Here is a 122,698-nt window from a genome sequence, read left to right on the forward strand (position 1 = left end):
AATGACATCATCCCTAAAGCCAAAACTGAAATATTACTCATTTTGGAAAACTTCATGACAAACAGCTACAGTCTTAGAGAATATTCATGCACAAAGAACCTAGTCCCTGTATCTCAAAATCTGTTGGTTTGTGTTCATTGCATAAACAAAGAAAACTTGTTTAAATATACATCCCAAGCCAGTGAAGCAGAACCAGGTTCTATGTGCCATGAATATGCCACAACTCTGAAGGAGAAAAAATATGTTTAAAAGACAAATACTAAATATCATTTCATTTGTTTCAGAGCTTGTCACAGCTTAAGTGATTACTGCTTTCAGTGCTTCTGAGAATTTCCTAGAAGAAATGGGCAAACAATAGGTTCCCAGCATTTCTGCAGTTTACCTTGAGTGAATGTCTTTACCCAGTTATGAGAGAAGCAAAAAGCATTATGATGTTTAAAAACACTGAGCATAATGCAAAAAAAAGATTGCTTTCTAATTAGATAAAGTTGAAATAGGTCTTCAGTGAACATACCTGTATTTAATTCAGTTTTGACCACTGCTTCTCAAGACAGTGGATTGAAGATCAAAAAGACAAAGAGCATTATGGGAGTCAGAAAAGGGATGCTGATGTATGACGTTAAATTGATGTATAAATTTCTGTGATTACACAAAATGAAAAATTGAAGAGCCTTTATGATTTACTTTTTTTGGACTGTTAAAAAATCAAGAATGAGATATTTATTATAATTAAAAGATGATGCTATACTGCCAGAAAGTAATATGAAATTGCCAGCATGTTTAATTTATAGAGGTTTGTGGTAATTGAGGGAGAGGGTGGTTTTATGCAAAGATTTGGTATTGAATAAGTGGCTGGAATAACAAGTATACTATTTTCAAGCAAAATGATAATTACAGTTATGTGTATGCTTGTTTCTTATACTATTTCTTTAACAACAATATTTTTCAGTATACCAGTCTGGGTTCTTAGATCATAAAATTACCCATTTTTTTCTGATTAAGTGGTTGGGTTTTGAAAAATCTCTTTTTCTCTTTGCACTCTATTCAGAATTCTCATGAAATTAGATGAGGTGCTAGACCATTCTATGTAGCAATTAACTCATCTCTAGATGGCTATAATAATATTTATTCTAAAGGATTTTCATTATTCACTTTAGCTAGTGGACTGTTTTCAGATACTCAGCTGGAAGATGCTAAAGAAAATAGAATTAGCTGCATTATTTTTCTCATTGAAATATCATGTATAGGCACTGGCAAAGGCAAATCATTGATCTATCTAGCAAGGACCTGTAATAGCAAACTTCCATGCCTCTTTATATATTTAGCAGCATCTAATGTTAGTTGAGTCCAATTTATGCAAACAGTTTTATAACCACGGCTGCTCTGAGTTCCAACTCGGCATTCAGAAAACTTGTGCCATAAATAAACACCTGTGCTCTACTTCTGAACTCATTGGCAATGGAGTCCACCATTACAACTTTGTGCAGATAGAGAATTATGATGGTGGCAGAGCCTTCATTCATTTCATCATCTTTCTTTACTCAAAATGCTGGCCAATAGAGTTCTCTGCTAAATTCTTCCCTTCTTTAATTCCACTAGCATGGTTACAGTACTGATGGATTAGGTGATGTGTGCTTAAGAGATCTGCAAGATATTTAGGTGCCTACCTACCTAACTCTGAGTCAATTGTCATTGACTCAGAGTTGCTTGCCTAAGTACCTTTGGGAACTTGTGAAACTATTTCTTTGAGACAATGAAAAAAGAAGAAGGAAAAAAATATCCAGAGTGCTTTCAGACTCCTTATCTGAGTTGTACATGCCTTTTGTAATACAAGCAATTTAGGTCCAACTGTTCAATAATGTTAAGTCTCTGGGATCTAGATATTGCCTACATCACATTATTTTATATAGTAAGAAGGCAGATTAGAGTTACTAAGTGGGATCTTTATAGACAAATACAATGTAAAGATGTAAAAATACATAGTGGTTTATATTGTTCCTTTTAAACAGAAGATCACAAGGCTTTTCTATGCATTACATACAGAAGTAACTGCAGCTGTTTTAGAGCTGTAGGGATGCATTCCTGAATTACTCCATAAGAGTCTTAAAGGAAGTGTTCATTCAAAATGTAAATGTATAAAGGAGGCTGCCTGCAGACAACCTGCAACTGTTAGCTTAGGAAGCTAATGTACGTTACATTTTTCCATTCTTCAACATGAAGATATGTTATCTTCAAAGATATATTATAGTTTCCAAATCACATAAACTCTTTTCTGCCTTTATATTACCAGAATACAAATGGTCCAGAACCTTATTATAATTATATCCAGTGACATATTTCTTTTGATGGGTAGCTGAATGAAATGCATGTCACCTGTTGGTCTGTAGGCTATAGCAGATCTGCTAGCTGTGAGAAGTCACTGCCTATGGGTTGATTCACAGTGAGCTTCTCACTTTGCTGAGAATATGCCATGTGTGAATAACACTGCATTCTCTTGCCATGTTGCATCTAAACTGTTGTAATTCCACTACATCATCTCCCACAAAATACTATGAAACAGTTAATGAAATGGAGAATGGTAGTTGTTTTAGAAGGTGACGTTATGCATTAGGATGAATCTAATCTTTTCAGTGCTCTATTTTTACCAAATCCACTATATTCCCCTCATGGATTTGTATTGGGGGTTTTTTGTTTGGTTGGTTGGTTTTGGGGTTTTTTTGTGACTCTAGATGCATGTGTATGTACAATTTGTGTAGAAACTCAAACTGGGATGCACCTACTGTTAGGCTACACATCTTCAGAAATGTAGCAATAGCTTTTTCCTTGTGAGTATATTAAGACATTCAGTCATGATCTGTTTTCATGATTGTTATACTGCCTGACACACTGTTCCTACTATTAATATTAATGATTTCTTACACTCAGAACACAGCCCTCACTCTTCCTACAACAGAACAATAATTTCTTGATTTTGATTTTGCTTGAAATATCATCCTGTTTCAAAGTAATTTTCCCTTGAGAGTTCCTGCACTGAAGGTGGCAATGGTGTGCAGATACAGGGACACAGGCAATTCCCAGTGTTAACCTTCCAAAAAATGGCTAAACTAGTGATTGCAGAAGTTCTACATCTGGCTGAAAAAATGCATGTCCTGGACTACAAGGTTGAGGGAAAACATGGGACAGTGCTGGGAATGAAACTCAATAGAAAGCCTCATCTCATTCCTTATTCCACAGCTCCAATCTCAGTTCCATTGCTTTCACATTTTGGGAACTGCTTCTTACTACTCGAGCTGTGTGAGAAGTATGTTACTGAATTTAGAAAGTAGTAAAGCTCTTCTGAGTACTGTAAAAGTGATGATGATTAATACAAGAGTTGTATTCAGCCCTTCAAATGCTCAGTATAGCTTCATCCTTCCCTTGCTGTTCAGAGTAGAAAAGAAATAGGTACGACTGAAAGCTATAGGAGGACTGGTCACAGTGAATGGTGTTTGTGCAGACTGTTCCTCCCTACTTTAACTGTTCTATAGCTGCATTAATCCCCACATTTAATAGGCTGCTGATATGATATATTGCATTGCAAAACACTGAAAAGAACAGCTGCTGTTAGTGGAATACTTGATTCTAAGAAATGTGGAAGTTTTCAGTCAAAATGGGTGGTAAGACAATGCTTCTGAGACCAGCATTAATGTCTTTGATGTGTACGGCCCCTGACCCTGCCCCACTGGCTGATAAGGCTGCTGTCATGTCTGTGGGAGGAAAGGTCAGAGCCCAGCCAAAGCATTCTTCCCTGTAGCTATATTAGTTCTACTGGTCCTGCTGAGTAACAAGAAAATATGCAGGCCAGGCATCAACACGGAAAATAATCGGAACTCTTGCCCAAGATCTCTGTGTCTTAAAAGTGCAAAACTTTGTAGGTTTATTTCTTATATCTGGAGGCTTTAAACAAAGGAACATTAGAGCAACAAGCATTTACATAAAACTATGGCGGTGGGGGGGGGGGGGGGGGCGTTGCCCTGTTTTCCTTTCCTTTCTACTCAAGCAGTGCAATTTTATACTATTCCTTAAATGACCCTTGCATGTGCAGGTGTGCTTTAATATATTTCTTCCACTTATTTATCCCTTCCACTCATTTGTCCCTCATTCTGTCTTCAAGCTAGGGAGTCTGTCCCACCCATTTATCCTTACCCTTCTCATGTCAAAGCCATCTATTTTTCAACCTTTCATTTGTATTTCAAGTATTGGGGTTTTCCTGTTCCCTTCTGACCTCATCACTAACATGGTTCTCCATACTTCTGTCACTATGCTCCTGATATTGATCGCCCTTCATCCGCTGCCTCTCATTTTCCCTTTCTGGATATTTTGTGTGCTACTCTTCCTCCGTGCCTGCTGCTACGTTCCTTCACAAAGTCTGCATTGCCACTGCACTGGCACTGCATTGCCTTGGCAGGCCGGACTCTCACACGGGCCATGGACGCTCATGCCCAGCGGGGCTCGCAGCCCCGTTCCCCTCCCCAGCCAGCGCCGGGCGCTCCCAGCCCTGGTCCCTGGCTCCGGTGGGTAACAGACGGCCAGAGGGTGTTCCTGTCCAGGGTCCTGAAAGCTGTTAGCAGGCTGGGCTGGCTCCTGCCTCCACCCTTCCTTTCGTGGCTCTGCTACTGGTGTGAATGGCAAAGAAACATAGGTATCACCGAAAGCTAACTCCCAAATTTCCTGTTTAATATGGAGGAAAGTTATCAACTGGCTAAGGTAGAGTTTCATGTACCTATCAAGTAAGAAATCTTAGAAAAATGACATGAGGGAAGAGAATAGTACTGCTATAAAATGACTTTGGTGGCTCATTTTCATTAATCAGGCTTACTATTTTTGTCAGATATCAGCCTTTGATCTTATGAGGATTCTTCAGGGACATCATGGAAAAACTGAGAGCCAGATTGTAATTCTCTCATGAGTATGATTCAGGAGTAATTGAACTGAAGTCAAATTAAACTAATGTGAAACAGATGTAAGTGGGTTCAGACAGACTCAGTACTCTGCAGCTTTAGTTAATATTTTCTTACATGGCAAAAAAAAAAAATCTACAATATACTAATACACTAATGATGTGCATGTACTTTTTCAGATAGAACAAAAAAGTGAGGGAACTATTACATTATTGTCCCTGCTGGCCATACAAAGAGACTGATATAAAAGGTGTCTGAAAACTGGAGTCTGGGTAATGAGGAATGGGTACCAGAAAAGAGCCAAGGATGGTGAAGGTGATTACAAACTATGAACCAGGTACCCCCTCTCCTCTTCTGGCACTTAGATGATTGATGTGTTAGGATGTGAGAGGAAGGATCATAGTGTATTCCGCTTAGTGTCACTGGCCAAAGGAACTGCAGACAGGCTGTGGTGCCATCCCAGAAAAGGTTATTACTGATGTGTAGTTGCCTCAGACAAATTCACTGTTTTCACTGAAACCATTTCTGCCAATCAGTAAATTTTCTGTTCTGTGGATTAATCCATGAAATAATGAAAACATGGCACTGCATGCTATAACTTAAAAAGTGATAAGAAACTCCATGCATAGAAGACAATAAAAATAACAGGTTGCTTTTCCTTGCACAATCCTGATTCTTAGTTAACTCTGATTGCTAATGACACTAAATCTCCTGAAAACTGTTTGAACAAGAAGTTTTCAGATTATCCTAAAGAGAAGGCCTTAAATGTTCTCCTAGACAGAAAGCTTCCTAGAGAATAAAGAAACTATAAAAGGATTCTGTGCTGTCACCTAATAGTGAATTAATTAATACTATGCAGAATTAATACTGCTTAATTAATACTACTGCAGAATGGGTCAACAGAATATAAAGAACATGATGCAATTCACTTGGGTTGGTCTCTTGGTTTCAGTGTAAATAACAGCACTCCTGTGGCAATTTAAGTAGGTATAAGAAGTATTTATTAATCTGTTTTTCTATAGCTTTCTTTGAATTACATCAAATTCACTTCCAAATCACTCATGCCATATTACTAATGAACAGTAAAAGGGAACTTAGTATTTTATTCTTTTCTCAATGAGACGGCTTGTAATAGAAGTCCTCTTTTCTATTGTGTTGTGACTGTCACAGGCCCTGTCCTGTAAGGCACTGATTGTCAACTAACTTCAGCTCTGAGGACATTGAGTCTGAACAATAAACCCTAAATGAGAAGGAAGAATTTAGGAGGACCAGTCAAATCTTGAAAATTCTCATCCAGGTACTAAAATAGAATGATTATGCTACATTTAGGTTGTTTTTTTTTTCTTGGTGATCTTTCATTTAAACATTAAACATTACTGAATCCACTTAGGTTATAAAAGTTGATAGAGTAACAGCTTGAAACACTATAGCTTCAAGGCACCAGTTCTCCCTGTCATAAGAATATGACATCACTGAGGGGTGAAAGGCCTTTTATTTGCATCAGATAATAGTTGCGTTTCTATGCAGCAGCTGTGCTGTCACTAAAAGATGCCAAATCTATCTCTGGAGTCACCCCATTGATTTTAAATGAGTTACTTTGGGAATAAATTGGCCCACTCGATAAAACTACAGGTTTGAGGCATTGAAATAATTGAGCAAGTTTTCCATGATCATAAAATGATAAAAAAAGATTTCAGAACAATTACATGATGTCATGCATTTATGTACCTGATAGACCACAATTGATTTGCCACAAGGTTTTTCAGTCATATAGCTAGAGCAAGTATGTAGAGCTTACAGACACTTTTTGGGAATATGGGAACATTAAGGGGATACAAGACACATGAACATGGCATTGTGTCATTTTTATCTATTTAGTGTTACAGCAAGTCAAACAAATATGAGACATCTCCATAATGTCATTTTCATGAAAATTCCTCTTCTTTAGACAGTAACAATCAGGATGTGTTTTGTAATGAACTACCTGAAGAATTCACCTCCAGACTATAGACTTCTTGCATGTTTTAGCAGGAATTTAATGCTGTTGGCTTATCAGTGGACTGTTTCAGTTTGATTATCTTACGTGAATTCTCAATGGACAGGTGTCTGTGGCAGAATACACACTTTATCAGTTAACTGCTGATAGTTGTGGCAGAGGGACAGGGTGACACAATTGAGTAATATTTGTCTATATGTTAGGTTTTCCCTGGTAATGTACAAGGAAGATGGCATTAAGCTGGAAACTTTTGAATGCTAAGGAAAAGTTATTTACACGCATATATATAAAATACTTGTGTGTGTATAAATACATGAATAGTTCTTTATTGATACATATTTGATAACTGATCTTGTTGGGGGTTCAGAAAGCTTCTTTGAAGCCTTTAGGTTACTGTAACCATGATTCAAGTGATTACACTGGACTATTAGCAAAGCCTACCCTCACTTTTGTTCCCATTCAGTTTGCATAAGTAATGTCAACAGAAATCCCAAAGCGTGTTCAGAATGCATCATGGTTTGCTTGCAAAGGAAATACCTTGTTCTCCTGATGTCATCATTGCAATCATCTCAAATTCAAGTCTGACTGAGCAGGCTCATTATTATTCTCACCATGTCCTCCCTTAGAGCAGCTTCTCCCGCCTCCTTCTGTACAGCACAAAACAAGAGCTACAGGGGTGCTTGGATTAGGGGAAGGAGAGACTCCCAGCACCTCCCCTGAGAAAACTTGCTACATTACTTCTATCTGGCTTCTTCAAACTACATGCTGCTTTAGAGGACCTTGCACACCAGCACTAAATGGAAGTGTGGATTCCCCAGTACTGATTTCCTCTTCCTGTTTAGGGTTGAACAAAGATGGGGAAAAAGCATTGCTTTAATTTCAGAATGTGGATGTGAATAGAGTGTGCCAACCTCCACAGTAAGAGTTTCCTGAGGAGAGCCACACATTTTGGACTGCTTTGTTTTTGTTTTTCCTTCACCAGGGCAGATTTCTCCTTTTGGTCTTACAAGGTTAGCAACAGACAGGAAAGAGAGATAGAAAAAGGGCAGTTGGGAAAAAACTACAGGGCAAAAAGCAGGGCACAAATTATCACAGGCACTGGGTTTAGATCACAACCACGTTTCCTGAAAATTCAGGTCTAGGGACCTCTGGACTGATTCTGGTATGGGTCTCTGACCATGACTTATGAGAATTTGTGGATGTCTCCACTAAACCATCCCCCGTGGATGATCCCCTTCACACAAAGAGTTGATTTCCAATGTGGAAGAGAATAGGCAGGACAGGGTTAAACTCACAGAGTTTTCCTTCAGGCCCCCAGAGGGGCTGGGGTTTTGTTTTGCTGGCTAAGGGAGGGGAGCTGGGGCATGTATTGTAACTGGAACTGGAGACCTTTCTGGTGTTACTAGCCTGTTTACGGTTTGAGGGAAAGCATGGAGAACGAGGAAGAGGAGGGAGAATGCAGATTTTGAAAGAAGCAATTGCCTGGTAATTGCACAAGTGTCCTCTGTTTACCCGAAGGCTCCTGAAAGCTTAGGGGGGCTTCGAGGGGCCTCCAGCCTCCTGCCCCCTCCCCGCAGCTTGGCCACATCTTACAGTCCCGCTGTGCCAGGCATTGCCTTGACTCGAAGTGTCTGTCCCTGTCCACAGTGCGGATCGGGGACAGAAAGGGGAGAAAGGGTCCCCTGGCTTTCGGGGTACCCGGTCCTGGTCCCCAGAGCCTGCGGGGGCTCAGACGATCCCCTGCCCTTCCCCTCCCCCTGCGCTGCAGAGCCTCTGGATGCTGCCGTACTCCTGCCATGTGCTGCTGCCGCCGCTGCTGCTCCTGCTGCTCGTAGCTTAGTCGAGCGTGTCTCCGGCTTCAAACTCCGCCAAACAAGCCTGCATCCCCCTCTCGGGAAGGATACCTAGTGAGTACCAGCCCCAGCCTGCCCCCTCCCTGGGCGCCCCGCCACTGCCGCTTACAAAGGGACTCCCAGGCTCTCCCCACCCCCTTTTTATGCCAGTGCAGAGAGGGGCTCCGTGAATTCCCTCTAAAGCTATAGGGTGGCTCCCTCCTCCTCCTTCTCCCTGCTTCGGCTCTCCTGGGCGAGCCCGGCTGCTGCTGCATTGAGCCGGGGGGTCCCCAGCCTCGCCCCGCCTCGCCCCAGCCATGCTGCTGCGGCTCACGCCCCATGGCTGAGTTTTGCTACCTCTCTAGTGCCCGGGGCTGAACTGAGGTGGGCTCATTTTTGGGGGGTGGCTGAGGCTAGGGAGCGTGTGCACGTATGGGAGGTGCCTCTGGGGGCGTGGGGGGCTGGACGACTCCCCGATCCGTGCAAGCCTGCGGTGTCGCCAGCCCGGGTCCCCCTCGGGTGGGCGCAGCAGAGGGGCCGCGCTGCAGCGGGGACCCCGCCACTCTGACATCTGCAGGTGGACGGGGCGAGACAGCTGTAGGATCCTCCCCAGGAGCCAGCAGCAGCCTGGACCCGCTGTCTATCTCAATCTGCTCCGTTCCCGCTCCTCCAGATTCTCTCCAGTCCTCAGTCGATCCCTTATACCCCTCTCTGTGCTGGGGTGCCTACAAACCCCTCCACTCCACTCCCCTGCCCGCCCCTCCCCACCTTCTTCGATTTATTTGTGTATTTCTTTCCTTGGCAACCACCAGATCCCCTCTGTCAAACAGCGCAGGCTCCCTATAATTTGAAATTAATTTATTTGACTGCAGCATCGAGACAGGAAGGCTGCAAATTTATTTAATTCTTTTTACTCCCTTTGCAAAAAGGAAGCGATGAAATTTCCAATTGAGACTCCAAGAAAACAGGTGAACTGGGATCCTCAAGGTTGGTGATTCTCTATTACTCTCATTGCTATCGTAATTACAATTATTATAATTCCTTCTGTTGATTGACTCGTAGGAGACTATGCGACTCCAAATGGGAGGAGGCGTTGGATGTTTGTCTGCTTTCCATGTGCACTGCTCAGTCTTTCTTGCTCAATCCTATAGGAATGCATTAGAAAATGCTACTAGATATGGGGTTGGGTGGCTGCATGGCTAAAACCTCTTCTAGGTCTAAGTTTTACAGTTTTATATTTGATATCTCTCTTGCCTCCCCCCCCTCCCTTTTTCTTGAGTATTTTCATGGCAAACTTGGCTGGGATGGCAGTGATCTCTGGCTCAGAGCATTGTTTGTTTTATCAGTGGCTCCTTTGTTGTTTCTAGTGATCATTGTCTCTGCTAAATGGGTGGTACAGGAGTGGACACAGATGTGACTGCTTGTTCAGGGCTCCTGGAAGGCACATGTTTGTTGGCAGGAGCAGAATGCCGCTGCAATATAACCTTTAGTGTGGACAGACCTTTATTGTGGATGGCATAAAATGACACAATAAATAAGGGAGCCCAAAGGGACCTTTACACTCTTTATTCTGTCCTGTTAACAACCGATCAGCCCAAGTGGATAGTTTGATGAACTATATAGGTATGTTTGGGTCAATCTTAGGGAATGTGTTTGTGTGGTGGTGGAAGGAAATTTACGCCAGTGCAGTGGTTTTCAAAAAGATGATCCAAGTAGTATTTAAAAATAAACCATAGTCAAATACTCTGCCTGACATGGGGAGGAGGTTCATCTGCATCCTACAGAAGTGACTGAAAAAACCCCATTGGTAATTTGTATACTGGTGTGTCATATTTCTGTGCATTGCTACAGGAGCAGAACAACTTGAAGCCATTGCTCAGGTTTGCAGCAGAACTGCTGGCAGCCAGTTGCTGTGCAGCAGTGCTTGCAGAAAGTATGAAGTGATAGCATGGGCTTTGATTATTCCTCTTTATTCCACAGGTTTGGTTTTAGTGGTCAATTTGCCTGTCATCATCCATGCCCTCACATTTACAAAATGAAAGATTAGAAACAATTTCTCATGGTATAGAAGGAATACAGCAGAACAATTTGCTGTATACACAATTCAGCTTTAGTGTAAGCCTTAGTACATTTTTAATTAGGTGAAGGCTGAAATCGACACATCAGCCTCCTCCACCCTCATCTTCCCAATGAACACATGGATAGTAGTGCTAACAGAAATTTGGTTATTTAAATAACAGTATCTTCCTTAGATTAGGGTCAAAATTCTTTGTGGTGAAAACTTGCTCTACCCAGCTGCTTTTCTAAATGTGTGTTCGCTGCAGCTTAATTTAAATCTATTTTATGAATTGCAAAATGTCTTTTAATGCAAAAAGCTCTTTCCTTCTTTCCTCTGACAAGGCATACAGAGGATGTACGGATGACATTCTGTGTGCAGCTCCTTTGCTTGGCAGTCAGCTTTAAAGCATATGGATCCAACAGGTGGTTGGCCAAAATTTATTGATGTGACAAAACCGTAGACTACTGTAGCAGTTAAAAGACCTCAAACCCAGCAGGTTTCCTCTCCACCAAGCTGAATGCTTGCCAAAAACTTCAGAATCCTACCAGTTATTTCCCCTCAGTGTATTTGTTAGGCAGGCAGAGATGATACTGGTGTGTAGCCAAGGAGGAAGCAAAAAATTTTATTTTATAATTTTCCAAGAGACTGAGAAAATAGATAAAATTTGGTGGAAAAAAAAAAGAAGGCAATTTGGCAAGGAAAAGCTGTCTAAGCCCCAATCCTTTAACCAATAGAGAAACAGTGCAGTGACATTGTACTCACATAGTCCCACTGAAGAATTTTGTGTGTGTAGAAGGCAGATCAGAGTTCTATTATTTTTGAAACAAAAATATATTTATGTAGATATAAATGTTAGCAATGATCTATGTGAAATAACTAAAAGCTCTAAAATGAATTTGATGTACAATCATATTTCTTCTCTGAACGTACGTGTGAAGAATTATGTCATGTTTTGCATCCTATGTGGTATCTCTGGAGTTAAGAGCTGAAGTAGCTTTTCTCAGATAAAAAGATCAACATGTAGAAAGTTGGTGGTGGAGGGATGCAAAGAGTCCCAAGTATTAGAAACACAGCTTATGTCCAGTTAGTATTCACACTCTAATACCAGACTCATTTCAAAGTGTATTTTGTGGTTATGCCTGTTCTGGTTGTCAGCCAGAGAACATGCAGTTTCCCTAGTTTTGTCTGGTAGGAATTCTGATAACTTGTGCTAACAGTAGTTGGAATAGATCAACTGATGCTCCTGGCAAGCAAGCTAACAGCCCAAGGACATAAGTGAGAGCTATGGTGTCTCAAAGACTGCTTGGACCTGATTATTCCAGGCAATATTTTCTAGAAATTATACCCATTTCTAAAGGCTGGGACCCTTTTTGTGGAGATATGGCTGGCTTTTAATTGATAATGTTGCTGGTTTGATCCCAGGTCAGAATGATAGTCATTGAAATAAATTAATGCTCAACTCCATAATGCTGACTAAACTATAAATATTTATGTAGATAAATAGATTAGAGGCTGCTGGCACAGAACTGGTTTTCTCAGGTCACATCAGCAAAGATCAATATACCATAGAAAGACTTTGTGGAGAGAAGAGGTTTAAAAGAGTGGAACTGACATGAAGGATGGTCTGACAGACAGCTAATGGGGGACTGATTTCTTAGCCATTAAACTGGTTCAAGCAGGGCTTGGAGACTGAGCTGTGATTTTAGCATGTTGTGTGTAATCTTCATGTGTCTTGGGCATAAAGTATATCTCTGTGTTACATGTAAATGCTGAGTGTGTTTTCTAGATAAACCAAATATTTCATAAATCTGGAAGTGTATAGGCTCCAGATTCCTATGGTGAAATTCCCATACTATCCCAGGCAATCAAACTATATTAACCCCTTAACAGATTAAACTCGATCACAAAAGTCATTGGGTCTTGGCCCTAACAATCCAATGTGAAATATGCCCTAGAATTTGATATATATTGATTAAAATCCATACAATTTATATACAGTGAATGAATAGGGTAAGAAATGACTGAAAAAACCCCAAGCAAGAATCTTTCAGGGAGCACTGGACACGTTGAGTAGGGGTACAGGATGTCTTAGTACCCGGCCTTATATTTTAAAAAACAAGATTGCTATTTTGTGTTACTGGTGGAATCAGTATGTGTATACTCCATCAGAAAATATTTGATCTGCTGCCTATCTCTGATTGTCACTTCTCACATTTGGTGCAATTCAAGTAAAGCAGTAATAACTGAAATTAGTGAATGACCAGATTTCTAGTTTCATACCTCATACAACCTCTCATCTATACTTTCCAGAATATAAGATTGGATTTTTAGCAGCATATGAAGACATTAATTCTCATAATTGTTGTTCATATCTTTCCTTTCTTGCAGCCCTCCTGCTGTTTGTTACACCCACCTGTTGTCTGTGCTTGAATTAGCTCATAATGTCTTTGCACATATATTTTTATATAGTACGTAAAACAGAGTGTGTCCCTTATCCTGTCTGAGACATCTGGATGTTACGGCAATATCAACTTTTTTCCTCAAAATTATCTACTTAAAATTTATATTTCTTTGTAGAAAAAAAAAAGATGAGACAGTTTCAAATATGCTTAGAAATTATCCCCAAGTGTGACTGTCTTTTAGGGTAAGGGTGAGATGTCTGTTCAAGGGAATGATGTATGTCTTAGTGATGCTCTTAGCAGGGAGCAAATGGAATTCAATCTTGTTTGTTCCTTTGTGCCTGCAGTTTCTGCTGTCATTGCAGTGATATGGATTGTCAGAGCCTTTTGGATATCCAGGTCAATGTTTACCTCAACACTGTTGTTTTGGAACTGAAGTTTTCATTCAAGTTCCTGCATCCTTTCACAAATGCATTGTTTGGAGTTTGAAACTCTAAAATTGTGTATTTTTTACCATCCCTACATTTAATGTAGGAGTTAATGTTTTGTGGGGAATTCAAACTGTGGTTGAGAGTTTGGAGTTCCTCTTCAAATTTTGCTACTGACTTACTGTTTAACCTTCAGGAAGCCACTTACCCTTTCTTGTCCTCCCTTTTTCCTAGACTGCAAAACAGGCATATTAATACTTCCCTAATGCACAAGGGTGTTGTGAAGTATAATTAACTTGTTTAGAGCAATCAAAAATCTGCTATTGAAAGAAGAGCATATGCATTGCAATTAAATGCTAAAACAATTAGGAGGGAGCAAAACAGCCTATCATCATGCACAGATCACATCAATTAAGAAATAAGGTTGTCTCTGCACTTTACAACTAGAGGAAGCTAGTATCACTTACGCTTTCATTGAACATTCAGTTGAGTTTTGCATTAGAAGTATCTAAACACCTTTGATATTCCCCAGCTTCTGCTTCAGAGAGGCTCAAGTCTTCCCTAGGTCCTTTGTCACTTGCCTTGGATTTTCTCACTTCACCTGAGACACCTCAAGCAGCATTGGACACCTGTGTGTGGGACAATGAGCTGAGTCTCAAATGCCTTCATGCAGGTATCAGGATTGGACCATCCCTTGATGACTGAAAAATCTTCAACATCAGCACTCAGTACAAATTAAACTGACGTTGCTGGTGAAGTGTTACAAATGGCTGCAGTACCTGCTTTTTCTCTTCTTTTGTTCAAAGAGATCAATGCAGACGGTGAACTTGGTTAGAAAGGCATAGATGAGTAGAATAAAGGTGTTAACTTCTGTCCTCTTGTTTTCAAGAATATTTATGAAAAGGAGAAGAATGGAACTGTGAGTTAGACAATGTGTTTCTGCACTAGTAAGTCATTTGTTATTAGCTCAATAGAGGAAGACTGTTCTGGGATACTGTAAGATGTGAAAAAGTAGCTCTGATCCCTGCAAATGACCCATGGTCATAGACTACTGACCCTGTGCTAATTGTGTCACAAAGTTATTGGCTACTTACCCACCCATCTCGGACTCTGCTGTGCCTAGTACTCATGGGTTGTAGGACACTGCAGAGAGTTTATTTAAAAGAGATATTTGAAGGAGGATATAAATTTTACAAACAGGAGGACACTCCTGGAAGTGCATGGTGTAGGCACAATAGTGCCAAATACAATAAGGTGGAAAATTTGAAGAGTTTGGAAAACAAATAGAAGAGAATAAAAAAAATCAGAACTTTACTAAAGGCTTTGTGGAGCCTGCAGGGAAGACAGATGGGTACTGTGGGCACCAGTATAGGAACAGATAGAAAGATAAAATTGAATTAGGCAGAGAGAAAGAAAGACAGCAGAGAGCTATTAGTTTTGTCATTGTTGTCTTTAGGATGCCCTGGTAATGGTAAAACTAAGGATTCAGAAAAGTGAAATTAGTAGTAGGAAAGTGGCAGAGCAAAAGACTTGACAGCAGCTTTCTTAGAGTAGTGGAGAAAGACTGAACTCTAGTCAAGGTAAGAAAGACGGAGGGTAGGGTATCATTAAGATGTCATCTGTACTGTGAGGAAAAGGGAATGAAAAAATCAGAGGCAATAGGAAGCTGTGAGACTAAGATAGGAAGAGCAATAGAATTGTCAGCAGTGAGAGAGGTTAGGACAGGATTATGATTTCTGTGAAAAATACCAATGCTCTTTTTTTTGCCAAGTGTGTACGAGAGTAATCTGTTAATGGCTTTTGGACAGAAAAGTCTCTTGGGCAGCTCTTGGAAAAGCTGATGCTACCTGAGGTGATGAAGTTTGCTCTTGGGATAAAGATATATGATACCAGTCATAATTGGGCGGGTTTTGGTTCAGCTTTTGGCATTTATGTGGATTTATGTAGCTAGTGTGTGGACTATATCAGCTTCAGGCAGAAGAGTGCATATAGATAGCAATACAGTTTAATTCTTATCCTCTTGATTTAATCCAGAGCTAGGACTTTTACCACTCACTTCAGTGTCAGCAACATGCAATTCTTCATTTTAAAAGTACTGTGTTGCTGCTGCAGGCTTTATTGTATTAAGAGCAAGAGAGTACCTGAAATCACTGGGAAAACAGAGGCCCTAGATTTTGTGCTCTAAACAGGGTGAGCACCTAGAGTGAAATGGGAAGGGAAAAATGAGGAGGTCGATAAAAGGAAGGGGCAAGCAACTAGTATTCAACAGGTAGAATATTACAGAACTCAGTGTGATGCAAGTGCCTAACCTTTATTTTATGGTAATCTCAGTGTAATAGTATAGGCCAAAGCAGAAAATATGAATGCTGAACAGTTGTCTATTTTTTTATATAGAAGTTCTATGTAAAAGAAGTGACATTCAGCAAAAGGCTAAATAATACCTTTTAAAATACCTTTTTCATAGGAATATCTCTGGTCTTTGTTTTCTGTAAGGAATTAAAAACATCCTGGGGCCTGGCCTTTCTCAAACAGAGGCTGCCTATATCCCAGTTCCTGAGACATTGGTTATACTTCGGTTGTTTGTCTATAATGTAATGGGGAACGTGCTCTAAGATGAACCTCTTGACTTTCATAAATGATGTGCCATGCAGTTCTCACTGGTTACCCCAATGAGATAGAACAACAGGTGAGAACAGCATGTATTCTATAGCCTTGTACTTCAGGGTAGTAATTCATAGACCACTATTATTCTCCAAACATACTTTCTTGTCTGCTTTTCTCACAATCAAATATCAACTCAGATTATTCAAACAAAATTATACTTTAAAATTGAGCTATGAATCTCTTACCATGTTAATGTGTCACAGAATTTAGGGTCTGTTTCCTTGGTTTGGGAATCCTGAAATCAAGAATTCAGGTTTCATCTTTTTCTTTAATTCCTAATACAATTCTTAGGCTATTACAAATCTTACTATTGGCAAAATGTCTCAGGTACATGTGTATTATGTGTTATCCAGTTGTCCTAAAGTATGAGCATAGGAGAACATTGGTGCAATTTTGAGGTTAGGGTAGAAATTTCAATGTGGGTGTATCATGGTGTTGGAAGTTAAAATGAAAGCTAGTAGGGTGATAGAATCTGTTATTAAAATTGTATAAGGGAATAAAAAGGTGGAAGTGAATACACAAGCCTGGCTTAATTTTATTTTTATGTTTTTAAATGGAAAGGGAACATCCTGCTGGAAGCTGGAGTTGTGACAAGAGGCGTGAGATATATATGAAGGGGCTTGAAACTTGAAACTCTGGAGTCCTGAATAGGAGTAGTAATCAGTTGCAAAGCCTGGGTGTGGTTCAGTTTTTTCTTTTAAATCCAGACATACTTAGGTCTAGCATTTTCTGTGAGTTTGCTATTTCAAATTTAAGAAAGCATGTGAAAAGAAATAAAGACCTAACAAAGAGAGACAAGATAAGTTGCTTCAGGAAATATGGATTACAAAAGAGTGGGTCAGATCTGCTGACAGAAGTGCAGAAAATGCAGAATGAACAGAGTGTACCTGTGGTAAAGCTGAAAATGCTGTGAAAAGAAAATAAATGTGTGGACATAAAGATGAGTTTGGCTGCCTTCGCCTAGAATTCACTGTTTTCAAGCACATGATGTTCTTTCTGCCTTTTAGAAGTAAGCATGTATCATAGTTAATATTTTAAAAATCCCTGAAATATCTTTGTGTTCTCTATTTGTTCCTCAGGCATGTATCAAGATCTTCCTCTGCGAGCAAAACTAAATCACGTTATAAATAATCTCATGGACATATTACAAAATATTTTTATCTCATGAATTAAGTATCTGTCCTAGATGATGATCTGTTTATTTGACTAGTCTTTCATTGGAGAAAGATGCTTAATGTTTCTTCCATTTGTTCCTCTATTCTGTCCCCAAATGGATGCATTTAATAGATCTTTAAATTGCTTCAGTCCTTTTCCTGGTAATCTGTGCATTATGCATGACTGTGTGACACTTACTTTGCTGAAGACAATAGACTGTTTTGCTAGCAGGGAATAACAAAAGACAACACCCTAAAAAATCTTAGAAAGCAGTACGAGTTATTATGGTATCACTGTCCTACAGGATCATCAGAGTGCTTTAAGCATCAGGCTTTGGGTACCTAGGTTTGTTAGAGCCATATGTTCATATCTCAGCAGGACTGACTCATCTTTTCTTCCCTAGGAAGAAAAAACAACATGCCACTGACTTTACTGGATGAGGATTTTGGATTTTGGCACCTTAAACTTGTGCCACTGAGTTTTTGAAGATTCAGTGATATGTTGTTGAAGGGTGTTTGGATTATTTCTTACTTGATACTCTAATATAATAATATTAGCATGATTTGAAACCAGAAAATACATCCTGACAGCTTGTCCAGGGCTTTTAACCTCTCAAATTTCAGCTTTTCATCTTAGAGAAACAAAAGACAGTCACTAGCTACTGTGTGTGAAAAACCTAATTGATGAAAGAATTATGAAGGAAATGGTACTGCAGAAGCTCCCAGCTGAAATGCAGGAAGCAGCTCTCACATCTCAAAGGTGTTCTTCTAGGTTAACCCAGATCTATCACTGATTACTTAAATGTTAACACTGCTAAGTTTGGATTACACAAGAAAGCACTGGGCAGAGAGGCCTTGAGTAGCGGCAGTCATGACAACTCCAGAAGCAACTCCAGAGTCACCTCTTCATGATGCTACAGCCTAATTTGTCTTCACAGGTAACAGAGTCTGTTTATTGGGTTACAATGATATATGACATGTAGCTTTTGTGACCTGAATTTCTCATTGCTACCAGACATTTTTTGTTGATTCAGTTTTCTAAAATTAGGCATCTGCTGACATTTAAGGGGCTTTAAGGTAGCTGAGATATTTGTATAGGCCTGGTATATGTAATAGTGGACCTAAGGGAGACTTCTACCCTTCTGGAGCAACAGCTTAAGGCCAATTAGGATATCCTATAACCTCTCACTTGGTAGTGTATGATACGGATGGGCAACTGAATTACACCATTTGAGTGTGACTTAGTTGGAGAATAAAACAGCTAAATATAAGTAGGTATCTGAAATTCTAAGGTATACTAAGTTTCTAAGGACCTGCTTTGGTTAAGGAAGATATACCCAAGTATGGTTTATGGAGCCAGGAGAATTGTCAGTAAACATCTGGTTTAGGGTCAGCAGAATCATTCTCTAGGCTGCACTGAACAATTTGACCACCTGTACTGACAGATTAATGGGTTGTATTCCAAGTTGCAGTAAAGGAAAGAAATGAGACAAGGGTTGTTTCTCCTGAATTACACACTGAAAGTGTAAAAGAAAAATATTTATATTAGAAAGAATTTAGAGTAAGAGAATATAAAAATGCCTATGCTGTATAAATGCATTTCAAACAGCAACTTTCTTATCCTTGTGAAAGATCTTTTCTGCACAGATTAATTTTTTTTCTACCTATCCTATATGTATTCTTCATCCTGTTCCAGAATAGGTTTTTAAAGTATTGGAAAGCTTTCACTCGCTTTAACTAAGACTATTAATGTGTATAAGAACTTAAGACCATGAAATAGATTGGATCTTCAGGTTATGCAAATAGTCCAGCTTCAGTGAACTAAAAACAGCCCAAGCAATGTGCTTCTTATGATTTCTGACCATTACCACATGGAAAGATCCACTTTTATTGCTGTTGCACAGAAAATTTGAGAAATTATCGCTTAATTGAAATGGTAGATCGTTAATGAGATTTGCTTGAATTCAAAGTATTTTTCTATAGATCCTAATCAGTAGTCAGACTGGGGGAGACACCATAGCCTGATGTCCAGTCTTTATTAAGGTCAGTGGGGCTGCTAAAGTCCCCTTCTCATGACTGAGGTGATCAAGAAATTCCGTCACTCCAGCGTAAGGCTGTACCTCTGTCAGACAGCCAGCATCAATCACATTTCAAATGTAAGTTAGATAGCTTCCTTCTAGGAGGGCCGGCATGAATCTTTGCTTTGTTGTCTCTTCCACATTGTTTTACTGCTAGGTTTCTTTCAATAAGAATGTCCTTCCCTTTGTACACAGGCCTTCTTATACTAAATTCCAAGACTTAGGTTTCCTTGACTATTTGGTCTGGCCGTGAGACCACTGGCTGAATTTCTTTTCTGAATCTGTGGGATAGGATATTTGGAAGATCCCAGCAAAACCCCTGAACCTACATCATCCTGTGGGTAATTTGAAGGGGAACACACTGAAAACTTGTGGTGGGAGATTCAGACTCTTCCTAAATGTTGCTGGAAACCTGGGACACTTCCTGTTGCGGAAAACTAGACAACTTGTTTCATCCAGAGCACATGATGCAATGAAAAATTTTGGTTTAGTCTGTAAAAAGAAGATTATGGATAAATAGCAGCATCACTGTTCAACCTGTCTGGTGTTCACCGAAGGGTGAAATCCACAGAGAACCAGAGAGCAGCTGTTTATTCCTTGGTGCTTGTACCATACTGACAAAAAAATCTGTTTTTCTGTATGTCACCTAATGAGAAAAAACAATGATATGGTCATTTCTTCTGACAGCAACTCTTTTTCATAAAGTCATCTCTACACCTCAAGATCTTGAGCCAAAAGCACTTGCTTCCTATTTGGCAGAGCAGAGACCTGCATGAACTAGAACTCTCAATTTTAGCAGGAACAAGAATTACCAATCTATTGCTAGGGAAACAAGTTTTAGCATGATCTATTGGTTTTAGTCTTATTTCAGGAAGAGAAAGGTGAGAATTTTTCATGGGTTTCTCTGTATTCAGTTTCTCTATAAATAGCCTCATAAAGCTGATGATAGCACTGCTGCCAATGAGTGTGTTGGAACAAACACAGTCACCAATCTTGAAGCAGGAGGGTTCCATATTTGGGACTTGCCCCTGTCAATCACTTCTAATCTCCCCTCAGTATGCTTCCTGCTCCTCACTGTAATGCTCTTCTGCTCTATTTTTTATTCTCCCAATATCTGAAGTTCATTGATGAGCCCTGTCACACATGAACATGGGCTCAGGTATCGGAGGCAATGGGAAGGGTAGTGCCGAGAAGAGGAACTGAACAGGGAGTTATGGGTGTGCTACCTCCCACGCTGCCAGCACGGTTGGAGAGAAGTGAGGGACAAGAGCAGATGGATGGATTTGGAGGAGGGCAGGGTGGAAGAGAGGTCAGGAGAGAGAGAAGGCAAAGCAAGGGGAACAAAATTCAAACTGCCCTCCAGCAGTGAGTGTACAATCTCACTCCAGCACAAGACAAACCTCTATCAAGTGTTCGCCTGGACTTGGCAGCTCTGTAAGTAGCGCTACAAATGGTGTCAGCAGCCGTGCATCTTCGTGCTAATGCCAGTGCTAGCTAGGAACCCCCCTGAGTACTGCTGTCCTGAAGCCAAACTAGAAAAAAACTCTGATGCTTTCAGCTATTCCTGGAGTTCATGTCCTGCCTTAGCACATCCATTCTATTGACCAGTGAGCTGTCACGTATGCATTAGAATAGCGCAGTGCCTGGGAGAGGGAGGAGGGAGGGGAAAGTATCCCAGCATCCCATGATTGTGACTTTTGCAGAGAATTTTTTTAATGTCAGTGGGTAAGTCCTGGCAGATACCTGCTCAAGCCAGCCTCGGGCTTCCTGTTGTTTCCCTGACATTTGCATAGCCTCAGTAGCAGGATCTCTAAGGCTGTGTTTGCAGGAAAGTAACTCTTGGGCAGTCCATTTTAAGTTCACGGGCACGCTCAGACTGCAGTTCTGACTGAGGAAAGCCTGGGTCAGAATATGGAAGTTCTTGTAAATAATCATCCAGAGCAGCTTACATGTGATTATCATATTTTTCCTTTATAACCAACAAAAGAAAGGAATCTTATTTATGGCTGTCTATTAATCTTGTAACAGATAGACCAGCATTCTGTAATGTACAGTGGAAAAGAGCATGTCCCCTAAAAGAACTTGAAAATTTGCTAATACATTGATGACAAATCGTTGTACCTTCTTGATATGCGTGTGACAAAGAGCTTGTTTAATCAATTTTTGAAATTACTTTTGAATTTAATTAATTTGCTAAGTTCTCTATGGTGGTGTTTCCATGAGAGAAAGTGTGAACACGTACAGTATTGTTTCTCTGCAGTGTCACAGGGGTTTATCTATTATTTGTGAAACGCTATGAGATTTGGCACAACTGATACAAAAAGGAATGGTGAGGTGTGATTGCCTATCTTACACTGATGGGGAGGAAAAGGATTTCAAGAGCATTTGCTTGCTGGGGCTTGAGACTAGAATGTCAAGATGAATTTTCTTTTTTTCTTTAATATACCTTTAACATTTCATTATTTTTTTACAGATCCTAGGTGTTGAATACAACAACATTAGGCATTTTTCTCTGTTACCCTTCACTGGTAGCTTTTCTTCTTGGATTCACAGGGGTATGCAGGACATGGATAACACTGACAATTTCTGGCAGATGATTTTATGACCTGTTCTTAGATACTTCCAATAAAGGACATTTCAATATATTGATGGCTGTTCCCATGCTTAGTTCTCCTTGTAGGTAGACTTTTCCCTAATATATATTCCCCTACTTCCTTGGTACAGCTTAATCGGTTATTTCTTGCGCTGTTCTTAAGAGATCTAGGAAAGAATTCATCACCCTCTTTAGTTACTCAGTGTCTTATTTTCATTTATGAGATTAAACTTTACCTTTTTACATATAATCTAAACAGCATTTTAATTTATATTAAGAAAATACTTTGGAAAGCTGCAATGGAAATCGATGTGGGACGTTGAAAAGATGACTGCGTTGACTATTAATAAGGACACATACAAAAACTAATTTAGGAACAAACTTATTGATGTAGTGAGATTTTCTGGGGTTTTTATGGTTAAGGGTGCTTAGATTTAGCCCTTCAGACTTTTTATTTTCCTAGGCTTCCATTGTCAGTTTCCCCTTTCCCTGCTTTGAAAGCTCCTGTGAGATGCTTGAACTGCCATTCTTCTGTGTTTTAAAACATTTACAATCAGAAATGGTGCTGTCTTTCAGAAATAAGTATGAAAATGGTATTCAGACCCTCCTGTCTCACTACACTTTCTTGACTAAAATTAAATTAGCTGAGACATATATTTTTCTATCTCTTTAGGGACACTAGGTTCAGAATTGCTAAATTGTAGAATAGCAGAGAGTTTTACAAAAGCCTCACAAAGCAGAGGGACATGGCATAGCTCAGGGGAATGATAATTGCATAGACTTTTTAATCTTTTACATACTTGTTAAACTGATTACAACTAGATTAAGAAATAATCCAACCTGTCAGGTTTACCCAGCACCCAATTTCAAGTCATTTAGCAAATACAAGAAGATTGGGATTTTCTTATACTTTTTTAGAATTGTCAGAGACATCACATTGAATTGCTACTTCATTGGCTACATATGCATGCACTTCCTGCCAGCATGAAATATTTAATCAATTTGACATTTAGCTTTATGTGAAAATGTATGCTGCTGGCATCCATTTTTCTTAAATGTGTGTAGAAAGTGAATGAAATAAAATGCTTATGTTTGAGAAGGGAAAATTAGAATGAAAGGTGATAAGAAGTGAAAAAATCAAATCCACTCAAGAAGACAAATTAATGTTTGTGTTCCAAATTGACCCAGTTCAAGTAGAGAGTGACAAAAAAATGCATTATTGTTGGAAGGATGTTTGCTGCCCTGGTAGCTAACTCCTGTTCACCATTGTAGTTTAAATCCTGATTTATACATTGATATACTTAGCGCATGGACTGATGACTTTTTCACCAAATCCATATGCAAGTGACTGGTGAGACTCAGAGGAAAAACAGTGCTGAACAATACACTCTGAGTTGTGTCCTCATCTTTATTGCAAAATCTTTATTGCATCTGTGCAAACTGTCTGTGGTGGATTCGCCTTGGCTGGCTACCCGATGCCCACCCAGCCTCTCTTACTCCTCCCTCCTCAAGAGGAGAGGGGGAGGAAATAAGATTGGAAATGTTTGTGGGTTGAGATAAAGCCAGGGAGATCAGTTAGAGATTGCCATCACAGGCAAACAAGACTTGACTTGGGGAAATTTTATTTGATTTATAGCTAATTAAAATAGATTTGGGTGGCAAGAAATGAAGATGAAGGTTAAAATACTTTCCCCTGCTTTACTTTTTCCTAGCCCAGCTTAGTTGCTTCATTCCTGACTCTTCTTTTTCCTCCCCACCTCACCTGGTGCAGGGGGGATGAGGAATGGGTGTTTTTGGTGGGTCTAGCTCCTCTAGACTGCACCTTTCTCCTTATACTTTTTCCTTGCTCTTGCATGAGTCCATACCATGGGCTGTGGTCCTTTAGCATAAACCTCCTCCAGCATGGTGTCTCCACAGGTAGCAGTACTTCAGGAAATATCAGCCTGCCCTGGACTAGGATCCTCCACATGCTGCAGTGTGAATATCTGCTCTGGTGTGATCCTCTCAGTGAAGAGAAATTTTCCAAGGAAATACCAACTCCATTATGATCTCTTCCAAAACTCACAGGCTGCAGGAGAGTATCTCCTACAGCTCCTGGAGCACCTCTTTCTCCTTCACTGACTTTGGTTTTTAGGATTGTTTCTCACACTTTTTCATCATTCTTCAAAGTCTGCACAATATTTTCCCTTTCTAAAGTATGCTTTCACAGAAGTGCTGCCAGTTTCACTGATGGGCTCAGCTGTGTCCTGTGGTGGGTCCACTGGAATCAGCAGTGTGTCCAGAAAGGGGCAGCCCCAGGCCTTCCACAGAGACCACCAGTGTAGCCACCCTGCTCCTATCACCTTGCCACCTAAACGAAATACACTGTCATGTAGACCAGATAGCCAAGTACTTGTTTTCTGTCAGGCACTTGCTGCACAGGTAAATGGGAGCAGCAATACTCTGGTAGTATGGGCAGTAGAAACTGGAGAAGATTCCCATAAGATTTGTTCTTTGGAAAAAACTGTTTCAGGTAGGAGTGACATTGTCCTTCAGTCCAAGGTAAAATTCATTCTAATTACTTACTGCATAACTAAGTTCTTGTCTGACACTAAAGAAGCTCTTTGGGAAGAGAGAAGAGGCTTAGGTTCTCCTTAATTCTGATGATTGACAGTGCCACCAGTATCACCACTATATGAAGACTCTCATTATTGGGAAGCTCTTTCTAAAAAGACACCTTAACTCAGACCATACTGATTTTTTAATTTCTACCATGTTCCAATTTAAGATTTTTTTTTTTTGCCTAAAATGTAGTTTTCTAATGAAAAAGAATGAAAGACATTATAAAACAGTGCCTTTTTGTTTTCTCATAACAACTGTGTTCCAGATTAATTAAATAGCTGGGGTATTCCAAGAGCTATTAATTAGTATTTTTCAATTATAACTGATGCAGCAGAATTATGTAGATTTTTGTGGAAGCTTACTGAGAATCATTATTTTGAGTACTAGATGGGAATATATGACAAATGGTACAGAAATTGCAGAATCCTTCTGGTACAACATACTTCCCAAAGCTGCTGCCAGGGATGGCAATGGTCAGATATAATTCCCTCTGATACATATTGTTGACATTTCTCTCCCCACCGAGAGAACTCAGTATTATGAACTTTTATTTCACTAACATTACCCTATAATAGGAAGCAAACATGCCTTTATTCCTTAAGCAGTTTTGTAACCTAACATACTCCTCCCTTCTCGCCACCCCACTCAGGGAAAGGGGCAACTAGGAGAAATCAGTGCTACTTTTGTTCTAACAGCACATCCAATCTATTTTGTTTAATGTGTATTGCCCTTTCTGCCTTTACCTGTCTCTCATACTAGATGGAATGCCTTGCTGCTGATGACTGCATTTGCAGCAGACAGCTGAGATGTTGCTGAAGTCAGCAGCCCTAATGCTGCATTAGAGAATCCTCTTCAGGGAAAACAGAGTTAGATTTAACCCAGGGGGTGCTGCTGCAGTGAAAAGCTCTATGCTCTGAGGCACTCTGTGTTTTCCTAACAAACAGTATGTCAAGCTTTGCTTTCATGAACAGTAAATGCAATAGTAATGCTTCTCACTTCAGTGGCAATTCACAGCAAAGCGCCGTACAAACAGTAGGGTGAAATTCCCCTTGTGTGGCAGGCTTGGGATGACTTTCACTGCTCAGTTTGTGTGCCTTGGGGATAGGCAGAAGGACCAGGGCCAAACTGGTGTAAAACATGTCAACACTGATAGCAGTTTTCTTGATCCATGACTGTATGAATCCTGTGGTCCCCAGACAGCAATTCTTATTATTCTTATTCCTCAGTCCAGAACTACCGCCACAGGGATACTAGTGTTCTGCACCATATGTAATCATAGCCTGCAGGCAGGATTGTTCTCCCATTTCTTGATCACAGCTGTAATGTCACCTGTTAATTAGCCCACATCATGCAAAGATGCTGCACAAACACAAAGGCAAACACAATCATTGTCTACTGGGATTTTTGTTCTAAAAGCCAGACTTTCTAAGTCAGCATCAGATTTTTGAATGCCCAGTTATAAAAATTCAACATTCATTCTGCTGGTTAAATGGATGCTCTCTGCAAAACCTGTTAAAAAGCATAACAGAAAGAGACGAAGAATGGCAGGTGAGGGAGCATGGAATAAAAAGCAAATGAGGTAGTGGAAATGATTTACCATATCCTCAAAACACAAAATGTTGATGGTTTAATGATTTTTTTGGTTACAGAAAAACAGAAACTTGAATGTTTCATTACTTCCACCTGCTTCGTGTTAGACCATCCAATTCCCTTGATTGACAGATCTGTATGCATTTTCTGTTTGTGACATATTTATGAGAAGGTCATATAGATGAAAGCTTAATACACAGATTGCCTCCACTATTTCTCTAACATACATCTTATACTTGCTGTGACTTCCCAGGCAGAGCCCTGCTATCCTAACTCAAGCAGTCCTTATCTGAAAGAACTTGGGGAGTCTGTGGGAAAGATTTGAGACTGGAAGCAAATGCTAGATAACCGCATCCCCCAGGAACTTCTGTCTGGAGATGAGCCACAGCCTTGGAGTGAAAGATTATATGTTATCCATTAGTGGGCTGCTCAGCCTCTCATCCACCAGCACCCCCAAGCCCTTCTTGTCAGGGCTGCTCTGAACTGTTCATCGCCAGCCTGTGTTGATACCAGGGGTTGCCCCAACCCAGCTGCAACACTTTGTAATTGGCCTTGTTAAACCTCATGAGATTCTCTTGGAGTCACGTCTTGAGCTTCTTCAGGTCCCTCTGGATGATACCCCGTCCTTCAGGTGTGTCAGCCACACACTCAGTTTGGTGTCATCTGCAAATCTGCTGAGGCTGCACTCGATTCCTTTGTCTATGTCATTAATGAAGATATTAAATAACACAGGTCCTAGTATGAATCCCTGAGGGACACCACTTGTCACTGAGGTCAGTCGGGACTGATCTGTTGACCATTACCCTCTGCATGTGACCCAACCAATTTCTTACCCATTTAACAGTCCGCCAATGGTATCCATCTTTTTCCAGCCTAGATGAGAAGGATGTTGTGTGACAAAGGCTTTACAGGTAAATAACATCTGTAGCCTTTCCCTTGTCCACTGGTGGAGTCACCCCATCAGAGAAGGCCACTGGGTTGGTCAGGCAGGACTTGCCCTTGGTGAAACTGTGCTGGCTGTCGCAAATCACTTCTCTGTCCTTTACGTGCCTTGTCATAGCTCCTAAGAGGATCTGTTCCATGATCTCCGAACAGAGGTGATGCTGACAGGTCAGTAGTACCCAGTACCTTCCCTTCTACCCTTTTTAAAGATGGGTATAATGTTTCCTTTTTTACAGTCACCTGGGACTTCTTTTGACTGCCATGACTTTCCAAGTACCATGGAGAATAGCTTGGCAACTACATTGGCCAATTCCCTCTGAACTCTGGGATGGGTCTCATCAGGTCTCATAGACTTATGTACATTCAGGTTTCTCAGGTGGTCATGAACCTGATCCTTAGCACCTAAGAAAAAACCGCACACCTTGCTCTCCCAGTCTCCATCCAGCTGTCCATCCACTTGAGAGGCGTGAAAAGAGAGGCTTTCACTGAAGAATGAGGTAAAAAAATTGTTGAGTACTTCAGCCTTCTCCTCATGTGTTGTTACCAGTTTACCAGTGTTGTTTTTCAGGGTGCTAAACCTTGTTTGACCTTCCTTTTCTGGTTAACATACCAGTAGAAGCCCTTCTTGTGATTATTGGCATCCCTTGTGAGGTTCAGTTCTGGCTTTTCCTTGGCCTGCATTACCCCATCCCTTTATTTCTATAGTCTTCCCAGGTTACATGTCCTTGTCTCCACTCTCTATGCATTTTTCTCTTTACTTGTAGTTTGGCCAGCAGTTCCCTACTCAGCCACAGCTATATCAGTCTCTTGCCTTCCTTGTCCAATATCTTGCTCCTGGGGATTGCCATGCTGCCTTCCTGGAGGAACACCCCATTATTCCTTTCAGATATTTTCCTGGTGTTTCCCTGTGGCTTCTGTTAGGAGTCCCTGGCTCATCTCCGTAAGACTGCAGGTGTGGTCCAGGGTGGCTAGCACAGCTCAGAGTCACTGCAAAGAACACTCACTAGCACCCTGTCCCTCTATCTATTTTCATATCTTCTCACATCTTGCCAGGGACAAGCCTGATACTGCCCCTCTACCCCCTCACATCTAGTTCAAAGCCCTGCCAGTGAGCCCCACTAGTTCCTGAGCAAAGACTCTCTACCACCACTGGAAAAGGTGAATCCTGTCAGATACCAGCATGCCTGGTGCTGTGTAGAACCATTCCATTGTCAAAACCCCCAAAATTTTGACAATGACACCAGCTGTGGAGCCATAGACTCAGTTTGTCCATTTCTTCCCATGTTGCCACCTTCAACTGTAACTATAGAGGAGAACATAACCCATACCTCAGCTTCCCTTACCAAACATATGAAGGCCCTGAAGTCCTTTTTAATCACCCTCAGACTGTGTGCTGCCATTTCCTCTGCCCCTTCTGTGGCACATCGGGAACGGGCAGCAGTCTGAGGGCCGTGCCAGCCTGGGAAGTGTTTTGGTGATGTCTGTGACCCAGTCCCCAGGATGCAGCAGCCCCTGCCGTGGGCTAGGCCTGGCCAGCGCACTGGGCCCTCTGCTCCCTGTAGGAGAGAATTGCCTACAACTTTAACCTGTTCAGCTTTACCCCATCATCTCAATGGTGAGTGAGCGTATTGCTTCCTTAATTCTCATCAGTATTAGCAGAAACCTGAGGTATTTAAGCTTCTCACACATCAGTGGGAGCCCTGGCTGTGCTGTTTACCAGTACAAGCACAGGTAATGCGGGGATGTCAGATGTGAACAACTGTACAGATCCTAACATTGCAATTTCACTTGTAACATTAATATCTTCAGTTGCTTCATTTTGAAGCAAACCATCAGGAACTTACCTTTCTTTGCTCTCTGGCATCCTTGTACTGGGATAACGCCTGTTTTGAAACACTGGAGTGTTCCTTTGAGGGTTCCTGTACCTATGAGATTATGGTGCATGCATATGAATGGATATCTATCATTGCTTTCACTGAGGCAGATTAGATCTTCTTTGATATGATTTAACAAACACATATGGATGAAACTCTGTTTGGGGAAAAGCCTGTTACGACAGCAGCTTGTTTTGAAAAAACATGAACAAATGAAGTAGGGATTGTTCTGCATTTATTGTAAACATGTCCTCTTCTCTTTTGCTCTATGTTTGTCCTAAACTATGGTCTAAACCATCTCTACAAATGCAAGAATTTATGTAGTCCTTTATTTTTTTAAACTGTATACCTCTGCACATTGTTGAATTGCCAATGTAGTCCATCCTTTGATTTTAGTAAAACTACTTGTTAAACTTCTGAAAGTTTATGTAGCACTTATTTTCAGACATGGACTCTTCCAGGGCACTTGTGCTAGAAAAGTAAGCAGTATTTTCTCTTTATGCAGTTGATGAAACCATGGTTTAAAGGCAAATGGCAGCACTTTCGTGAGAGTACAGCTTCACAGAGATAGTGTTCCAATTAGAAATCAGGATTTCTGACTTTCTACCACGTGCTTAAGTCACTAACCCCAGTGTCTTGTTGTAAAGAGTGGGATAGCTCCTAGATGGAGTATCTGCACTGTTCTTCCAATACCTAACTCCTGCTTAAAATCTCTGCAGTATTGACTGCAGTTGTGCCTTGTGCATCAGCTTTGTAAGAAGACCATTTCTGTTATACATCAGTTGCTTAAGTAGCTGCTTTAGGACAGTCTTTCTGTGAATTTATTTATATAATATAAAATACTTTAGGATTAACAGTTCTACATTCACTTAGGGTAGCTATTACTAAAAGCAGAAAATGAAAAACTAAGACAGTTCTTCTCTTCTTTTTAGAGATAAGCAAGCTGAGCACAGTAATACACTAAGTTGTTTAAGTGACAAAATATTTATAAGAATGTTTTATGTTCTCTACCATAGATTTCCCATCTTGTTCTTAGATCAGTACAACGCATTTTCCTTAGAAGACAAAATCAAACAGGCCATGATTTTACTGTAATGCTGTTACTAATACTTTGCTAATGCTGTTACTAATACTAATACTTTGCCAGAAACATTATTTGAATGAGAAACAACATTTATGCTAGCAGAGAGGAAAAGAAAACCCACAAATTCTTTCTAATGATACCAGCTCTTGACTTCCATCTTCTTGACTTACCATTTGTGGCATATCAAAGGCAGGCATTGCATTCCACTGAGAGGCTTACCTAGCCTACACTGGACTATACTAGTTGTGGTAAGGTGGATACCTGTTTCAAAATATCATAGCATTCTTTCATGTGAGTTCTGCTCTCTTCTTACCATGTGAGCCTTGGATCGTGATGCTGAGTAATCTCAAGTGTGAAAATTCAGCCCTCAGGCTTTCAGATTTTGTGTTGGTTCACAATATACACAGTTGTTATGGGCTCTAACTAATGCAAATTGATTGAATTCCATGGAATCTATGGAACCTATGTTACACTGAGTTACATCAGCTGGGCCACTTCTGTGAGTATACACAGTTGTTATGGGCTCTAACTAATGCAAATTGATTGAATTCCATGGAATCTATGGAACCTATGTTACACTGAGTTACATCAGCTGGGCCACTTCTGTGAGTACTTGAATTTAGTTCAGTAAGATGTTGTGACTCAGGTTTGAGATACTTGCCTATAGAGAAAGGGAAGTTCTAACTGCTTCATACAACTTCAATATTTTATGTTTCTTCTGCATACTTTTCTGATGTTTCCTGCTGAAACTCACTGCATTTATTACAACAATACTTTCAGGAGACACAGAGAATAAATATACTGATATCTTACAAGAAATGTGACTTCTTTTTAATACTGTTACTCTTCTTCGTATTGTCACTTGAAGTTCTTAATATTTACATGAAATATATCTGGAGGTAAGAGAAAAGTTTGATGTCACTCCATCTTGGCTAAATAACTGTTGGGAACCATAATGATCTTTTGATGGTCAAACTGAGCAGCTGTGCCACAGGGTGTTGCAAAACTGAGATACACAAAAAAGGAATCAACCACAAAGGTTTTTGCTCTGATCCTAGATCCTTTATAATCTATTTGGTATCTGGAGTCTCTAAATCATTTTTGAAACAAAATATTAACTGTAAGTATAAAGCAACTGTAGATTTCTGCAGTTTATTGATTATCAAGTAAACTGGAAGCTCTATCCTCCATGCAGTGTTTCAAAGATGTATTACTTGGAGGAAAATGTGACTGTAGTAAAAGCCTGAGTTCTGAAATTATTCAGTATCGTAAAATGGTTTCTGTTGGAGAGGAGTTGCAGCCCCTTTCAGACTCAAAGTATAATCATGTTGTATGTTTAAATTTTAGACAATGGGGTTACCGTGCCACTCTGATGGGATGTTGTAAATCTTTCTGCTTTAATTTCTAAGCAAAACAGCAAAGACACATTGTGAATAAATTCAGAGAATGCTCCTAAAGTCACGGTATTTTAACTGTAATGTGATTTAGGTCTGATATGCAATAAATTAATCTGGTTTCAAAGAAATTACAGGCCAGTGGCAGCTGCACCATGGTAAGATTACACAGGAATTTTGTTTAAAATAAATCCAGCATCTTCAAATCCTACATGTGGTACCATTATACCAGTGTATGCTGAGGAACCCAGCCTCATCCTGCCATTGGTAACTCTAGCAACAGAGTGGGGAAGTGTGATGATGAGACACCTGAATTATTTGGAGATGACCCAAACTTGATTTAGATGCCTTGGTGTCTTGACATAGTGGTCAGGCTATTAAGTCCAACTGGAGGTCAGGACTTCTTAGCTCTGATGTATTGCTAAGCTCATCTGGACTATACAGTGTCTCAGTCCCAAGGTGAGAGGTCCACAGTTGCACTTGGCAGGTAACTTTGACCTCAGACATCTCGTATACTCTGGCTGACACATGATTTATGCTAAAATTTGTGAAGCTTCCAGGCTCTAAGAATGTTTTCACAAGCGATGGTTTTGTGAATCCAGGTAAATAGTACGGGCCAGTTTATGTTAGTGAGCCAAACAGCACTGCGGTTTGCAAAGCATTTCCTGTTTCTGTCAATACCAGGTCAGGTAGTGGTCAGTGTTCATTAACAGTTCAATTTCTTAGCAATATTAATACTATTAGTATTATGATTTAAGGATGTAAATCACTACCAGGGTCTTTCACCAAACACCACCATGTGTAATTTATATCCTAGCTAGTCAAAACTTTCATGTTCATTTTGCATAAATGGTTTTCTGCATATTTGTGAAATTTTTGCATATGTAACTGGCCTATCCAGTTCTAGAGGTAATGGTTGAAGTTCTAGAGGTAATGGGCAAAGCAAACCCTTGAGGTGTCCATTGTGTATGGATGGACAAAGCAGACATGGAACCTTCCAGATGAGAAGAATCACATCTCTGTGAAGAACATGATTTATGTAAAAGTCTTGAAAGTATTACTTCGGAAAGTTTTTATGAAAATCAAGGTCATACCCTAAGAGATTTGATTTTGAGTAAGATTTTTTACTTTGTGTTTCAGTGGCTGTTCCCTCACCAGTGCCAGCTTGTGAGCCTGAGCCCAAAACTAACGGGCATCACCCATCTCCACAACGCTCCATTTCCCCTCGAGCCACTGTTGTTGCTGCCATGAAAGCCCCTTCTCAAGGCCGGCAGAAAGTCATGAACTGGAGAACAGTGGTGGCCATCTTTATTGTGGTGGTAGTTTACCTGGTGGCAGGAGGACTCGTCTTCCGTGCCTTGGAGCAGCCCTTCGAAAGCAGGCAGAAGAACACGATCGCGTCAGAGAAGGCTGACTTTCTTCGGGAGCACGTCTGTGTAACCGAGCTAGAGCTGGAGACACTGATTCAGGTAGGCCATGTGAAGAAGACAGTACTTCTTGGAAGTTAGGAGAAACAGCTCGGTGGTTTATTGACCAGCTGAGTTGGTGGGGAACAGAATTGTTCACAGAGGCCTTGGAACGGGCAGTGTGAAGAGCAGGCTCTTTCCCAGTCATTTTACGGTCTGAGAAGCAGAAACTATGTCTCCAAAATATTGTAAATATAGAACCATAGAATCATAGAATAAGCTTGATTTGGAAGGGACCCATCAGGATCATAGAGTCCAACTCCTGACCCTATGCATGACACCCTAAGAGTCACACCATGTGCCTGAGAGCATTATCCAAATACTTCTTGGACTCTTATCAAGCTTGGTGTTGTGGCCAATTCTCTGGGGAGCCTATTCCAGTGTCCAACCACCCTCTGGGTGAAAAGCTTTCTCCTGATATCCAACCTACACCTCTCCAGACTCAGATTCAGGCCATTTTCTTGAGTCCTGTCACTGCTCATGAGAATGAAGAGTTTGGTACTTGTATTCAGTAGAATAATGAAAGATGTGTGCAAAGAATAGCAGAACTTAATATCTGGAAAAAATTTCTGAGAGAGGTGACAGATTTGCAAGACATTTGCCATCATCTCTACAAATTTTCAAGAGGTGTTAAGTTCTTAATTCTTTCTTCAAAATTAAACACAGCAACCAGGAGGGCACACAGAACGTGACAGGTGGGATTTTTGAAATAAATATTCAGCCAAGAATTCTGAACTTACTGATATATTAACTTACAGGTTTACTGTTGTAATTTTTAAATAAATGAAGGAGGATGAGGTATAAAAATCAAAATAGAAAGTAATTGTCATTTAAAAGCTTTGGAATTTTTAGTCTGATCTAGTATGCGAAGTTTTAGAATCAATTTTGAAGGAAATGATTATCAAGTATACAAGGATGAATGGAAAATGTAATAATATGGAAGAAAGGTCTGTAAAGGATAAATGTATCTCTCATTGATTAAAACTCTAGGCAAGGAAAGTGTTATGGATCTTGCAACACTTCAGTAGAGTATCTTCTTGGATATCACGTAGAGGCCTATCAGTTAGCTGGGGGAAAACAAAGATTAGATAAGAAATGTGACGTACCTAAGGAATATATTTGAACTTTAGCCTCACATTTCAGATCTGAATTTGTGTCAGCCTTTCAAGAGCACAGTGTTGGGGTGTTGCATCAGAGCTCTATTGTTGATTTCAGGCTGTTTGGAAGAACATACAGCTATCCCCTGAATTCTTGTGTCCACCTATTCAGCTGTGTTAAAAAACCCTTTCTGTAAGTGAATCAAATTTATGAACTTATTTCTTTTAATAAGTTGTTCCAATATCTCATTGATGTGATAGAAAAGGCCTTCTCCTACTTTTCAGCCTAAACTTCTTTGCATATAGATGTGGCCTCTCCCTGTTTGTGCTCTGTATTCACAGAAGGCAGGTCATCGGTTCTTAGTCAAAAATGGTGTAGCTGTACCTGTACCTTTGGGCAGCCTGGTGCTATAGCTAAGAAGCCAAATCTGCTTTAGCAAGAAGTAGTATTGCACTGATGTAACTACACAGGTTATGGATCAGGGATGGCTTGGATCGCATCCTTGATCTGTCTACGAAAGGCAGGTGAACATGTTAGGTCAGCAGGGTCCAGGGATGTTGGTTCAGATGTGTTTCTCTTAGTGTTGCAGAGATCTGTATTTCCCTCTACTCCTTAGAGTATAATGATTAAAGGATATTTTGAAAACACTAAAAGCAAGAAGCTTTATTGCCTTGGTGGGATTTTCACCAGTAAAAGAGATGCAAAATGCATTCTTTCCAAGCAGAAAGCAGAACTCATATAAGATACAGCAAGCAAAGCACCTCAGCAGATTGTGGGGTTCTGCATACCAACTGCAGTAGTTCTCTAGCCTAAGCTATGTACCAACACTGATAATTTTACACAATATTTTCCCCTCTTTCACTTCAAAAATGGTGACACTAAAATAAAGAACAGACATACTCTGTCATTAGCAGACAGATATTCTGGACAAATCTTATCATCTTCTGAGGTTTCAGTATGTCCTCAGGTATTACACTGGGTAACTGGAAGTTATTGTGCGAAAGTAAATTAAAATGGGTTTAGCAGCTTAGGATGTGAATGTCTTAGGGCCAAGTGATGTGAAATATTGAAACAGATTTGTCAATAAAGAAGTTTCTTTGGATTCTTCTGTATATGTGGGGGTTGGGCATGCTGATACAGAAAACTCTGATGGTAACTGACTTGTGTGGAAGAACAGTGAACGAACTTGCTTGAAGATAATGTCAGGGAGTTAATGTTGTCCTTTCACGACTTCATGTCGACTGTCTCAGAAGTGACATCCCCCTGGCTGGCACAATGCATTTCTGCATTGCACCAAATGCTGCATCTCCCTTTACAGCTATGAGTTCAGACTGATGTGGCAATCTCCATGGGTCCTGGCTGCTGCGCTGTGCAGTCTACAGCTAAGGGAACTATTAATAATTAATATTACTTGACTGCCTGAAAGCCCTCAGACTAACACAGATCATACTCTACAGAATGACTGTGTTGATTCACCTCTGTGCTTTGGAGAATATGGAAAAATAGAAAAAGGGAGACTTTAGAACTAACTTGTATTATTTTACTGTGGGGATGGCTCTGGAACAATCTTTTAAGAAGACCAAAGGAGTATCGTGGTCCTTACAAGACCAATGATGACGAAATGTATACCTTTTCCTAAATTTCAATCTTTCAAAGGATTCTGCTTTGGAAAACCTGTAATGAAGATTTACAGCACTGTATGAGGAAGCCCTTAAAATTTAGTGGGGATGAGATATCCTTTCCATCTTTATCTACAAAAACCCATTGCAAATATTAGCACTGCTAGCACGAATGTGAATTGCTGAGTCCAGACTTAGAAGTTCAGTCATAGACTTCAGAAGAAATACAGTGATGAAAGCAGTGCAAATTCTTAGGAAGATTCAAAGTATTTTAAATTTTTTTTGGATTTTGGTTCAGGTCTGTCTGGTACTAACACAATGGCAGGTAATTTTTTCATAACAATGTCAAGGGTTTCACAGTGCAGTCAAAATTTTCTAAAGCCACCTGAAGCGGAAGTTCTTAACTTCAAATTTTTAAAATCCATTTCTGCATCTGAAGATATTTGTTGCAGTGAAGCCAGTACACTGTTTAAGGCTGGAGGTGATCTAGAGCTTGGCAAAATAGCGAATAGCGGATTAAGAAAATGACAACATTGTGTGTTCTATCTCAACGCTTCTGAGTTTTCAGAGTTAAAGAAAAATTAAAACCAGAACATGCTAAAAGACAATGAAACTTCAGGTGCTTTTAGTACATTTAGCTGCTTTGTACCTATTAAATCAAATAGAAGCTAGTAGGACTCAAGTGACTGGACACAGAGTTGAAAAGAAAAATAACATTGGTAGATATATCTGCTAACATACTACAGTCCTTTTCTTTTTGTTTTTATGTGTTATAAAATAATCTTATTAGTAGCTGGCATCAAAACCAAGTCATCCTGCCTTTGTAGTAACGCACACAGAGAGTGTGTGATGGGTAGGTTATGCTTCTCAGGAAGATCAGATTTTATCTACCATTAAGAGAGACAGGAAGACCATCTTTGTGTTTTAGTAAAGTAATTCCTATGGACTGATTAGGGCATTCATACTCTGTTTCTATATATCCTGTGCACTGTATATGAGTAAAAGCTTCCCTAATGAGTCCTGCTTTCTTAATGAACCCTGCAAAATTATGCAAGATGGAGTAGCTTTCTACTTAAGAAGTTACTTATGTTATTGTCAGACTGCTTTCTTCTTTCTTGTCCATCAGGGTTTAATTTAGGAATGTGAGTGATTATAGCATATATAAAAAAAATCACCCACCTGGTAACTAAGTCATATTATCAATGTCCACTAATGACTACAGCAACTCATTAGAGCTAGACTGCAAGCTGAAAAGGAAGCAGAGCTGGAAATAAGCTAGTCAGGCTTTACTGGCTAATTATGTTAGTAAGAATTCATATTTTGGATAGGCACTTTGAATTAGTGTTCTAAACCAGTTTTGCCCTGAAGGTAAGTAAGAAGGGGAACATCCTGCAGAGATGTTTAATTTTGCTGCTGCTTGCTTGGTTCATTAGTGTCATAAGCCAGCTTCTCTTTCCAGCCTGTTTCTATGTAAAATGAAAAGGATTTTCATGTGCTAGAAGAAATCTCTAGATAGAGCAGGAAAAAAGTAGTACTTTGAATTAAGTATGGAGAAGACTTGCATGTTGCTGAGGACAAGTCTGTTTGAATTGTGAAGAAAATCAGTGGCAAGTATCTGGTTATTGAACCTTCTGTCTGTACCTCTGGAGGTTATCTTGTCCCAGCTTCCCATCTGCCCCTATCTTTATTTTACCCTGTTCCTCCTAAAAGGAAATGAAAAAAGGATTCTGTTGTCTTGGGTCATGTCCTGGTTGGTGCAGGCACCCTGGTTTGTAACTTCAGTCCAGAGCTGCTCCAGCTGTGTAGGAGACAGACTGAGTCTAGGATGCTGCACAAATCTGCAGCTGTTCTGTAGCTATGCTGCTTCCAGAACTTAGGTGACATATTTGCAGAAGCCTTTTGGACGTAGTTCTCTGTGCAACCCTCAGACACAGTGCATACATGGCAATCAAATCACTCTTAAGTGTAGGTCAATAACTGGCTGATTGTCCCTGGCTAAAGTCCTTTATGAGATAGGCAGAAATATTCAAGGAATGGGCTTTGAAAGTTTGTTACTTTTGATTAAACCTGAAAAAAATTGCTGGCCTTGGTCCTTAGAAAATGCTTTTGTGGAAAAGTGGATAAATGGGAATTTATAATGAGGATCCCTAATCACTAGGGGTATAAGGGGTGGTGAGAATAAGTAGAGATGTAGGGAGTATAGAAAAAAGTTATTAAAGAATTAGTTACTAAAAGCTGCTTGCTAATGAAAAGCATCCTAATAATCCTAATAGAGAAACATTACAGCATGAAAGGCAATTGAAGCAACTTTTTGTATGCTTGATAGGAATCTGCTTGGAAAAAGAATTGTAGAGGGAGATAATAATTATTGGATTAGTATGATCTGTGGAGGGGAATTAATAGAACCAGGCAAAAAATGACAAGAATTTTCTTTTCCTATCAAATTCATATCCTTGATAGCACCTAGGGCAGGTATATCTTTGACTGTCTCAGCACTTGAGAGAGATATTACTTGGCCTTGAAAAAGATTTGTCTTCTTCATGCTTGGGATCTTACTGGAGAAATTACAGAAACACGAGCAATGAATGAGATGAAAACTTTTCTTCACAGAGAAACCAGAAACAGTCAGTTTTGTGCCCCTCTCCTCATCAGCTGCACTGGCTTCCAGCTATCTTGTTGCTTATGGGCGTAACTCTAGACTTTTCCTTGATATAATCCTCGTATTTAGTGATCTAAATTATGTAAGAATGTACCTCATACACTAGTGAAAACCAGCATATACTCACTCACACCCTAAGGAGGATGAGATGTGTGCCTATCCAGGCACAGAGAGAACCACCTACACCCCAGGGGACAGGGACTGGCAGCTGTGGCCCCCACCAGTGCCAGCCAGGGAGGATGGCAGGCTGTGGGCAGCCAGGGGCATTGCCTAGCCCAGACTATCAGGTGCTTCCAGTTGACAAGTTGAGGCTGGGCTGGGACTTCAGCCCACAGGTCAGGCCCCAGCTTGAGAGAGCTTGTGGCTGGGCAGGGCAGAGCTGGGGCAAGCTGGAGCCCAGCGCTTGTTTGGTGTTGCTGGGGCAGAGATGGTGAAACCCCAGTAGTTTCTGTTTGGCATGTAAGGAGAGTATCATTGTCTTTATCCACAGAGAAGAGATACTGTTGTGTTCTTGTGTCGTGGGGAAGAACCCTTGACACCTAATGAAACAAATTAGTGCATCTTTCTCTGGACTTTGAGTCCTATAGGCAGCCCAGTGTGGGGTCATCCTTCATAGTATTTAATTACTGCTGTCTGAATATCAGCAAGTGGAATTAATGAAGTCTATTTCAGACTGGGATGGAGTTTGATTGCACTCTGGGAATACAGGATTCAATTGTCCCAGTATCACCACAAATGCTGGGCTTCTGCTGAGGAATTTGCCTTTGGTCCCATGCAGACCATGTCACCAGACCTGTCTTTTTCGTTACAGAAGGACTGTAGTGTGCTGATACTAAAGGGACTGAGAGTAAAATCACATCTATGCAATGACAGGGAGCAAAACAGAAAGTTGTGATCAGAAATACATGTTTTTAAAAACAAATAATGTTGAGTACTTGTATTTATTTTGGTAGTTTTGTCATTCTCTTGGCTCCTAACAGCCTTTTGGCTTTAGCATACATCCATTACTTGAACATCAAGGAAGGCAATTTCAGCCCTTTGAGGTATTTTGAGTTATTACTTTCTCTGAATAGGTGGTATTTAAAAAAAAAATTGCCCTAGGTTGGTAGTTATTGTTTAAAGAAGATTGCTCTTTCAATTAATAAAGTATACTGAAAAAACATTATGTACTTGAGAAGGAAAAAGGGATCAGGAAAGGAGTAAGTGTGGAACAGCTCTGGGTACTTTCATGACCTGTTACTTTCAACAATACTTCAACTATAAAAGTAGCTGAAACTACTAGTTTAAAATACCTTAAATATGTGAGGTTTGTTGTAGGGTATGCCCAGCCACTGCCCTGGAGGGACGTCTGCTGAGATAAGGAAGATTGCTCAATCTCCCAGCAGGACCCCCTGGGAAGGCAGCTACTCTTCAGTTACGCGAGAAGAAGACAGACCCAGAATCCTCTGGGAGACCCTATGCAGATCCTTTGTAACCCATTGGCCTTTACCCTCTGACACCCACCCCCTGTATCCCTATAAAGCCAGCCCCCTGCCCCTGCGAGGGCAGAGAGTTGCTCGTCCCTAGCTCCCCTTCGCCGGAGTACGGACCAATAAAGCTACCTCGTGCGGAACAGCTACACGAGCCTTTCGTCTCTCTCTCTGGTCTGGCTTGGCCTGGAGGCTGCCCTGCAGAGCTGAGCTGGAATCACGAGCTGACAATCACTAAAGAGCTGACAGCTTCTGCACAGGCCCTCCTGCCAGCAGCTGAGGGAAGACACCGGGCCTCGGGAAGATGATCCTTCACGAGACCATCTCTCCGGACCGTCACAGCTTCCTTGGTCAGAGCTACTGACCCCACACCAGCTGCCATAGTTTGTTAACATAGTGTTTTGCACTCTGGAAGTTAGTTTTTTCCCTAGTGTGAGATAATCCAATGATGCGTCTCTTCAGGTCATTGCTGCAAAGCCTATCTGAATTTTCAGATTGGAAACTTGTAAAATTTTGTGGCCTGTGTGAACTGGGAAAGTCTTGCCAGTAATAGCGTCCTCGTTTGAAATTTGTGCCAGTTTTCATCTAGCAGGATAGTTCTGTGTAGGTGGAGTTGTGGTGGTAGTAGTAAGGCATCCTTTTCTCATGCATGAGCTGAAATTGGTTAAGTGCTGTTAGCTGCACGCTGCTGGCTGCTTTTGTCTTGCTACTCTCTTTTTGTCCTCCATCACTGTATGCAAAATACTGCATATTAAAAGATGGCATTGGAATAGTTGGATATTTATAAATGAATGATGTCAGTCAAGCTTTAAAGAAAAAATGAATTTGTTCTGGATGAGAAGGGAACCTGAGAATCTCAAAGCTATCTAAGGCAACAGGACACTCCTTCACTTCAGGGGTTAGTGCTTGGCCCTAAAAGACTTGCTAAACTGTATAAACTCAAGTGTGATTTGAGTGTAACTAGCTTGCTGACATTCACACACTCACGGGGAGGGCAGACAGCATTCCTTGGCAGAAGTACGGTGCCAGGGTAGCTGACAGTGTGTCATGGCCTATTTAAATGGGCAACCTGTCTGTTATGCTGATTTATGCTGTTCTGCATAAACCAACAAAGATCTCTGCTTTCACACGACCTGCAATATGCCAGCAACTGGTATAGAAGCCCTTTCAAAGGGTTTGGTCGGAAACACATCCTTTCTCTATATCCCTGTTTCTTGAGGTATGGACTTGTGCTGAGGAGCCCTGGCTTTCTGCCCACGTGAAATGAAACCAGTCCAGCCTGGAACTTGCTCATGCTATAGTTTCACAGTCAGCTTAGCCTGGCATTTAGCAGCTCTACTTTTATAAAAGGCTGTCCCATACTGATCTCTTTAGGTGTAGCTGTCTCTGTTCTTGCCCATACGCCTCTCCTCCCGCTCCTTTCTCTTTTTGTGAGGCAATGTGATGAATAACTGAAAGCTGGGAAGCAGATTAGCTGAAGCTAGCCCGGGCTAAAAAAGCAGTAGAGGAACATTTATGACCATGAAGTCAGTTGGAAATACAGGCAAAAAATGAAAGTGGAAGAAAAATGGAAGTGGAAGAAAAGAAAAAATGGGGTAGATAAGCCATTGGGATTAACGAGAAGAAAAGTGTATCCTGAAGGCTAGGGAGAGAAGTGGTGTTAAATGGATGTGTTTAAAAGTCAGTGCTAAACCCACAAGAGAATGTGAGGTTATAGAGAAGATCAAGAGAGAACTCATAGACAAGAACAGGTAAGAAGTGGGGCAATGGTAAAATAGAATGGCTAACCTTGCTTTGCACATGGACTGTATAGGAAAAGGTGAAATAGAAAACCGCAGTGACAATTCATAGATCATAAATCCGAGGGAAAAGAGAACTAGTTAAAGAAATGGAATAAGAAAAGTCAAAACAAACCTGTGTTGATAGGTGGGAATTCCGTGTTGAGCAAAGCCAAAGAAAAAGAGGATGCAAGAGGCAGCACTTTGCTTCACTTGTTGAGCCCAGCAACTGGGCTCACTGAAACTACCACGACTAAAGATTGGTGGCAATATTTAGGAGGAGGAGCAAATAGCAGAGTGTGAAGGAGAAAGTCTGGCAGTAGTGTGAGCAGCTGGTAACAGCAACATGAAATGAGGCTGGACCAGAATGGGAGAAAAGCAAAGAGCTGGAAATGTTAGGAGGCAGAAAGAGAGAAACTTGGTTCCTTTGCACTGGTTTTATGGAAATTAAACTCAATTGGGAACATTCGAAAAGCAGAAAGGCAGTCATTTCAGCTGCTGTTCTAGAATGCGGTCTGAATTTCTCTATTGTGAAGAATGGCTTGCGTGAGATCTAAAAGCAACTTGAAAATATGTGCTGAAGGGCATCTCAAAAGTCAGCTTAGAGCAATTCAGGTGAATATGCCAGATGCTGATGGGAGATTTATTTTTGTGCTTTGTAGGCTGATTTATTAAGCTCCATCTTCCTTTGGACTGTGAGGCTATAATGAAAAATGAATGTGTATCTCCCCATGATACAATGTGGTGCATTTTTAGAAATTCCCAACAAATATTCAGGAGGCTGATATGTCTGCCTGGTTTGACTCAATACTATATGGTACACAGGACAGTGACTAGGAAGCAGTATATCTATCTCAGCTTCTGTTCAGGATACAGTTAATTCAAGCACTTTCTGTGAGTCTCTGTATCATGCTGTATTTGTGGACATGAGATCGGCAAGTGGGAAGTTTGAGCTGATCACCGAGTTTTTTCATGATGTTTCTATAGCTATCTTATTTGTTCATTTCAGATGGGGTATATATATGCCATATTTTTTTCAGTAGTTAGCATAAAATATAAATTACTTAATCAATTACTAATTGTCTGGGAATATAAATCCTTGGCTGACTCTCTTAATAAACTTCATAAACATTATTTTTATTTACCACCTTTCTAGCTGCTTCTAACATGACCTGTTTCCATTGAGGAATTCTTCCTGTGGCAGTAGTCACTACGAGAAGGGTATTTATGGATGAATTTGTGGTGTCAGCCCTCTACTTCTCAATTGCTTTGTATCTTTTGTCATTTGTTTATGCATTGTATCTTTGTTCCACCTTAATGAATATTCAGTTCAGTTGTTTATTCAACTTACATGTGCAAAAGATGCTACTATACTTTGAGCACATATTAAAAAGCTTAGATCAAAGCTGTTTCCATGGTCCTAGAAATTTCCCTTTGGAGCCTATACCAACTTGCGTAGGATACTAAGGCATGCGGGAGGCTGAGTCTTTGTTTTCTTTGCAGCACGCTGTTGAGGCTGATAACGCAGGAGTCAGTCCCATTGGAAATTCCTCTAACAACAGCAGCCACTGGGACCTTGGAGGTGCCTTTTTCTTTGCTGGAACTGTCATCACAACTATAGGTATGTTTATGTTTTAAAATACATAGTCACGCTGAGACGTGGATAATGAAATAAATTTGAGGAAGGTAGACAACAAAGAAAAAAGTAGCTGAAGTGTGTTTCTCTGTTAGCAGAAGCCATGACCCCAGCATGTGTCAAGGACACCGAGTTTCTGGGTGTCAGAAGCTGTTTACACAATTAGGGTAGAATAGCAATGCTGAGCTGAAAACAGGTAAGACTGATGCAGGCTTTATAACCCTGTTCTTGATGTAGATGCAGATGGTCTCAATTTTCACTAAAAAGATCATGAAGCTGTACCCAATGAAATATTCTATGGTTGTTGGGAATTTGGATTTTAATATTATAGATGAATTTGCCCAGAAGTGTAACTTTCTTCCTAAGAACATAAATTAATTTTGGCTTATGCTCTGAAGTTTGATAGAAGCAATTCTTCTCATACCTTACTCCTTGCAACTGGAAATGTATTCTCATACCTATTACAACCTTTTTAAAATTCGTACTTGCTTTCATACTAACAATTGGAAGGAATTCCACAAATGATATACTCTGTAAAAAACCCCCCAATTTTACTTTTCCATTCTAGAATTCATAGCCTTGAATTATTGACACATTTCCCTGTGTTAAATGGGTATACTAAACTGCTCCCTTCACTTTTCTTGAACCACTAATTTTAGTAAGATCCTTATTCAGGCCCTAATCATCTCTCCCCATGCATTGTGTCCTTTTTTAGTCCATTTAGTCTCTTGATCTCTGAATGTTGGCCTTGGATATGCTAAGGTTTTTAATCTCTCCTCTCTGAGCCAGTTCCTCTCTTGAGGAATGTTCAACAAGCTCGCATTTCAGAAGACAGTCTGAAGGAAAAAGAAAATAAACTAATAACATTGTTGATAAAATGAATCTGCTGACAATTATACAGTACTTTTATAATTTTAAGCTTGATTTCAGTGCTGTCATAGTAATCAGATCAAGGGATCTAATTATTTGGAAATCACTGGCAAATTGTTGATTTTTATTTGCATTGTCTTTGAGTATTATTCTGCTTTAAATATTGTATAAAGTGCTTCTCCACATTACAGCTGTGATGCACACACTGGTGGCTGTACAGACAAATAACTTGACAATCACATAACCCTTCAATAAAGTGTGAGAATCTGACTAAATTCTATAGGCTTTTTATACAACAAAAACAAAAAAAATCCTGTGGCAGTTAAAAGACTTGCTGTGGGGATCATCTCTAACAGTGGAGTCTGTGCCTTTGGCTCTGCCTTTTCTTTGTTGTCAAAGTGAGGGGGAAAGAGTGATAGTATAGAGTGTACAATCTGTGTTCCTCTATATTAAGCTACATTACCATGTATTTTTAATAGTAGCATAAAACCAGCAGGTGGCAAGAAAGAAAACGTTTCTGATTCCAAAGTAAGAAAACCCTCCCTTAATATTTGTTTACTCAATAGTCCCAAGTGACAAGCTTTTAAATCACTCATTAAAGTAAATGCCACTACATAGGCATAGTTTATGCAGGCGTATTCATTGACATCTGCTATTTAAAAAACTTATTGAAAAGACCTTGGATTTTTGCCCATATTTGTTCTAACTTCTCCATGAAAGAAATTTTTATAGGCTGCATAAAGTCTGAGTATTGTGTCAGGGCATGAAAATGGTTTTAGTTTATCCACCAGAGGCTTGTTAGGGCTCCTCTTAAGCAGAAACTCAGCAGATGACCTGGTCAACCTCAGTCCAGTGGCCATTAGAGCCTGGACTTTCTTGGAATTTTAGGGGAAATCTGGGATGATGGATGCAGCTGTGAAAAGGACAGTAGGTTATGGGACATGCATTATTGTATGTCAGCATAGTTCTTTCACCATCCCATGACAGAGGGATATAGCCAGTGCCAGTGTTGCCAACCCAACAGGAACAGGACCTTATACTTTCGTAGATTTCCTCCTCTCTGGATGCTTTATTGCATCAGTTATTTGTGATTATGTGATAACTTTTAATATTTAAGTAATTATGTATAGTTAAAATCAAAATCTCTATGACATTTCAATTAAGATACCTGATCTTAAATAAAATGGTGCAAATATTACTGTCAATTCTTGGTTTTTTTCTCTTTAGCATTTTAACAGAAATACCATGGCTACTGGAGTCATAATGCTTTACTGAAAAAAGAGTTCAGGGGCAGATTTGCATAGTGTGGGTACAGTTTGGAGGCTGCAGTGTAACTAGTCAGTATGATGAGGGGCTGAGGAAAGTATGAGCTAACCACTGAAAATGAGCCTTGTCAGGTGAATCACACTCCTGTCAGGAAACCATTGGCACAGGCCAAGGAGAGCTGCAGCATGCAGGCACCAGGCCATCATGGAGGGATTTTTGTGCCGTGATATCAGCTTTAATTAAGCAAACAGCAATTTTAGATAGGCTGAATCTACAGAAAATATGGGTAATTGAGGCTTCAAGAAAAATGGAATAAAAGAGGGTGGCTTGCCCAGGAAATGACATCATGCCATTGAAACTATAAATAGGAATTACAGAACAAAGGTATGCCTGCAGCAAGAGCAGTTTTTTTAAACCTATTAGTTTTCTAAAAAGCTGTGTATAAGTTCTGAGAGTCTGACAATTGTTTTTCTCCTCAGGATATGGGAAGATGGCCCCAAGCACTGTTGGTGGCAAGGTTTTCTGCATTTTGTATGCCCTATTTGGGATTCCACTGTTTGGCTTCTTGCTGGCTGGGATTGGAGACCAACTTGGAACCATCTTTGGGAAGGGTATTGCAAGGGTGGAAAAAGTTTTCAGAGTAAGTTCACTGACAGTTTTTTGCTTGTGTTGTATAGCCTGCTCTTAACTTGGTTGCTATTACATGGGGCATTTTGTACATGTTGGACACCATGAAACATTTACATGTTTAGTTGAGATGACAGTTAATGTCTGTAAGTGGAGAGAAATAGACTTCTCTAGATGATGATACAGGGGTTATAGATCCGACTCAGAATTTCCTTATTGAGGGTATTGCTGGGGAATGTATCTCCTAAGTTAGTGCCCTTACAAAGAATGGTTGTAAAACAGTCTTCAAAACACCACAAGTTGCTTTAGATAGGCACATCTGTTCACTGAAAATGGAGAGAAGGTAATGGTTCCCTGAAGGAATAGGGATGTGGAGTAGGTCCTGACTGTACTACTGATAAAGCCTAAAAGACTTGGAAAGCAGGGTTGCTGCTGTGAGAGTAAAACTGGGAAGAGAGATGGTTGAGTGATATGCCCTCACTGCAAGGGGACAGCTGTGTTGGAATAGATCTGCAGCTCTACTACAAAAACTGCTGTAATGCCACTGGCTGAAATCATGATCATTACCTGCCCTGCCTGCCATGAACACATCCTACCCTAAATTTTTGTGTAGACTTTTGCATATGTAATTTCCCTTTATGTTGCCAGTACCCTCTGCTTTTGAGTCTGAAATGCTGTAAGCAGTTCCTTCGCAAGCAGTGCCACAGACCTGGCAAATGCTGTTTTGCTAACTTGCTAATGGTTCACTTCAGGGATTCTCTCTTTGAGGCAGAACTTCTAGAGGTGACCTGTGTGATGCTTCCCTTGGAGGTGGCATAACTGAAGGTAAGTCTTTCCAGGGATGGAGTGGATGAGAAGCTGCCCAAGCTGGTTAGTTTAATAGACATCTATTTCTAAAACATTCCCACAGGTGAGAGCAAATTAGTTGTAACTGTTTTTGTTGAAAGGAAGTAATTAAGTATTAGACTGAAGTATAAGCACTTTTCATTTTGATTAAATGACTTTGAAGTGTCCCAGACCAGACATAAATAGTATCTCAGAATAGATGTAGTAAAAAGTGACTAGTGATTATGGGTGAGTAAGCATGTACATGCCTGTTTGGAGAGCACTTCAGAAGGCTTATATTTCCATTTAATGAAAATAATGTTATTGAAAGGTGTCTCAGTTTAGTTTGGCAAAAACGCAACTAAGATCCCTAATTTCTTTTTTGCCTACTTTTTTATTCTACCTGCTTCACTTCAGTGGAATCTCTGAACATTCCAGCCTGCTTCTGCCCAAGAAAAATGACAATCTTGAAGTCGTGATATGAATTGAGAGTCAGAAAATCTTTAATTAATTGTCAGCTGAGTATTGTATTTCTGAGTGACATGGACAAGACCATTAAACTGTCAGTATGATAGTTTATGATTAAAACAATCAGAGAATCACAGAATAACTGGGGCTGGAAGGGACCTCTTGAGATCACCTGCTCCAGCCTCCCTGCTAAAGCATAATACATACTCGAAGTATTTTAAGATTCACAGATGAATGCTGATCCTAATGTTTCATATATTTGGCACATAATGTGAGTTCTTTTGGTATTTAAAGTATTCCTTCATTTTCTTGAGTTAATGCAGCTGCTTCTTGCTTACAGCCATCTAAAGCATTTGTTTTCCTCCTTGGTATTTTGTCAGCTTCCAAAGGAATTTAGAGATTGTGGTCTTCTTGTTTAGTCAAGATGTGTGTTCATTCCTTTTATTTTGATTGTCATAAATCCATTACATTCTATTACATCTATTATTTTGTGATTTGGTGAACAGGGTTATACATAATTTCCTTCATTATTCTTAGTAATGAGTTTCACCTATTTGAAATATTTCTGATATAGTTTAGAATTTACATGTATCTTAGTAACTAGTCTTAATACCAGTGGTTTCAATTTAAGTGATTATTTATGTAACATTTGATATATGCAGAATATAATAATCATTATAAATTTAGTAATTATTTAATTTATTATCACATTATATTTACACTGTTAGGCTTCATAAATGTTTGTACCTAATCAGATGAAGCCTCAAGTAGAGTAACAGTTCTTGATTTAACCCTGAGCACTGAGCAAAATTTAATTAAATGTACAACTCTTGTTTCTTGTTTTGTAACCGTCTCCGTAATGAACTGAAATGCAGCATGTTCGTGGGTATAAAACAGCCTGTTACCACCTTAAAAGAGAGGACATAAAAATTAGGAGAATAGTTAGCAAGAAACTAAAAGAAACAAACATAGGCTAAAAAGATGCTGAAAACAATAAAATGTTGGGTGGTGTGCCTGACAAATCTTCTGGAGGTAGCTGAGAAGTCACTGAGTGTGCGTCTGTGCTCTAGTGAGAGTACAAATTAGCTACCTGTCTTATTTGTCCTGGGAGGAAACTCAGCATTTGTGTAATGCATGGAGTTTCCATGTTCATATGCCTCAGCACTCTGCTTCTGTATGTATCCACTTGCCTCTGTTTATCCAGTTCACTCTTAGGAATGTTGCACAGCTGGTGTCAGGGCAGGCAGGAGTTCCTGAAGTCCTTGCAACTTTGTCATTTTCTGTACAGGTGGAAGGGACTTGAAGGCAGCATGATCTTGCATTGTCGTTAGGACCATTTTTGAAGCTAGGTAAGAGGCAGTATGCACGCACTGGCAGGTGGGAAGGAGAGGAAGGATCTTCTGTTGTCACCACACTCCTTTCACCCAAAGCATTTCCTTAACAGGTCTCTTGCTCCATCCAACAGTGTATCTGTGAGCATGGAGCCCATGCCACACTAGGGACAGCGTGCTTCTGGCATTCCTCAGCATAGCTGGAAAGATGAAAGGAGGATTCCTCCCAGAGGAGTTGTGCTGGTGCATTTCTGCTGCTTCTGACATGACCTGTGCAGAGCCCCACCAAACCTACCTTAATTAACACCATAAATTAGATCTTAGGGATCCCACATTTAACTACTGCAGTAATCAGCCCACACATTCTTTGGGAATTTTAAGAACAATTTGACCTACATAAAGTGAGAAAGAGATCTGCTCTTATCAAGTACACACTACCCCAACAGTAGTGACAGAATATTTCAGCAGAGGAGCTGCATGCATGCCACCACTCATCTTCTAATCCAAAATGTTCGCATTATTTCAGTGTGCAACTAGCCAGGAAAACAACTACTCATTTATGAGTAGGTAGGGCTGGAGGTATTTCATTACAAAATAATGCTTTGTGAAAAATAGAACTTTTCATGTACCATTTTAGGAAACTGAGGCACTGGCAGGATGATGCTATCCCAAACACCATGCATTGACTAGTTTATGCCATCTGTCCTACTGGAATGATTATATTTGGTACAAGTAAATAAGCATCAGACAGGTCAGAGACGTAAACCAAAGCTTCCCCCACAAAGGCTTGTCTTCTCCGCTCCTGGTTATTCCTGTATGTTCCATCTTCAATAATCTAGGGCAGAACGTGGGTCCCAGTCTGTTTTTACATGCATGCAGGTGTGATTCCCCAGAAAATGAATATGTGCAAGGCCACCAGATTCAATATATACACTGGCTACAAGCATCCAATTTCTGGGTCCAGTGATGAATCAGCCCTCCCAGACTACCTTGGAAAAGCACGTATACACTCAAAATTTAATTTAAAAGTTGGTAATTCTTACAAATAGCTTTTTTCCCAGTGAAACTTTCTAGACACAGCAGAAATAAAATATGCATTTCAAAAAGTAGTATTTTTATCTTACATACATGAGGGATCTTATGAACCACCTGTGAATGTTTCTATAATAGACAGTAAAACAAAGCCCCATTCTTTTCGCTTGCTCTGTACACACAGTGTCTGTAAGCATCTAAAGATAGAAAGCACTCCATAGGCAGAGTACACTGTCATAGAACACAGCAGCTGCTATTATCATGAGTTAAATATAGGCTAATTCGGATAGTTTTTTTTCAACCTTGAACGAGTGTTTAGATTCTCACCAGAAGTAGATGGGTTTAGCATAACCTGAATGATCTTCCCTTATCTTGCAGTTTAGTACAGATGCAGGCATTCAGCCTGGGAACAATGTGCTTCTGAGAGCACTCCAGGATTTTCTGGCTTCTCAGGTGAAGCCACTCGGAGCAGTTCCTGGGCTTGGTTGCTGCTTTCACTCCTCTGGTTTCCAGCAGGATGGTGAGGACAGGTCTGGCAACACAGCTAGGTAGACTGTGAATTGCAATACCAGGGTGTGAGTGAGCAGCCAGAGACATGGGTGGTGGCAAGGCCACCACTGAAAATACCCTACTTTGTGCAGAAAGGCAATGCCTCTGTAAGCAGTGTGTGCTTCACTGAACCAGGGGCCTGTCAGAACAGACACATCTGCTACCTTTCTTTCAGGTTTTCAGCTTGGAGAACATGTTTTGTTCTAGTTTCCAGAGACATGCTATGAAAGTGATGTGCACTTAGTATTTTTGTGAAAGATAGCAGTACAGATCACCTAACCTTAGAACTGTCCTAAGAAAAGTAGTTCTTTGTTGGCAGATGGGGATGAGGCTGGGGTAGGAGTAAGGGTTTCTTTTAGCAACTGTCAAAGCTCTACTTTTCCTAAACTTTATTGTTTGTCTTTCTGAATACATCTGATCAACTCTAGCTACTCTTTCACTAAAGATTCAACTTCTTTTTAGAGATTTTTGGCTCCTCTGATCTCTTACTGTAAAAGTGACAGGAATCGTTTTTACTAATTCCTTCCCTGAAAATGAATGGAAAACAGAATCTGGGAAAGAAACTTTGTATAAGAGAATAACTGTGTAGAGGAGGAACACTTAAAAATACAGTCTTTTTTCATAGTCTCCCCTCTGTCCATGGATTTGCTCTGTTCTCTCTCTCCCCTTGATCTCTCTCCTCCTCTTCATTTCCTTGGATTACAGCAAAACTGTAGCATTTTACCTGACACTAGTGCAGGACTGGTAACTGAGACATCAACAGTTTGCTGTTCAAAGAATTTAGTTGAGGTTGCCTTGAAGTTCCACATTTACCTCTTCCCTAAGGCTTCCCATAGCCCAAGGCCCCTGTCTGCTTCCCCCCAGAGAGCCCCCACCCTGTACTTTGTTTCTAGCCCCATAGCAGCATCAATTCTCATTTTTTTCAGCTGAACCGAACTTTCAGATGAGATCATTCCCAAAGCCAGAAATTCAAATCCAGATCACTACTTAGGCAAACCAGCGAAATCATTCTGGACTTGCACTCATGTTACTGAATTCAAAATCTGGGACATGGTTAATCCATAAATGTATTATAACCAAAGTGATACCTTAGCTAGTACACTCCTCTTTGTAGTTCTGAATACATGGCTGGACACCTGCATTTCTGAGTAGATTAAGTTAATGGAAGACTGATGGAAAAGTTTCCTCTCCGCTTTCTGGTGTATAATGAAAATATACAAAAATCAAGACAATCTCTTTTATTTTGTTCAATTACATTGCATTACTAGACAGCATCAGTGTGTTATTACATCAGCTGCTAAAAACCCACCGAGGATATTAACACTTTAGCTTTTCTTTTTTAATATAGTGTTAGTCACTTCCATTTTCTGTAAGGAAAATGGTACAATTGAAAAAAAAAAAAAATTATGTTCACTTACGAACTTCCACCGAGTAACCTGTCCCATGCAGTGATCCATCTGCCATCTGCTGGCATCCTGGACAGAGCCGTCAGGACAGGGTGTGAAATTCAACCTACTGTTGCACGTTCACAGTATTATTCTAAGATTATACAAGGTTTATGAGTTGAAAGTTCAGTGTTCAGAGCTTAGCCTAACAATTCGCCGAGTCATTTCCACCAAAACTAAATGGCAAAGAAATATAAAAAATCAGTGATGAGAAAGGTGATTTACAAATCCAGAACAAATGCATGTAAACAATCTCAGCTCATGATCTGTTCTTTTGTCTGTCACACCTTAAAGGTCCCTCTAAGAGTCACATTTCCCTGAGCAAGGTTAAAATAGAGGTGCTTATAGACAACAAAGGATTGGTTTCTGTATGTAGATACTTATGTGGGGTTTATTTTAAGTAGGTGTGCACCTGAATGTACATTTCAAATTGGACTGTCTTGTAGTTTAGGAGTGATTTAGAATAAAACCTACTTCCAGTTCTGAATTTTGCAGTTAGTTAACACTAGGTTTATGGATACACACATAGCCAAATGCTAACAGAAGGGATTTGCAGCCAGTGTGCTTTTCTTCATAATCCCAATAAATCATATTTGGCTAAAAATTAACTTTACAATGTAAGAGTAATAAAAAAATCTGGATACACTCTAGTGCTTGCTACCAGTACATCCATAGTGCCTCACAGATATGGTGAGCATTTTAATTTCACTTTTGGTTCCTCTGTTTTAAATCTGAAGACATGCTTTTTGTAAATTACGATAAAAGTGAAACTAAGGAATGCAGGTACTGTAAGAATCCACAAATTGCAGCAACTCTGTAGGCTCTATACAAAGAGCATAGCAGAAAAAGCAGCTTGTAAGAGCAATACACAGCAGCTGGCATGCTGGGCATGGATGCACCAGTCAGCAAATGCTCTGCCTGTCTTTATTTCAGCTTGTCTTCCGCATCAAACTTTATTTGGACCAAAAGTTACTGTCTTTAAAAACACAGTCAGTGCTGAGATGTTAGACTCTGGGATCATTTGTCTCTAGCAGTTTAAGGCTGATGTGCACCCCTCAGGAAAACAGACTTTGGTACAATGACTTATTAAGCATATGGAGACTCGAGCAGTTCATCTCCCACCACGCTGGAGTGGGTTGTAAACCAGTTCTGATGGGTGAACTTCTGCCTCCATCCTCTTGAAAAGGAGTCTCATTATGCAGAAACAGCCGGGCATGGCATGGAAGAATGTTTCAATCCTTTCAAAAAATGTTGTTTGACAACCGTTCTACTCAAAATGCATGTGCACTCCTGAAATCCTGGACTTCATTGTCCAGATGTGTGCTCCAGCTTTGGAAAACTCTGGTTGCATTCCTGTCTAGTTCATCAGTAACGTATATGTTACAAAGAGAACTGTTCATCTCTGTAGTCTACAAATGTTTTCCTTTGCTCCTTCCTCCCCGGGCTCCCTCAGTGCCCTCCTTTACAAGCCTAGTTCTCATTGCTTTTCCTGGATTGGGTTGTAAACCAGTTCTGATGGGTGAACTTCTGCCTCCATCCTCTTGAAAAGGAGTCTCATTATGCAGAAACAGCCGGGCATGGCATGGAAGAATGTTTCAATCCTTTCAAAAAATGTTGTTTGACAACCGTTCTACTCAAAATGCATGTGCACTCCTGAAATCCTGGACTTCATTGTCCAGATGTGTGCTCCAGCTTTGGAAAACTCTGGTTGCATTCCTGTCTAGTTCATCAGTAACGTATATGTTACAAAGAGAACTGTTCATCTCTGTAGTCTACAAATGTTTTCCTTTGCTCCTTCCTCCCCGGGCTCCCTCAGTGCCCTCCTTTACAAGCCTAGTTCTCATTGCTTTTCCTGGATGCAAAGCAGTCCAGACACAGCCATCTGGACACTTCACTGGAGTATGTCTAGCAATGGCAGAAGTGTGACTGTAGACTCTTATGAAGCTGAAGAATGAAAGGCAGGAATAGTAACGTTACAATGCCAGTCTCTGAAATACTTTTCTCCTTGACATGCTGCAAACCACATATTTTATTAGGTTTCTAATTGGTGTTTTAATCATGGTGGTGGAAAGACAGCAGGAAGTTTTATTTTAGCTTTTGATCACCTTGCTGTAGTAGTACTCATGCTCCAGTGCCAATCGAAGATACAGGCAAATGGTAATCCTGTGGGTGAACAAAACAACTGATTGTGACTTCATTACAGGCAGTGACTCCTCATCATCCAGAGCCAAATTTGTCTCTGAATTCTGTTTTAGGTTAAACCATTGTCTCACATATGTTGGGTTTATTTGGATCACATACCCCCTCCATTATATTTGAGCTGCAGAAAAGTATCTTTTTCTGCACAGACCTAGGATAGTAAGCTAGTACTAAAAAATTCATTAAAACACCTATGGATCCCAGCTTTTGACATTTTAGGCCCTCTAATTGAGTATTTAATTTAGTTAGTGATGCTTACAGCTATTCAACTTCAAGGAAAGCAACTCAAGTGTAGCAGAAATTTTGCTAATTTTGTTCTTATCCTCTGGTCTTTGATGGTGAGTATGTTATACCAGGAATTGCAAGGTAAAATCCATTCAGGTGCAAGGAAGCCATGTGGAACAATCATTATTAACCCGTTCTTGCACTCCCTGGGTGGAGGAATATAGGTGTGTCTTGGGGTGACTTTATGATGTGTATCCCATATCGCTGTCCTATGCCCAGAAATTAATTCTTGTGCCTTTCTATTCCTCTAAACTGAGCCTGAGAGGAGGAAGGAAAAGCTGAGCAAAACCTTTTCAAAGCAGTTTGCAGCTTGTTCAAGGTCACACAGAGATAGCGACTTTTTTTTCCAGCCAGCTTTCAGCCAGTTGTTCAGTTTCTTATTCTCTGGAGAGACACTGAGAATTGAACTTTTTTCCTTCCCTGGAATTTCGGATTTTCTCCCTTTTCTGCTGGACTGCTTCAATATCAGAGCACATCGGGAGGACTTTCCACCGAGCACAGAGGGCCTGGCCCTGGGCCAAGCCCCAGCTCTGAGGAGACCAAAGGGAGGACTCGAACATTTTCCCAGGTTTTTTTCTTCACAGCAAAAGATTTTATTATTTAGCATTATTTTCCTTTTCCCGTGTGTTTGTTAAAGAAACAGTTTTTATCTCTTTTACTTTCCTTCGAGGAAAATTTATTTTTCCTGAACCTGGTGGAGGGAGGGGTGGTTGTGCCTTCTCTCAGAGGATACATTTCTAAATTTGGCCAAACCAGAATAAGGTGTAGCTCAGAAGGGATTGAAGGAGGGAAGGAAGGAGCAACACATTACCAGTGCATTACAAATTCGGCCTCTGTAAAATTGCTGAAGTCTATGCCACCAACCTCTGTTGTCCTTTGTTTGCTCCAGTGTTTGAGAGAAACATATGTATACATGGATTCCTCTTATTCAATTTGTTTTTGTTTTGTTTTTTTTTTCCCCTTGGGCTGAATATAGGTCAGCCATAACAGAGGTTTGGGATCATAATTGTTATTTTTGTAATAAGCAACATGCAGAAATTAGCTGGTGCATATCAGAAAGCCCTATGTATGCTTTCTAGAGAGAGGAAGAAGCTCGGAAAGGGGTATATCAAGCCTAGAAAATTTCTGAGGCAGTGTTTCTGTATTTTCATGACATGGTACTCGCATTATGACTGCAGCAAGATCATGAATAGAGATTTACAAAAATGACATTAGAGAAAGCTGCCGCTCTGTCAGAAGCTTGTTGCATATTCCATCTGGGTCTAGACAAACACCCCACAGACATGTGGTTTTATGGGGAAAAACAATGATGTAAAAAAAATAAGGAAGAAATCCTTCTTTACTCTGACCTGTGTCTTGTATGAGTTCAGGATTATCTCTCCCAAGCTTAGTAATAAATGTGAGTGCTTACAGCTTTTAATGTCTGTCTCCCCTCTGGTACTGACTACAGTTAAAAAGCAGAGGATGGATTCTACACCTTCTCGTGCAGCCATAGCATTCTTTATAAAACATGAGAACTAAAATAACACTGAGGCACCACGAGGTTAGAGTGTAGGGAAAGCCCATATCTAGTAGACTGGTTCAAACCCCTTTTCATAACCCATGGAGGTGTGTGAAATGTCATCTATATTTTAAAATATATTATAATTCTGCTGCTTGTTTTCAAAGGGTGTTGTCTTCTTCACTGATGTGGTGAGTAGGCCCTGGCTGGCAGTAAGCACCCACACAGCCATTTGCTCACTTACCTACAATGATAGGGAGAACATGGGAAGAACATAGAATGTTCTCTGAGAAACCTCGTGGGTCAAAATAAAGACAGCAAAATCACTTAACATGTACTCTCACAGGCAAAACAAACTTGACTTGTGGAATTTAAATTAATTTATTGACAATTAGCATAAAAATTTAATTACTGAGTTGAGTGCTCAGAAACAAAACCCCCACAAACATTCAAAATTCCTTTCCTCCCCATTTTTCAAGCTCAGCTTCACTCTCAGGCTCACTTCACTCCAGACACCTCTCCTCCACCCACGTTGTTACTGTGGGTTACACTCAGTCCCTCCAGTGCAGCAGCAAGTGGCACAGGGGTTGGGGGCAGAACACAGTGGTTTCTCTGCTGTTCTTAACCCTTTTCCTCTGGTCCTTCTCTGGTCCGCCATGGGCTGCAGACCCTCCAGTATCTGTGCTGCCATGGAGCAGCTCCCACTCACCTGACCTTGTTATTCCCTTGTTCTCTCCTCTATTCCCTTGTCTTCTGCCTGTCTGGCATTCCTGCCCTTTCTTAAACACACTTTCCCAGAGGTGCCACTGTGTCATCTCAGTGGCTCAGCAGTGCCCTGAGGTGGGTCTATTGGAGCCAGCAGTGCCAGAGAACAGAGAAGAACAAAAGATTGTTGTATTGTTCTTAGGTGTTATGTCCAAGACAGTGATATTTAAAATACATTTACCTTCAGTAGTCTCATTTAGAATGTGAAGGAGCTAGGACAGCTTATGACAAAATCCACAGTGACTGTTACAGGCAGCGAAGACGTTGGTGTGACCAAATTGCTGATGACCAAGGGGCTCTGTGAGCCAGTGCTGTGCCAGTCTTTCCATACAGCCTGATGAGAAGGGCATCACACCTTACTGAGGTATGTGCCAGGCTCTGGACCAGGACTGGCTTGCATTTGGCTGAGAGACAAGCAGTGTTAACCTATGACTGTCTGCACTATCTGCACTAGCTTTGCAAACATATTTTGCCTAAGGACATATCTAATGTTTGTGAGCTGATACATGTGATATTCTGGTTTATGGCTTGAGTATGAAGACTGTCATTCCTGGTGTTAAAATATTTTGGTCTGGAGGAAGTGATTTAGAAGACAAGCTGTTTAATTAGTGCATGGGCAGAGACAATCTGTTATGAGAATAGTTGGCAGCATGGGGAAGGGCACAAAGTTAAGAGTAGGTGGAAGGGAACAAAAGAAATATTAAAGAAATGTGTTTTCTTTGAAATGTGTTTTTTCTGCTCTTTTGGAGAGATGAGGACAGCATTTTCCATGCAGGCATATTACACTGACTCTAAAAATATGCCATTGGTCATACAGCCAAAAAGGTAAACCAGCTTGCCCGGAGCCTTGGGGATATTTGTCAGGAATTCAGAAAAGGAAAAGTTTGGAAGATGGAAAAACCATCTGAGCTTACTGTGAAGCAGCAAGTGTTCCAGTGCTATTTTTGGTTTAGTAGTACTGTATACTGGGGGAGTTTTTTATGAAATGAGAGGTGGCACTACCGAATCTTGGAAAAGGCTTATATGAAATACGCTGTTCATGGAAATAGATATGTTCCACGTATTTAGCATTTAGTCTAGTCTGATAAATGACGGTAGCTTCTTTTGATCCCATACTTAATGTCTCCTGCTCCCTTTTCATAGGAATGTATATCAACCCTGTGGTCTCAGTTTGCAAACTCAAAAACATTGTTTGGTGCTTTTGTTGTCAACCATCAGGTCAGAAAAACTGTACCTCAGTTAATTCACCTGAAGAAAGCAGAAGACATGAAATAATCCACTACACTGCCTTTGCTCTATTGGGCCAGAGAGAGAAAAAAGAAAGTAAAAAACCCAAGGTTTATTTTAACTCATGAAATGATTAGGTAAGACCAAAACTACTAAACTGCCTGTATGTATAATAGAAAAAGGGGAAAAAACAAAGCTGCAGTTATTGATGGAAAAGATGGATAATAACTAAATTCCACTGATAAGGGTGTTTTCATTAGTCTGTCTGTTCTTACCCCTCTTGGCACTAGAGCAGATTGACAGTAGGTTGTTTGAATTAATGTAAGCAAGATGATATCAGTAATGTTGCCAGTTTAGCACTTAGCCACCTTAAGAATAAAATCAGCACTGTCATTGGAAAATGGAAGTGACCCCGATGGGTGCACAGAAAACTCTCAGTTCTTAGATTCCTTCTTTGATGTTTTCCAGATTAGTTCTAGGTGGATTTAAATTGGTCTCATTAGCAGGGACTAATTTATTTATAGTTGAAGAATGTCTTACAAATTACGTGCTTCATCACTGTGGAGAGAAATTGTTGGTAAACAAACTTAAAAAGAGAAAGAGTGGAAAATATCTCTTTTAAAGGTGTTTTAACTTTACTTGAACATCTGTAAGATTAGCTGCCTTTCTTGGGGGAAGGTGTTTGTTAAACTATTTGTAAACTATTTGTAAACTATTACTTTTTGACACCTATAGAAAATTCTGTATTCATGCCACAAAATGGGTTCAGATGATGTCTTACCCTGGCAGAAGTTGCTCAGCTATTTGACTATGTTTGGCTCCAGGCTGAAAATACTCTTTAAAAGAAAAATTTGTATGAAGTTATTCAGACTTCTCAACCTTTAGTATTATATAGAGTGATTATTGATTTATTCGTTTATTTATTTGTTTTAAAAATGACTTGGTGTAACACTGCAGTGAATTACATTTTTTAGTGTGTCATTATTACAATGTACATACTCCATTAGTAAGCACATTTATGCATTAGCATTTTTTTTATCTGTAGCAGTTATACTCTACTGTGAGTTTCCTCTGGATGCATATCTAACTGTAAAAAGACCCCCCTTTTCACTTCTATCCTGCATTTCATGTGTTACTGTTCATTAAGTAATTCTTTTTCTGAGTCCTGCTTTTGTGCTCTTTTCAGCAGCTCTAAAAATGCTATGCCTGATTCACCATTGCTTTCTGCCTTCATTTGTACCCTCAGCTGCTCTGCTTTTGTGTGAGTGACAAAGGTGCACAGTAACCATGAGTCAGGCCTCTTACAGATCTTCTCATTAACATTGTTACCATTTTTACTTAAAAAAACCGACAACCTTTGGCTGAGTTTATCACCCATGAACAAGGGGATGTCCTGAACATTTGGTACTGAATTGCAGGCCATTCATTTTGTTCCTGTTTCTCTCATGAGACAAGACAATTCTGACATGTACTGAAATGCATTTTAATTTTGCTCTGTGGGAACTGGAGGAAGGATTACTGGGCATAACTTTGATGCTTGGTAGCTCTAAATTACTTTTTGTCCAAGGATTCCCAAGTTGTCTCCTAACTCACTGTAGCAAGGTTTCTGACACTTCATTTTTGCATATCAGGAAAATGAAGCATTTAGTAGAAGTAAACAAGTCACGTTGGTCAAGCTAGAAAATAAACATCAATTTGGTTAAGACCTCATTCTCAATGATAAAAGGCAAGGGTGCCAATCTAGGACACTCTGTAACATCCATGTGATCAGTTCTTTTCCCTTCACCACTCATACAATAAGTCTGAAATCCTGCCATTGTGAATGTGTGTCCATAACTCTTAAAGAAGATAGATCATTCTTTGGTATTTTAGCAAAATACTCAAAATAGCTCTTTGGAAAAAGAGGAAATAAGAAGTTAATTTGGGTTTTATATTTTTGTGTTGTTTTTCCCCTTGGTACTTGGAAGTTTCTTCCATGTCTTATATTTGGCATTATGTTACTAATCTTACTGGACTATTTCTATTCATCCAGACACAGAAAACAGTGCACACACACAGAGAGACAAAAAAAAAGCCCTAAGTGTAGGAATCATCTTAAACAGTATCAGAATTAAAAGTATCTATGAAACATGACATTTATGCTGCTGCCTGGTTCTGAATGCATCTCAGATCAGAGGAGTACTTAACGAGGGTCTGACACTGCACGTCTAAAAGAAATGCTCATGTTTTTGGGGAAGCACAGTATTGCTCACAAGCTGGTTAGATATTCACCAGTCAGGTAATATCCCTTCTGTATATTACAAAGATAACTTCTGAGATCTTATTTCCTGTCTAGGCAATGCCTTAATCTGAAATGAGATCTCATTTCTGGGTTAAGGGAGATGCTTGATTTGGAAAACTAATTTGCAAATATGACTTACAGTGACCTCCACGTTGCTTTTCCAGGATAAATAGAGAATTTACACTGCCACTGAAATTAATCCACAGTAAGATTTCTAGTAATTTACAGGTTTTTCATGAAACTTTATTGGATGTTGAGTTTATTCACAGCAGACAAAATCTGAAATAAATCTGCCAGAGTCAATTGTGTTAATCCAGGCTTGCATTAATATTAATAGAAACAAAATCTAAGTATACATTAAATATATTGAGAGTTTTTATGATTTAGGAGTGTAAAATATTACAATTACACTCGGAATATTTTTATTCAGTTTATAGCAGCCAGTAACACATACTCTTTGTTCAAGAGCTTTCCAGTGTGGATTTACATAGGTAATTTTTTCTCAGGCTGTTTGGTATTTGACATAAATCCTTTATTTCTGGAGTAAACCAATAATATAGTTTTCTATTTTTGAAAAGGAGATTTAACCTTCATGTTTGTGAATGAAAGCTGGAAATCCTGAGTCTAGAAAAGCCAAAGCATGAATTATTGCTACATAAAATTGCAGCTTTTCAGTGGGAGGAAAAGGGCTTTATTTTCATTTTAATCTTGGTCCTGTTTGTTGAATGCTTGGTGCTGGTGAGGCAGTGTGGGTGTACACACACACGTGGAGGTGTCAATGTGCACTTTTTCTTACACATTGAACCTGAACTGGAGTGTATTGGTGCCCTTCAGGAGTGTTTTTACAGGTGGTGTTTGTGGTAGATTAGTCACTGCCTGGTGCATGGAAAATGGGAATCATGATAATCTGGGGCCAGACATGGAAGTTTACTATTACTTGGGCAGGACTCTCACTAAGAGGGAGAGAGACGGTTGTATTCCACCTAACAAACTCAAAAAGGCAGAAAGAGAATAGCAGGTGACACCAGCATAATCAGCATGTCATTCACAAAGTATACAGCTCCAGAAATCCACTCAAACATTTTCTTTCCTGTTATTTCCTTTTTCTAGAAAAAGCAAGTGAGTCAAACAAAGATCCGGGTGATCTCCACCATTGTCTTCATCCTGGCAGGCTGCATTGTCTTTGTGACCATTCCTGCATTTATCTTCAAATACATCGAGGGATGGACAGCCTTGGAGTCCATCTACTTCGTAGTTGTTACTCTGACCACTGTTGGCTTCGGTGACTTTGTAGCAGGTGAGCAGCTTTGAGTCAATGTGCACAAGGGCCTTGGCTCTTAGCATTTGTTTTCTGTTGCAGAGAGGAGGCTCTTCACAATGGGTTATATTCCAGTTAAATGATGCCAGGTGTTTCTGTTGGGATTAGTGTGCAGTAGGACACCAGGTTGATTTAAGGTCCAGGTGCCTTGCCATTTGTAGATTGCAAGCCTTCAGCAATGTAAATAATGGGAGCCTGCAAAGTCGTGATTATCCTTTATTGTGCAATGAATTATGCAAAAGTCAAATTACTTTCCCATTGAATTAAAGATTTGTATTAGTCCATTAGTGCTCAGTCTGAAGCTGACTGCAGAAGCAAGTAGCCCAAATGATGAATGGAGGACTGAGCCATAGGTCTGTAGAATTCTCTGGTCAGATACAGTAGTGAGCCGCTACTACAGGAGCTGCAGCATTTCAGAACCTGCATTTTGTTTCCTAACCTTGGCAGAAATTTTGACATTGCAGTTGCCCTGTTAAGGAAAACTCTTGTAGGAGAGAAGGACTAATGAGGTATGTATCTCAGTGCTTGGAAGAGACTCTCTAAGATTAATACAGTACCAGCAAGAACTATAAATATCTACCCATATACAGTTTCCAAAGAGGGAGTTGAGATAGTTGGCTGGAGAGATGAGAGATACATTTTTTTTTCACACAACTGCTTCGATAACAAAAACGTGGTTAAAATACGTGGACTTTCTTCCATCAGTGCATGACCTCTACTCCTTATTCCTGTTAGTGGTCCTAATTAAATGCATTAAGTTGCCTGTGTTAAAAACAGTCAAATTGTGCTTCTTAGTCCCTATAAAAAGAATGAATTAAAAACACCAAATAAAATCACAAAATTTTCTTTGCTCAAGTAGTGTAGACAAGTCTTTTTGTAGAGAAGACTCTAATCCTCCTTTTTTATGACATACTGGCATAGAAGACATGAATTATTGAGGAAAAAATAAAGTCACTGAACAAAGAAAGACCCAGATATTAAAAAAAACCAGTTTTACGAGCATTCAGGTACAGAAGTGATTGTGTGACCTTTGTCCATTTTAACCACTTACATGTCTAGAGGAACACTCTACTGATATTCTTTGGGGTATCACAGTATGAAATGAAAATATTTTACAGTATTTTTCTTAATAATACCACACCAGTATTGTTTAATAATATAATAGTAAAAAAGCTCTGAATATTAAATTGTTCTATATGCACATGATTAGGAGAATATAATCCACAGCTGGGTGGCTACTAACAAGCAGGATTTTTCAAAAATCAAATGGAAGACTCTGAATAAGAAAACTTCAGAGGCATTTTCATGATAAGAGTTTAAGGCAGGTGATCACCAGGAGATTTGGGCTTTATTTCTGGTTTTGAGAGATATTTTCTGCCCCTTTTATTTTCTGTCACTTTAATCTCTCAGTATCTCTGTTCCTTCAACATCAAATCAAAAATACTGTATCTTAATGGGTAAAACAGCATCAATGCAGCTATGCTGGCTTATTCCACCTAGAACAAATCCCAGCTCTTGGGAAACTGGGAGGTTTTTGTACTACTGTTGGAAATAAAATTGTGCATGGAGCCTGAAAAAAACTCTGTTTTTTCAGGCTCCATGCACAATTTTTATCTGATAGGCTGAAAAAAGTGGTCTCACACTTTCTCAGTCACCTGATTACTCTGCAAGATAGATCTAGACAATCTGTTTCCTAGTGAGCTTCCTCTGGGACACATATGATCAGGAGAGGCTTCTTGTACCATAGCAACAGCAGTCCCTGCCTCCCATTGTTTCAGACTCTTAAAAGACTGGAAAAAAAGAGTGTGATTCATGCAGTCTATGGGGAGAGATTAACATCAAAACCAATATTTGGGTCCCTGCCAATTCTCAAATGTCTGACCTTCCACGAGGGTGTTCAAACACTGTAACTACACTCATATTGAGTCTTGATAAAATTAAAGAGTGGTAGAAATGTCTCAGATTGCGAAAAACAAAGGCGAAAATGCTGAACTGTATTTTGATTTTAACAGGGGGAAACTCTAAAATCTCTCTTCAGTCATACAGAGGTGTAGGTGTCTAGCTCTTGTCTAACCAAGGCTGGAGTCCAGGAAATATGCAGACCCCTGCCTGAGTCTCCTGGTAGGCTTGCTCTTCAGGCAGGGATTTACACAGGTACCACCAAGGTGGTGTTCACGTACACTGAGGGATATGGTGGTGCCCATGGGGCTCTGCAGACTCTGCTGCTCACTCTCTTCTGCTTAGGGCTGTGCCTGCCTCTCACTGGCTCTCATTTTGCAGTGCACATAGCACTGTGATGGGACTGAGAGTCTCAAAAGTGAGGTTGTGGTTGCTTTCTTTTGTAAAAAAATTTCTGTATTTTACTCTGTAGTAGGCAGCAACCTGGCTGCTACTGCACTTATTTGAGGCTCTTCGTAGTGCAGTGGGTTTGCCAAATGTCTCACATTCTTGCTTTGCCAGCTCATCCTGAGACTTGCATGAAGACTAATGTAGGATATTTGTTGCTTGGTTTGATCCATATCTCCTATGAAGTCACAGGCCAGAGAAGGCGTGTTATCCAAGCAGACTGTATAGCCTTATTTTCAGGGCTAATGCATGGTTGGCTTCCTGTCAGATACCCTGATTTGGAAGACAAAGCGATGTTTCTTTTTTCTGCACGTGTCTCTCAGTCATGTAGCTAAAACCAAAAAAATCTGGAAACTCTATAACCTCACGGGGTTGATCTGTAAATTTTCTCACCTAAGAGGCTGCAGGCAGTTCATAATATGGAAGATTAGTGGTATTAAACTTTTTTCTCGGACATGTGTTTGTGGTGTTGCAAGTACTATCAAAGTAGAATTTCAGTGTTGCTTCAGTGTACGAGCAATACAAAGGAAAGCATTTACTGGGTGCTCTGGCAGGTCACATAGCAACAGAACAACAGGTAATTTTGAAGACTTTTAATTGAAAACAGATGGGGTTTTAATCTAAAAGGGTGTCAGATGGGGTTCCTCCCATCTGATGGGCTTCTTGTCTTATTATCAGAACTACAGTGCTGTTGACGAGTTAAGAAATACTTTTAGGCATTTCTCAGAATTGCAGATACTTTGTAATAATTTTGGCACCTCATAATTCGTAAGCATAAGTATATGCTTATTTCAGGAGGAAATGCTGACATCAAATATATGGAGTGGTATAAACCCTTAGTGTGGTTCTGGATCCTTGTTGGCCTTGCCTACTTTGCTGCCGTCCTGAGTATGATTGGAGACTGGTTAAGAGTCCTGTCCAAGAAGACACAAGAAGAGGTATGACTAGTAATTTCTCAGTGGTTTGTCATTTTACAAGAGAGATTTAAGTGCCTGATTCCTGCTTGTCTAAATAAGGGTGCTGCTCTGCATGACCAATGTTCAATATTCCTTGTGGTTTACTTCACTGTCTCCCTTTGGTATACAGTTAGCTCTAATCTTTAGCTCCTTCACAAAGGAAGGGATAAAAACAACTGAAGCAACCAAGGTTGTTACACCTCTGTCAGTACTCAAAAATACATAGAACACATCAGTAGGATTGCAATTATGGAATGAGATGCCAGCCTTTACTCTGAAACTAGCTTTGAAATTGTACTAAAAATTTCAGTGTTCTCTCCTTAAAAATGAAGAGATTTTCCTGTCTTTTCCTATGCCAGGGAATATGGTTCTGAATATAAGTTTAGATTCAGGTCCCTACTCTGTGTACTCTGTTTTTAAAAGTTGAAGAAACTGAGTAGTCAGCATCAAGGAGAGCATGACTAAATTCACTCAGAACATGCTCTCCGTGATTCAAAGAGGATACTGCTAATGCTTCACTCAATTAAGTGTGGAAAATAGAAAGGGAGTTTCCATGACTCTAGAGCTGAAGCCTGTGGTGGAGGATGTTAGTAATATCATTTCAAATTTTAAGGCAATCTCTGTATTACTAGCAAAGCTTACCTGGCAGGGTTAACCAAAGAGCAGGAAAGACAAAGTTTGGCAGGGGCATAGTGCTGTTTCTAATTTTTGAGGGCATCTACAGCACCCAAGGCCTGGTGCACCCCCATGCATCTCCATTAATAAAGGGGACTGCAGAAGGTTTGGCTATTGCGTTGATCATCATCAGGCACCCAGAGCTGGGAATCTGGTCTCCCACATGGATGCAAGATGCCTTCTGCCACAGTGCTAAATGGACACCTGTGCATCGGGCCTGCAGGAAAAAAGATAACTCCTTGTGGGTTACTGGATGCAAAAACTTGAGTTCAGGCTGCAGCAGCACAAACCATTGACCGTGGTGGGCTCCTGCAGACACTGTACTCCTGAATCTGTTCTCCTTTAGCTGAAGTTTGAAAAAGGCCTGTTTTAACTACAATGTTGCTTGGTCATTTATCTTGGTGTTTCTCATTTTGGAAGGCTTATATATTCAATACAGCCGTCACTTGGTGCTTTATTCTTAGCCATTATTCCAGCCTCCAGTGAAAAGGAGTAAAACAGAGAAAGACAGTAGGACATTCAAGGATATGCTCATAGTGCCCACACAGAATGTGTGCTGAAAACTCCTCCAGATGGCTTGACAGTGTGGTATTTGGACAGTTGTGGAATGGAAACCTCCATTAAAGACAGCTACATTTGTCCCTGAGAATGAACCCTAGACTGGAGGAATCAGAGGGCCACTTGAAATTATCTAACGCGTATTTAACATTAACTGCTCTGTGACTCTGTGGCCCTGAATAGAACCTTCAGTGGGACTAAACAGCTGCATCCATGAGCAGTAAAGGAAAACACATTACTGTACTGCTGCCCTGGTTGTTGTGCTGTTCCAAAGCATACTGGTTTAACTGTATGTGATTAACTTTGCCCACTCTTGACCATCTACTGCTGACATTATGAGTCAGGAATTTTGTTCTTAATCAAGGATGGATTAGCATGAACCTGTCCCATCATGTAACACAGCTATAAGATGTGTGGGGTGGTAAAGTGACACAGGCAGATGAGTTCTATGTCACGTAAGATCAGTTGGTATGTTTAGAGTTTGCCCAGTGTAACCGCTTTGCTACTGGAGCTTGGGTCCAGATGGATGCAGTGGAGATGGGACCACTCCCCAGTTTCATGCCAGAGAAGAAACTGCTTGTGCTGCTGTTCTACAGGAAAGATTTTGCTTTTTTTTTTTTTAATTAATTTCTCTTTCCTCATGTTGTAAAGGTTGGAGAAATAAAAGCTCATGCAGCAGAGTGGAAAGCAAATGTGACAGCTGAGTTCAGAGAGACACGGAGGCGGCTCAGCGTGGAGATCCATGACAAACTTCAACGGGCAGCCACCATCCGGAGCATGGAGCGCAGGCGCCTGGGCCTGGACCAGCGAGCCCACTCCTTAGACATGCTCTCTCCAGAGAAGCGCTCTGTCTTTGCTACCTTGGAAACAGGACGCTTCAAGGCCTCCTCTCAGGAAAGCATCAACAACAGGCCTAACAACCTGCGCCTTAAAGGGTCAGATAAGCTCAACAAGCATGGGCAGGGGGCATCCGAGGACAACATCATTAACAAGTTTGGATCATCTGCCAAGATGACCAAAAGGAAAAACAAAGACCTCAAAAAGACCATGCCTGAGGATATGCATAAAATTTATGAGACCTTCAGAAACTATTCCTTGGATGAAGAAAAAAAGGAAGAGGAGACAGAGAAGGTGTGTAATTCCAAGAACTCTTCTAGCACTTCAGTCCTGACCAAGTGTATCCAGCAGCACTCAGACCTGGAAAATGGAGTGATTCCCAATGAAGCCAAAGAAAGGGAGCATAAAAACAAAGTGTTACTTTAAGACAAAAGTTAAATGTAGAAGATGCTTGACTTGAATGAACAATGTTGGTGGTTTTATATACATATATATTGAGACACGTGCCTTATACAGACTCCTTACTCAGTCTGAATTATATAGCATCGAAGAATATTTCACTGTGCCATAAAGACTCAAGCTTGCTCTGCCAAAACAAATCAGGAACACAGCACTGCAGAATGGCAACAGAAAGCTACGCACATGGAAATTTCAGCCTGTATAAGATTACCAGGGCAAGACACAAAGGAAGGGATTGAACCATGGCAGTATCACCAGAATGCTCCTACCATGGTGTGCTATTAGACAAAGGGCAGCTATGCAAGAAGAGCCTATGAAAGGGATGAAAAACAGTGTATCTTTGTCATGGAGTATGCATCCATAAAGCCTTCCCCTGGTGATTAAAAAGAGGAGAAATGAGTGGAGAGAACTAGAAACCTTCAGTAAGGCTTAGTTTACGTTTTGGCACGTGATCCAAGCTAGATTTTTTTTTTTTCCGTATTTTTGAGTCAGATGCATTACCTTTTCTAAATGCCAAAAGAATGTCCATGGACACCGCCAGCACCTGGGTGCTGGTTTGAAAATCAACACAGACATAAGTAAGGATTGGATTGCTCTTTTCATTAAAAAAAAAAAAAAAGAAAAAAAAGAAAAAACTCTGTGGGTATTTATCTTAAGCAGTGAAAAAAAAAAGAAAAAAGAAAAGAAACAAATGGATTTTTTTTTCTCATGTAGGAAAATTCAATGTAAAGTCACAGCAAGAAAGTGCATATGAAGAAAATACAACATCTCATGATATTGTTTAAAAGAAGAGAAACATCAATTTAATATTTGGCTAGATGTATAAAACAGTGGGCCAACTTTTTTTCTTTTTTTTTAATAATTTCTCATTCACACTTTCTACCACTGGAACAAACCCCCTTCTATTTAATGCTGTAAGACTATAAGGACAGAAGGGAAGCTATAGCTTTTGCGTGTCAGCAAACTGCTGTTCTCTAGCTGAATCTGAATTTTTAAAAATAGACATAAGAGCTTACATGTGATTCAAATGAGGGCTCCCATAGAATCTCAGGGCTCTCTGCCCCCTTTTGCTGGGTTTGGTTTAGACATAAGCTGCTGTCATAATCTCAGAAAAAAAAAGAAATTTAGGAAGAAAAATATTGTGGTAATCTTTTAAGTGCTTGTAGCTTTAAGTGCCATTAATGCTATCATATTTTGTAACTTTTTAAACAAGTATTTGGAATTATTTGGTTTATTTCCTTTCAGGTACTATCTGTGTTGGACATTTGATATTCCTTTTATTGCTAAAAAGTAAACATGAGCTCTCTGCATTTCTAGAGTAAAGTGAAATGTAACTTAACTGGGGGCATTTTTAAAAAATCTTCTGTGCTGTCTGGGCATATGGATATAAAAAACAGAATTGTGTCTAGACTTCACAGAAAATATTCAAAGAAGAGGCTGCAAAATAATTAACAGGAATTGCAAAACATACTAAATTTTTTATAGCATCATTGGGCTACTGGGTGGGCCATTACAGATAGAAGATTTTGCATGCTGGAAATGAGAAACACATGATTGTACCAGCAATGCTTTCTCTAAGCTTTCACAAAACCCTAAATATTCTTGCAATTCGAACTGTAGGCTTTTATGTAAGGTAAGCATGGATGTTGATTGCAGAGACTCCTGCAAGCTAGTCAAACATACAGACATGCACATGCAGACACGGACTTTTGGAATTGCATGCCGATGTCTACATGCACAAAAATGCATGTGTCATTCTGTGACAGTTTCTGAGATTTTATGCACAATGAGACAACTCAAAATCAAACTGGCCACCAGAATACATGATTGCCATGGCTATGAATGGAAGCATGGCAGTGCGAATGCAAATTTTGAGTATACATATTTGCATATCTAATGACTCTGCTGGATTTCTGGGAGTGAGCCAAATTCCACTAGTGCAGAGGAGGAAAGAAGTTCTTAGTTTGTTTTGTCTGCTGGTTCACTTCTCTTGAAATGTCTTATCATCATTTTAATTTCATTATCTGTCTGAAAATCAAGGATGGAAAAGCAATGTTTGAAAAATTTCAGGTCATTTGGGATTGCTCTAACTCAATAAGATCCAAGAGAAATTGAATTCTGCTTACTTCACCAGTGAATCATATGGTGCAGGGCTGCACTCTGGCTTTACCTTACCAGAGGCAGGGCAGTAAGCCCAGTCCCCGGGGAAGGTTCCACTTGACTCAAGAACTGCCGTGGCTTCTGGAGACTTTTGTGCCAGGCAGCCCTGTGCTTGGCTTCGCAAACATGCAGATGGCAGCTTGTGACCATCCTCAGTCCCATCCTCCTCAAGCCACAGGCAGACACCAGCAAGGTGCAGGTCTCCTCAAGCACTGGAGTTCTTTAGCCTGCCTGTTACTGCTGATTTTGGGCAGGCCTTGAGTGCCACATATGAACAAATCTTCTGAAGTCTCATCCATGAGCATCACTAATTCTGTAGTGCCAGGATGGATGAAGCGTATCTGGATGTACCACGGCTGTTCAGATCTGGTGTTTTACTGGCAGGAGGTTAGGAGTGAAAGCTACAATTTAGGTTTGCGTTTGAATTCCAGAAAAGGTTCAGAAGTGCTCAGACATATGATTTGGGTCTGAGAATTAAAGTAATGCCTTGTTACATCATCCTGCGCTTTGCATCTATGAAGGATCTGGCACCCAAAAGCATCTCACCTGACTCTGAAAGCATGCAATACATTCAGTTTGTGCAAATAATTCTCCTTGGTTACCAAATGCCAAGATCAACATCATGCATGCAGTGTTCTCTGTTTGTCAGATGAGTTCTTCTCACAAGAAATGCTTGCCTGCAATAGAAAAGTTCTGCACAGTCACACAGACATCTGTAAGGATATGGGAGATGCATTTTACGTATGTGAAATACAAGGTTTAGTCATAGCCAGGGGTCTGTCTTGTAGGAATTGTCTGTGTGAGCAGGGAGTTGAACAGCAGGCAAATCACAGAAAACAAGTCAACATGGACAAGTGACTCAGGAGGCAAAATTTGTTGGGCAAATTCAGAACTGTTTGCTCTGATGTAAGAGAAGGACAATGACATATTTGCATAGTTTTAATCTTAACTTTCTGTGTTCTCAATCTGTCCCCTGTCCAGATTCTAGGTGATGGTGTGTGTGTCTCATTCTAGTTTCTGCATGGCCACGTCATGCAGGAGCCACTGGCTGACATTTTACTAGCTGTTTCTTCAGCATCTCCTGGTTTGGAATATAATAGTTCAGGGACAAAAGGTGATGCTCAGTAAACTCTCAGCGACATACTGAGCAGAGCATTTGATGACCTTTTATATCAAAGCAAATTGCTCTCTTTCATTCCTCTCCATTTCTGTGTCTGTGAAACTTGCTGAGAAAGTTGCCAGGCTACTACAGGAGTAAATATTTTCTTCTTGATGATTTCCTATTAAATACCTCAATATACATAATTTTTATTATAATATGGGAAGTGCAAATGGTGTATTTCATAGGGGGCCAGACAGAAACATCTTGACACCTAAAATGACATTTTAATGAGCTAAATTGCTTTTCCCCTTTTAAAGGGCACCCCTTGGTTTTAATTGTCTGCAACAGCTTAAGAGAGAATCTCAGCTCAAACATCATATGTTTTTATGGCTAAAATTCTCATCCTCTGGCATTTAGTAATACCTATAAAAAACTTGTCATGTTATTTCTAGTGAGGCTGCTCCACCATTACAGAAAGTTTTAGCAAAAGTAGTCTGAACCATATCCAAAACTTATTTCTCTAAATTAGGCCCTTTCCCAGCAGCCTGAAAATATGAAGTCAAACAAAAGGGTGGGTTACTCACTTTAACTCTCAGATCCTGCCCTGAGCATAACATTGACATGGGAATTGGGACCTGAAAGAACAAAGGAAACATGGATTTTCTGTAGCTGCACCCCTCACACACAGAGGACAGCTCAGCTGCTGTACTCCTACAGCTTTCAGCTCTGCAGTCTGACTTTCCACTGGCTTGTGCAGGAGAATTCTGCTATGCCACTTTGGGGATCCTCCTGAACCATTAACCATCATAACCATCACTGAATTCATGCAGATACTGTTTTTCAAAAGATTTGTAATTTCATTACCACTTAATAGGGAACATTATTTCTAATAAATCCTAGAAATAATAGTAAATAAAATAATCCCCCTCAGTGATTTATATTCATGAAACCTGATTTTGCTTGTTGCCATGAAACTGTAAATCATCTGAGCTTCTGCTGCCTGTCTTTATGATGTCTCTAATACCAGTGTGTTTCCTCCAAAGCCATTAAAGGACTATGCCAGACACTTTCTGTAGAAATCTCTAACCCATAACAAGTGATATTATGTCTGAGTTCAGGTTGTTAAAAACCCTGTCCTTAAAAACCCTGCATTTTTTGGAAGTATTTGTATTTATGCTGTACATGGGCCGTTTCTTTGCCAGCTTTGGTTTTCTCAGGGGTTTATTTGTGTTGTCAGGTTGCATGATGTCTGCTACTCTCACTTTTCCCATTGTCCACTAGAAATAAATTACAGGCAAAGACCAGGCATCACGTTATGTTGTGTACTAACCTAGAGCAGGAAGTGTCCTGCTAAACAGATACGAATTTGAAAGGTGACTGGGGACAGCTTCAGTCCTCCCTGTGCATTTACTTGTCCTGAGCTATGTTTTGTCTAATCTAAGGCCAAAATCTTCCCCTGTAAGTCTGTGCAGTAAAGTGAAGCTAGCTTGTTATTTTTTAGCTTTTTATGGCAAAGGCCTGCTGTTTTAACTCATCTCTGCTGTGCAATTTATACTTACTGGAATGGTGTTATATCACTAAACACAAATGAGCTCAGTTTCAGAAACAGTTCCCTAGGCATTTAAGTATCAGTGAAAACACATGGAAAATCAACACAAATCTGTGGAACTCAAAGGCTTGTAGATTAATGTATGAAACTGATTGGCTGAAATGCATCAGCAAAAAAATGTAGATTTGAAAATTCCTTTGAGTTGCTGAAATTTTCCCAAGGTCCCTATCTACTCTACCACCAATAAGTTACTCTCCTTAATACCACTGCTGAATTGGATCATATTTTTCCTCCTGCCACTGCAGTTCATAACGTTGTTAGTCTCTGTTGACTTGTGTTGTTGAAATCACTGAGGAAGCAGTTGCAAAAGCGAATTTGGGGTTGTCCTGATGTAGCCAGTGCATAGTCTGTGAGCTGGATCATGCTGGGATGGGAAGGTCACTCTAAAGGCAAGTCTTACCCACCACACTGAGTTCTCAGGAACCAGTTGAAGAACGGCCCCATGCAAACACCTCTCACATGGCACACATAACTGGTTCTTGCACACAGATTTACTGGTGGTGCCTCCTCGCTCCATGCAGGTAGATGTGAACTTCTTGTGCTCCCTCATCTCTGGTTACAAGTCACATCTGAGCTAAGTCTTATCACCAGGAAATAACGGGCCTGCTGCTTTTGGGGAAAAGTGCACATTGCTATAGCATTTAGCCTTTTGAGGCAAAGAGTATCTGCTTTGCCTTGCTGATCCTGAGAGCAAAGCAAAGGCAGATGATACTTGGCATGTGAGAGAGAATACTTCTGTCTCCCAAATACATTCTATCCCCAAAGTCCTTTTTATTGTGAGAGCTGGGTGCGCTCAAGAGGAAGGCTTATGGCGCTTTTTTGAGATGCAAGCCAAACATACCAGCTTTTACCATTTAGCAGTTTCTTAGATCCTGGAATAATATAGTAGCTTTAATTAGAAAAAAGCAGTCTAGATTCATATCTTCCCAACAATTTAAATTTATTCAGGGCAGTGTATCAATGTAGTTTTAGAGTGATTTTTTTCCAAATTCTAATAGAATTTGATCTGGACCTTGGACAGTACTGAGAAACCACTATTAGTCATTTTCAGCTTTTTGTTTGAAAAAGAAGTTTCTTAAAATTTGGGGAAACACTTTTTTGGGATGCTGTTCTACTATTTTTTCCTGATCAACTTCAAATTATACTATAAACAATCAGTAAAACCAGTTGCAAGGATGTTCTATCTACTTTCTTGTCTCTGTCCCTCTTTCTTTCTTTCTGTAAGATTTAATGGTGCTTTAGAAAGTCATTCTCAGAAAAATGACAGTTTCATAAATGTCATTACCAGGGTGCAGAGCAGAATTTGCTTGTACCATCTTGATAAGTTTTGCTGCTATTGTTGTTATTTTATGATGTAATGTTTTAAAAGATTGAAAAAAAAATTGGAACAAAGACCATCCAGATGAAAACACTTTTCCTGTTGTTTTTTTAAATCTTTCTGTTGTCTAATCATCCAGCAAGGGGATGTAATTAACCTTCTCTTTTGCATATCTCTAGAAAACTGTGCCTTGCTGGTAATATCACTTTTGCTGGACCTTTGGGCTTGGTTTTGTCCCTTCTACCTTTTCTCCCTGGTTGATGATCCAGATTCCCATGTTTCCTGGGTGTGTAATTTGGGAAGCCATGGTGCTGGGCTGGTTTCAAAAGAGAGACTTAAATTTCCAGTCGTCCCTTTACCCATACTGAGCCATTTCTGCATTTAGTGACTAGTCAATAGGGAAGCAAGAAACAGAACATTGAGGAGGCTCTGTCTCTCTTTCCAAGTTTCTTTCCAAAGAAATTATTTGCTGGGATGACTGGAAGAAATTACTGATGGGGAGAGGAGGTGAAGGTTTTTGACTTTGGGAAGCACAGACAAAGTTGGGGTTGTCTTTTACTGTGATATCTTTTGCCTTTTTGCAGCTTTTTGGATGTTTGTGTATTGACTGATTTCTGTGTGAGGCCTCAGATTCCCTCGCTGTCTTGTTTTTCCTTTAGATTGGGAAACTGCAGCACAGGCCAGTCCACTCACAGAGGGTGCATACTCTTGAACTATGTTCCTTTTTTCAGCAAATGGGGGTGATAAAAAATTACAGTAAGCATGGTTCATAGTTCTGCATAGTGTGTATAGGGACCCCTCATGGCTGAACCTTCGCTTGACTTTGAGAGAAAAAAATAAAGAAAAAAACCTTCTCTGGACGGAGCAAAACAATCTTCCCCTTTTTTGTGCTAGTTTTTATATGCTGTTTATGCTACTCAGTCCATACTGATTCTTGCTACTTGTGTATTAACTGTGCCAGTCAAGACATATTTCTCCAAAGCCCACCTCCATCTCCAAAATTATTTCTCTTTCCTTATGATCATGAGTCTTTTAATTGGACCTACTTTAGCTACTCTGTATCACTCATTTTTCATGCAAAAATGGTTGTTTGCATTTTCTAGTTTATGCACATTCTACTTGTTCAATTGATTTCCAGGTCCAGACTTCATCAAGCTACAGCTGTTTGCTCTGACTTTGTGACCTGTTGCAGGGGGTATACAGATGGTACTTAAGTTTCTGGAGTCCTCCAGAAAACGGACCTATTTAGCAAACTGACCCAAGTCATTGTTCCTAGAAGTGATTGAGAAAGACAAAGGAAAGAAGAAAAAACCCCAAAAAACCAGCAAAAGCCGAAAGGTGGATGTATGTGAAATTGTGAATACCTTCTTTTTCTCCAAAACCTATATTCAGGATGCTGGGGGTCCCATTAAGATTCTTGCTTAAAAATTATTTTCTCAGTACAGTCTGCTGTTTTGCAGAACACCAACTGTTTCGAAACAAATTGTTAACATGGTAGAAAACCAATTAAAGTTGCTCTAGAAACAATAAATTACTATATAATAATACAGTAACATACTGAAAGTGCGTAGTTTAGGGAGAAATATCCCACAGAGATTTCACAGCACATTTTTTGGCCTGGCAGTTGTCACTGCTTTCCAGAAAAGCTTTAGATCATTTCCATGGGGGACCCTAGAGACTTTCCCCACTGTAGGAGATTGCCTCTGGGTCATCCCTTCCTTTCATTCTGGCACAAGGTGCTGATGTTTTTCTTGATGGAGAACTCTTTTGACAGTGCCATTTCTGAGGCAGAACAATGTAAATGTCATTACTGAACCCAATTTAAACAGGATGGATGGACACCGTAAGTTTGACTTGAAGCAATTAGCTAAATGGACCTGTGCCACTATTTCCTCCTAAGTACAGTTACCTCTTTGGGAAGAATAAAGCAGTAAATTAAGACTGTATTACATTCCAGAGCATGTGGTGACTGTGAATCTTGGTTGTGCATATGAAGAACTTGTTTAAAATATCCACTCCATTACACTGAGCCACAGTGTGCCAAATAGCTTAATTGGTGGGGGTCCAAAACTGATCCTTCTCTCATTTACAACCATTAGAATCACTTTAAAAAGAGAAGAGTGTAAACTGAGCAACACGGTTCTACCTGTCAGCAGAAATCTGAATGTTTCTTGAGGTGAACAATTGACTCCCATGTGCAACCAAAGTGGAGAAAAATAGGACTATTGCAATTCCTGAGGGGAAAAAAAGCCAAAAACCCACCATAACAAAACATAACAGCAACACCCCCCTTCCCCCTAATCCCAAATAACAACAACAGTCACAGAGCAAAAGCTTTTCCCTATGCCACTATCTCATTGAATATATCTGGCCTTCTGTGCATTTCATGCTTTTGCAGGTGGCATCAATGAAAATTAAGACATGCATAGTGCCTTTTGCTCTTGTTAACCTTTCAGAGCTAATCCAGTGAGGAGAAAGTCAGCTTCCTGTTAATCCTTTGTAAGCAGTATGCAAAGATCTTACAGTTGCAGGTTTATTGCTTCCCCCTTGCATGAGTATCTGGGCAGAAAAAGAGACAGAAAATTCTACAAAGGACAGAGTTTGGGCCTGCAAATCTCTTCTTCCTACAAGGGTTTGTGGGAAAGACACACCCAGTGCATTCCAGAGCACAAGCTGGAAATGTGATTGAAATGATTGAAATGATTGAAAAAGAAACAAAACAGCACATAAACTGAGGCTGTTTTGCAAAGAGTCATTAAATACAGACAGGAACCTCATGAGATCATTTTTATGATGTCATATTACAGATTTGGGAGTGACTTTTAAGATGTCACAGCAGGAAAAACAAGAGCCCTGGCAATCATTGTCACATGTGTTGAAGCCTGTGGAGAGGCTGGAGCCGGGCTAATTGATAACTCCTCCACAGTGAATAGAGCAGCAGGCGTTTGAGGGATTAAGCACAAACAAATGATGACTGTGTGTTTTGTAACAAGGGAAATAGGTGCTGTCTGAGTAACAGCAAGATTTCAGCCTTAGGTGCTGAAAGATACAAGTTGTGCTGTCAGATTTACACCAAACTGCTTAATCCTCCAACCAGGGGTGGCTGAAAGACAACAGCCTACTCAGGTATTTAGTTCAGACTTTATCCTAGAGCAGGTCCATCTTGTGGGGAATTCATGCTGTGCTGTGAAGCCAATTATATTCTTTTATTTCCATTTCTTATTCTGGTGTAGCTCAATTTGACAAACTAAACATATTTTGTCAAGCTGAAAAAAAGACAAAACCCAACTAAATACAAAATAGCAACAAATACCCCCTTGTAGGCTGCAACTGTCACTTTTTTCCCCTTGGATTCCTTCAGCATAGCTGCCTACTGAGAATGATTTATAACGTTTATCATGTTGTTTAGAAACAGCAAGTCTTACTGTTTGAAGAAAGGTATATGACTGCATTTCTCATGAGAAGGAAAAGAGGAGGAATCTCCCTGAAATCTGGGCTTGTCTTAAACTAGAAAATAAAATTTTTGGTAGCTCATTCTGCAACTATGATTTCCTTTTTAGCAGGAAGTTATTTTATATTTCACCTCCTAACAAGAGCTTTAAATGAATAATTTCATTTCTGCTTTTGATTGCTTAAGTTTCCTGCCTTTCTAAGCCTTCACTAATTATGAAAATAGGTGGCTTCCTTTCTGTAGAATGGACCTCCCTCCCTCAGGCTGAGTACTAATAAATTAGCCCTGCCTACTTGCAATCCTGCATGAAGCAATCCCAGCTCGTTAGCTCTTTGGCAGTTACCAAACAAGCCAATGTAATGCAACAGCAAAAGAGGTTTGGGCTGTGCTTGGCAATTTCTCTTGCCCATCATTAGTCACACATCCCTCCCTGGATTTCTGATTCCTGCTTGTCTGCTCCTCACTAATGCCTATAACAAGGGGCTTGCCTACAGTAAATTTAATCTGGGCTCTCTATAAAGTAGTTGCTGGTGGTTTTTTTGTGTGTAAGGCCAAGCTGTGAAGGCCAGGAAAATGGAGGTACTTTCTATAGAAATCATAGTGACCACCATATTTGTGATCCTCAGGCTCTTTGTTTTAAGCAATGGCCATCTCTGGTGTGGGGATCTCTGCATATTGGTCTAGACAGACATATCTCCTATTAACATGTATAATACACTGCCATTAAGCATCCAGATGATGGGGAAACCAGTACACTGGGGATGCTCTCAGGTACTGAAAGAAGTTCCAAAGAAATAAAGAGATACATGTCAAACCTTGTAGCTTAATAAGAGGAAATAGTTAAGTCTTTTAAGTCTTTTCCTCTCTGTGTCTCCTGGCATTACTTAGTTATTTGATCAGTTTGTTGGCCAGTGTGTACAAAGAATGAAAAGAAGACCTACAGGTGCTTATGGACCTAAAAAAGGGACTTCGTTTAACAGCACTGTGTGGTTTGGAAAGGAAAACTGTCTTGTAGGGAGAAAATGAAGACTCTTTAGTGGAGGTTTTCCTGTCCATTAGTGTAGTCATCAATAACTTGCCTCACAATCAATGTGCATCTGGAGAGCAGAAAGTCAGAAAGCATCGGTTGAAATGTGAACCTGTCAAGCCATAAATCCAGATATGTCGGGGTCCCTCGGCCGGGCAAAGATGTGAACGTGTTACTGTGACACAGGTGGGTGTGGGGACACTGCAGTGCCAGCATTAAATGAGGGCTGCTGCAGGGTCGGCAGAAGTGGGGTTTCTTCTTCTGTGATCAGGGCCCTTCTTTGGCATCTCTTGTCCATTTAGAGACTGAAATACTTTGAGTATTTTAACAACCATAACAACAAAATCCTTACGTTTTTGCTTCATTGTAACAAAAATTCTGCTGTATCTTGATGGGTACTAGGAGTAGTTTTCCAGAGAAGCAAACTCTGCTAAATAATAAGATTTATTTTAAAAAAATTATTTTAGGAAAGTAAAATAGAAGTAGATTGGATTAAGGAATACTATGTTTAGATCAGATTTGAAATAGGGATTTGATCAAACATTAGATGCAAAATTGCACAAGGCTAGCAAAATACTATGACAAACCTGGGCTAAGGACCGACTGGAAAAGAGATGAAATCTTGGTAAAACTGGAGCTCAGAGTTACTGGTCTTTCAATTCAAAGATAACCTCTGGAAGCCAAAAAATAAAAAGCCACTTGTGGGTCAAACCAAATTGAAGTAATATCTTTGCAGTGAAATACAAAAGCAGAAAAAACCCTCCAGTCAAATTAAATTGGAATTAATTTTATCTTTTCAATCTGAAAGCAAATGTCACATTTCCATTTAAAATGAACTTTTCCCTGAAAGTTAGAGGAGCCATCTATTACTTCAAATGAAAAAAAAAAAAAAAAAGGCTTACAAAGGGGAAAAAATGCTTTGCCTTTTTTTTTTCTTCCTCCCCCCCCCTTTTTTTTTTCTTTCAGATGAATAATCAACATATTATTCAACTGAATTTGGTTTGTCAACCCAAATGAGAAGAGTCAGATGGTTTAGCCAGCAGGAGGCATATATGGCTCAAGTAGGAGCAGGCTGGTTCTTTCCTGTTGTACACTAAAACTCTGAGCAGCTCTGAAGCCTGCTCTCACCAGTGTGCATTGAGCACAATCACTAAATCCTAGAAAAAACAAGCTCGTGTTTTGGAAACATAGACTTTTCCCATTAGGAGTTTAATGTGAGGAACCAATTCTCAATAAAGCAGCCAGTGCTGAGGTTAGGGCATATATGAACTCTTGATCATTTAAATTATTTTGGTAGCATAGTAAATGCTATCTGTGTATTAATTTAAATTCTAGGCAGAGTATGTTTTCTTCCTTGAGGTTCTTGTTTCAGCTTCATATTTAACATACTGTGTTGTATTTTTAAAGTCACAGAATTTACATGAAGCACTAAGAAGACAGGAGTATGTGAAGCGCAGAAAAAATTGTAGTGTTGTTAGTGATGTGATGATTAATATTTACTTACTTTTTTTTCCCCCATGGAGCACTTCCTTGACAGATCTCATGTTCTAGGAAATAAAAATTAATTATTGTCACAAATACTTAGGAAATATCATTATTCCTACTTTATAGCATAGGAAATGAATTAGATAATTCAGGTTACACAGAAACCTGTGTCCAAGCAAGGGTTTTAACTCTTGACTTGTTGCTATGTGCTCTAGTAGCTGACCAGCCATGCTATCTTGACTATACCATGGCTCAGGTACAGCTTTTCCTATAAATAAACTGCTGAATTAAACTTCGAGAGTATTCCATGTACTTTTTTTTAAATTAATTGCTAAATTGCAGTCAGACTTTCACAAAACTGGTAGTTGCCAGAATTAAGATTGTCTATGCACCTTAATTCCTCTTATGTCTGCTTTATGGGACAATCTTTGATTTACATCATCCCATACTTGTCATGGGCTTCTGTCTCATGCCCTGTGTTCTGATCAGTTATGGAGTACTTTTATCTGTTCCTTCATGTTCACTGTGTAAACCTTGGCCTTATTTACTGACAGCAGATTCTGATTACCTTAGAAAATATTGGTTATCTGGCTTGTTCAGCATTTCCAGGGAAATACAGAAGAAAGAATGCAGTTTTCTATGTGGCATTTTGTTTCCTAAACCAGGAGACCTCTTCTAGTTTCTGTATCAGAGATTTTGAAGACATACCACATTCTGGAAGGATACAAGTGTTTTCATCAAAGTCTAAGCAAAATGCTTGAGACTACTTGAGACTTACTCTTGAGAATTACTCTTTCCTTCATTCTACACAGAAACTAGTTTCAGGTAAGGCATCAAAAATGTTTGCTATTATAGCACCAACCTTTTAGATGCCAAAAAGGGATTACTGGGTTTGTCCTAATTTCTCTCCAAGTTCTGAAAAGATCATCAGATAAAAAGCCTTGCATATATTAACCCATGTTGGAGCAATGAGAAAAGAGGAGTATCAGTGTATGAAGATACTAATCCATCAGTAGAAAGGAAATACGGCATAGAGAGTTTAAGAAAAAGAGTAGCATAATGCAAATATTTCCCTGGTAAGAGAGTGAACTTTTGGTGATGTATTATGAACAGCCAGCCTTTCTGTGCCCTGGCTGCATTGCATACTGCTGCTTTGTTTTCAAGCTGTGGGGAAAAGTGAAGGGTACATAGGTAAGACCATGGATGTTTCAGAAAATATTTCATGTGTGCAGTTCAATTTAAATCCTTGTATAATATCCTAAATTTGCAGTAGATAGTGCATGAAATACAAAAATCTCCACAAACCTTTTGTATTTTGAAGTTAATCAAAAGCTCAATAAAAGGGCAATTTTCCAGTTGAAGTATTCCAGAAAGTCATGGGGTTCCCAGGTTTCTAAAAGGGCATTAAAGGGAGCACCCACGTATATCTGTAAAAATCAGATTCAGAAATAGCACAGTTTGCACTCCTCTCGCTTCAGGCAGAATTTTCATTTTGGCTTTGCAACTACAAGACACCATATTTTGGGGTTTTTTTCACCTTAAATATTTCATAAGTTTCTCATGGATTATGAGTTACTCTTTGATCAAAGGTGGAAGCACTGGCTCAGTTTTGGAACTGCCTGTTTAACTGCCTTCCACGTGGGCAATGGCACTGAGCCCTCATATTTCTTAACATTCTGTCCCCACTTCCATCAGTTAATGAGACGCAAGAGAGTAGTTAGTGAGGGAGATCGTGAAATAGGACACTCCTCCAGAGGGTCCTACTACACCAGCATCCAGTCTCTTTTTTTCCAACACTTTTTCTCTTTCGTCCTGCCAAGCGCAATATTTTTTGCAGTACCCCTTCTTTCCCTCCCCTGGTCTTGTGAGCATCAGATGTTACCAATGCAGATATTACCAGTCCTTTCAGCTATGCCATCTGGTGAAGCTGACACTTAGAAGATGAGGGGTCTCTTGGTTTTGATATGATCAGTTGTCCTGGCAAGGGGAAAAGAACATGAGCTTCTAGCAGAAATGAGAACAACAGGAGGGTCTGAGGAGTGGCCTCCCGAGTCAGTCTGGCCTGTCAGGAGCTAGGAATTGGGCCCTTCAGTGCACCCCAGTGCCTCTTCTGCTGCTTATGGAACAATCTTGCAGGAAGTGGGGCCCCTATTGTTTGTCTCCCATGCTGTCCTTTTATACCGAGTTCAGAGTGTTCTGTGTAGTACATTTTCCTCTAAGCTTGATGCTTAAAGCTGTCCTGGAAGCCACTCCTATGTACTAGACCTATCCATATCCATCTTCACCCATCTCAGAGAAGTCCTTTATGAGCATATACACTTATGGAAACAGCTTTACTCTGAGCAGCAATCTCTTTTTCTCCTTTTGTTGTAGTTATTTATAAGGTAGACTTAACGCAGTAACATTTCTTCTTTTTCATTCTACAGAGGAAGAAAAAAATTGCATTGAATTTCCAGGGAAGATATCTTTCTCTTCCCAATCAATTCCCATCACAAATTTCGGTGGGAACTGGATTTGGTTTGCACTCGTTTAATCTGCATTAAAAACTTTAAATAGTGCAGCACATTTTGCTTTGAAACTGGGAATCTGTTGCTTGACCTCAGTTGTTTATACTTCACTGTATTTCCTTCAAATTGTACATAATTATTTCTAAATAGAGTGGCAGTCTGTGCTTTTTCTTTAGTGCATCTATTCTTCTATGGCCTCTGATTAGTTATTCATTTGTTATATGATTGTTTGTTTGTTTGTTTTAAATGGCCATAATAATGCCCCAGTTCTTCCTCTGGCAACTCTATATAAAATGTTACTTTTTATAATGGCTCTGGCAGACTGAGGTCTTGAAGTCTTTGATCTGGAATAGCACACAGTCATTTCTTTATTTCAGTATCTTAGTGAAGGTCTGCTTATTAGAGGTCTGTCAGCCTTAATAGGCTATTGCCTCTTCCAGCTGAACTTCCTGTCATGGCTGAGCCACTCCATTATCCCAGTGAGGTCCAAATAAAATGCAGAAAAGCCTTAGTGCAGTTCCTTCTCCCTTGGTTGCATTAATTGTGCTGGGCTAACAGGGATAAGAAGCAGAAGGTATTTAGTATTTGGCCCTGCTTTGCTATGTCTTGAAATACCACAAAAGGGGTAAGTTCAACTACCAGTTTTATATAGCAACTTGTCAGAGTAGAACTATCAGCCTGATGTTTACCAGCTACTTTAGAGACTGAGTCACTTTTGCATCAATTTAGTCCTTTCTAGGGCAAAAGTATCATTCCCTAAAATGAAGAGGACAGAACATTTAAGGCTCATCCTGTAATTTTTCAAAGTCTATTATAAATATTTTAACTGAAAAGATTTGGAATGAAAAAGTAATTGCCTTTTTGTCCAGCTCTAAAAGACTATGTTTTGAAAACCTTTGTTTCTGAATTCAATAATCTATTAATCACGGAACAGAAAGCTTTTCAAACAGTCCTAATTGATGTTCCATAGATTTCTATACAGTAAGTGTTTAGTTCAATTTCAAATTGAGGAACTGGCTTGGGTTATTATCAAAGGACATTTCAATCCTTTATGAAAAACATGGAGGAAGCAGGGGAGTAAATTTTGAGTTTTACTTCTTATAAAAGTCATTTAAGTTTAATGTAAAATTTGTGGACCTCTTTGTGAGCAAAGAGGAATGGAGACACCATTTACCCTTGAATCCCATGAGGAAATATTTACAGCCATAAATTGCAAAGACATTGAAGTAGCATTTTCTTTATGCACTGCATTTTCATATTTAGCTGATGACTGAGCATGGCAGAGCCAGTGTGACACTTGTCAGGGATGGGGACTGGTCTTGGATACAATGGGGACTTCATTACAGTATGGCAATACGTCTCAGAGGACCCTTGCTAGTGGTGATAGCTAAATAGGGCTGTGTAAGTCCAGTATCATAAAGACATGTTATCATGCCATGCCACTTCAATGAGTTCATCTGTTTATATATTCATCAAAGGGAGCAAAAAATGTTTAACTTGCTTCAGTGAGCTGTAAGCAGAAAGAGAATAGATGAGAGCTGAGGGTTTGGAGCACACTGAATCATATCTCATTCAGAAAATCTCCTGAATTATTGATTACGTTTTCCTTTAATTTTTTCATTTTTTGAGTCACCACATTTGTGTTAGCCAGCCGTAGTCTTCTGAGGTTATCTGCACTAATTTACAAGTGGCTTCTAACCATCATGCTAGTTCAAAGTGGGGTGTGCCCTTTTTGTCTGAGATGGTCAGCAGCCAGTGTGGAGTGATTGATGTGGATTCCTGGCTGTGCATAATGGCTTGACAACAATGCCTCCTTTCTGTTGTCTCCTAAGCAGGTATAAAGGCAACAAAGACCTTTGCTTAATGAAAGGAATCAAATTCAAATATGTCATTTAGAGGTATTCACATCTGCCTCTTTCAACCAGACCCCAGAGGCTTCCTGTCTCCCTCCCCCTCTTAGGACTTCATACATTTTTACTGAAGATTGACTTCAAAAAGGGCTTGTGCTGTTTCATCCAGAGGGTTGTACTGTCACTGTGCCTGGCAGGTGCTGACTTTCTGTCAGGGGGACCAAAGCATCCAGAAAGTGAGGTCTGAAGTCGGTAACAAGCCAGGAGAGGGGATGAGCTCTCCAGTTGAACGTGGACCTGGCACAGCACCTGCTGTCCTTTGTGGCAGTGCTGGTACCCCTTTCACTCCTCAGTGCTGATGAGCTGTGGCTCTGAAGTGTGAGATTGCCCAATACTGATGAAATAAATGCTGGGCTTCCTTCTAAGCTGAGGGGATCTGCAGGAGAAAGAGAGAGAAGGAGTTACCTCTATGGAAGTGTCACTGGCTCTGTGAGATCTCAGTGTTCACTTAGACAGCTGAGTGATTCCTGATGAGCCTGCAGATAATTCAAAGGACTCTGGAACCCATATGGCTTGGTCTTTTACTTACTTATTCTAATGCATTTCAGTCTTCACTGTACAGTAAATATAGAACAAGCAGATGGTAGGAAAGCAGAATCTACTCCCCGAGGTGAGATGATAATTTTTGCATGAATATGCCTTTCCATGTGCTGGGGTGGTTCTGGGCTTTATTGCCAACCCTTGGTGAGAGCAGTCCTGGGGGCCTACTGGGTGTTCCTCCTCTGACCCACCTTGGGGTGGCAGCTCCTCCCCGCCACAGGCTTTCCCACCTGCCCTTTCCGTGCTGTGTCCTCGTGACTCCCACGATAAGGAGAGAGGGTAACAAATGCTCTTCCAGTAACTTGAAAAACGCCTCTTCTTTCAGTGTGGGGAAAACTGCAGCCATTGTCTGAACTCATCAGAAGCACAGCAGTGAGGTAATTGTTCCTTAGATCTTACCTTTTAGAGTATTTACCTCCTTTTAACATAGCTTTTCAACTATTCTGTTATCAGAGGAAAGTCTCTAGTCAACACGGGTCAGATTGCATGGGTTTTTATACCCGAGTTTTTGATATTATTTCATGTTGTTTATGATCAACTTCTTTTAAAAGAAGCCCCTGGGAACTTCTTATTACCTCCCTTTATTGTTTTTTTCTTCAGATGAAACAAAGATAAAATTTCTTCTCTTATAGTCTGAATTCTTTCTAGGGCCCAGCACCACTTATTTAAGAATTTCTAAGTTACTCAGCCCACTAGCTGATGGAAAAAAGCCTTTGCCTCAGGCTCCCAAATCATGTCTTCATAGTATGTTCTGCTCCTTGCTCCTAATTACATCACAGCTAATTGCAGTGCCTGGTGCTGTGTAAAGTGCAGCTGGGGAGAGCTGCCACTTGATCCTTGGGGAAGGTCACTGATCACCCAATTGGTGTCTGGACAGAGATCTTGCTGGGGTTGGAAGGAGAGGGAGCATTGCCAGGTCATGCTTGTGGGCACCCTCGTGGGTAAAAGCCATTGTGCTGCTGACAGTCATCACCTGTTTAATTCAGGCAGAGGGAGAGCCTTAGTATCACAAGGCAGTATTGTCAAGGTTTTCTATTCCAGTAGAGGAAAGCAGAGGAAGTGCCTTCCTCAGGCATTTAGTGGAGCCCTTCAGAGAGCAGACAGACTTGCAAGTGATGAGCATCAATTATTTGCCCCAGCCTCAAAGGGCCCAGTGCAGTTAAAGCTGTCCCATCAAAGAAGATAATTAATACTGGGGGAGCAGGATTAGCACTTCAATTCACATGCTTTGTCTGCTAAAAATGATGAAGACTGAATTAATAAAAACTCTTGTATGGGAAATCCAACCCTCAGTGTTCAGCTGAGGAGATTTAACCACTACCAAGTGTCTCAGACCCACTGCAGCAGCACAGAGCATCCATGCCAGCTGTGGGTGTCCTGCTTGTACTTGCTCTCCCCAAAGCTGCTGTCCCTAGATCAGCTTGGATGGTCCATCTTATACACTCCAGCCTAGTCAAGGTGCTCCTCCTTCAGTTTAGAGAGGAAGGGGAGAATGGCCATGAGGAGAATCTCCCCATCCTCTGGGTTAGGAGAGCTGTGTGCTAGGGAATTGAACAAGCCAGGGGAAGGAACTGAGGATGAGAGATGCCACTAACTGTGGGTGGTAAAAGACTCAAGTGCCCTGGACACTGCTTTCAGCACAGCTATTTATAACAGTTACAGATGTTATTGGCAGCAACAAAACCAATGCATCTCAACAAGAGAATGGAGAGTTTTTCACAACTCAGTAAATAAACCCTAATTAACCTCTTTACTATATTTCACCCAGTACACTGCTAGTCTTGCACTAAAATTCTGGACCAGAAGTTTTGGGAGATAGGTTGAAAATCCCGGTGGTTTCACGTTGTTCTGTGTTTGAGCTACCAGGGCTCCATGTACTGAGAAGCAAAGCTGGAAATCACCCAAGCCACTGCTGCTCCAGCCAGAATGCAGGACTTCATCCATGAGTGACAACACTACAGAAATGTCTCCCCTTGAGAAAATCACCATTAATTGCTGTCATATTCCTTGTGGAAACCGTGTGGCTGAAACTGACTGAGAACTGGAGATCAACCAGATGGTAAATTACTAAGTTCTCTGGGGAGGGGAGCAGCTTCTCTGCCTGAGCATCCTGCCATATTGGGCTCCTATTTTGCTAATCTTCACTCTGGTGTTTTTTGGGCTGTTCCCTGAGTGAGATTAAGACAGAGCTACAGCATTCACCCCAAAGTGGAGTGAATGTAGTTGGATACGGGAGGGAGACCTGCTGTTCTCTCCTCTGTGCTATCTTCCCCACCTGCCACTCAGCATAGGGATTGCAATCAGGAGAAAACAGGAACCTGCACATTGCACAGACCAAGGCCATCATCCCCAGGGGGAGAAGATTGCTTACCTATTCAGTCCCTTGCCTGAGCACTGTCATAAATCCAAACACTTGAAATAAGCTTGGCAAGACACAAGTGGTTTGTAACGGTGTGTAATCCTCAGAGGTTCAATCCTGGGAAAATAAACACTGCAGAACACTACCTGAGAAGCTAGTTGTCTTTTTGGGAATCATAGCATTTAGAGCATTTTAGAAGTGTGCCAAGTAAGAATATTGTTGTGCTGGGCCAGACCAAGTGTCTCTCTTGGCTTCATGTCTCACTAAATTCTCTGTAACATTTTACATGACAGTACCATGGGACACAGAGGTAGAAGTGGAACATGCACCAAATCCTTCCCCTTCTGCTTTCTGCTTCTCCTCCGCCTCCCTGTTTGAACTCCTAGATAATAAAACTCCATGTTTTTCCCTTCCCACTGAGACCTCCTGTGTGATTATTACTATTAGCAAAGCATCCTGACTATGCTTTTCTCCTCCTTTCTGCGTTTTAGCAAAAGTCACCAGTGTTAATAATTGAAGTAATCATTTATATTAATGCTTATCATCCCGACAGCTCAAGGCAGTAGAGTAAAAAAACAATGGAAAGGAATTTAAATTTTTAGTCTGATGCTGCAAGTAGCAGGAGCTGGAACTTTGGAAGATCACACAGTGACAGTGAACCTTTTAGTGTTAAAAATCTATGGCAGAAGCAATTCCAGGAGAGCTGGGCAGCCCTGTAGCAGCTTTATAATACCTAGCACAGATAAGTAGGAGCAGACCTAGAAAATGAGGGTGAGGGCTCTGTTACAGGTACAGAAGACTCAATATATACACCAGCTAGTGCCAAGGAGAACAACTCCAACCCTGGAAATCTGCAGTGTCCTTAGCTTGCAAAGCAGTGCATGTGTCTGCACTGACCCTGTCCCTGCTCTTACCAGGAGACAGCAGCAGGACACGAATCCCTGCTGCCGTGCACATGCACTGGTGTGTGTGGACATGCTCAGGAGGGTCCAAACCTACACATCTCACACAAGCTTGTTAAGAAGACACATTCCCTTATTCTTTATTTAAACTGCATATGGGATCAATTTTAATGTTTTTTCTCAGCCAGAATTTTATTAGGGATAGATGCATCTGGTTCCTTGGGAAATGAAACAAATGATGAGAGGAGATAAACAGGCTGCTCTGTGGAAATTGCCTTCCCTGTGGGAAGTTGTCTCTGCTTGCAGTGATCCCATCTGAAGCCGGATAATGTCAAAAACATAAAATGCACTTGAAATCTCAGCCCCCATCACTCTGGAATGTCATAAATATCTAAAAATTCTGGTCTTCTTTGTTATGTTAGGTCTTGCCTACACTCTGAAGGGCCTGCCTGCTCTGCAACCTGAAAAGCCTGCAATGTCCAATGACAATCCTCAGAGCTGTGCATTGACCACAGCACTGGCTAAATCTGTGTGTAATTCCTTGCCTTGCCACAACTTTGTTTGCTTTACTTTTTAATGCCTTAAAAATTCGTAATTCTCAAGTTTATAATTCTCAAAAGTTCAGTCATTGGTAGGTGATTTCTGCTTGAAGATGATCATTACAAGGAAGGAAATGTTTGTATTTGTTTTTAGTTTAAGCCACTTAAGAAAAAACTTTTATGCTCAAAGTTACATATATATCACTGATTTTCTTCAGATAACCTGCCCAAAGGAGCTTATGGGCCTATAGTTTCTGACATCCATTGGGGTGTTGAATAGCAAGATGCTCCAAGGAAAGGGACAGTATAAGAGCGTAAGATGGCTGAAAGTTGGAGAAGTGAGATGGGGGATTCATTTTGAGTTTGAGACATCAGTGATAAGGAACATTTACCAGGTGAGAGTTTAGATATCCAGCTTGTGTTCTGTGCTATGGGGGACACTGGGCAGGTGTCTGCTTAGGTCTTGGTGATACAAATTGCTCTGCTGCTTGTGCTTTCTGAGTACCTGACAGCCACATGGTAAAGGTGACATCTGAGAAGATATTACTGTACAAAGGGGTCGCGCTGTAGGGTGGGGGTGTTGTTGGTTGAGTGTTTTTCCAGAGTGGATTGTGAGTCCATAACTGTCTTCTGCCATGGCCTGTGCACAAGAGGTTAGAAGCTATGAGGGATTCAAGTTTCAGTGCTGTGAACAGAGACAAAAGTCTTTATTTGAAATAGTAAATGGTACCTTCATTCTCCATGGAGGTGATGGAGGAAAGGCACGAACACCTGTTTTGAAAAGGGAAGTAATGTTATAACTGGAGCCTAGACAGTGCTGATGGCTGAAACGCAAAAGCTCCCAATGTATACTAAAAGCACTTTCCAAAACGTGAAGAATATTTTGATTTGGGAGAGAAAAGTCCTATCTTTTTTTTTGTTTCAAAATACAATTAAGAACGTAAATGCCTTTGAGGAAGTAAGTTAACCCTGTGATTTGTACACACTGTTTATGTCCACCTTTTTAATGCGAGACTTTTTGCATAAACAGAAAATAAGGTTTTATTTTTTATGAAATATAGAAACTCATTGTAAACAATAATTATTTTGTCTCACCTATCTGAGACTTCTGTCAGGAAAGTAATGACACAATTTGACTCCAGTGTAGCTAGAGTTTAGCTGTTTTGCAAGATATTAGAAGGTAAATCTATATTGCAAAAGAAAAAAAACCTGCCATACTCCTCCCAAGAGAATTATGGAAATGTAATAAACTCTTGCTTTATTGGAAGAGGGGACCATTAAGAAGGAAATATGTGTGCTGAAACAATCTTTATTGAAAATTCAATCAAAGGCAGCTTGAATTTTACTTGAATATGATCATTACAAGAAAGGAAATATTATTTGGGTTATTTTAATCACATAAGAACAAAACTTTCATGCTTGAACTTACATATGTGTCACTGATTTTCTTCAGATAACCTGCCCAAAGGAGTTTTTGGGCCTACAGTTTCAGCTTCATGTTCATAGCTGTGGCGTTCAAGGGTTTCTTTGTCTCATGGCTGCTAAATAGCTTATTTAAAACCTTGACTTCTTTTTGTTTCCTAATCCCAAGGCAGTTATTAACCCAGTTCCAAGCATCTTCTGTTTGTCAAAGTTGAAATACTGTGCTGATCCCAGACTCCCAGACATGAGCTGGGGACACAAAAGGAAAGGAATTTATGTCCCTTTTCCTCCCAAGAATCCCACAGAACTGATTTGATGTCAAATTTATGGAGAATGTTAATAATTGAAAACAGTGAATTGAAATACTGTAATACCAGTGTTGCACTGCAGAAATGCTGGAGGTAGAATTGTGTACACACTTAACACATGAAGACAAACATCCTCATGCTGGAACCCTTATAAGTTTTGCAATATTGAGAAGTACTCATGTGTGTCTAGGCCTCTAGAGCTGAACCTCACCCAGGCTGTTGGGCTTGCAGAGTTGAGAGGTAGCCAGGGCAGGAGCCTCAGCATGACTGACCACGAGCCCAGGGCCACAGGGGTGCTGTACCTGGGCACAGCCCACTGTTATTTCCTGACCACTAACAGGGGGCTTAATCATTACAGCTATGAGAGGGTGCAACTAAACTGTCAAAGTGTTGATAAGCAAACTTCTCCTAACCTTCAGGCTTACTTTTTTATCTGTGGTTACCTAAGTGAGTCAGATACCATTCTGGGATCCTCTCTAATGTGTAGGTGAAGAGTTCACTTCTAGTGCTTCCTCTTTCTTGAGAACATTTCCCTTTTTCTTGTGTCAAAAGGAGGTGATAGAGCTTAAGTGCCTTATTAAGCCTTCGTTTATAAAGCAGCCCAAAAAAAGACTTTAAGAAGTCTGCCAGTGCTACATACTCTGTAGCATTTCCCACTTATTATTTCTATTAGCAGCACACCTCTGCTGGATAAGTGCTGCCCAAAGCACTGGCCTGTGACCTGGGCCCCTCATTTCTGCCAAAAGCACAGAGCAGTGGACAATATGGGCAGCTCCCAGAGCTTTATTTCTGCTAATACTGTTCAGGACATCTCTTCATAGTACAGGCATAGTCTATTTAGGCAAGAAGGTTTCTGATCTATAACAAGCTGGGTCTATGCTGGGAAACATAAATTTCATAGGTTGGGGGAATTTATGTAATGATGCAGGAGAATCAAAAAGACCACCAGAAGCTTTCAATAACAATTATTTTTGTAAGAGACTTGAAGTCTTCTGCAATTACTCAAGGCAGACAGGACAATTTGGATTTTTTTTCTTCATGTTTTGATAATGAATCCTTCCAGTGTAAGGATATCTTTTTGCCTATCACCTAAAAGTTACCAAATTGAGATTTTGTAATTAAATTAAAAATTTATCTGAGATCTACAATTTTTTTTTTTTTTTTTTTTTTTTTTTTTTTTGGGAACTAACGGAGTATCTGTGCAGATGAAATTCATCCAGCTTCAATCTCAACTATGGAGCATCAAATACTATTTCATAATGCATGCAAACTGCCAGCCTACTGAAACCAAAGCACAAGAAAAAGCACTAAATTCACAGTAAAACATGTGACTAACATATTTTAGACAAAGTGCAGGGAGAGAAAGGATTGATTCATGTTAGGCTGTGTTGTAATACTACAGCATTAGATATATATGCAGAACGAATGTTTCATACCTATGTAATAAATTAAAACCAATTTATGATTTTTTTTTGGTTAATGTGTGTATAGGAATGTCCAAAATCAAACCTTGGTATCATTATCCCCTTAATTTCATCAACTGGTTGAACAAAAAGACCATTACTGCAAAACTAACAAATATTCTGACCAAATTCTTATGAAACAAGTACTTGAAAGACCACAGTCAAAACCCAAACAAAACCTCTTGATCCCCAGGGCTTTCCTGAATGGTGATTTATTGCAATATTTACTTAGATGAATTCTGCACTTGTATTCTGCTTTCAATAATGACCAGGAGAGGGAGATTTTGGGGGCAGTGAATTATTTTGTGGAGATAATAATTTGTCCATTCATCTAAGCTGGTAATTAATTCACAGGAAGTGTATCCATAGTACTTAAGCAGTAGTCATATAAAATTTAAATTAAAGTTACTTTGGGAAACCTACTTCAGCATGAGTGACTGTGGGAATATGCTATCCTTAGCTCAAGTCTGGCCAAACTACATTCCAAGGATTCATTTGGTAAGTCCTGCTATGAGCACATGCTCCTGGCATACCTGCAAAGCCACAGATTAGTTGTGGCTGACATTTTCATAAATTTATGAGCTTAGGGAAAACAGGCCCAGCCAGTTTTGGAATGAGGTAAGAGCTCAAATACAGGTTACGCTTGTCTGACTGAAGCAAAAGGAGCAGTGTTGTGCAGACACTTCTGTGATGACCTTGTTAAGGCTCCTCTGTGTCATGCACAGCTTTTTAGCTGAATCAAAAGCACCATATCAGATTTATATTTTGAGGTGATATGGTAAAGTGGTAGATGTTATATAGAAGTTCTTGAAAACCACCTCTGAAGTGTGTGTAGTTTTTATGGATGTGTCTTTTTTTTCCCCCTGAAGAAGCCTATTTTTCTCATCTTTAAAAGAAAAGTTTCTAGAAGTCAGATGCTTATTCTTTCTCCCTTCTTCAAAAAGTTCGGTCTTTGTTGCTTGTACAGGTTCTTCTTTTTCCCCCCAAAATGGAAGCATAGTTCTTACCCCATTTTTCTTTTTGTAATCTCTTCTTTTCTACTCTTCTCATGATATGATGTTAAATTGTTCAAAACCCAGACAAAAAATAGCTTGTGCCTCCACTCCAGCAGAGCAGAGTGATATTGTTGCAGAATGGAGTAAAGGTTGATGCCATTTCAGTTCTGGACCACCAGTGTGCTGACACAAGGTCGGTTCACAAGGGCACTGCAAGAGCTGTAGATATTTCTGTCTACACAGGAAGAGAAAAGGAGCCAACTGCAAAAGTACAGAGGGTGGTGAAATCCCTGCTGATATGGACTTGCTTGGGTCACAAATGGCTCTGTTTCTGAGAACAGGGTCTGTTGCTTCATTCCCTAAGAAATTTTGCACTTAGCTGCAGGGCAGAATAGGCTGTCCAGCACAGCCACTCCACCAGGTAAAGGAGCAGGTTTCTTATCTTCTTTCTCCACCCACCATCACTTACTGGCTTTCTCTCATCAAGGTTCCAAATGTGTAGCAGGCAAGGTTGTCCAAACAGATTTGAGTGAGGCTCTTTAACAAGCCCTGCTAAGTTTTATCCTTTAGAAGCTATTTCATATGCATTCTAAGTCAACATTAAAAGAGCCTAAAAAATCCCCCTAAAGGTCAATAAGGAATGCTATTGTCTTGTGGTAAATATTTTAAAATCCCATGAAATTAAATGGTAAATTTTCCCAAAGTTCAGGTTTTCTGTCATAGAATTCAGTCGGTCAAATTTTAAAGAGCCTTCTTGAGCAGCCTTTTTCATCTGGATTGGAAGCAGAAACTCAGGAGAAGCTGTGTCTCAAAGTGAGATGAGCCTGAGCTGTGTGTTTTGTAGCACAGTAGTGATTGCAAATGTCCTCTGAGGCCAGCCATATTTGAATCTCATTTTTCATTAGTGCCATTTTTATATGACATCTTTTCAATGTTTAGTTTTTCACTGAAGGTTTGTGACATTTTCTCCTGCATTTCACCTTTTCTCACTTGTTCCAACCCTGTCCAAAGATGGCTATTTTAGCAGGCCACAGTATTGATGTGGCAGAGGTGTAAAGTATAGTTATTCACTATCTCACCCTTCAGAGCTCTGCCTGGAGAGCACCAGGCAAGCCAGATTTCATAGGTTTGCTGTTGGTTTGAATGTATGCAAATACTTCTACAAGGGCCAAGCTGCAGAGGATTTGGGTACAGTGACAGTGAGTTTAGAGATGCTTAGGTTTCTGGTTTTCTACAGTGATGTTCAAACCTCAAAAGCTCCCCATTTAAACATCAAAAATAAATACATACTGTGTGGTGGGCCAATTTTCTTGTGAATAATAATCATTGTTGCACAAGTCATGCTGTTCTTATTTGAAGGATTTAATTCTGTGACAAGCAGAAGGAAAAGAAGGAAAGACAGGAGAATATTCTTAAATATCTATAGCTAGCAGAAAAAGATAAAAGATCAAGGAGATTTCAGTGATGTTTCATATTTAAATAGCTTATGAAATTCAATGCATTGCTTGTTAGAAAGTGTCACTAAGATTTAGAAATACCAGCTGACATGGACAGATTCCTAAATGTAGACTGAACACAGGAAAAATATACTAGTAAAGTTTGAGTTTAAACTGTGGGTGTTTCCATGATACATAAAGCAGGGAATTGGGAAGTGCCCCAAAGTCACTCATACAGTTTTGGGGTGAAAGATCCTTGAGAAATGATCAGTGTTTCAGGTGTCAGTGGCTACCTCAGGTACAGGATGCTGTTCTGCTCTGGCTCGATGTGCATTACAGCAATACTCAGTCATTATTTTAATGAGAATTATGCATTTGTAGCAGGAAATAATGTTCATTTTTAGTTGTCTGTTGAGGACTTTCCTTTTCAATACAAAACTAGTTTATATTGGCAATGTGTATTTGCTTTCTTGGTAAGGAGGGCATGGCTTACTGCTGGAGAACTCGTGTAGTAGAAAACAAATTTCAAGAGTACTTAAGAATAAATACATTGCTAACAGAGGGGTTTCCACATCTTTACAAACCTTAAATGTAAGTATACATTCTTAATATTTTGCAGAGTTAAATACTACATCAACCTTTTCCAGCTATCCAGAATATAAAATTATGCTTACCTATATCATATGCTACTCTGCACTTAATGGTATCTGACAGCTGCTCCTGTAAGTGTAGGGAAATATTTGAGGCAAAATCCTGACTTTCTAATGGAAAATGGAATAGCTATTTCATGAAGTTATTCCTCAGTGTAAAAAATTTGATGATCTTCACTTCTCTGCTCATAATGAACTGGTGCATTTCATTAGGGCATCAATTCCCATGCCTCCCTGCCATCTCTAAAAATTGTATTCCAAGTCTCCCAGCAGAAACTATGTGAAAGTGAATATGGTTTTGTCTTGCCAGCTTGGAGTGCTGGTACAGAACTTTAATAAATGTGTGGTTAATTTCATGATTTAAACATCATTCAGTTGGTCAGGAAGTTGTATTCTGAAGTCCTCCTTAATGCCATTTGACTGCAGTAGTGTGCCAGTAAATTAAAACAAACGAAAAAGTCCCAAAGGTATCTCATTAAGGCAAATCATAGGTCCCTCTGGATCATGTAAATGAGTTAATAACTGTGTGCTTCCAGATGTATTTATTAGCAGTTTACTTTCAATATGTTCTTCAGTGAGCTGGTTTTTTTTTTACTAGCTAGCTGTTTAATTATATATTTTCTGTATGTCAGCAAGTGACATCTTCTGTCACTTGAAATGTTAATGGGTAACACAGGACAGATACATCTGTTTGAATTGGCGTGAACGTAGGAAAAATCCCATAATGTGCTGGTAAGTTACTTCACATGACTGTTCCCACTTCTTCAGTGCAAACATACTGTACTAATTTAAAAGATTTGCTATTGTAACAGTTGATCTAGGCAAATCATAAAATTGCAGCTTTGAAAAATTGTAATGGAACTGTAGAATAAAATTTATGCAGAATACAAGTCATTTGGGTTGAGTACTCTTTGAAGTCTAGATGATGTTGCAAGTTGTATCTACACTGCCTTGGGAAATGCTGCCTTGTGCCTGCACTTGGGTTTGCAAGCTGTGCACAAGCGTTGCATCCACCACTCATTCTAGAGCTGCCTATTCCACTGAACCGTGCATTTCTAATACTGTGTCCTTCTTGGGACTTGGTCGTGCCTCATTTGCCTGCTTTGAATGAAGCTGGTTGCTGTCTGTCTCTCTCCAGCAGGACTGATAAAACAGGCTGTCAGCCACCTTGGTTCCAGGTCATGTCCCCGCTGCCGTGCAGCCACGGCTGGCAGGTAGCTACAGCCTCTCACAGGGATGGGCTGGCCCATCCCAGGGGCCTGTGTGACCCAGGAGGCCTCATGGTGTGCAACTCCTCAGCTTCTACCTCACCTTTTCTTCCAGGAGGTTGGGCAGATATCTTCCTGGGATGCAATTTCTTTCATCTTCCAGTAGCTGCCTGAACATTGACGTAGTCCAGTTTCTCCTTTAGAAAGTTTTGGGTTTGGAGACAGTCTGTCAATATCCCCTGAAAGGAGCCTCCTTTCCACTTGAGCATGCAGTGACAGACAGAAAAAGTCTGGATGAGGTAGTTCTTGCTCAATGCCAGGTACCTGTCCTGCAGATACAGCATTTTGCATGTCTGGCACAACTGCACTATTTGTGTGTTCCCACAGAAAGAATTAATACAAAACCATTGACAGGAGTGACAACCAAATTTCAAAAAATACACTTGACTGTTTTGAGCACACTTTCCACAGCTGGGTTCAGTCTGAAAATGCTGGAAGGCCTTCCAGACAGCGGGGTATGAAGTCCAGAGTTTGTTGACATTTGCTGACTGGCTTGAGTTTGGAAGACCATCTTTTCTCAAAACCAACTGATTATATATCTTGTCCACAGACTTCACTGTCAATTATGTATTGCTTTGATACTTTGCTATTAGATCAGGCTACTTAATTTACTATGTGACTATTTTACTACTTTATTCTGCTCTGAAGGCTGTGGAGATGTCTCTTTAAGAAAATCAAACACCCTCCATGAACTGTTCCCACAAATCACTTGTTTTTTGGTTTGAATAAACCAGTTTTTTACTGTCCAACCTTATACTGAGACACTTATTCGCCTGTTTTTAATGAGTCTTTTGTCTTTTCTTTTTTCTTCCCTTCTCTAAAATACTGACACAAAAGTAAGCTTTATCCTGAAATTGTTCACGTGATTACCATAGTTCTTTTTCACATTAGGCAAAATGTGATTATAGTTAATCTGTTTCTGCTTTTCAGCATCATGCAGTGGTGGCACCTTTGATTTAACGGAATGCTTGTCCAGCTTTCATTTCCTATCCAGACTGGTTTCTTGCTTGTACTCTCAGAAAAATTTGGAATCATGTTGATGGCTTCTTAAGGTGCAGAAATGTATGGCAGACAATGGACAATTATTTGACTTGTTCAGAGGAAAAGAACTATTGTGGTAACGATGCTGGTCTAAAAAGATTTTAGCAGATGAGGGTTCGGTAACGAAACCTAACAGAATCTCCAACTCATAATCAACTTCGTACCTCCTAATTCCCTGTCAAGTGTAAAGTTCTCAATGATTTGGAGTACACACACATACACACACACACACACACACACACACACACACACACAAAGCACTCAACACCTGACTAATCACAGCAGCTTCTCGGGCTTTCCTGACAAAGGAAACCATAGAGCAGCGAGAGGAGAAGGATATCTTTGCAGCTGTATATCTTCTTTCCATTGCTGTCAAAGGGAAACTAAATGAGCAACATTTCGATAAGTCATGAATCTAAACTTGTTGCGTGACTAAAGCACTTGGGTCATGACTAAGGCTGTTGTGAGACTCCACATACCAAACTGCCAACAATTAGATGAAGGCTGAACTGTGTTCCTAACAAATACTAAACCCACAAATGTGCAGTCACCAAATATGGCTGGCTTGCAAAGTTCATTCTGTTTTATTCTGGCTGTTTTTTCCCCATCCTGCCCACTCATGTCCTCTGCAATCGTAACCCGTCTGGTGTCTAGAACTTCTGCATGACTCCTGAGATAACAAAATCTTGATTAATAGGAAGATTATTGTGAGGATTTATTTTATAGAAGATGGCTGTGGAAATAGCCCATATGTGCCTGCTTTTTCCAGATAGAAGGTAGTCCCTTGAGAACCTCCTGAGTGCTGGGTAAAAGGAGAACTGGAGAATCGATCCAAGGGAAAATTAGAGTCTTTTTGATCTACAAACGGGTATGTTGAAAAAGCACTTTTTCTCTTGCTCATTTCACCAAACCTTAGTTCTGGCTTCCATAATTTCATTTTTTCCTCAATGAAAGTTTAAGATGCTTTTGTTTTTCTCCCTTTTTGTACACTGCTTAGCAGATTTGGTGCTCTCTTGGTGTTCAGAGACTGAAATGTGGACAGAATGGTTTAGATGAACAATCCTAATGGCATGGTCCATGAGGCAGAGCAGAATTCTGATGAAAACTAATTTAAAGAAAATTAAATCTAATTAAAGAACAGTAAGCATGCAGGAAATCTCTTTACTGGCTTCTACTGCACAAGTGGATATAGACAGGCATCCCGTGGAGACCAAGACCAAAACCAGGACTCCAATATCTTGAAATCATGAAGCAAACATGCCTGAAGTCAGAAGGCAGTGAAATGAAAGCTGTGTTTATTTTAAGGCTCTGTTTATTTAAGTTTCTTTTAAAGCCATGTTTATTTCAAGTTGGGTTTGGTGCAGCAAGCAGGAGTTCACCTGCTGTTCTAAGTGGAAGTGTCATACAACATTTGTGTTTAGACAAGATGTACAGGATTCAGGTAATGAAAGGCCCAAAAGACTGTCCACATGAATATGTTGGCTTTATGAATGAATCATGCAATATGTTTCAACACTACTTGAAACACAAATATCCTGTGACAGACACATTAAATTGTTCATTCATGTTCTCACCACAGAAAGAAAAAAAAAGCATAACCCATAGTTAGGTGATGCTGTAAAAGCTTTGCTTTTGGTTATAACTATTTTCATTAAATATTTTTTCTCAGTGGAAGAGACCAATGTAAAAAGAATGACTTTGGGCAATTCCTATTTACAAAGATTAGGCACTTACATATTTTTTATGTACTGGTTTTCTCAGTTTTGGCTCTCATCTACCCCTCCCACTGTCACCTCCAGACAATTTTTGCACAGTCTTAGAGCAAAACATTGGTATGGAAGAAACACTTTCCCTGCAGACATTTGGAGAATGGCTTGCAGATGTGCCTGGTGAATGGGTACAGGAGAAGAATCTGTGTAAGGAATAAAAATGGCTACTGCTCCATACAAGCTGTGTGACACTAAAATATTCCCGTATGCAATGGAGGAAAAAGGACTTTCATTAAATAATAATTGGAAGATTTCTACTTTTCCTGAATTGTTGACTGACAGATTGCAAAGCTTTGGATCTGTTAATTATTAGATTTGTGATTTTCCTTACCAAATAATTCTCAGGATGCAATTTCTGTGTAATGCAATAAATAAGCAGCTGAGTGTGTGAGATTAGTTATGGGAGTCATGTTCTGTCCTTACAAACATAACATGAGATTTATAGTATATCTTGCCACTACTGCAAGCAAAAGCAGCAATAGATGAAATATTTCCTTGGAGAATACTTTGGCTAACACTGATCTTTTAACACGTAACAAATGCTACTAGAAGTCAAGACCACAGCCTGCCCAAAAGAGGGTTTGCCATCAAAAAGTCTTTGGGGATAGTAGGTATACTTACACCAGCAAATTAAAACAGTTGGGTTATTTGATGCAAACAGTTAAGCATGATCTTTTGTCTTCCTATCTCTCATCCTAACTACAGTAGAAATGTTTGGCCTCAGTGAATACAAGAAAATCATTACAGTGAACACAGCTGCATTGTACAGGCCCTATGAGCAGAAAGGTGTGAAAGATGGGGCCCAGATCCTCTAGACTCCCAGTGTCAAAGATTGTTGAAATATGGGCCTCTATCTCTCAGATGGATGAATATTATTTCTTGCCACCCTCACTTTTGGAGTCTGTAAAGGTTATGACAGAAATCAAGCTTGATGGTTCTTTCATTTCTGTAAGGGCAGGTGATGCTGTGAAATGTGGTCATTCAAAACCCTGCAACTGAGTTTCATTCTGGACCCATGTTCAGATTTTTTTTGGAGTTATGATGAAGAGCCACGTGGCCTAACACCAGGCAGGCTGTGAACAAGGAGACAATTGTTTTTTGACTGCAAGGGGGAATCTGAGGGATAGTACAGTCATTAGAGTGGGAGCTTGCTCCAGGCATTGAGCTTGTTATTCTGGCTTATGCAATGTACAGGCATGTCCATGGGTGCGCCCATGTTTGTGTGAAAAATGCAAGATATTAGGTGAAAGAAACTTTGGTCAAAACCAAGGCCCTCACACCTCAGTATCACCTTATACCCATCACCACCAGAGCTTCATAAACCTCAGGTTTGAAATCTGGAGCAATGTGGTGATGACACACAGGTTAGGACCTAATCATGTCATGCCAAGACAGCCAAGCACACCATGTCCCACAGTACTCCTGTCAGCCAAAAGACTTTGGAGACATCATTACCTAGGAGTGACTTCTTACTGACCCAGGTGCTGTACAAGCATCTACAGCACCATGGTTTATCACCTGGGGCTGCAGTGGCAGGAACAGCTGTGACATCTGAAGTGACCTAGCTCAAGCTTTAACTTAATTTTTATTCCGTCACTCTTGAACCATACTAAGGCATTTATTTTGTGGTGTTTTAGAGGGAAGCTGCTGACATCTGACTCACCATTTCCTGCAGTATGTAGGTGTTTCTTGGATCTCCATCAAACAGGATCCCATCCTGACGTTGCTCATCATGAGAGCTGGCTCTGAATCACAGCCACAGCATCACAGTACTGCTTAAAGCTGGAACATCCAGGCTACTCATATAGACTAACAAAAGCAGTTTATAGTAGCTAAATGCATCTCCTGTATGTCTCCTGCTTTGTAATATCTTTGCTTTGGTTTTGCACTTTGAAAACAAAGGATAAAATATAATTTTTTTAGAACCAGGGTTGTTGTAGTGGAGATGGACTAAAATGGAAATGGCCCCAAAAATTTGATTCACTCTCTACAAAACTGAATAGCAAAAGGATTAAATAAATTGTAGAATGCAAATGAAGCTTTTCCTGCCCGTCTCTGAAAGTTAGAATCATTGCGATAAGTAACATGGTTGTCATGGTGATCAAGTGCTTGTTTATGGTAGGCAAAGCTAAAATGTTTTTAATTTAAAGCTCAGATGACAGGAAACTGAGTAATGTAAGCAACAGCAGGAATATATTTTGGTAGATATATGCAATTAATTATTTTTCCTATGAAAATTCCTGTCACTTCTCAGTGTTTTTTCTGCCCCCTTCTTATCTTCATTCAAGTTCTGAATATGTCTGTCTTCTGATAGTGCAATGAGCCAGCAAGACATGTTTCAAGGAAGATGGAAATGGACGCTACTCACAGGCACACTCCTGGTAGTAAATAGAAAATAGGCCCTCTTATAGTAATGTTTTGGGGAAGAACAATCCTTAAATCTGAATGTTGCACTGTATATTCTGTGGTCCTGGCACCTGCAAATACATAAGCACTCAGCTGAATAATCTTCAGCGTTGCGTTAGTTCAGCCTTTCTTTCTCTTGAAATTGTCAGATGATTCAATTGTCTGAGCATGAGAGACTAGAATTCAGTTTTCTTTTCCTAAAAATAGCAGTCATTAAAAAAAAAAAAAGGTAATGAAATATTCAATTTGCCTCTATTTAAATTGAGGGGAAAATCCTGTTAAGGGAGGAAGTGTCTGACAGACTAGAAGACAGTTTGCCACATGATTACAAATTAATCACATGTAAATTACTCTTGTTAAGCTGCAATAGGCCCTACTTCTGCAAGGAATTTTATGAAAACATGCATGGAAAGATGCCCACTTGAATTTGATGGCAAGTTTCCCAGAAACTTCAGCACCTCTGGGCTCAGCTGAGGACAACTGAAAAACAGCATCCTCACCTACACCTGTGTAATTCCAGATGGTATTTCATGTCCGTGTCAGAATACCTAATGGACTGTAATGGGAGATTTTGATGAGGTCTGGGACACAGAGCTCAATTATTGAAGTGTTGGAAGCAGGGATTTTGCAGAGAGCCTAACGAACATCACAGACATCACCTTGTCTCTCCTTCTCTCCACCTCTCTCTGATTAAAGGCAATGAATGTGGTAAACGGAGATGAGTATCTGAATGAATTGTGTGCAAGGACTGCTGGCTCACATGGGAGGCTTTGGTGGTAGCAGTAGGGAAATCTTTTGCATTTAATGATATTTTTAGCAACATGACACTTTATGCTTTATCATTTTAAATGAACTGGTAAAAAATAAGCTAGTAACAACCATTATAGATTAATGGTCAGAGATAATTCTCAGTGAATTCAGTAGTAGGGCATATTAATTTTAACAGGCTTGAGAGCAAGACTTGAATGGTACATGATACAAGCTAGGTACCTTTTGAAGATGTTACTTGAGAGTAAAAGAGGAAAAATGTTTAAAGTGTTCATACTATCAAAGAGGAAAAGATCTGTTTTAAGTTGAAATGCCTATCAGATGACTTTGCTAAATAATTTCATTTGTTAGCTATAGATTTGCAGATTCTTGTATAGATTATAGGAATTGTTTTCATGGCACTATTAGTAACCACAGCATTATTATTATCATCCTGAAAATAGCTTTTGGATGAAATTTCCATCTCATAATGCTTCATCAAGGCAGTATCAATTTCACATTTATTGAAAAACAGTCCTTAGGCATGGATCAAAGTGAAGGTAAAATTTGTTATTTGGCCTAAGCAGATATATTAAATCAGTGTAGCTCAAATTATTTCAATAATTCTATATTTCTTGCAAGCCAAAATGTGTGCCTTTTAAAAGAGCTGGAAGTCCCTCAAGGTCTCCATTTTGCAGACTGCAATGTCTTCGAGATACAAAACTAGAAAGTAATACATAATTAGATTAAGGCTAAAATTCATCCAGATAGAACTACTTGACTGGTGAAGGCTTGGTTTTGTAAGAGCTGCAGGTACACAGCCTTTGGGAAGGGAAATAGGAGACCTGTGTGACCATTTTAATCTGGAAAATCTTAAGCTGGCTTTCTTGGACGTGATACAGAAGTCAACAGACCTGAGCACTAATAGTAGTTCTGCTGGCTAGCCATAGTCCAGGCAGGACACATACAGGTAAATGTGGTAAACAGCACAAACATCTCCTGTCTTCACTGGGCTTACCTTTGAAGCAGAAGACAAGCTGGCAGTAATAAAAAGTTTGTCCTTTCATCTCAGTCTTAATGGTACTGAATGGTGCTATGAGCTCTGTCATGAGGTTATCTGCTGAGAAGGTGGAGAGAGATCTCCTTACACTTCTCTCATCATCCATAAAACCTTCTATTGCACTAAGCAGGAGTTGCTGGCACCTTTATTTTTTGAGCACTGCACTCCATTTTTTTTTCCATCTCTTACAGATTTCCCCTCATGTTCATCACTGTAATATCTGATCATATTATCCACATCCCAGTCAGGCGCCAGTGGTAGCATTGTGGAGGAAAGAAATAGTCACATAAACATAATTTTCTTTGTGTTTTGCTGCATTTGAGGCTGCTACTTTGTTATTGCCATTTAATTCTATTATTAAATTCAGAGCTGAAACACTAGCCTGAGAGTTTCCACTGGAGTGTGTTAAAAGGGTATCTGATTTCCCTTCTGTTTCCCCTGCCTCCTTTATAATTTTTCCACAGAAACAGATAAGGATGCAGATTTTCAGCACAATGGCAAGGAGAAAGCTAAAACATTTAATGTGCCAGGGCTTCTTTGCTTATGTGAAATCAGGCATGTCCCTGCCTGTCTGCATGGTCTGGGGTCTGGAGCAGCTGCGAGTCACCTGCTCAGCCCCCAGCCCCCACAGTCACTCACCCTACACAGCCAGCACTAACAGGTGATGGAAGGGGCACGGGAAAAACAGGAGACCTTTTCTTCCTAATCCAGAGTAAATTACCTCCCCAATAAAAAAAAAATATGGGCGCAGCCTTCAGGGTGTAAGGGCTTAATCACAAAGTTTATGTTATTCAGAAATGACAAAAGCAATGGTACACAACTCATTCAAATACACACTTGTTTTCTAAGACAGATGAATATTGCACCTTTTTGGAGCCCATCTGGGGTCCTGGACACTCCTGGAAATCAGGATTTTTATGCTGAAAGATCAATCACAAGCCAAACCCAGGAATATTAAGCAAAAATGCCACTTTGTAGGGAAATGAAAAAATAGGCTGGAATTTCAACAACTCATGGATGAATTTTTTCTTTTTATGGAACCCTGGTCTTCAGCAATTTTTCTCAGTGGCTTTCTTCCTCAGACCTAAAGTAAGGAAGACTGTAGTTAAAGTTAAGGAAGACTAAGTTAAACTTAACTAGATGTCTTCTTGTTATTCTCCAGAAAGGCAAATAATATGCCTAAAAAGTGGTAGCACATGTACAAAACAAAATTTAAAGACACTAAAAAGGCCAGATAATCTTTGTTCAAACACTATTTTTTGTTGTGATGTGCTTTTGCTGTGTTAAGAAATTATTCCTTAGCCTTTTTATTCTGAAGAACACTGGTCTAGAAAGGCATAGTATTTCTCATTAATTTCAGAATGTTTGAGCTCCTCAGAATCTATAATGTATTCTCTTGGCAGCAGGTAAGACGTAGGCGAGTCCCATTGTCTTATTTATTGAAGTATAATACAGTTTTGAATAATCCTTTCATAATACTAAAGGTTACAGCATGGGGAGTTTCACAATCTTGTGTGTGGTGTTTATCTGTACCTAGACAGTCCCAGACCATCTGCCAGGATTGTTTTTCCTTGATTATGCATCAGAAAAATTATATGACAATGAATAATTATTTTCCATGATAAACTGGGATGCAGATGACTCAAAAGACTAGTAATGCCTAGAAAACAAGTCTTTGTCTTCCAGTTCACTGGTTCAAATGCAGCTTAAGTCATAATAGACCAGAAATCAGGCCTGACTAATTTTTGGGGTACCTTATGGAATAATGTCAGTCGTATTATTTTGACAGTTGTGGCATTTCATGAGAAAGTGTGGAAGAATGAGAAAAGAGAGAAAATGACCTCAGGACAGGATGAGTCTATACTACAGTAACATTAAACATCTAACTCTATGGCAGCAATATGATGCGTCAAGAAAGACACCATGGAAAAAAGAAAAATGTCCAGTGTTTGAGTGTCTCTCCTGGACACATGGGAACCTGGCAACCAGGCTGAGACTGCAACTGATGAGAACCATCAGCAAAGCCGCTGAAATACAAACGTAATAGAAGAGGCAGTGGGAAATCAGTCCTTGACAGTGGTTACAAAAATAGTAACTATTTATACATTTAATCAATTAGGTGTCATCTGCAGGTCTCAAATGGTTTTACAGATGCTGATTAATTAAGTTTCAATACAACCTTATGAGATATTTTATTCCCACTTTGCTCCCATGATTAACGTATAAATAAATGCACAGTGAGATGAGGTGATGTGGCACAAAGACCACTGTAGGTTTATGTGATATAGTATAAAAATTAGTTTAGCTAGGTACATTTGTTCTCCTGGTTACTTAAAGTGATATTTCCCCTAGCACAATGATCTCTCTTATCCCATTAAAAATAGAGGCAAAGATACCACTCTGAAATTGTTTAAAACCTATGCAAAAGAGAAGATTGTTGTATGCAATAACCAGCAACATCAATAAGGAGTATGGAAAGAAAAGATTCAGAGATTTATACTGAACTCTTTTTTTCTTGAATTTGCAGTTTCCAATGTATTTTAGGTTTGGAATAGTTACAGAGAAAATGCATTATAGAATATACAAATCTTTATGATCTACCAAACAGGAAAGGTTCTTTTTCTTTGAAAAAATTAATTCTGAGTAAAACCAAAATCAGCTGTCTTTCTGTGATCCAAATATCTTCTCCTTTTAATGATTGCTGTATGTATAAGGGAACTGTTCTATCTCCTGGTTTTGATTTTGGTTCAAAGCTCTGGTTCACTTACAGATGCTTTCCCTGTCCTTTTGGGCTGTTTTGAAACAAGCTAAAATCAAGTTGGAGTAAATAATTGGCTTTGGTAAAAGCAAAACCTGCTTTTTTTTTTTTTTTTTTTTTTTTTTTTTTTTTTTTTTATTCAAGCTTCAAAAGATCTTTTCTACATTACAGCAAGTTTAGAAAACTGATAATTTTACAGAGAGAGAAATGTGCTTTGTCTGTGGTTTACTTTGTTCCCACTACTATTGTTGAAGGTTTTGTTCTTTTTCACCTTACGCGCTGCAGATCATGGCTGCTGTCTTTGCAGAGCAGCCCTTTGAAAGACAGGCCTGATTGTCCATGTCATTATTCTAGCATTGACTTTCCTGCTGTTTACTTGATTCCAGGAGAGTATTCCTGATGTACATCACTCTGGAAGGAGGAGTGGCTGGAAATCAGAGCAGTGGGTTAGATGGTATGATTGGCAGCTCAGGAGCCCTTAACAACAGCTCTGCATCTCACTGACAGCCCTCACTTAATGGTTGATTCTGGACTTCAGCCCTAATCACGTAGAGCCTGTCTTGAGTGTGCAGGTAATTAACAACGACAAGCTCTGACTTGGGTTTGAGGGAGATGAAGCCCAGCCCTCTGCACAAGTACCTTTGGCTACAGTACATGGGGAGACTTTATGACCAGTTTAGGTTGCACTGGCTTTCTCTCTTCCTTCTAGTAAGGCAGGGATGATGTTAATAATTTTATTTTTATTTTTATTTTTATTTTTCTTCAGTTACATTTTCTGATTATTAGCTGGCCTACATTTCTAAAAGCTTGATCATATCTAGAGACAAACACATATCTACTTCTAGAAATTCCAAATGTCTTTTGGGGGAGATTATCAAAGGCACATAAAGGAAGTAGGAACACAAATTGTTGGGCTTTTGAAACTTTTGACTCCTGTTTTAACCCTTTTTACCAATAGATCTGACAGTTTTAAACAAGGCAGTACTTTTATTTCAGCTTCTTCATAGCTTGGCTGGCTGGCCACTGAGAGAGCTGTCAGTCAGTTCTCAGAAGGCACATATGGCAGACTTGTTAGTGTGCTTGAAATTGAGACCCATCCCAGGTCTTTCCTATATTAATCTTTTTCCACTGCTTTAGTCACTCACGCCATTGAATACCTTCCTTGCCTTCTTTATTCTTCAGCTATGAGGGCCACTGCCATAGGTGAAAGATTTGAAAAAGAAGCTCTTAGCTGCTGTGTTAAGCAATGTATTAGTAAGCAGGATTTACTTGGTAAGATCATTACATGTTTAACAGGAGAGAAAGCTTGCACTAGCCTCACATCGTTCTTCTTTGAATACGTCCCGTGCAGATCCCTCAGTTAGCACGTCTCTGTATTTCTATCTGCTTCTCCGTACTGAAATATTCTCCCATGACCAGTTGTGTTACTTGGTGGAGAAGCTGTCATTCAGGGGGAAACTGGGGGATGCACAGTGAAAGGATTTCAAAGCCAGCTTACCTTCATTACCTCAGCAAACCGGACTAGTTCTGAATGAAGGTAGCCCTGTTTGCCCTGTAGGGAAGTAGCATTGCAGCATAGCTTGAACACACCTTCAGTCAAGTAAATTAGCCTGGATCACGTGTTTTCCCCATATATACCAAGGGGTTACATTTTTTTCCAAAGGAGACTCCTTTTTAACTGTATATTAATAAAATACACCTTCAATGACAGGGATACTGCAAGGTAATTAGACTTTATATGATGCATCATGTAAGCTGATGAAGTTTTCTAATTAGTAAATTTCATACACACAATTAGAAGTATAATGTGAACCTGAAAAAAAACCTGATTAAAAAAATCATTCTTGTGACTGGAGATGGGCAGGAAGTTTTCTCCAGCTCACAGTGGCAGTAACTGGCCAGTCTATGCTTCATGTCTTCATGGTTTCCTCCGTGGCTGTGTAGGACGGGATCTCAGCCTTGGATCTCCTTTGTTGTACAGATTCCCTGCTGGGAAAGTACCTGGAGCATTAACAATGTCTTTGAGTTCACCTGCTCTCTCAATTTTTTATTTGTGCCTGTGTGTATTTTATTAAAGATTTAAGTTTATTAGGGAGGTTTGGGGAAATGTTTTGTGGTGTATGGGAGTAAGGGAAATCAATACTCCATGGATCTGGCTGTGCCTACCACTGTGCAGTCAAGTTTTTGAAGCTCATATGTTCTCTTGTGGTTTTACATTTCTACTGTCCCAGTGTCTTTTAAATTGATCTGGAAGGGTTTACAGATCTTTATGTATCACAGAAAGCTAATTTTGAAAGTCGAGTCTTTAAAAAGGTTTCAAGGGTTTGAAAGGGAGAATACAAACCAAAAAGAGAATGTGAATGGTGAAATGTACAGCTAAGATAATTTTGGATAGCAGGCACAAACCTTTCTGAGATGCCATGGTACAGGGAATGCTGTGTTAAAAAAAACTGCCTAGAGCAATAAAGAAAACAGCCATTTCTCAAGTAATTGTAGGAACTGGACTTAGGAAGTGAAATAATTGAAATGAGACACTGTTAGCCAGAAGAGGAAGCATAAATCACTGGCAGGAAGAAAATGAAATGACAAATGGGGACAGTGAAGGGGAATAGGCACTAGTACAGCTAAAATGACAGCAATAAAGATAAAATCTATAGGTGTTTTACAGAGCCAGTTTTGTGGGTGGAGAGAAACAAAATATCCCAAATTATGTATTTTTATTAATTTAGACAGTGAATTCCTGCCTACATGCTTGCTACTTTCATTTTCCTAGTGATCACTCACAATTGTGGATAGATGTGAAGAACATATTTGGAAAGCCTCTTCTGATGTCAGCAGTTTCTTGGATTTGATGGGCAGTGTGTATACCTGCACAACCACCAGCATTTTCTATATATGTAATAATAATTTCATTGGTTTGAAGATAGTGGCTGTTTTGTAGTAGATTCAATTCCTGTGTGCTCCATATCTATTCTTCAAGCTGATACTCTCTCTCATGAAAACTGGACTTCAGACTTTTAAACAGTTTTTGATCTGAAATTATTTTTGTTTAGATTGCAAAATGCCTTTTATGAAAGGGGAATGTGAAACAACAGAAGGAAAACTTCCCCTTAAAGGTAATTCTTACCTACAGATTGCTGTACTGACATTACAGAATGTAAATCTGTAAATTTGTAAATCTGCCATAGATATTTCACCAAAAAAACCCCCAAAAAACAAAGCAACAAACAAACCCAACAATATTCACAGATTTAAAGGATGTTCTTGAAATACAGAAAGATTATCCTGACACAGCACAGCTCTTTTGGCTAAAAGTTTTTTCTATTACATGTTTTAAACACAGTGTCACAAAAAAGTAAAAATCTTTTGTCTTTCTCACAGGAGCCTGCATGAAGAATTTAGCATCTAGTTCAATATCTTTTACTGTGCAGAGCCTCCTGAATCTCAGGTGAATATCCCATTTCATTCACAGACAGCAATCTGTCTGGGGAAACCAGCTCATCTATGCTTTGGACCTCTGACTCCTGCTGTAACTATTCAATCTGTCTTTCTGTTTCTGTGTGTGACATTTTATGCCCTTTCATTCATTCCAAATTGGTTTTCTCTTTAACCTTGTGGTACCAAAACATTTCATTGTATTTGAAAATAATGGCATTTGGTAACTGGCAATGCACTAAGTGGCAAAGGGCACCTCCAGTTATTTACTTGAATGCTGTTTGTATGAAGCTGAAATAATTCGATTTTCAGCAAAGGGCTATAAGCATACTGACAGTGTCTTCTGGCCCATTAGTGTAGAGACTTTCTTGGCTCTGCACTTTCACTGCTTTAAAATGAATAATCAACACCTATTGATAAGGAGGATCAGTTGTAAAGGCTTAAGGGGGTTTGGAAGGATTTTTCATAGCTATTTTTGTTGTCTAGGTTATATAGTCACTTTACTGTAACTTTACATTTCAATAGTTAATAAAAAATTCAAAATATTTCTCATGTTGAAATTGTAGTTTTCTGGCCAATCCTAAGTATTATCTTTATGCACACATGGCAGAGAAAGAAAATGAAGTATAACTATACATTTGTGTGGGAATACAAAAGGGCATATGTGCAAGATTCACTGTGGATTAAAAGGCAGTGTGAGCCCTGGGGCTGTGTATAGGGCTCAGAGTTGGACATTAAACCTTATAATGCTTGAACAAAATGATTGAAAGGTATGATTGGCCATATGAACTTTACATGAAGTGAACAGTGTGTCTTAAGTTTCTCTGTCTTCAAAGTGGAAATGATGAATTCATTCAGTGGAGCATTTTGGGGTCTTTAAATACATATTCCAGGCAAGGAGGACAGGCAGAACAGGGAGTCTTGCTAGCTTCTATTATTTTCTTCTGTTGACATAAAAATGTAAAGATTTGTTTGGCCAAGTTTATCGTATTTCAGCTAGTCTTGTTCATCTAAGTTGGCATTATTATCTAATAATTATCAAAACATAAGTTATCTATTTTGTTAAGTTACAGGTGGGAATTACTTGCCTAAGCAGAAAAAGAAGGGAGTAAGGAGAGGAGAGAGGCACATATACCTGAAGTGAATTGCATAAAGATCTGTCTGAGAACCCCCACCAGAAACAGAAGTACTTTCCTGATGTATATTTTGATATGTAGCACAATTTTTTTTTTTGCCTGCTATTTCTCAGACCATTTCATTTTCATTCAGATAAATTCTTACTCATTTGCATGTCATTATACAATGCTGATTGTATGTTTAGTGACAACAATCACATAAGTCTGCAGGTTCAGCAACAGTTCAACTACACAGACAGATGTTTGTTCATTCTTAATGGCATTAGTTTGGGTGACGTTTGCCTTTTAATGCACATTATTCATGCTCAATTATGGTGGAATAGATAAAGAATTGAAAGATACAATCACATCTGTGTTCCTGAATGAAGAGTCTTTGTGACATGCTTATAGAGATTGAAGTGTCATCCAAGTAAATTAATTATAACAATCTGTTTCCAAATTCAATCTGGCAATTACTTCTTTTTCAGAATAGCCAGCTTTGATTTTGTTTACAGATTTTACATAAACTTCACAACAGACCCATAACCATGTCACCAATTAATTGCTTTTTTGAGGCTCTGTGCAGCTGCAGAGGTTACAGAAGAATTGAGCCTGGGGAGGGAATGGAGTGGTCTCCGTTCTTTGCTGTTGGAGAGCATCAGGGGAAGTCTATCTATCTGAGTCATGGATCAAATTTCTGAATATGCATCATGAATGAGGGACCCCAAATGACTCTGGTACTCAGTTTTTCCAGTTCTGAACTCTTAGTATGTCACAGAGTCACAGAGTAAGCTGAGTTGGAAGGGACCCACAAGGATCATGGAATCCAGCTCCTGGCCCTACACAGCACCATCCCCAAGAGTCTCACATGTTTGCCAATAGCACATAAGATCTACTGTGTGGTAAGTGATAGTTAGATTGTTTTTCATAAAGGATTTTGATCTGTTCATGTTGAAGTCTATAGAGCAAGAAAAGGCTGAACTTGGCTCATGTCTGTCAAAGTGGATACATAGAAATAGTAGTGATTTTTTGTTAGACTGAAGTTCCTTTTTAAACTTGTAACTGTGTCTTGTAATGTTTGTTACTCTGAGATTTGTCTTCAAACTGCAGGTGAATTTCACATGTGCTGTCAGGGTGCCTTTATCATCAGCTTTCTTAGAGTACACACTTGTGTGCTAATACTTTTCTGGACTCCAAGTCACAAATTTAAACCAACTCTGTCCTATCATTTTCCCACTTTTACTTTAATGGGGTATCTGCAAATTAATCCTACCAAAAGCCAGTACTAAACCTTGACATATTCAAGAAAAATTCAGATCATGAATAAACAGGATCTGGATTTACATCTCATTACAGAAAGTATGAAACTGGGTCTTATATTTCTTTGATGTCCAACATAGTTTAACTGATGGTGATCTTGAACCAAATGCTGGACGGATGTGTGCATATGTGTATGAAACTACATAATTTCTATCAAAAGATACATCAAGAAGAAAGGAGAAATGCAGGTTGAGGGAGGAATTTTTAAAAATTGAATGTTAGGTGTCTCATGGTTATTCAATACATGAATCCATCATGATAGTGCTGTTTCCAGAGAAACTTTGAAAGTTATTCCCTAGAAACAAAATGAAGATCAATTATCTCCGGCAAAAGTGCAATACTCTTACAGAATGGCAGTGGCATGCAATGGGAATAGTGGCAAAGGCAGTTTTTTTCCCCTTTAGTATATCAGTCATATTAATCAGCTGCTTCTTTCTTTGTCCTAATAGATGCATTATGAGGAGGAAGTGCTATGACTATAAGGAAAGGTGTTTTCTTGAGTGTATGCCCTTTTCCTATGTGATGTCAAAGCATCTTTACAAAAGGTAGGTCTCTCTCTGTGCCAGTGTGCCATCAAGAGCAATCTCACTGCAAAGGAGGTCCCTTACTAGCTAGTTGTTGACTCAGACAAAAGCTGTGTGCTGGGTTTGCTTTATCTGCAAACACCACTAATGGCTATCAATAGCAGATCACAGGGGGATTCAGAGCCCTTCCTTCAGCAATGTAATAGAAAAATAGATTTTTACAGGTGAAAGAACAGCATGAAATGCTGCAGAAATAACTCCTTTAATTATTAATGAATCTAATTATTATTATTATTAATGATGATACCATGCTTAGAGCCATTAGTACAAATCTTAAATAAATGCAGGCCAAGCACTTTTTTTATAGCCTGGAATTACACAGTCTAAGGGATATTCATAACTAGAAAGCTGCATTATAATATTATGCATTATGATTGTTATATCAGCTAATTTTGCTGCATTTGTCTAATTGTTGCATTTGCTTATGAATCTTAATTAGCCACTGTGGAATTGAATGCAAATAAAAGATTACTGAACACAAAATAAAAGGTTTAGATAAAATCTGTTAAATTATGAGAATGAATTCTGTCACTTATTAAGAATAATAAATTAATTGACTTTAGATGTTACCACAGTCATAGCACAAAATAACATTTTATTCCTGGTTTTCAATATTAAGAGCAAGTTAGCTTTGTATTTGCATGGAAGCAAGGGCCTAGGAAAGTAGACTCTTACGGAGATGCCACCAGTACCTATAAGTCAAAGAAGCTATTTATTTGGCAATGCCTTCCATCCTCTGAAATTAGATGGGCAATTGTCTTCAAAAGTCATGTGCTTATGTAAAATGCAGCTTGTCTTTGTCACTTTCATCACCTAAGTGTCATATACACCACCAATTACATATATACAGTAACTGTTTCCTTTGGAAGTTTTGAGGTGTTGATAAGAAAAATCCCATCACCAATGAAGAGATCTACAAAGTAGCTGAAGAAATTTTCATCCTCAACAGGACTGGAAACCATTTGCTATATTCTGGTGACCTGTCTGGATACTACAACACCCCACACCTCCCACTCCTCACATCCAGTCAAAACAAAGAGGAAACCTGATAGCCCAATAGGAACCAGTCCCTGCCACTGCTGCTGGACAAATGGAAACTCATAGATTTTCCGAGTGAGAGGCCTGGAGATCCCTCTGTGCTCTTTGATTCTGAAATTCCTCAGCAATTCTGTATGTTAGCCTATAATGTGTTACAAATAAAGACCCCTCAGCTCTTAAAATAACATTTCTCCTGCTATCTCCCATCATAAATACTCAGTTATAAATCATGCACTGCACAAACTGAGCCTCATGTTCTTGTGTATTCTTGTCCCTGTCCTTAGTATTGAGTTACTGATTTCAGCACTAGTGGCTGTAGCTGTGATACTGAGGGAGCAGCAGGAATGAACCTTCAAGGCACAGTCTGTTCTCCCCTTCGTGTTGCACAGAGCAGATAAAGCACACTCCTGTGCTAGCTGTGCAGGAGGAGGGGCAGCTCCTCCAGCCACTCTGTTTGCATTCAGGATAAATGGCAAGGATTCACTCACTCATGGGCCATCACAGTCTATCCTGCTTATCTAGCCTGCATCTTTGAATGCAGAGTATTTACTGGAAAACAATGGATTATAGGTTTTTTGAAACCTTGTTGCCTCATTTTAGAGACTCCAGGTGACACTGCTGCTGCCTTGGGAACTTACCGATGTTTAAATGCCACTGTTGTAAGGAAATGGCCTTTTCCATATGTCAAACTGCCCCTTCTAAGCCACTTGGATTGTGATCCTTCCTGGGTAGCCAGGCAGATAAGCTGCCTTCTGCCACACACAGCTTTTCAATGTCTCAACATGTAAGAAAGCGATCAAATTACTCCACAGCTTTCTTCTTAGGTAATCAAATATCTTGAATCCTTGAGACATGCAATATGTTTTTCTAGCCCCTGGATACTCTTTTGTGAAATTTAGACTGCAGCAGAAAGGAATTCACATATTTTAAAAATTGGCATGCACGTAAGATTTTATCATACAAAACAACCAGCAGAGAGATGCTTCTCTCCTAGTGTGGGCTCATCTGTGCTTCACTACTAATAAATTTATATTTCTCTTCACTGATGTATTGCCAAAATGTTGTAAGTGTTGAACATTACATTTATTTAGCCTTAGTGCTGCTCATAAGACTTGTTCTTTCTAGGAATTACTCTGCCATAGTTAGTGGTATGAACAAAGACTTGGATTATGCCTCACATTTCAGTTTCCAGTCAAACCAAGAGGAAATGCATTATTTCACAGGTGTGCCTTCTCTGGGGTTACTAATGCAGACTTGGACCTCAACCTTTTTTACCTGAAAGGTCAGTAATTTAGTAATGCCAGCTAGTTAGCTCTTTTCCTTTTAACTCACTATTATAACAAAAAGCAGCTATATCCAGAATGGTTATTATGGAATATATGTTATGCCCATCTGTTACAGTAGGATATTGAGAGCCTAGAGAGGGTGATTCATAACTCTGAGGCAATGTCCTATGGAAAGCATAGAGCACGGTGGCAGATGGGAAGAGATGTATCCGAGCAGATGGATCTGGGTGTGGTTCACGTCTCATGCACTGGTTTGCACTGGGACAGAGCACTGGGGCTAATTTCTTGCCAGCAGGAACAGCCTGCAATGTGCACTTGTACCAATCACCAGCAGATACCAAAATAATTCCGCTGAGGAGGCAGGCGTGCTCACAGTGCTGCTTATCCCAGCACGAGCACTGGCACAGCAGCTGCACAGGAATAGCCAAGGGCAGAATTTTGCTTTCAGAATAGAATGCCAGAGTGAGAAGCCACATAATGTGTTTAGGTATGACTGCTGATGGTGTCTGAGTGTATTCTGGATTGACTGACAGGGCTTCCCAGATGCCCACAGTTACTAGTCAGCGACAGCAAGGTGACAAACACATTGACAGCAGAATGTACTGTACCATATCATCTTCTAAAATGGTGATGAGTACAGGAATGACAGAATTTGATTGAAGAAGGCAGTTCTTGGTAATGTTAGAGATCATAGTTTGACTTGCAATATAGTGTTTTCAAACAATATAATAATACTTGTGATAGTCCAAAAAAGCAGCCTAAGCAAATGAAATGTTTAGCAATGATACTGTTTTGGAAAAGTGCATCACACCAATTAAATACCACTTTATATTCAAAATCTGAACTTGCCATTACTAATATCATACATGCTACTCATTTGATGAAATAGGGCATAGCTCAGAGCTCATCAAACTCCCCAGAAATCCTTCCTCATACTCTGATGTTGATGCCTTAGGTTTTAAACTTAATATTTTTCAAATTCTGTACTGCTTGGTGTGTGACTCTGAAGTTTCTTGTAGCCTGTTAATTTCTGCTCTTGTGCTAGGTAGACATAACAAAGCTTCTCTGGATCTGCTCTTCAAGGACACTTAGGCTGTCCTAGGCTCAAAAGTATAAACCAAAGAGCCTCTAAAGGGGGGGTAAACTGCGGGGAAAACTAAAGCTTTAATTGGAGAATTAACCCTGCTATGCAAATGAACCAAACTTATAAAAGAGTGAAAAACTCGTGACCTGGGGTCCAGCTTGAGGTCCATTTTGAGAATAGCTTCAGGCTCCCAGGGTGTACCTTTGAAGGCCTTTCAAATAAATACCTCTTTTAATCCTTTACTCCTGTCTAGTCTCTGTTTCTAGGAGGCCTCTCAAGGCATCAGTTCGAGCTAGCTTATGCCCTTTGTACACTGATATTGATTTTTGGAAAAAAGTTGCTCCATGAAAAAAACATTTACAAGGTGGGACAAGATGAAGAGAAAAAGTAATATACATTACCACAGTTATCATAATTCACTTCTCTAACTTGATTTCTGTTCAATTCACAAATTACACTAAGTCTGAGTTTGAGAAGGGAATATTTGCAATGTACCCTCTGCAGGTGGTTTCAGGCTAAATTCAGTTCTGGGTAATGGTGTAAGCACTCTGTAAGCCCTCAATTAAGTCTTTCCACTGAGAAGTATATTTTTGCTTTTCTTTGATCTGCAGGTGGGAACTATCAGAATTCATCAAGTATATTTTAATCAATAGTGGGGGTTGGCAGTACAAATATGCGAATGGTGATTTTGATAGCCTGTAAGGCCCTGTGAGGTTATTTTTCACCCACCACCATATCTATCTGTAAAGAGATAGCTGGATGGAAGAGAGAAATATATTTGAAATATGCCAAAAAGATACCTGTGCACAAAGGATGTCCACAGAAGCCTGTGTTGGGGCCCAGTGGTAGAGCATGATGATCTAAAAGGCATGTTTGGCATGGGGTAGTGCATACTCCACAGCTCTCTCCCTAAGGTGCACAGGAATAACTCACATTTGTGCTTTTCTCAGCAAGAGATTGTGTCTGCCAGGGCTCAAGCGTCTGCTGGGAGCTGAGCAGCCTCCCTTCCCGTTAGCACCATGTTGTCTCGGATCCTGCTCTTCAAAGCTTCTGGATAAGCTACAATTAATGACTTTACAGAATTTTGAGGATCTCTGAGAATCTTGGCATTTGGAGTTCAGGTGGCGAGATGCTCCAAACCATGCTCAGAATCATCATGAAAGACAGTGTTGTAAACCAGGTTATATTTAATAACTGCACACTGCCAACAGCAGTGTAAGGTTCAAGAGAAGCTCTGAAAGCAGAAGGAAGATGCACATTGGTTGTCGAGTCACATTTTGTACCTTCTGCCCTCTCCTTTCGGAGGATTTTTATAGCAACATTTCCCATTCTGTACCTTCTTCCTTTATGCATATATTATAATCCCCATTGCCCCAACTTGAAGAAAATAGCCTTGCTTATTTTAGGAAATCTAATCATTTACCTGTAAACAGAAAGACACGTCTGCAAAGTTCATCATAGTAAGCCTTGTGCTTCTAATAAAATATTGCTTTCTTCTCATCAAATAGTTTATTACTTGATTGGGCACCCTGAGATTTTTTTCACAAGATACAGCTATCACCAAAGGAATTAAGGACTTTTCAGCATAAGAATTTGCTGTGTTTTGGGTTTGTTTTTTAAGAAAATATATTCCTACACAGCTTTGAGAAGAGTGTTATCACAGATGGATCCCTTCAAGGCAAGCACTGTTGCCATACCCAAGGGAAACAAAATTTTATTTTTACACTTAGCTGAATTAATTTATTGAATTGGTGTATGCTATAGTTAAAGGTCAGCATGTACACGTAATTTCTAATAGCTGCAACTTTTATGTGAATTCTCAAGTTCCATAGATAGAAAAATGAGAGCCACATTGGAGACAAGGGAGTTCTTCCATTCTGTGCTGAGATGATGACTTCTTTAATATCCCCTTTATAAGAATCTTTGTGGTTTAGCACCTCATATGAAATTTAATACTTTTCCACAAATGGCTGACAGAAAGGAAGAAATACAATTATCTCAGGACAAAGAAGTTATTTTTAGAGCTCTGTATTGTCTGCTTGGCATCAGTTTTTTATAATACTTGACATGACATATATAACATGTATATAATTGGACTACTTGCTGCTCTGTATTCAGACTCTGATCTTATTTATATCTTTGCTGTGGGAAGTTTGTATCCAGGTGCAGTGGCTGACCAGCTCAGCCATAGCCTTTTCTCACTGTCTGGCACAGTCACTGGTAAGGCAAATGCTATTGGTAGTAGCAGTTTGCTAGTAGTAAATATAGAAAAAAAAAGTGTATTTGGAAAATAACAGTTGTTAAATCTCTGCTTTTACATTTATTGGAAAATAGAGACTGTGCAGGTGATGTGTTTAAGATGACATAATACTGGTGAGGTAGGGGTGGCCGTGCGATACAGGATCACAGCTTCCCATAATTCAGGGAAAGGTATTTTCTTGGCTACAGTGATTATCTGCAAAGCCATTTTCCAGCAGTCTTAGATGTCTGTGAGTGCATGTGTATACCTGCACACATGCTGCTCCCCTGCTGACTGCATGCACTGCGCCCTCAAGGAGAAGTGATGCCCAACACAAGGAAAGAGAAAAACAACATCCCAGGAGGGCAGCGTGGCAGGAGAGGGGAGAGTGTGGGCATAGTGACTCTGGCCTAGCAGACACTCAGCACAGTATCAAGGCTCTATGTTCCTTTAGTATCTGTTTCATATCATGTTCCCACAGAACCAAATCTTTCAGATATCTTCCTTATTGATAAAACTTTCTGGCACATGTTTTCTTGTTCTGTCTTGATTCGCATAGAGTGAAAATTTCTGGGAGGTGTTTTCTTTTGGTGAATTACACAACCACTTATTCTTGAAAAAATATTGTGTTAGTGGGAAATTATTATTATTATTGTTATTATTATTATTAGTAGTAGTATTATTATTAACAACAGTAATAATAATAATAGTGTTGGTGGGAGCTACTGAGAACATTACTGAAATATATTCTAAGATTAAAAACTAAGCCTGTTTCCAACACTTCAACAACTCTTGAAGTTACAGAGCCTGAAGCTGAAATCATGTTTTCTTGTCAAGGATTTATATTTCCAGCATCTGAACATACCACTGGTCCTTCTGACACATTATTGATTGGTTCACCTTTTGTTGTTGATAAGCATTGTTGGCATTGTTGACACCTTCAGACCACGACAGAGTCAATACTGATTGACTCTACACATTCAGCTCTACACATAATAACTATTCCTAGGTTGCAAAAGGGAAGAATGGAAAGGCTTTTTGTGTGTTTTGTATCAAGCTCCATGGTCAATAGCCAGGAGACCATTTAAATGGGTATAGCTCATACAGTTACTTGAGCACCTCACTGCAATGCTTACATATCTATCTATAAAAACATTTTAAAGCAAAAAAAAAGACATGTAATACTTTTCTCATTGCTACTTATATCTGAGAATATGGAGAAAATTTCTCAACAATGAAATCTGATTACTGATTAGGCAACTTAATGATGCAAATTACTTTACATGAGACTTTTGAAATTAGACTAATGAAAAGACAGCAGGGAGCAATTCTGCAGCAGATGATGGAGTCATGAATATATACTTTTATTTTTAAGAGTCTAGCTGTAGATTTCATACTTACATGTTAGAAAAACTTTATTGTTTCCTTAATTAGGTTTTCAATGAATTAACTTTTTTTTTTTACCAGAGAATTTAGCTTGTGTATAATTACCTTGCATTGGTATCCCCACAGCATGATTCATGGCTTAATTTCTACAACATAGTTCCATTTGGTACCCAAGCTTTTATTAAATGTCTTTTACCTTAACTATCACTGCAGTGATGGAATTCCTAAAAATAGTTTGTGAACTGCATGTCAGTCTTTGCTGAGTCTACAGGACTAGTGGAAGACTTGCAGCCCACAAAAATTACACCGAGTAAATAATGCAAGACAAAGAATTTTTTTTTTTTTTAATTTTAACAAATACAAACTGATCTCATTCTCTGGCAATTCTTCTCTTTTTTCCCTGCCTTTCATTGCAAGAGGAAAAAGTATCTTGTTTAAATGAGTAGCTGTTATTCCTGCCCAACATAGCACTCTACATTTATTCTAACTGTTTTTATTCACATATAATTATTAATATAAGAGATCAGCAAGATTCTTCTTCTTTTCTGATCAAGCTGATTTATCTGGCTGTAGTAATTTCTTGAAATTCAGCATGAATTTAGATCATGCTCATTGTATTCTAAGGTAAGGTAAAGACATGATGTTTATTCTTGTAAACAACTTTTAATTTTAAAACTGCCCTTTCAAGTTACTTCACTTCCATATTAAAGAGCTCTTCAGAGAAGTAACTAAGAGGGACAAAAATAGCCCAAATAAAGGGAAAAGCAAAAAAGGGGGAAAAGCACAGAAGATTGCAGTAACAAGGAACCTGAGTTGCCTGACATCAGTTTATTTTGCCATCACATTCATATGAAATTCCATGGTGGTTGACCCTGAAGTTAATTTAAGCGCTGAGAAAGTTCTCCTGAACCCTGCTTGTGGCTGCCATTGTGGTAAATATGCCCTTTCTGACCCAGCCAAAATACTATTACCTAATGAGTACTTTTTTTCCTTCCCCAACAACATGACAATTCCATATACTGTGCCATGGCTCACAGTTGCTTGTGTTAGTAATAAAGATGTGAGGAGTTGAGCAGAGATTTTTTAATAAATATTCTTCAGGACATATAACAGACCAAGGTGGAGCAATATAGAGAAATGAACTCTGGAAAAAGAGAAAAAGAAGGGAATGAATATAAGGACTAGTGAAATGGAGGCAGAAGAAAAAGGAAGAATAGAAACTTAAGGCTTCATATTGGATGGACTTGCACAGCATAACACTGAACATTTTTCTTTGTTAAATATAATGTTTAGATACACTTGACTGAACCAGCAAATGGGAGAAGCTGATGTGTACTACTGTAGACAGCTCTCAAGGCTCACTGTTGGGCCTTTTGTTTTTTGCTCCTGGGTCTGATGACTGACAGCTTGCTGGAGCTCATGGCAGAGGCTGAAAGGACCATAGTGGCTCACGCCAGCCTCATGGGAACTCAGGGCACAGTGGCCAGCTCCATTCCCAAACTTCCTTTTCTTTTGTTTAAGAAACAGATTTAAACTAGGGGGGTTTTTACGCTTTTCCATAAAGTCTGCCTGAACGGACCAAAATCGCCACCTAGTGAGGACAGTCTCTCAGCTCACTCATTTTACACAAGTCTTTTGGAAATACAACTGAGATACTTGTAATATTCCACTGCATTTAATTTTGAGTGATAATGATAATACTGTGCAAGAAAAAACCCAAGAATTTAAGGAAAAATGTATTTGCTGAAGTGACAGGAACACAGGCATTTTCCATAAAATAATATGTATCCAAGCACATGTGTTCCTACCATCTCTCACTGCAATCATTGAGGTGCTTACTTTAATGTCTTCAGAATGTATTTACAGGAATCTTGAGTGAAGAGCCAGATTTAATGTCTGCACTGGGGATCTTATGCCTCCTGCATAGGTAGTGCTTCAAAAGGTTTCTGAGTTCTTGATCCTGGTTTCTCTGAATGAATTGCTCAAAATAAACAAACTGCCTAATTGGCTAAAACCCAAAGAAGTACACAGAAGTGGTTTCACTTGTAGTATGTCTGTAATGAATTGAAGTGAATGCACAACAAAGAAAAGATAAACCTATATGTACGACGTTAGCAAGTTTTTGAAAAGGCTTCTAGCTAAATCCATTTTGCAGGTTCCTTTTGCTTGATCTGAGTAGTCAAGACACTTTTCTGTTATTTCCACCACGACACAACATATGTAAGTTGTTTCCTGTCACAATGAAGAAATAAACTGACTATTTAGGTTTAAAAAAATGCATAGCAAATCACTCTTAAGATTTTATTTAAAAAACAACTACAGTTAAATATACTATATTTTAGATTATTTTTTTCCTGTCCTACATTTCGTCTTTTAAAATTAACATTGTAAAGACTGTGCAGTTATGAACATAAAACACAAGAAAAATCAAGGGAAAATACACATGAACCTCCAAATACAAGAGCTGTGACTTTCAGATAACTGCATGAAAGAATTCTGAAGAAATCAGGAGTATAAACAACAGTGAGACAGGAAGAATCAGTGGGTGTTTCCCTCAGATAAAGTTATTTTCCTTGACTTGCCTTGGTAGAGATAGAGTTATGGTGCTTACTGCTGATGAATTTTTCTAGATCTTTTTGAAACTGTGTATGTCAGGCTTATATAAAATCAAATATTGAATCTACTAGCAGTGTACTAGGGATCAAAAAAACTCCAGGATTTTTTTCCTCTTCAAACAGGTCTAATTTTAAATGCTAAATGCTACTGCCTAAATTTATTTCCTGCTTTCCACAGAAGTAAATCATCCTCTAAGTGTGAACACTAAACTTTGTGATGAAATGTGCTACTCAAACAGAGCACAGGGAATTTTCAGAGCTGCAGAATTCAATGCAAAGTTACATGTGGAGTCACAGGTAATACACAGTACACGTCACAATACACTGTAGTATCTTACCCCTTCTGTTATGTTAAGACGTCTGAGTGATACATGAAAGGGGTTGAGACACTGCATTGTGAACCAACAGCCATCAGAAGGGGAAGGAAGACTGGCATTGATCACATCAAAACAGGTGTCCAAGAAATTACATCCTATATTTCACACGTTTCTGGCACAAGCTCTGTAACAAATGTGACTGCAGCATTGTTTCCCTGTACAACATCTCAGTATGAAGCTTTTTCCTAGGTTGGTTGTGCTCCACAGAACCTATATTAGGTTCACATACACTGGGCTGCCAGACAATGACATGCTTGCTCTCTGCATGCCAGGAAGGAGAGCTCGCTTCTGTTTGCATGGGGTTACCATGAATACATCAGCAGTCCTCAGTAATTTGACCTTTTCTGGTTTTTTTTTTCCTGCTGCAATACATTCTGAAAAGGAGCAGAAACTTTGGTTTACTGTGGATTATTTATTGTTGCACTGCATGAGGATAAGCAAAGAAGATAGTGAAGCCATGTGTTTATGCTCTCATTCTGAGAATACAATGAATCTCAGGAATTGCTTCATAGATATTTGGCAGAGTTAAGAGTTCCTTTTTTCCTCTAAGAATTAGTGCTTTTTACCTTCCTTCTTGTTTCAAAGTCCTTGAGTCTCCTGTGGTGAAAAGATAACTCAGAAGATGTATTAGCATAAGCCAGACTACTTGTTCAGACACAGGAGACCTGGTGCCTCAAATTAGGATACTCACCTCTGTCTCACCAGTTCATTTCATTTAAGGATGTGAGCCTAAGGATGTGAGTCTAAGGAATTCCTGATTTACAGGATCAACAGCATTTTCCTCACAGTGTTTCCTCACACATATAATCAAGTA

General features: G+C 39.7%; 1 protein-coding gene across 1 annotated transcript; it reads left to right on the forward strand.

Moving 5' to 3' along the window:
• The first annotated feature begins 9,304 nt into the window (after nt 1-9,304).
• On the forward strand, nt 9,305-79,455 carry KCNK10 (potassium two pore domain channel subfamily K member 10). The gene is made up of 7 exons (XM_048307963.1): nt 9,305-9,755; nt 32,769-33,097; nt 43,221-43,338; nt 45,969-46,129; nt 61,135-61,321; nt 64,484-64,626; nt 66,529-79,455. Exons 1-7 carry the CDS (start codon nt 9,704-9,706, stop codon nt 67,138-67,140), a joined length of 1,602 nt encoding a protein of 533 aa, XP_048163920.1. The 5' UTR covers nt 9,305-9,703; the 3' UTR covers nt 67,141-79,455.
• The last annotated feature ends 43,243 nt before the right edge of the window (nt 79,456-122,698 follow it).

This window comes from Corvus hawaiiensis, chromosome 6 (genome assembly GCF_020740725.1).
Source record: "Corvus hawaiiensis isolate bCorHaw1 chromosome 6, bCorHaw1.pri.cur, whole genome shotgun sequence".
Classification (NCBI taxonomy): Eukaryota; Metazoa; Chordata; class Aves; order Passeriformes; family Corvidae; genus Corvus; species Corvus hawaiiensis.

Excerpts from the sequence above, each read along its gene's own strand:
- KCNK10 (XM_048307963.1), top strand. The coding sequence starts at position 9,704 with ATGAAATTTCCAATTGAGACTCCAAGAAAACAGGTGAACTGGGATCCT. Across the intron at positions 46,130-61,134 it reads GGGTGGAAAAAGTTTTCAGA|AAAAAGCAAGTGAGTCAAAC; the intron begins GTAAGTTCACTG and ends TCCTTTTTCTAG. Across the intron at positions 61,322-64,483 it reads CTTCGGTGACTTTGTAGCAG|GAGGAAATGCTGACATCAAA; the intron begins GTGAGCAGCTTT and ends TGCTTATTTCAG.